Source organism: Sciurus carolinensis, chromosome 4, assembly GCF_902686445.1.
Source record: "Sciurus carolinensis chromosome 4, mSciCar1.2, whole genome shotgun sequence".
In the NCBI taxonomy this organism is placed as follows: Eukaryota; Metazoa; Chordata; class Mammalia; order Rodentia; family Sciuridae; genus Sciurus; species Sciurus carolinensis.
In genome coordinates this window covers 117,814,144-117,951,806 of record NC_062216.1, presented here as the reverse complement: position 1 = coordinate 117,951,806, position 137,663 = coordinate 117,814,144, and the positions used below count along the sequence as shown (strand labels likewise).

Sequence of the window (137,663 nt, the reverse complement as noted above, 5' to 3'; positions counted from 1 at the left end):
CCCATCACCCCGTACAGTTTCTAACATAGATGACTGTAACCTTCCAAGAGGCCATAGATGGAGCCAGATGAGGAGATGAAAATCAGCAGGACAGCTTTCCTTGCTGGAGTACTGGAGAGAGTGCTCACTGTTGGCTCAGAGTGTTCCTTCCTACCCCATTGTCCCAACCAAGCATGCATCTTGGTGCAAGGACTCCCTCCTAGTGCTTTCTCAGGAGGCCCCAAATCCTGCTACAGCAGGGCAAGAATCCAAGAGGGGCCCCGCTCAAAGGGGAGAGAGAGGCAATGCTCCCTGTGAGCAGCTCTTCCTCCCCAGAACTGTCAGGGACAATTGGAGAGAAAAATGGGGACATTCTCCCCCACCAGGATATTTTGTAGGCTTTGCACTTGCTGCTGCGTTTCCTTCATCTAAAAGCTCTAAAATTTCAAATAAAAAGGTACAATGAAAGCAGCAGCAGGATAAATAGCCACAGTGATCTGAGCTGAAACCCTGGAAGCTTTATTCACATCTTTAGAAAAACTCTGAAGGCTCCTAGTAGCAGCTGCAGTACAAAGCCTCACACTTTAATTCTAAGGCTGCCAGAAATAGGTCTGTCAGGCCTGAAATATCACTGCATTTCATTACTCTTAAATGTGCATTACCATCTCTGCTTCATTACCAGCTGGGGGGTATTCTCCAGATCCACTCTGGAGAGTAGTGGGGATATGGGACTTGTGGGAAAGGGCAGGGGGTTGAGTTGGGGCTGGAACAGGGATAGGAAAAAGGGGAGACCTAACAGGCTTAGAGGTTAGACTGGGACAACAGGCTTGGAGCATACTGTTGTTAACAAGCCCCCATCAGTGGAAGGCAGGTACTGGGAGAGGCTGATTTCACTGACTGGGGTGAGGAAAAATAGGAGGAGACAGTATAAGCAGAGACAGGACTCCTGCAGTGTGAGCAGGACAGGTGTTGAGCAAAGAATGAGGCCTGAACATGCTCTGGGTAAAGGGAGCAGAGGACTCCTGCCTAGCAGCAGGTAGAAATCAGTCAAAGGCAAATTAGGCCATCCAGGCCTGGGGAAATCACAGGTCCGGAGAGGCCAGTACAAAATCCTGGAGGGAGATGGCTGCTGGAGGTTTGGAAGTTTGGAGCCTGGAGCAATCTGCATGTTTATAATAAAACTGGCACTCAGGGCAGCTCTGAATAATTCAGTAGGCGCTGTGATCTCGTTACAGTGCATGTCCCTGGGGTACAAAGGGAAAGGGGATGGCTCCGCTCAAGCCGGCTGCGTTGCCTGGCTCTCTGAAAGGGCGTGACAGATGGGCCGACGCTGGCCACCACCCAGTCACGCTTCACATGGTGATTGGTTTTCAAAGGAGGACAGGGTTTGTGAATGGAGCCAGTTTGTTGCTTACTGCCTTCAAATGAATGCTGCTGGGTCGCGTGGCCAGTCAGGCCCCCTGTGAATGAGGCATCACCGGTGGGTGGTGAACAAGCAGAGATGACTCGCCCCTGCCCCATCGCTGATGCGGCTGCGGTGGGGGGAAAGGGGAGAAGGAAAGAAGGAACCTCTTCTCTGCTGATGGGTTTAACCCTCCATTGGTCCTCCTCTGCTCTAGCTTTATGTCAGTTAGGCTTAAGTTTAGGTATATATATCAAAAAATTAAGTTATTTAAAAAAAGATGGGAATTTCTTTTCTCCTCAAGGAATCCAAAGGTTATCAGCACACAACTCATTTGTCACTTCCCCCACTTTCAGAAACCTAGGCCCCTTGTATCTTGCTGCTCTGCCATCCTTAGTCCTTAGCATGTTGCTCCTGGCCCAAAATCAACTGCTGCTCAAGCTCCAACATCATGCCAACATTCCAGCCATCAGGAAAAACAGAGATGGGAAGAAAGTGCCCAGGGTTGATGCAGCTATTGAGATTTCCCAGAAGCTGCCACACAAAAGGTTATCCCTAACAGATGATGACTTAGCTACCTGGCTACCCCTAGCTGCAGGAGGGTCTGGGAAATGTAATGTTGGTTTTACATGACCATGTGTTTGTTGGGAGATAATGCTCCATAGTTTTGTTCCATTTCTGCACATCTTGCAAGTGAGGCATTGACTGTCTTTTGTTCCAGTTTACCATTCCAGGATATACCAAATAGCCTTGGAAGCTATTTAGTGTCCCCCTCCAGAGGAAAGCGCAGGCATGCTGCCCATTATAAAACTTACACAATTCCAGGCACAGTGTCACATGCCTGTAATCCTAGCAGTTTGGGAGGCTGAGGCAGGAGGATCATGAGTTCAAAGCCAGCCTCAGCAACTCAGCAAGGTCTTAAGCAATTAAGCAAGATTCTGTCTCAAATAAAAATTAAAAAGGGCTGGGGATGTGGCTCAGTGGTGAAGTGCCCTTGGATTCAATCCCTAGTGGAAAAAAAAAAAAAAAAAAGATTTGGGTTCGCTACATTCAGGGTTCCTCTCCCGAAATACAATCCACTCTGTGTGACATGGCCCTCTCTGCAAAGCCCTGTGAGAATGGGCACTGACACTCTTGCTACTACTATTGCTGTGCATAATAAACTGTCCTTTGTCTCTGATCCAGGTGTCTTGGCTTCTATCAGCAGCCATGACCCTGGTCAGCTACTTTGTTAGCTTACAAGTAGGATAAAATTTCAGGCCCTTCACATTCCTTGTCAGTGTTTGGCTACAAATCAAGATTTCTATAGGGGTGGTTATTAGAAATCTACCTTTGACTTCTTCCTAGCTATTGAAATTTCTCACACAGGTGCCTCCCGGCACCCAGACCCCTCCCACAACCCAACAGAGAGAAGTGATTTCTGGTGAAACTCCAGCCATCCAGAATTCTAGCAGGTCTTGAAATGCCCAAAGACAGGGATGTGCCTGCTCACCTTCTCTGCTCCAGGTGTTTTCATGGGAACCCCAGAGACTTCCTTATCTCCTTCCAGCTTGGAAGATGCTGAATTCTGCTCTGCCTTCTGCACCTGGAATGATTCAGTGCCTTCCCCTTGGTTCCCTAGGACTAAACTGCCTCTTTCTCCATTCCCCACCTTCGTCACTCCTAGGTGCCCCATCAATGCTTCCCAATCACATACCCCTGGAGCCATGAGTCTCAGTTGACCTGTTCTGCCTGCCTACCCCCCTGCAACTACCTCTCTCCTCTGGACAGTGAAGGTAGGGCCAGCCAGCCCATTTGTGCCACACCTTGTCCCCATGCCCTCCCTACTCAAGGTGTTCTTCTGTGTAGTGGAGGGGGGAACTGGACAATTCTACCTCATTCCACTTCCCCTTCAAATTCTGTCTTCTTCCTGCAAGCCAGAACTCTGAAGTTATTCAACCCCTCTCACCTTTACTGACATCCCACCACTATTTGATCTCTAAGTCCCGCCTCCTACATTTCCTTGAGTCTGTCCCCTGCACCCTAATCCCATGGCCCTGGTCCAGATTCAACTATATCTCACCCGGATTCTCATGTATGCAACTACTACTAGGTGTCCCCAACCCCCAGTCCGCACTTTACAGAGCTGCCCAGGTGGGAATTCTAGGGAAAAAATTGGCTCATAGCTCTTAGTGTTTTCCCACCACCTGCTGAACCAAGTTCAGGCTCTTTACTGGCACCTAAATCATGACTACCACCTGTCCAGTTCTTTTCTCTCCTGCCACAGGCTCATGCTGTCTGGGCTACTCCACATGTCCCATGCATGTCCCACCTTCAAATGCTCTTGCATCTTTATACCTTCTATTGATTAAGCTAGGAATGCCCTTCTTTCCTCATCCTGGTCCCTTCTTGTGCAACTGGCACTCCCTATCCATCTTGCAAGTTTGAACTCAAGTATGACCTCATCTGAGAAGTGGTCCCTGTGCTCCTCCACAATCCCAGTAGCAGGTTCTGCCCTCTGTGCTGCCACACAACTGTGCACACACATTACCTCCATTACGGCATATCCCACCACATATGCAATTATTTGTTTGCACTATTCGTGACTCCCTCTAGACCATGAGCTCCTAGAGAGCACAGGCCATAATTGTTTATCTTAGAAAGAGACAAAATCAATTGTGCTTCACTTCACTCATCTCCAGTTCCAAGGCTAACTCAATTGTGATCTGTGACCAAGTAACCTAGTCCAACATAGAGATTGTTTCCCTGAGGGTTTCAGGGCAAGAAGACGATTCCAAGACAGAGAAAAAGAAGACGTAATGCTGGGGAGAGGTGAATGGGGTTTGTCTCTTATGAAGATCAAGGAACGGGAGACAGGTGATGAGTGCCAATGAGGAATCAGGTCCCGAAGGAAATGCAGACTGGGTTTGGATCATCAGGAGCAGTATCTTAGTCTCCTTTCAGGTGTACATATGTTTGGAGGAAGGTGACAGGGATGAAGACCTAGTGCAGGCCTTGAGATCTAGATTTGAACCAGGGTCTACCAGAGCCAGCAGGCAGACCCATCAGGAATCCCTTAATAGCCGTAGCAGGAAATCCAGGGATCAAGGGTTCCAAGACCCCCCAGGACAAGGAGCTCAGTCAGTGTCAAGGACTCTGCTTCCTGCCTCAACTCTTGAGGAGAAAGACTGGACAATGAGATCTGGATTACATGGTAAAAGGCTTCAAGCCCTAAATAAAATGTGATCGCTCAGATTGGATCCTGAAACAGAATAAGGACTTAGTGGAAATCCAAATAAAGTTGTGTAGTTTGGTTAATAATGTTGTACCACCAGGCAAGGTGGCATCAGCCTGTAATCCCAGGAACTCAGAAGGCTAAGGCAGTAGAATCACTAGCTGAAGGCCAGCCTCAGCAACTTAGTGAGGCCCTGAGCAATTCAGCCTCAAAATAAGAAAGAACTGGGGATGTAGTTCAGTGGTAAAGTGCCTCTGGGTTCAATTCCCAGTACCAAAAGGGGGAAAAAAAAAATCAACCAATGTTGATTTCTCCATTTTGGCAAATGTGTCACAGTTAGATAAGAAGTCACCTTAAGGGGAAGATGGATGAAGGGAATTCCGGAACTCTCTATATTACCCTTTCTACTCTCATGTAAATCTAAAATTTATACATTAAAATAAAACCTAAAAAAAAAAAAAAAAAAAACTTTCAAAATCTAAGCTTAAATTTTAAGAGCCAGGACAAGAGAGAAGATATAAGTTTAAACAGAAGGTAAAGGGAGAAAAAAAGAGAGGTTGCAGTTCTAATTCTTGGTTAAAAATGTGAAGACTTACTTTATTCATTCATCCACTCAACAAATATTTATTGAGCATCTGTTATGGACCAAACATTGTTTTCAGAGCAGTATATACAACTGTGAACAAAGGAGTGCTGAAAGGATAGAAGTGCTTGTATTAATAAAATTGGAGTAAAAATTTAGATTTAGGCAGGAACACCCTTCTGGACTTATTACAAACCCTCCTCTATTCCTTCTTAAAGAATCTCCAGGAGGGTTGGGGATGTGGCTCAGTGGTAGAGCACTTGCCTGGCATGTGGGAGGCCCTGAGCTTGATCCCCAGCATCACCTAAAAAAAGAAAAAGAAAAAGAAAATGATTTGGCACCAGGAGACAAATTTCCTGCTCCTCCAGAACTTACATTTTGGTGGATCTAGACCTTAGTCTGCTTATCTAACCCCACTTTACCCTACAGGATCCAGCACATACCTCCCAGGACTGAAAGTGGAGCCAGTTTTCTCAGGGTCACATCAGGGTCCAGGAAGAACTATCACTGACCCAAGAGAATCAGAAGACTTGAGGTGACTCCAGAGGATGCCAGGTTAACTCCTTCTTGGCTTCGAAGTCCTCATAGAACTGTGTGTCTGGGCTTATTCATACATAAAATGAGCAACATAATTAGAAATGAACTTTCTCCCAGAGATATGCTGAAATTCAGTAGGCATGAGAGTGTGTTGAAAGGAAAAAAGTGCTTGTATTAATATGATCAGGGTAAATATTTAGATTTAGTTAGGAACCCCCTTCTGAAGTTATTACAAACCCTCCTCTGTTCCTTCTCAAAGAATCCCAAGGATCAGAGTTTAAAAAAAAAAAAAAAAAAAATTGAAGCAAACATTGTGTGCTCACCCAATGCAGGGCGTCAGGCTGGTCGGTCTGCGTGGACCAACTCCAAGATCAAGATCAGAGTCAGGCCCACACACCCACTTGGTCTTTTGGCCGTTCTGCCTCTACTACATATACAGGATGGTACACCTCGACCCTGAGTTCCAGCAAGCCGACGTGGCTCCGGAAAGAGGGGCTCTCGGCGGCTCTTTTCTTTCCCAGCAGTGTCACTGGAACCACCCGAGACCGGGTCGCGCCCCCAAGAGGTCCTCCGCTGGCGACCTGCCGCACCCCGCGAGGGGCCTAGCGCAAACGGCTGGGTCTGGCCGCGACCCAGCCTCCTTCGGAGGGAAAGTTGTTGCTCAACCCTGAGGAATGCGGAGCCAAAGCAGCGGCGGGAGGAAGCGCGGGAGATTGATTGCAGCGGCCGGCAGGCGGGCACCGCGCCGGGGCCGCGCGCAGCAGACTTCGCCCTCACGCAAACAGTAACTCCGGGCGGTGGCAGCGGGGCGACCGACGGTCCCGAGCCCGGCTTACGGCCCCGGGTGCAGCCACGCGGCCGGGGTGCAGCATATGGCTAGGACAGGCAAGCCAAGGCCCCTGCCTCCGGGCTGTTTGAGAAAGGCGGCAGAGGCAGGCCCAAGGATGGAGGTGTAGCAGCGTTCCATCGAAAACCCTGAGAATACAGGGTTTTGTCCCCTCCTATCCTCCATATCAGGGATTAAACCCAGGGATACGCTACCACTGAGCTACACCCCCAACCCCTTTTATTTTATTTTTGACAGGATCTCGTTAATTGCTGAGGCTGGCCTCGAACTTGCCATCCTCCTGCCTCAGCCTACTGAGTCGCTGGGATTACAGGCATGCTCAGCAAGTTTTTGTCTCTAATGTTAACAATTTACTTCTGGCAGAGTCTACCTTGAACATAGTAGGCGTTCAGAAAACCTTTTTGAAAGAATGACTTAATCCTTCCTAGCCTCAGTTTCCTCCTGTGTACAAGGAAAGGTTTGATCACTGAGGCTACCCTAGCCACTCTGAAATTCTACGATGCTGAGATTAAATCCCATGTGTACTGCTGTGGTTTTGCTTTTAGTTTTTCAGGGACATTTTTAGTGTTACCCTTTATGATGTGCCAGGAGTGAATTTGACACCAGATGGCTTTTTTTTTTTTTTTTTTTTTTTTTTCTTTAATAAGAAAGAAGACAAAGGGAGAGAGAAAAATATTTTCCAACTGGCAGTGCTGACAGCATTTTGGAAGAGAATCCAGGGAGGCAAAGAAGAGCTGCTTCAGCCTGATTCTTCCTCCTCCTGCACACTGCCATCCTGGCCTCTCCAGAAATGGGGTGGATCACATTGGAGCTTTTTCTGGATGAAGCACAGGGAGCATCATCCCAGGAAACTCCACCCCAGGAGTACTCGCAGTGTTCTCTCTGGCCAGCAGAGTTCTGGCCCCTGAGCCACAGGGTTATGAATTCCAGCTATAGGCAGGGCTCTGCTAAAGGCTGACTCTGGTGTTAATTAGAAGAACAGAGAGACCCTGGCAAATCAAAGCTACAGCTCTCTGTCTGGGGAACATTCAGGAAAAATAGCCAAAGTGGCAGTGTCTCTTCTGGAATTCCTCTTCTCTCAGATCCTACCTCTCTTTCACTGGCCTGAGGGTGGGTTGGTGGACTGGTCCTTGCTCAAAATGGCCTCTAGATTAATTCTTAATATGCTGTTGCACAGAAAAGGGAAGTTCCTAGAATAAGCAATTTGGCAGTGCGCACAGTGGTGTCAATAGGAGATGCTGCCGTCAGTCTGCTTGGGTTCAATCAGATCTTGGCTCTACCACTTATTAGTTGTTTGACTAGGCCAAAGGACTTTATCTCCTTGTGCCTTAGCTTTCTCAGCTGTAAAAATGGAATATTTTAAATTCTCACCATAATCCAATCATGGTGGCACATACTTATAATCCCAGTGACTCCAGAGGCTAAGGCAGGAGGATCACAAGTTAGAGGCCAGCCTCAGAAACTTAATGACCATGTCTCAAAATAAAAAATAAGAAAGGGCTGGGGATGAGATCAGTAGTAGTATGCCCCTGAGTTCAAATCCCCAGGATTGCAAATAAATAATAAAATAAAATAAAACAAAACAAAATTCCCACCATAAAAGATTGTTATGTGGATTGAATGAGGAAATACAAGAAAGGTGCCAGTGGTTTGCCTCTTCAACAGACCCTGGAACAAGGTAAGCACTCAATATTTTCTTATCTATGAGGCTACAGGATCCTCAAAACTAGGTCATAATTCTGGGCAGGTTCTCAAAGAGATTGTCTTTGAAGAGCCCCATTGTGGTACTGTCACCTTTGGCAAGGAGTCTCAGTTCAGCTGACTGGTTCCTCCCTGCTTCTTCTCCACATCCCCAGGAAACTGGAGGAAGACCACACAGGATGAGCATAAATTTTGCATCAAGTTTCAACTTCCTTCTATATATCTGGGGGTTATAAGGGAGAAGAGAGTGAGCCCAGGATGATTATGTTGGCCATTTGGGAGGTTGTAACCAATGCAGTAGACAGTAGATAAACCAATACACTGTGTACTACAGGTGGCTTGTGATGGCTGTCCTTTGTCTGTAATTCTGCTGAGTGTCTTTGATCTTCTACCATCAAACAGTTTTCTGTTTCAGATGCAGTGTTGTGGAATTTTGACCAGAGAGCTACTGGAGGCCAATCCTCATCTTTCTGTCATAGTATCCACTGCATATCAACACCCAGCAGAAGCTGCTCATGAAGCAGACTTCAGAAGTGTGATCGAGCTGGGTGTGGTGGCACATGCCTGTAATCTCAGAGGCTCAGGAGGCTGAGGCAGGAAGATCACAAGTTCAAAGCCAGGCTCAGCAATTTAGCAAGGTCCTAAGCAATTCAGTGAGACTGCCTCTAAATAAAATATTTTAAACGGGGAACTGGGGATGTAGCTCAGTGGTTAAGACCCCTGGGTTCAATCCCTAATACAAAAAAAAAAAGTTTCCATCGATTGGTTGAGCTATTATATTAAAAGGAAGAAGGTTGAAACTCCAAACTTGGATGAACAGGGAGAAGCAGGACACAGCTGAGCACTTGGGGGTCAGTTGGTGCTAGCCCCAGGTATCTGCCCTTCAACTCATCCAAACACTCTATTCAAACTTTTCCAGCCTCCAGAAAGTCAGGGTTCCCAGCATGCCCTGCCACAGGGGAGGTGATTTTCATGCTAGCCCTGGGAAATATAGTATCTCCAGTTGCTCTGTCACTCCTGGCTGCAGAAGCCTTCAAACTGTGCTGTCCTTTCTTTCCCTTCCCTGAATGAGCACTGGTCTCTCTTGAGCTAGCCATAGCACAACAACTGCTGCCCTGAGCCATCTTCTGCAGGTTTCTTACGGTTCTTCATGTGCTGGCTCATGAAGCCTTGGGTCTCCTCTTCAGAGAAGACTTTCTTGACCACCATCTATCAAAATTAACCACCCCATAAAATTGCCTTCCATTACCTTATTCTGTTTAAGTACATGCTCATCATCTGTCTACGCTACCCAGATTGACCTTGTGTCTCCAACCATCACTGTATCTCAGCACTGTTCATGATGCCTGGTATAGAGTAGATGCCTGCTTACTAATTGGTGGCTTCCTTCTCCCTGATTCAGCCAACTCTTCTACTAGGGAATTCTTCTGTCTGAAAAAAAAAAAAATCAGCTTACTTTATTTTGCAAACTATTTTATTGTTTCTGTCTTTTTATTTTTATATTATTTTTTTACCTATTTTATTGCTTTTATTTTTTAATAGGCAGAGATGGTTAATTCCATCAGTTTATTTTCCCCTCCTTTACTCCACCAGGTTACCCAAGAAAGAGAGCTGACCTTTACACATTAGTTAGAACTTTTTAATTGTAAAAACAGCTGAAAGAATGAGCAAGTCTGTTGTTTTCATAGACAGAGAGGGTTAATTCCATCCTTCAATAAAGTCAAATTCTCTGTAATTCTTTCCAAAATCTGTGACCTCATGGGCTTCCCCTTAGGGCTCCTTGGCCAGGGTTGCATCATATGCCAAGGCCTAAACCAATCACTGACCAGGAGGTAGGAAGCACCCTAGTTGACTGAGACTCTGTGGCTGAGGAGAGGATCTCCTTCCCTCAAAAATGGGAAAGTAAATTCCGGGACAAAAATCAAGGCTTTACCAGATTGCATGCGCATGCACGCACACAGACACACACACATGCACACAGACACCCACCCACCCACACACACACACACACACACACACACACACGGAGTGGCTGTTAAATCAACAAGCTGCCCAATAATCTTCCAATAAATTGTTTTTCTGCTTCAGTTAGCCAGAGTTGGTTTCTGTGGCCTGTAACCACAGAACTCTGGCTGATCTTCACTCTCAGGCTATGCAATAAGAATGACAGGAGCATCGGTCATGGCCAGGAGGAGTGATGTCAGCACGCATCCCTGAGATAAGATGGAATGGTCACGCAAATACAGATGCCAAACAACCCCAGGACCTCAGGAAGTCTGTGTGCTTGAGAGCTGGATTGTCAGGTCTTAGAGACCTAAGGCTGTGTATTTCAGGGAACGTTATGATGATTCTACCCACAGGCTGGGTAACCAACTGCAGGCAGTTCACATGGATGTTCATAAAGATTGAAGTGGACCGAAGTGACTACCCTCCCTTTTAGGGTTTTGTTTTGCAGTACCGGGAATCGAGCCCTTGTGGGGCAAGCACTCTACCACTGAGCTACATCCCCAGCCCCCCACCTTCCCTTTTAACAATTCTATCATGATGTCCAAGAAGCCAACCATCTAGACGATAGGCCTCTCTCTCCTACCACCATTCCTGTGGAAGACTTGAACAATTACACCACCATTTTCCCCACTTCATTTCTCACCCTCCTTGGGGCTTTGCACACAGTTCTGCACTTGAGGAGAACTCCGAATAAGGAGATAACATCATCACTCAGACCTACCCACCTCACCCCCAAAAATGTGAGACTCTGCCCTTCCTTCTCTGAACTGGAATCCCATTCATTCCTCCTCCTGGCTCCCCACTCACATTTGGCCTGCTCCAAAGAGCCTGGTTCAGTGACTGGCAAGTAATCAACATTGGATCAGAGACTGTCAATATTGTCCACCCTCTTCTGCCTCAAGGCACTTGGTCACTTCACTGCCCCTCACTCTGGCTCTAGAACAGCCCCCACCCCCCTCCTGTCCATATCTGATCTAGAGGGTACCACTCACAACTCATTGCTTCCACCACTGTCCCTGCTGCACTCACTGCTGATTCTGTCTCACCTGCACTAGGCCTCATGACACTTGTCCTCTTTAAGAGGACTCCTACTCAACTCCCCACAGTGGTTTTTCTAAGTTCCAGAGGCTCCTCTCCTCCCCCTCCCCAGCTTCTTCCTGAGAGATAACCTGCTCCCTGCCACTTTATGAAAGCAGCAACATTATCTGGCATGTGACTCAATACTTCCACTAGAAGACACATCTCTGGCTTCTGGTCACAAGAGGGTAGAGAAAACCCCGTTTCTCAAAAACTACCCTCAAAAGGAAAAGGAAAATAAACCTTAAATCCATCTTGAACAAAATTACGAGACATTTAAAACCCTTATCCCCAGGATATGAAAACAGAAAGCAGATGGGAGCGTAATAAATGACCCCAGAGAACTCAGGATCAGAAGCAGCAATTAAGCCAAGAAGGCAAGGGTGAAGCAGGGTCTGATATCTGGGGTTTTCTTCACGATCTCCTTAAAAAGCAATCAGAATGTCAGGAAACTCAGTTACACCCAGCACAATCAGGGGACTTTCTGTCCTCTTCCCGACTCATGCAGGAGACAGGAAGATCCATTCTGGAGATACTGAATCAGATAAATTCTAGACTTTTCTTGGGGATGTGGGGATGGAGAAAAAGGAGTGGGATCAAAAAGTGAAAGTCAGCATCTTGAGCTGGATCATCCAGTCTCCCTGCCGCACACCTCTTCCCTTCCCACACTATATCTAGCCCTGGGACTCAGGGCAAGTGGCTTACAATCTTGGAGCAGGAAGAATACTCTAGAGGATCTTTTTCTGGAAAAAAATGAAACTGCCAGAGGTAAAAAGCTATTGACAGGGCTGGGGTTGTAGCTCAGTGGTAGAGCACTTGCCTAGCACATGAGAGGCACTGGGTTCCTCAGCACCACATTAAAAGAAATAAATAAAACAGAGATATTGTGTCCATCTACTATTAAATATATATACATATATATTTTTTAATTTTTAAATTTGTTTTAATTAGTTATACATGTAGAATGCACTTTGATACATCATATATAATGGAGTATAATTTCTCATTCTTCTGGTTATACATGATGTAGAATCCCACCAGTCATATATATGTACACAGGGAAATAATGTCTGATTCATTCTACTATCCTTCCTTTCCACGTATCCCCTTCCCCTCCCTTCAATCTCCTCTACCTAATCTAAAGTAACTATGGCTATTGACACAGATAATGATGCTCTCCAGTGAGAGTCCAGCACCCTCCACCCCAACCCATACCCATCACTTGACCCTGAGCCCACATGGAGAACTTCCACCTGACGCTCTAGTGCCTTCCTCTCAAAGATGAATGGAGAGAATGGATAGCCCAGACGCACCACACAGCTGAGGAAAGTCTCAACGTTATACAAATCCAAGCCACAGAAAACATGAAACCAGAGGGAAAAACAACAATATCAGGAAAAGAAATTTTCAAAATAATATCCTCAGAGACATAAGATAGTGCATATATCCAAAGGATGTGAAACTACCTCTTAAAGAAAGAAGTCAGAGAACATGAAACACTTCTGAAATTTTAAAGAAAGAAAAGTAAAAGGGCCATTAACAATATACTTAGGAAACAGATTAGAATACAACAGGATATCTCCCAGAAAACAAAGAAATGGTTTATAAGAGAAACATAATAGGAAATTTTTTTCATTTCTATTGTTGTACACAATGTATATTCATGCCATTCATGTGATCATACATATATATAGGGTAATACTGTCTGTTTCATTCTGTTTTTCCATTCCCACCCCCTCCCACCCCTGTTTCCTCTACACCATCCAAATTTCCTTCATTCTTCTCATCCCTGCACTCCCCCCCATCATTATATATTGTCATGCACTTATCAGAGAAAACATTCGGCCTTTGGTTTTTTGGGTTTGGCCTATTTCACTTAGCATGATATTTTCCAACTTCATCCATTTACCAGCAAATGCCATAATTTTACTATTCTTTATGGCTGAGTAATATTCCATTGTGTACATGTACCACATTTCTTCATCTATTGAAGGGCACCTAGGTTGGTTCCATAGTTTAGCTATCATGAACTGAGCTGCTATGAACATTGATGTGGCTACATCACTGTAGTATGCTGATTTTAAGTCCCTTGGGTATAAACTGAGGAGTGGGATAGCTGGGTCAAATGGTGGGTCCAATCCAAGCTTTCTGAAGAATCTCCATACTGCTTTCCAGAGTGGCTGTACCAATTTGCAACTCCAACAGCAATGTATGAGTGTACCTTTTTCCCCACATCCACACCAACACTTATTATTGCTCATAATAGGAAAATTAAAGGACCAATCCAAGGAGTCAGTATCCAAATAGCAGAAGTTGCAGAAAGAATGAAAGAGAAAATGGTGATGGAAGAAATTTCAAAGGAATAATGAAGAAATTCCTCAGATTAAAGGACATAACATGTTAGACCAGAGGTTCTTTTGTGGTACTGAGCTACAGCCCCAGCACTTTATTTTGAGACAGGGTCTCACTAAGTTGCCCAGGCTGGTCTTGAACTTGTGATCCTCTTGCCTCAGACTCCCAGGTAGCTGGAATTACAGGCCTGTGCCAAGTTCCTGCCTAGAATCCAGAGGTTCTTTAAGCATTAGCATAAATCGTGGGGCCTATTAAAGCACAAATTGGGATAGGGTCCCAGAATTTGCATTTCCAACACATTCCTAAAGGTGACAGTAATGCTATGGGGCCACATTTTGAGAACCACTGTTTTAGATTAAAAGGACCTATCAAATGTCCAGAAAAATTAATGCAAAATGATCCAAGCCATTATATTGTGACATTTCCATATATCAGAGATAAAAGAAAAAATCCTCAAAGCGGGGGCAAGAGTAGGGGGAGGTGAATTCAAAATCTCGGGAATCAGAATGGCAAAATCTTTTCAACTGCAAAATGAGAAACTGGAAAACAAGGAAGCAATGTTTTTAAATTTTTGAAGGAATAGGTGGGCAGTGATGCACACCTGTAATCCCAGTGAGTCAGGAGGCTGAAGCAGGAGGATTGCAAGTATGAGATCAGCCTGGGCAACTTAGCAAGACCCTGTCTCAAAATAAAGTAAAAAGGGCTGTGGATGTAGCTCAGTGGTAGAGCACCTCTGGTTTCAGTCCCTAAGACTCCCTGCCACCCTCCCCCACACAAAAGGTGCTGGGGCAGCAAGTGAGCATGTTCTTGGGTCCAGTCCTCAAATTTACACACACACACACACACAAACAAACTATATATATATATATATATATATATACACATATATATATATATATATTACACAAACATATATATATGGTTATATATGGCTTAAATATATATATTTTTTGGTTTAAACCAAATATATATATATTTGGTTTAAAAATGCTGAAGGAAAATTTTTTCAGCCTAAAATTCCTTACCTAGACAAAATTTTCAATCAAGTATGAGGGTGGAATAAAACGATTTTAAGTGTGTAAAAGTCTGCAAAATATTTCCTCACCCCCCCCACCCACTCTTTCTCAGGAAGCTACTGAAGGATAAGATTCTTTAAAATAAGGGAGCAAACCAAGAAAGAAAACATTGGGTCCTACAAAGAGCAAAGGACTGGGCCGCGGGCATAGCCCCATGGAGGAGCACTTGCCCAGCTGCATGCATGAGGACCTGGGTTCAATCTCCAATATAAGAAGAAGGAGGAGGGAGAGGAGAAGAAGAAGGAGAAGGAGGACGAGGAGGAGGAAGAGGGGCAGGCTGCAAAGGGAATTCTTCACTACTGGCCATGAGAAGTCCAGAATGATAGGAATACCACAGGCCTAGCAAGCAACGCATCCAGAGAAAAATGCCAGGATGAAATACCCTGAGACACATGTCTCCAAGGGGGGAAAAGTAGTAGCAATAAAATTCTATGACAGACCAGGCACAGTAGCACATGTCTGTAATCCAAGTGACTCAGAGAGGCTGAGGCAGGAGGATTCTAAGTTCAGGAAGATTTCAAGATGGAGGCCAGTCTCAGCAACTTAGCAAAACCCTAAGCAACTTAGCAAGACCCTGTCTTAAAATAAAAAACAAAAAGGACTAGGATTGTGGTAAAGCAAGTACCCAGTTCAATTCCCAGTACAAAAAAAAAAAAAAAAAAACGGTTTGGCCATATGCAAAATTGTACTGATGAGAGGGCATTTTGCAGACCTGTTAAAGGGTGTGGGAAATGGAGTCAGATACTCGAGGAAAACCACACACAAAAAAGAAGAAATTAAGTACGGGGCGGGGGTAGTATAAGAAAGAAAACATATACAGAGTAGGCAATAAAAAGTTATATTAGAAAAGGAAATGTAATCTGAATACTTGCCTTAAGAATGAACAATATTTACAAAGTCAATAATGAAATAATCAAACATAGATTTAACCCTAAATTATGATAAAAACATAATAGTGATGAGGGAAGAGAAAGGCGAGCCGAGATCAAAATCCTCCTCTTCCAAAACAAGAAGTCAACAAATTAGATAGATGAATCCGAATTGGAAGTACATATATTACTTAGAAATAAGGAAGGAAATACCAGAAGAAACAGCAAGAGTTGAAAGTGGTGGCCCCTGAGGACTAGCATAAGAGATGGGAAAAGGGCCAGGGCAACTTCTTTTTGTTACGACCCTTTCAATACTATTTGATTTTTAAATTTTGGCTATGTGTATTATCTGGACGAGATAAATATTAACTTTATAACACAACTCTAGTTGGTGCCACATCTCCCTATGGCAAGCCTGCAGGGCTCAGTGTGAATTCAGAGGGGCAGGGACGTCCCCACCCTCATCCCCTCCAGAGTGGGCTCTATTCATCAACTCATCCTTTTTCCCCTGTCAGATACAATGTCCTCCCCTCCTCCTATTCTTCTGGCAGCCATACTACTAACTTACTAACATGCTAGTTTCCAAAGATACCTCTGGGGCTATGCATGCACTGTACCCTCTATCTGAAAGGCTACCCTTCCCAGCTGATGAACTCTATTTTCTACTTCATGTCTCAGTTTAGAAAATTTCCTCCATAGTTTTCCCTCTCCCCTCGAATTTGGGGCAAATGCTCCACTGTGTGTACCCTCCTTACCTCTAGCTGTAACTTTCTGTATTGTAAATTATCCTCAGTCTGCCTCTCCCACTGGATGGTAGTAGTCCCATGAGGGCGGGAGCTGACTACTCCCTGAATCCCCAAGACAGAGCCAGTGCACGGTAAGAAGTCAGTAATCACAGAACAGGATGAATCCATGACTCACTTTTAGTAAAGGCTCAATAAACATTCAAATGAATGAATTAATGATTCATGAAAAAAATGCAGATCTCCAACCCATTCTAATAATTAAGTCCTTGTCTCCCTTCTTCATTCCACTGTCTACTCTTCCTCCTTCCTACAATGTCAAACTTCTCAAACAAGTTAGCTGTGTCCAGTGCTCAATTCCCAATCGCTGCGCTCCAGTCTCAACCCCATATGGAAGCGAGAGCCCCTTCCTGTGACCTGGCTTAGCTCCAGTACAGGACTTTCTGAGTTACGCATAGATTGAAATGAGCTGCTTCTGAGTATTTGTCCGTCCAGTTAGGAAGAAAATCAGCTACTTCTCAGATTCTCCGTCCCCAGGCCCAAAGTACAGCGCTAGAGGTCTAGGACCTTGGCTTAACAGAAGGGACCAGGTTGAGCTCTGGATTTTGGCCTGCCTGACAAGGATGGATCTTGGCCTAAACTAAGCCGCTGGCCCTATCCAGTCTTCTCACTTCTCTGTCCATTTTAAAGGCCATCAGCCGAGATTCTGGCCCTCTCAGCTGCCATACCCTCCTGACTCGTGACTGGCGGCCAATGTCTTCGAATGGGAAAGTATGAGGCCAGCGCCTGGGGTGCTGGAAGGTTTGGAGGTAAGGAGCCGGCATGCTTAGCTGCGGCTGGCCACACACACTGTAGGCGCTGGAGGGTAAAAACCTGCTGTGGCTCTTCTGGAGCTTCTCGAGGCCAGTACAAAGCTAGCCTCTGGGAAGGCAGGAAGAGATGGGCCAGAATCTACATCGCTGAAACGCCTCAAGGTCGCCTGCCTGGGTCAGGGGCGTCCTGCCTCCCCACCCCCACCGCGCCACGTGACCTCAAAGAGCCGCCAGGGCTTTGGAATGCAGCGACCTAAGCGGTGCCCCTAGAGGGGCCGGCGGAGCGGCCCGGGAGCGAGAGGCCGCACTGGGGGCTAGCGGGACTGGAGAGGGGGTGGGTAGGGCGCAAAAGGGGCCCCTTCTTTCCCTTTCACCACCGCGGGAGCTGGGAGGAGCACGGGAAGAGGGAGGTTTGGCTTCGTCCAGGGAACCTGTAAATACCGACTGGGAAACTCGATCTGCTCCTGTCGCTGCCTTATTTAGGAGAAGGGTTGGAGCCCCGCGTTTAGTGGCTGCTGGGGGCTATGGTCACGTGACCTACCAGGACCAAGGAGGCTGAGCTCCCAGGAGAGGAGATCTGGAAGCGGGAAGGGGCCAGCCCTGCTGGATCCCGTCCCAAATAGTTCTATGTTTGTCTCACACACACCCTACACCACACACTGAATGTGGGGGTGGGAAGGTCCGGGATCTGCCACGCGCTCTTTCTAAATGTTCAGGCGTGGTGTGTCAGTTCGATTGGCCAAGTCTCAGTTGACTTGAGTCTTGTTTTGGAAGCCCTGTGTAAATCTGACTCCAGGGCCCCCAGGCTCCTGCGCCTGGGGTAATGAGCCAGATGCGGGCAGCTAGGCCCTGGGACTGGGGCTTCCCTGGCCTGGGTGGGGAGGCAAAGCCCAAGGGGCAGGCATCCTGTGTCTCCCAAGCTCCCTGGTTCAGTGCCCCAGGTTCACCAGCAGTTCCCAGAGAGGAAGGTGCCCACTGGCACTGGCTTCCAACAGAGCCATGGATGCGGGTTATGTGAGAGGCATCAGGGGTGGGTAGGGAAAACAAGGTGGTGACCGCCCTGAAGAAGCTTATGCAGTAAAAACCAGAGGAGGATACAATATGGGAACCAGAGATGCTCTTAAGTCAGACTGGGTGCGATCTGGGAAGGTTTGAGAAAGTGGCACTTGAATTGTACCTTCAAGGGTGGGAAGTGTCTCACAAATGGTATCCAGGCAGAGAACTGCCTGTGTAAAAGTGTGGAGGCACAGGATGTCAGAAGTAGAGCCCCAGGTACTTAATTCCTCCTGATAGCAGCACCGGTAAGTGTAGGGAAAGCACAGGAGACCAAATGGGCAAACCAACAGAGCTAGATTTTGGGGCCATGTGTGCCCAGCTAGGCATCTGAGCTTCATTCAGATAGGCTTGGGGAACTGCTGAATCATTCCATGCAGACAGAATCAGATTTTCATTTTCTAGGAGAGCCGGGGATGGATTTGGATTTGGAACCTAGAGAATGAAAAATGTTGATTAGGAGCCTATTGCCAGCTTCCCCTGAGAAAGCATGAGAGGAAATGGGAAGAAAACAAGGGCCTGAAAAATGCTTCAGAGGGGAGAAGCCACCCAGGTTCAGGACTCATTGGGGGTGAGCACCAGTAGGGAGGGAGACATTGAGGTGACTTCAGATTCTGGCTTGGGGGAGTGGGCAGATGATGGGTGCACAAATAACAGGTTTGACAACAATGAGACTAATATTTATTGAGCACTTACAGCATGTCAGGCACTAAACCACCCCCGCACCCCCACCCCGTATTGGGAGCTAAACCCAGGGGCACTTTATCACTGAGCTACATCCCCAACCCTTTTTAAAAAATAGTGTCTAAGTTGCCCAGTCTGGCCTCAAACTTGCAGTCCTCCTGCCTCAGCCTCCCAAGTAGCTAGGATTACAGACATGCATCACCACATCTGGCAACACTTGAATAACATTTTAAGTAAGATTAATTTCATTTAATTCTCACAATAATCTGTGAAGTAGGTACTACTGTCATCTGCAACTTGATGTGGGGCAACTGAGTAACTAAGTGGTCAGGTTGGGATGATGAGCATGCCTGAACTTTGCGGAATGAATCACACAGAATCTGAAGCCCCTGTGAGGTTTTCCAGACTGCTCCACCAAGAAACTGTGCTCCCTACAGTGGTCACTAACTCCTCCCTTCTCCCCAGCCTTCAGTATCCAGTGTCCCCTCTCCCCTCACAGCTTCAGTCACTGTTACTGGTCTTCTTCCCTCACTCATCCCACCTAAGCCAAGGACCTTGCCCTGGGAGACTCAGCCTTGTGACAGGAAGACACAAGGCTCCAGAACCCTGGTGCTGAGACCCCGCCTTCCCATTACAATACAGGACCCAACTGAGACTGCAGGAACAATCAGAGAACCCAAGAAAATGGATGTCTTCCGTTTGTAATTGAAATAAATGAAACAAAACAAAACAAAACAAAAAAAAGTTGGATGACATCAGAGAAAGGGTCATGAAAGTTCTCCCTCCTTCCACCTTCTGCTTACTTTCTTTTGGAAAAGGGCATGGCCCTGGGGCAGGCATGCAAGTCCCTTAGAGGAAGTTCTTCCAGCTCCATTTCCTTTTCCCCAGCCTTGGTTCAAGACTGACTTCAATAGCCATAGGAGACAACAGGACAGCCACTCCATGTGAGCCCCACCCACCTGTTCCCAGTCCCAGCACTGGGTAGAGGGAGGAAAGGGATAGAGTGCGCAGGTGTGCAGGAGACAGCCAGTGGACTTTCTCTTTGGAGAATTTTTAGGCATAGAGAGCCTGGCTTGAACCAGGTTAAATGGACTACCTAAGTTACTTGGAGCAAGTGGCCCAGGACATGATGCTATTTTAGGCAGAATTTAGAATGACCACTTGTTTCCCACCTTCCTTACCATTTTTCTTTTCTTTTAGCCCAAGGGCATTTCACCACTGAACTGCATCCCCAGTCCTTTTTATTTACTTTTTGGAGACAGGGTCTTGCTATGTTGCTAGGGGGGGTCTCACTAAGTTGCTGAGACTGACTTCAAACTTGCAATCTTTCTGCCTCAACCTCCAGAGTAGTTAGAATGAGAGGCCTGCTTCACCATGCCTGGCCCTTACCACCTTAACCTTAAGAAAAAGGCCAACTGAACCCCAGAGAGCTTTCTGGAGTGGAGACGTGTTCCCAGCAATCTAAAGGCAGAGCAGTGAGAAGCCCTAACATCAAGAGATGGGATCTTGTCTGTCTGTATTTTGGTGTTCCAGACTCCACTAAGCTGCCACTAACTGTGTAGTGTGTGGGGGCAGGAAGGTCTTTACCAGGCTTCTCAGGAACTTTCTCTCAACCATACCTCTTCCTTGATTCACCCCTCCTTGCTGGGTTCTTATTACAGTGTTCTGTGTCTGTCTTTGGAAGGATCTCTATCTGTTATACAGGAATCTTTCTTTGACCTCAGAGTAAGAGGTGCTTGAGGCCATCTCTGCATCATTCAGGAACAACCAGAGCCCTACAAACATACAGGAGGCACCACAACATATAAGAGGTGAAACCTGTGTTGTTCTAATACTGAGTCACAGCAAGAAGTGGAGAGATCAATTTAGAGAGCACCTTAAAAAATGAAATAGACTATAATTCATGCAATAGAAAATATCAGAGTGTATGCACATAGCAAGGATAAGTATTGCCCTGTGAAACTTTTCAGTTATCTTCACAATATAAAATGTGTGTTTCTTGCTATGGGCCACTGAATCCCTGAACAAAAGAACACTGGTAAAGACAGTGAACTCAAGATGCATATAGTGAACACATAAAGGCTGTTCTGTGTCAGGCACTATGCTAGGCACAAGGGATCCATTAGTAAGTTGGATAGCCCCTAATCTCATTGTATCTTCTTGATGGGAAGTTAAAAGGCAAAGAGTTCCCAGACAAGGTGCTAAAAGGCCAAGAGAGTATGCGGGAGACTATAAAGTCCTTCTGTGATAGGGGAATCTGGAGAGGGCTTCCCAGAGAAGGTGGTGCAGAGTTCTTAGCAAGACTGTGACTAGTTCTAGTACTGCCTCCATATTATAGGTAGGAAGAGAACAGTGGAAAGTGCCAAGAGTTAAGTCTGAAAGTCCAAAGACAATTTTAGTCCTGCCTTCTCTTCTTAACAAGCTATTTGGCTGCGGATGAGTCAATTAACCTTTCCAGATTGTTTTTTTTTTTTTTTTCATCTACAAAATGGGCACGATATTTGCTCTGTTAATCTCAAAGAAGTGAAAGATCAAATGAGATAATGCATATGAAAGTATGTTGTAAGCTATAAAAGGAGACAGACCGTCTCTGTGTATGAGCAAATGAAAACAAAGAAGTAAACAGACCTACCCAACATTATTGATGGGTAGTAGATCCCCCTCAGTCCTCAGTCCTATACTCTTGTCTATCCTGCTCCCACTCTAACTGAACTAACCTTGCAAGAGAGCAGAGGCACAGTCCAAAAAGGCCTCCTGGCAACCTGACTATTAAAGATTTACCTTAAGGATCTTATTGTTTTAATGGTGGGAGGTAAATATGTCATAACTCCTCCGTTTTCCCTTCTGTTAATGAATTATAATCTACCCAAACTCGGTGTTTAAAGTTACATAAGCATCATTCAGATCTTCTGTAACAGCCACTTTCATTTTGGAAAAGCAGCATTTCCATTAAAATGGTGTTATATAAAAAGGTTTTGTGTATGTGCTCAGAAACTGCAGGAACAGGCAAGCATGAGCACTGGTAAGGTGCACAGGCACATACATGTCACGACAGTCCTTGGCAAATTAAATTTTGACCTACTTGTCCTCTGACCAGTAGTAAGACCCCATGCATGTTGGGCAATGAGAACTTCAGTATAAAGGTCACCAGTTGCCCCAATTCCCAGGGAATAGAGAGATTCCAACCTTTCTGGAAGTCCTTTCCCTAGCAGGGTGAGTTCCACTGAATTAGGCACATTAGGGCTGGAAGTACTTAGAAGTCACTCATTGCAATCTCACTCTACCCCAGACTTGCCCACCTTGAAAGCTAGCTCCCTTCCTTCCAAGGCAGACATGTCACCTGTGGAGGTAACAGAAAGACCTGATATTGAGCTGAAACCTGCCTTTTTGGAGCTAACACCTCTTGGAGACCAATGGAAATCCCTTGCTACAACTTTGAGCAAGGATCTCTTGAGAGTTTAAAGTCCAAGAGAGTGCCCTAGGAGCGTGTCCTGGGGTCTGAAGAGCAAGGGGGTTGAACAGCCTGAGTCCACAGAGCAGAAGTTCCTCCCTTAGAGGCCTCTATTCCGCTGAGGATGAGGCTATTGGGAAGTGGGTAGGTTGGGAGGATGAGGTGCCTGAATAGGAACAAGTGAATGGCTGAGTAAAGCCCTACACTTCAGGTCTCTTTTGAATGTGGCGGTCACACAGTCTAAGGTCAGTTCCAGCTCTGATACTCTAGAGTACTAGGTTCGCACCTGCTCCCCATCCCTTTCGGAATTTGATGGTTGTACTCTTCTGTGTGAATCAGTAGGTACTAAGCAGGGCTAAGGAGGAAGTAGGGTAACTGCTCCAGATCTCTCCCACCATGGCCCGTTCCACGTTAGGCTTTTCGTCTAGCCCTGGTTACTCTCGAAAGGGCGGAACCATTCCGCCTTTCTTCTTCTGGAGAGAAGAGCAGTGACAAGAACACCACAGCACCTAGCAGGGAAACGTGAGCTTTGGAGTGGCCTTTTAAGTAGTTGGGAAGGGGGTGTGGCCGAGGAGACTGGGAGGCCGCAGCCGGGCGAGGGGGGAGTGGCCCAGGGGCGTGGCCGTAGCGATTGGAATGTTGTTGGGTCTTCGCACCGCATAGTAAAGAGGGGCCACGCCCCTTTTCTCCGAGAGGGCCAATCGGAACGCCGGAGCGGTTTCAAGTCTCCCCCGCCAGCCTGCCCGCCTGCCACCCCACCCCCCTCGGGGATTCGCTTTTTCAGTAACAAAATAGCAAAGCTCCGGACCGTCCGCAGTCCAGGCCGCTCACAGGTGGAGGGTCCCCGGGCCTAGGACGCTGGCCTGGAGTGGGAAGCGCCGGCAGGCCGTGGAGAGACCGGGTCAAGAGCCAGGAGTCGCGCGGGGGTGGGCGCTGCAGCCGCGGGTTGTTTATCTGGAGTACGGAGGGGAGGGGGGAGCCTGGAAACCGCCCCGTGTCCCATTTCCTCCTCTTGTTTTCGCTCCGGATTCTCCATGTTGGACCCAAACTGAGGAGCCCGGAGCTGCCACCGGGGGATCGGGGCCGGGGGCACCCGGGGGAGCCGCTACCCGGGCCGCCCGCCCTCAGTACAGGCCGCCTCCCTTCCCGGCCCGGGGAGGAAACGAGAGGGGGGATGTGAACAGCTGTGGGAGTCGGAGTCTTGGGAGCCGGAGCGGGCCCCCGCCCAGGCCCCCCAGCCCAGCCAAGCCTGCGTGCCCGCCGGTCCTCCCGCCCAGCCAGCCCGGGCCCGCGGAATTGTTAGATGGAACACGGCTCCATCATCACCCAGGCGCGGAGGGAAGACGCCCTGGTGCTCACCAAGCAAGGTAGGGGTAGCAACTTCCCAAAACTTTGCGTCGCCCCCGGGCAGGGAGGGGGCTAGCACATCCCAGAACCCTCGTCTTGGCCCCTCATCTCTCAGGGCTCAGGGCGGGCGATTCCATCCTGACACCCTGGTTCTTTTGCCCCCGCGTCCTGGTCCGCACTCAGACTCGGTGGGGGCCGCGCAGAGCCCGAGCTCTCCGCACCCAAGGGGGAGGGGTGTCATCGCTCAGCTGTCACCGCGTCCTGCAACCCTCCCCCCGGGCAGAGACTGAGTGGTAGAGCTCCAAACAAGAGCCCACCACGTCCGCCCCCTCCAGAGTTGAGGTGGAGGTGGGGGTAGTCACTTTCCTGCACCGCTGCGCGCAGCTGCCCCAGCAACGAAGGAAAGGGTGAGGAGGGATACAGAGGGGTCCCAAGCTGGAATGGCACTGGAGTTCATCACTTGCCAGGGCCCCCAAGCCTGAGGTCGCTCTGGCAGCAGGCGATGACGGCGTCCGGTGGGACTTGGGACCAAGTTCACGGTCTGGAGGCGGGGGCGGCCGTGATGGGGGAGGGGCTCGGGCCCTGGCGGACCAGACTTGGCCAGCTCATGGCTCAGCGTCGGGCCCAGGACCTAGGCGGTTCAGGGCTCTTGCGCGGCTGCCCACTCCGGTTTTGCTGAGCAAACAAGCCCGACCCGAAGCCCGGCCGAAGCCCCTCCCTGCCCCGGTGCGCTCCCCCGGGGCCGCCGCTGCACACACAGAGCGGCGTTTGTTTAGCCCGGGAGCGGTGTCCCTGGTTACATAATTCGCCGAATGGCATCAGACCCGGCGTGTTTCTGAATCGCGCAGCGAAAAAGTGCGAGTTCTCTGTGGGCAACGACTCGCTGCCCTTGCCTTCCTGAGGGTCAGGTGGAGACGCAAGGGGATTACGGGCCCTTTCCGGGGTGGGCTTGGGGACGCGAGCGGAGTGAGGCCTCGGCCTTTTGCGGGGGCGAGGAGAAGATGGGGACGAGTGGATGGGCTAGCTGTTTGGTCACAGTGGGAACCCTGAAACTCTCCCCCTCCCCCATGTTGTTCTGGCCTCGAGGAATGTGTCCAAAATAATGGGTAGAATTTCCTTGGGGCGTAAGGATTAGTGTCTCTTTTTTTCTGGAGAACTCCTAGGACTGGGACCACTTGGCCGCGAGGCTGAGGAGAGAGCACGCTCCAGAGCATTCCTGCCCTCCAACCCCCTCCAACAGGGCATGAAGGACCCGGGCTAAAATGAGGCCTAGAGGCTGGTGGGCAGCCAGCTGCGGGGCCTTATTGGTGTCGCTCCACATCCCTGTTTGGCAGCATTAATCAGCAGGTCACCTTATTCCCGGGGTTCATGTTCCCAAGGAGCTCCCCCCAACTTGCCTAGAGGCAAAGCAGCTGGGATGGTGTGTCAGCCTCTCTGGAATTCCCTTAGTAGAGGGGGGAGGGGCACTGTTTGCTTCTTGCGTCCCTGCCCCTTTAAATAAGCCTATCCCGAGGAGGAATGGAGCTTTGCCTACTCAGATCCCCTACCCCAAGAAGGCCCCTGTCTCCCTGATCTTGGTGTTGCCAGGATCCCTGCTCTCCTGGCTGTATCACAGACCTGGCTGTGTGACCCAGGCAGCAAATTCACCGCCTCTGCTGGCTGCTCTTCTGTGCTGAGCCTAGAAGGGGAGGCTTCCTGTGTTTATAATTCACTGCCAGACTCTTCCCACGCTTCCCAGCTTCATCCCAGGAAAGGACCATAAGCACTAACCAGCGGAAGAAAGCTGGATGTGGAAGGATACAAAATGGGGCGGTGGTGAGATGCCAGGAAGAAAAACCCTGTGCTTCCTCCTTGATCCTTCTGTCATGCACAGGCCCTGGATGGTGGGGACACACCAGGAGGAGGGAAATCAGAACTGTGAAGTGGGATCTTACAAAGCAGAGCTGGAAGTTTCATCCACCAGGGCATGTGGCAGGAGACAAAATAGATAACAGCAGAAAGCAAAGCAGCTGGTTCCTTGACAGTGTCAAGTTGCTGGTGTTGGTTGATTTTCTTGTTTTCTGTGTGTGTGTGGGGGGGGGGGGGTTGATTTGTCCTTCAGATTTATCCTTGGACCAATCTAAATTTTTAAGCCAGTAACTGGGTCTTACCTACCCCTCCCAGTGAAATTTGACTGCATTCCAGAGAAGGCATACCTCTTTTCTGGACTGCTTGGGCACTCAGCAACCACCAAGCCAACTTTTTGAACCCCACATCATTTACAAACAGAACTGCATCTTAAAACCAAAACTAGGCTGTTTTAATTAGCTCCTTTAATTAAGAGTTCCTACCCTCCCCCCTCTCCACCACATCCCATCCCCAGGCCCTGTCTACCTTTGGAAAAAGGGGAAGGAGTGTAAAGCAATTTATTAATAAGTAAATTTCTGGAAAGAAACAAATTGCTCTTAGCTTGAGTAGCTTTTTAGTGAAGTTATTTTCCATCACAACTTTTTCCCCCCTTCATTTTTAGCATTCTTTGAGCTTTAAGGCTGTCTGGTTGTGCTGATGATTCAAAAGTAATTACAGTAGGGGAAGTAGAACAAAGTTGCTGAAAGCTTCTATGATAAAAGCACCAAAATTGGATCATCTTCCCAGACAGATGGGTGAAATGGCTTCCTGGTACAGCAAGGATGGGATTGTGTGTAACATCAAAAATAAAAGAGAAAAGTTAATATCAGTTTGGCAAGAATGGCCACTTATTGCAGCCCCATAGGAGTGTGTCACCCCATTACTGGGAGGTTGTGCTGTAGGTTCTGTGCTTTGATGGGAAAAAGCCAAGGAAACAGGACCCACCCTGTGACCTACCAGCGTGAGATGAAATGGATAGGCAACCTCTTCCCCAGCTCGGTGACCTGCAGCCCTTTTGGGGGAGTTGGAGATAGTTCCTTGTGGGAGAGACTTGATGATGCCCCTTCTTAGGGAGGGATGATGAAGCCTTGGATTCTCACATGTGAAACTGTACAGATTCTGATAGATAAGGTAAGAATTCTTCTCAGACTCTCTGACATCCTTAAAAATTAGGGTGGTGGAAAGTTTTTGTAGCTCCTGCTTTCTTCACAAAAGGAAGAAAGTCTGCCTCATTCTCTCAAGAAACTGTCCAAACACCTTTTGCTATAGAGGTAGCTAAGCCCTTAATGGGGAAAGCTGAAAAAGGAGTCTTGCTGGCCTTTCTTCCTCAGCAGTCTCTGTGGGTGGAGTGCTCCTTGGCTGAGTTGCAGGGCAGGGTGTATGCTTACGCTTGCTCTTCTCTCCAGTCCAACCTTGGTCTTTTGTACCATCTCAGGCCACTGAGGCTTACCCCTGTGTCTCCTTTGGAGCTTTTTCTCCACTTTGGTTGGGCCTGCGTGGATATTTCAGCTTGAGTTTTCTGATTTAGGGGAGTACCTCTAACTCAGCGACAAAGTTTGTAAATGCTCAGCATCTGGAGCTGGGTCTTCCCCACTGACTTAGAGTCACTGAGCAGGACTTGGGAATTCCTGTGAAAAATTCCTCAGGGAGACGGCATAGTGGTGGTATTTGTCTCCTCCCTCTCAGCTAGAGACAACTTGAGAAAAATTAAAGAAATGACGTGATTGTTTCTTTTTTGTGAACCTCCCAAATACTTTAGGGTGGAGTTTGTTAAAATGGTAAAAACTGTAGAAGTCACATTTCTAGCCCAGGTGAATCAATGTTCCCAACTTTTCTGTGGATAATTAATAGAAATGTTCTTAAATACGGGAAAGACAGTATGTAAATATACGTGGCATTGTATATGTACACACATCTTCCCTTCATTTTTCCCCCTCAGTTTTCTTCCTGCTAGCTTTTGGACAATTATCTCTTATTTATTGTCTAGGAAGTTTGAATCTTGGATTGGGCAAAATAATATCAAGGTAGTGTGCAGAGGCAGTAAAAGTGTTCATTATTATTAGGGAATAGTTGTTCCTGTAACAAAATAGGTGGTTTCAGGCCTGGGTTCAGACTCTGTTCTACCTGTTGACAATGAGATTTGACAAATAACTTTAGTATTCCAAGCAATTTATCTGTAAAATAATAAGATCTACCTTTCTATAATGCCAGCTACTTAGTAGATGATTGGTAAATATTAATGTCCTTTTTTTTAATGTAGCTAGACTGCCACACAGTTCTCCCTCTTCCATTCCAAGGACACATAGGTTAAATAACAGTCTTGTGGGATTTACTGTTGTTGTCAGAGGGTACACCAATGTGGGGTTTTGGGCCTTCTGGAAGAATCAACCTCTAAGGCTTACACACATCCTTCCTGCACAGACCCCTTCTTTATGCCAGTGTGACTTGGAATGGGATTTTATCTGCACGTGCCTTGAGTAGCGCTTGTGCCTTGGGACTAAAGTCATTTTGTCTGGTGCCTGGGCATCTGGGAGGAGGCCAGTGAGTTATATGCCTTATATAAGTCTCTGAAGTCTTAACTAAACCTTCACAGCAGTTGTGGTACCTCCCAAAGATGGCTATAACAATACTCAAGAGTACTATGTGCCACATTCTCATATAGTTTGCATTTGCTTTGAGAGTTAATGAGCACTGAGAAATTCAGATTTCTTTTAAGGAATCTTAATAACAGGAAAAAGAAACAGTTTTTGAAGAGAAATATATTGTCTTAAGCTATGCCTTCACAGCTTTGGTTTGGAGATAGAACATTGAGAGAGCACAAAAGTAGCATTAAACTGCTTTTCATTCTGTCTCAGGCTGGCCAGATCTAGGAAGCTTAGAAATTAATTCACTTGTGTGTGGGGGGCAAATATGGGGTGTGGCTCTGACATAATTCTCTCCTTCTTCTGAAGTGGGGGATAGTTCCCAACTGGGATGCAGATGAGCACATTAACATGCAAATCTTATGAAAGAAGTAGTAGAAATCAAAGTGGAAAAGTTGATTTCTTAGAACTGGAAGCCTCTCTGGACCAGAGATCAACTAAAATAGAGTTTCTTTGTCAGCAAAGTGCCTAGCCCTTTAGGTCTGGATGTGCCTGCACCAGGATCTGTTTCTGCTCAATGGGTATTCCAGGGGGCACCACAGTCTCCCTCTGGGCGGGAGGTGTACATGCCGTGTTTTATTGGCTAGCTGATTTCTCAGTAGATCTGACATTTCCTTTCCCTCCTAGGAGCTCTTAAGCCCCACCCCCTTTCCCACCCCCAAACCAGCCTTTGCTCTTAATCATTTATCTCTGTCTCCTCCCCACAATACTGGAGATTGAACCCAGGGCACTCTACCACTGAGCTACATCTACCCAATCCTCTTTTATTTATTTATTTATTTATTTATTTATTTATTTATTTTTTGAGACAGGGTTTCTAACTTGTGACCTTTCTGCTTCAGCCTCCCAAGTGACTGGGATTATAGACATGCACTACCACATTTGATTCTCTTCTGTCTCTTGACATAGTTTTTCCATTCTGTCAAATTTGCTCTTTCCCACCTGCCTTATTTCCAGGGAACAGACATAGTCCCAACCCCAATGAAAACCAAGCAGACTTATGGGAAGACATAAATTGCATAAACAGACCTATGGGAAGGGACAGTGCATCCCAGCTCTTCTGTTTCCATAGCAGAATAGGGTGGAGCCCCTCCCACAGCAGCAGAGACCTGCAGGGAGAGCTGACTTGGATCTTTTGATTTATGTAGGAAATAGAACAAGTGACCCTAGAAGGGCAAACCAGGCCCTGGGCATGGATTCTTTGAGACCTGCAGATACTCTAAGCCCTCAGATATGGTGGGGAGAGGGGCCAACAGGACTTTGGCTGAATCATGTTCCAGTCTTGGAAGGGCTGGTTGGAGACCCTTGGCAATTTTAGACATTGACACTCAGCCAGGGACATACATCAGAATCTCCTGTGACACTTGCTAAAATTACCGACCCCCACCTGCGACTTACTGAATCATCAGAGCATGACAGGTGGGCCAGGCATGCTTGTGTTCCAAATGCTCCCTGTGATTCTGACAGGTGTCCTCGGAGAAGAGCCAGGTAAGCACAGCAGTGGCTCCAAATGCCTGTTCAGCCCTGAGCAGGAAGATTCCCCTTGGGGGTCCAGTTTTACTGTTTGTTAAAGATCCTATGTTCCTCAAAGGGAGTCATAAAGTTTCCTGGGTGAATGGACAGAGTAATGATCCTTACTTACCCAGTAATGGTCACAGCCAGTATTTATAGAGCACTTACCATGGGCAAGATACTGAATTTTCTAGAATATTGTATCTAGTACCTCACTTAATCACCTCAACAACCTTATGAGGTAGTAGTTACTTGACAGATAAAAGAAGACCTTTACCTGAGGGCACAACCCTGCAGTCATCCAGACTTTGAACTATAAGAGTTCAACCTTAACCAGCCCCACAAGCCTCTCATTTGCATTGGCATTCCATTTTTTGGAGTGCCTTTGAGTTCACTCCCCAGGTGATCTGAAGCCACCTTATAAAGGACCAGGCAGAGGAGACCTTTTCCCACTGACCTGTGAATAAACTGAGCCCCAGAGCTGCCGCGGCATAAACCAGTTTTCCTGACTTCCAGCTCAGTGCTCTCTCAGGTAGACACAGCTACACTGTTTGGCTGGACCTAGGTGAAGCTGAGGAGTGTGGGAGGAGTGGGTGAGTGTCCCTGGAGGTAGATGGTACCTTGGCACACTCCTAGCATGGCACTGCCCTCTTAGTCCTTTTGCAGAGGCCTGCTACAGGAGGAAGGAATTTGTCGGCCAATCTCAGTGCTTGGTCCTGTCACTACCTCTGCATGACCTCTGAAATGAGCAAGAAAAAATCTCTATGGTCCCTTTTAGTGTGAAAATTTTGAGATTGAAATTTTGAGTATGGAAGTGCTTTGCTCTTAATGACTGGCAGCTGAAACTGAACTGTTATTAGTGCCAGGATGCTCCCTGAGTTCCTTTTTATTCTCATGCTCTGAAATGTTTTACAAATGAAGAAACTGAGGCCCTGATTGCATTGCTTATGCATAGAAGAACTGAGGTTTGTTGTTGTTGTTTTGGTGCGTGTGTGTTTGTGTGTTTGTCTCAGTGCTGGGGATGGATCTCATACATGCTAAACAAGTGCCCTACCTCTGCGCTGCATCCCTAGGCCCCAGAGCCAGGTTTTAAAACTTTGGATAACCACTATTTTGTTCACTGGTCAGAGGGTTCCCTTACTTGCCTGTGTCTTTGTTGCCCTTTCTCCATCTCACCCTCATGCAACATGTAGGCTTACATAGCTGGAGGAGAAAGAGGCACTGGTTTCTTCTTGGTATTTGACTAGAGCATTCTAGGAGTCAGGGGCAGAAAACCAAGGCAAGAACTGAAGCAGCCATCACCAGGGTGTTTGTGTCCTATGTGTCAGGTTTCTGTTGCTCAGCTCAGCACCTCCTCAGGAGGAAACAGGCTCAAGTTGACTGATTTCTAATCCCTACAATAGTGCCCCTGCCGTAGCTGGTGCTGCATGGGCTGGTGTATCCTCAGAGGCAGAGGGTGGGATCTAACCCTTAGAATCCGCCCCCACCCCCTTGATAGCTACATCTCCAGCCCTTTTTTAAATTTTGAAACAAGTTCTCACTGAGTTGCCCAGGCTCACCTTGATTGGATCCTCCTGCCTCAGCCTTCCAAGTAGCTGGAATACACCACCATGCCCACCCAACCAGCCCTTAGAGTTTTCTTGGATGGCATCTTAGGTTTGTTCTTAACATCAGGAATACCCCCCAGGACTCCTCTGAATTGGAGCTAGAGGACTGTGCCTGCTGTTAACATATCTGTGAGGAAACTTCTCTGTCTCCAGAAAGTAGGGGACCCCACACCAGTACATTTTCAAAGAATGTTGGAGTTACCTAGTAGGCTGTTTTGCCAGTAACTCCTTTTGAGCCAATTCTGAAATCAACAGAGTATGTTGCTCATGCTTTAGAAGTTGCCAGGAGTCCCCTCCTCCCAAAACTGAATCCTTGAGAGAAGGTCCCTAAAGTTGAGAGCAGCGACCAGATTGCTAAAGGGTACAGGAAAAAGACAGGAGGCATGGTAGCATGTGACCTGTGACCCCAACCTCATTCCACAGGTAGCATTAAGGATCCAGGTCTCAAAGAAGTCCTTTCTTAGAAAGAAGACATTCAGGGAGCAGGACTGTCCCAGTTACTGACCACAGGAAAAGCACTAGTGTGTAGAATGTGCTGGTATGAACCAAACAGTATGGCTTAAACTGCTTTAAAAAAAAAAAAAGTCCATGCAGTCAGAGTCATAGCTACTTTTTTAGAACTTTGGGATCTGGGCCTCAGTTGGGTGAGACCCTGATTGCCTGTTAGCTGAAAAGAACAGTGTCAGTGCTTGGGCACTGTGAAAAGAGGTCCGTTCTCCCTGTTGTTGCCAGTGTTACCTGTGTGGGGAATGACTAGGCATCTCTTACCATCTTTTGTCTCCCTGCCCACTCACCTGCTGGTCTAAGACGCCCTTCCATCCACCTGGCACTTTAGCTCCTGCCCTTAGCCAAGGCACAGATGCCCTTTGCCAAGAACCTGGGAGGACTCCTCTCCATGGGGAGCCCCAATCAGATGTGTCTTGGCCACAGGGCCCAGGCAGCTGGCCAAGAAGGGCCGGAAATGCTCCAAATAACTCTCCTTCCTCCAATAGCTAAGGAGAGAGGCCCCTCAGAGAGGCCATTTTATAGCAATAGCCAGACTAAACCTTTTGCTGTGGAGGGATGGGAAGTAGTGGGGAAGGAAATACTTTTCTGTGGGGTAAACCAGGAAAGTATACTTGGATGTAAATGGGCTTGCTAAAATTCAATAGCCTGAGGTTTTCTTCTGCCCAGTCTTGAGCGGATTTCCTGTGAGGAGTTCCTTTATTGGGATACCAAGCTGTGTTGTTGGCAAACAGTGATATGTGAACCTGGACCTGACCTTCAAAAGAAGGTTAAAAATAGTGTTGTCCTGCTAAGTCTGGTGTGTGTGTGTGTGTGTGTGTGTGTGTGTGTGTGTGTGTGGTGTGTGTGCTGGTGGACCACACGTGCTTCTTTGAGGCAGAGATCAATAATAGTGTCCTTATCTGGTGCTTCTTGAAGCAATGAGGGGGATATACAGGGAGAGGACAGTGTTCACATCAAATATGACAGCCTTACCTGCTTTCCTTAAATTCATGGAGTACTAGTCAGGGGTTTTATATTACTGGAACACAAATTGTGGTAGGTTTGGGAGAAGGTATAGAGGTTGTTTTGACTTTTCAAAACCTGCTTATAATGAGAGTTTCCAGGTGATCTTCCCTTATCTTGTATTCTTGGACTTCAGTCCCATGATGGGCTGGGAGCGCTTCTAGTTCACTGTTGCTGGTCCCCTGGAATAAGACCCAGGATGTTACCAATTAGTGATCTATGGTGAGTCCCATGAATGAGGTGCAGGATGTTGCCAATTAGATAATAATTAAACCAAGCATAGCATTTGGTCTCAAGAGTTTGCACAGTGCCTTACTCTTAAGTTTTGTTTATCCTTTCAGTCCTGAGTGAGGTCTGCTGTTATCCAGTTTATGGATGAGGAAACTTGGCTCCAAGAGGCTGTATGGTTGAATTAGTAACTGGCAGAACCTGGACCTCAGCCCAGGCAGTCATCAGAGTAGAGGGAGCACTCTTGCATCCCCCTATTCTCTGCATCCTTCCTCAGTAGGAAGTCTCCAGCAGTAAGCTTGTGTCTTGGTTTCCCAGTCTCCAGCAACAATGCCCACTTTCTTCTTGCGTCAGAGCTGCCTTCTTCATCAAGTCCATGCTGGTCCTTTTAGACATTTAGCCCTAAACCAGATATCTGGAGCAGTGAGAGCAGATGCACATCAGCTGGGCAGGACAGAAGGACTGAATGCCCACAAAGAGGGTAGCAGCAGGGGGATGAAAGAAGGAGAGCAGCTGACCGTGGAACTTCATGATACCCATTGGAATCCTGCCTTCCTTCGTTGGGAAAGCCATATGGAATGAAATGCCTTCAGGCCTGTAAATCCTCTTGTGTCCAGTGTTCCTTTTCTGGGTAGGGAGGCCGGTGCCCTCTCCTCATCATACTGAGAGGTTAGAGAGTGGCCTGCACTTCGCTTTTAGGGATACAATGCTGAGTGTTGGCTGAAAGGAGCCATTGAAACACTGATATTCAGATCCCACTCTGGTGTGTGATTCCAAATCCACCAAACAAAGTGGGTCTTGGACCAGAGCTCCTGGTTCCACCCTCCGGCATCATCACCCCAGTATCTGCTGGTCATAGCAGGTACAGAGAAGGAATGGGAGTGGATTCCCTTGGAGTGGAATTCCAGAAACTTATACTATTCCCTGTGCCTTTGATGGGCTGCCTAAGAGAATGTAAGAAAGTAGGGGGTGGGACTCCAAACTGATCTTTCACCAGCCCAGCCCATCCTAGAGAGGAATAGAGCAAAAGTTCCCAAGAAAAGACCTCAAAAGCGCTCCCAAACTTCCCAATAGTTGCATGAGTAATGTGCATAATGTCCTTGTACTGTCAAAGGCCCTGTAGGATAATGGTTAGGAGTCTTGACTGGATTCAGGCAGATCTAGGTTCAAATCCTGGCTCTGCTGTTATACTACTTGCATGACCTTGAGCAGATTACTTAACCTGTCAATGCTTCAGCTTCCCTTCTGTAAATTGGAGCATTAGTACCTCTTAATGAATTTGTATTGAGGATTAAATGAGGCAACACATTTGCCCAACAAGTGCCCAACACAGGTCTGGCACATCATTAGCGCTCAGTAAACATGACTGGGGCCCAGAAAGACTCAGTGACTTCCCTCAGGTACTCAGCTCCTTTAGTGCCGCTTTCCTCAAGGATTTTTTTTTTTCTGTTTCCAGCTCTTCCGGGCTGTTGCAAACTAGTAGAGATTTCCCAAGTTCTAGCTCTAAAGTGACAAAGACCCTGAGACCCTTGGAGTTACTATACAGCCAATCAAAAAGTTTTTGAGCACTTGGTACATAGACGTCAGAGACTGACATATACTGGGGTGAGGCTCTTACAGGCCCTGTGGGAAGGCATCCATGTTGTGGGAGGCTGAAGTAGACCTGGATGAATTCTCAGGAGTGGTGTTTGTAAAGGTAAGAAGGACATACAGCCTGGAGAAAGGAGGGGAGAGAGGCCCATAGCATAGTGGGAGTGAGGGATAATGGGGGTATTGACCTTGCTGTTGTGGGTCTGGAGTATTCTGCTTTAAACGCCTGCCCCCAAGGTCAGAACATTTGTGATCTCTGAGGCACAGGGGCTCCCAATCACATTGTGTTTTTGAGAAGACCCTTATTTAATGCTCTGCAGAATCCAAGCTCCCTGTATAAGACCGAGGCACTTGTGCCTGTTGGACCTCCTGCAGTGGGTGCAGGCAAGGCCTCTCCATGGCCCCAGCCTGCTTCCCCTTTCACCCTGCTGCCTCTCAGGATTACTCAGCCTTCACAGTGTCTGTCACTAAGATGCTGAGTGCATTCCTGACAGCCTCTCTTCAGGAAAGAACCCGGCTGTGTGGCCTCTTAAGAAAGGTTACCGTGCTGGGTTAAGCCTCCAATTGTGGTTCTGCATGAAGAAACCATAAACCAAAGGAAAAGCAATGGTTCAGCTTTGGTCTTGGAGCTTTATGTCAGTGTCTGCCTGAGTTCCTGGACTTGAAATTTAATGTGGGCCAACAGGCAGGTGGGGAAGCTGCCCTTTCCCTCTGGTTTTTGCATAGATTTATAAGAATAGTGTGTGGTGGGGGGGCAGTCCAAGGAACCTCACATGTCTTTAAGTACTGGGCTGTGCTCAGAATTTGGTCTCTGAATCAGGAGCTTTGAGAACTGTCTCCAGCACATCTTTATGACAAAATCCCCCACCCCACTGCACCCCAAATCTTGGTTTTTCAGGTCCAGGAGCTTAAGAGTAACATCTAGGCTTTGGAGTTAATTGCTGGAAAGACTATCATTTTCTAAAAGGTTCCCAGCAGTTATACCAATGTCAAGGGCTCTGGCCTAACCAGGGAAGGGAGGGCAAGACCTCTGGACCCAACTGAAGAGGCTTGTGCTGCACCTGTCAAAAGTCTTTGCCTTTCTCTTGAGCCGAAATCTGTTGTTTTTTGGGTGGTGGTGACTTTACTTTTACTGCTATACAAGGACACTTCCTCCCCTTGGTCCTGAAAAGTTTGGTTTTCTCTCCTCCTGTCCAGGGTCACAGGCAGCCCAATAACTGGATATTCCACTGGCTCTCCCATCACCCATGTGTACAAGGGCTACCTGAGGACTGAACTGAGCTGCAGGAGTTCCAAGTGGCTCCTGAGTGGCCCCACCATATTGCCTTCCCAAAGTAGAATACATGGAAACCTCAGTGGCACGTTGTTTCCTTTCCTTCCCCTGCAAAGACGCAGGCATTTGCCCTCTGTTTTAAACTGGAATGGCTTGGGTTTAATTCTTAGGCCAATCTCCACTCAGGCTCTGGGAGAGACCTGTGGCAGGGACCATTCTGAGAGTGGTTGTGCAGCGCCACCTCCTGACCACAGTACCCATTGTGTCTCCCCGGTCTTGCACAATAGTTGAACAGTCAATCTAAAGAAAAATGAACTTGCAAAAGATATTTCGAAGTCCATTTCTGGTCAGTCCTACAAATGCCATAGTTTTTTGTCTCTGCTTTGCCTTTCTGGGGCTGCCTTCCAAAGCCTCATTTTCAAAGCCCAAATTGCCAAAGTAGGGCTAAGCAGCTGTAGTCTAGAAACTGAGACCTTAACCTAGGACCAGGGGTTGGATGCTCTTATCCCATGGACTTAATCCACACGTGTTTTACCAATCAAGCTCCATGTCTCTGACGGAAGGGAGCATTAAGAAAAGTGGCTAGAGTCTGGAGTTTTTATGCAACCTGGACTCAATTCTACTGCCACTTACCCAGCATCTACAGAAGCCAACATTGCAGCTCCACTAACTCAAAGGGGACTAGGTTACTTCCTTGTCTAAAATGGTATTGCTGGGACCTACTGTTAGCCAGGGAAGATTTATATCTTTGAGAATTATTTTTTAGGGCACGTTCAGTGTGTTGCAACCAAAGCAACAGAACATCTAGGCTCTATACCTGGCTCATCTCCCCTCACCCCCACTGCTGCCCATGGGATGAATAACAGATCCTCTGCAGCTCATGGTCTCCTGTTGCCCAAACTAAACAGGGGTTTCCTGCCATTTCTGCTGTAAAGTGAAAATAGTGAAATACAGACATGCATGTTTCACTGTTAACTGTATGTGGTTGTTCACCAGGCATATACTGTGTGCCTTGGTGGAGCATACAGACTGGAAGGGATGCAGGCAGAGAATTGTGTGTAACTGATGCCTCTGTCATTCTTTCCTCTTTAGGCCTGGTCTCCAAGTCTTCTCCTAAGAAGCCTCGTGGATGTAACATCTTCAACGCCCTTTTCTGCTGTTTTCGTGCCCAGCATGTTGGCCAGTCAAGCTCCTCAACTGAGCTTGCTGCATACAAGGAGGAAGCCAACACCATTGCCAAGGTAGCTGGGTAGGGTGATGTGATACAACAAGGGTCTGCTGGTGGAAGATTCCTGCAGACCACAGCAAGTGGGCAGAGTAGCCTTGCTTGAGTTTGTAAAGATCTCTGACTCAGAGGCCCACTCTCTATCTCCTTTCTCTTGCTTCCTGTTTGTGATTATGCCATCCAGATGCCCCTGTGGTTTCTAAAGATCCCTGCAAAATCCTTTGCATGTATTGTCTCATGTGATCCACACAGCAACTCTGGAGAATTCATGGAATTCCTACTTTGCAGCTGTGGAAACAGACTTGGAGGTTATGCAGTCTCAGAAGAGTTTATGGCTAATCAGGGGTAGTATCAGAATTCAAACTTAGATTTTCCTGACTGTAAAGCATATGTTTATTGTTTTCTGCTAGGCAAAGCTGCCATCACTATTTTACCTGACTTGCAGGGAACCAAGGAATTGAAACTCCGCCATACTCTCTTTTTTGGTTATTGTTGGGCTTTTTTTTAATAGTTTAATGTATTTTAATAACAAACTTAAAGGAACAGCACAGGAGACAGACAATATTAAAAATATGTATTTGCTTGTAGGACCACTCAGTTAGAAAGTATAGTAAATGAATGGAAACTTCTGTATAATAAAACTGATGCAACATTTAGTTGCCATTGATAAGAATTTTACTTGTTTTGAAATAATACAAATGCTGGCATTGTCCATAAAAATCTTAACAGGTTTATTTATAATTGTTATAATGTTGAACTGCTGAAATTTATTCACTGGAACGTTTTGACTTGTCTTAATCTTTTACATTCCTGTGTTTGTTAAAACTTCACACAAATGAAAATGGAAAAACTGCTGGTACCTGATTTCTGTCCTCCATTTTTCCACTTGTAATCATATATTTGGGTGGTTTTTGACTCCATGGGGGGAAAAGTCTACTAGTCAGAACTGCCAATTACAAGAAGAAAATGAGAAAAAAAAAATTTTTTTTTTTTTTTTTTTGAGAATGAAATGTTTCCCATCACAGTGGATTTTTTAAAATTTTTTTAGTTGTCAATGGACTTTTATTTTATTTATTTATATGTGGTACAGAGAATCAAACCCAGTGCCTCACTCATGCTAGGCAAGTGGTCTACCACTCACAGTGGATTCTTAAACACACTCTCCATGTATGCAGCATGCTAGTTGTCTTTTGGCTTAATTGTCACATATTTGGCATGGATAGCACACAGGTTGGTATCTTCAAGAAATCCAACCAGATAGGCCTCATTCGTCTCCTGCAAAGCACCAGTAGTTGCACTCTGGAAGCAGAGATCTGTTTTGAAGAGGGAGCATTCAGATAGTTGAAGGGGAGTTTGCAAATCAGAAGTTCAGTGGACTTCTGATAACATCCAATTTCACGGAGTGCCATCTTACTAGACTGTAACAATGTTGTAAAGGGCATACTCTTAGAGTGGCTTTTATAACAGTTGTTGCCTGAGTGCTTTACTACCAGTCGACTTGTAAGCTGTCTGCTTTGTACAAACCGTAGTAGAGAGATCTCCTTACCCCACTTTTCCTTCAGCTGGAGCTCAGTGAACTCCAGATGGTACCAGCATTAAAGAGTGACAACTCTGCCATGCTCTTAATAACCCTTCCAGCAGTTTTCACCTGCACCTGGTGAGGCATTTGAAAATATGTAGGTATTTTTGATTGTCTAATGACCAGGTGATATGTCTGAAATTTTGAGGGTGGAGCCAGTCCTGACCAACAAATATTACTCTGCCAATGGCACCTCTATGAAACACCAAGGTCTAGCTGTCCTTTCTTTCTCTGAAAACCACACTAAAGACATGTTTATCAGTGAAAAATCATTTCATTATCCAGTGATGAGAAATGGTTACATGAAGTGCAACATGACAGTATTACTAAGCAATTGATTTTTGTGAAGAGTGCTCAATAACATGGAGAACTGTTGAGTTGCAACATTAAACCAAAAAGCAGATTGTGAAACTTTATAGTATTAATATTATGGAAAAAAAGATTGCTAAAACATACTTGAAGGAAACATACTAAAATGTCAATACTTGATTTTTGTAAATGCTAGGTATTAATTTTTCTTTGAGGTTTTCATTAAGAATAGTTATAACAATTTTTACAGCTATATCGTGGCAAAAAGTGGGAGGGGGTATCTTTCTGATCTCTGTACTCCAGCTCCCCTCACATTTTGGTACTCATAATGGCTTCACATTGGCTTATTTGGATGTTTTGTGGCACCTCGGTATGCCTCCCCATCTCCTCAAGGAAGGCATAGAACCCACATGTTCTTAAAGAGAGGCTGGGTTTAAGAACTAAGCAAGAGGTTGAACAGCCACAATAAAAGTTCAGGATTTGGTTCTGCCTCTAACTTTATGTCCCTGCAACAGCCACTTAAGTTCCTTGTTTCTTATTTTGTCCAGCTGAGAGGTGGTGACAGCCAAGAACAGGAACATTGTGTTTTCCATCTCTGATCTGGTCTAATGTGGAAAGGAAGCTCTGACCTTTCCTCTTTGTTGACCAGCTCCTTTAAAAAAAAGGTGACTTTTGTTGGGCTGGGGATATAGCTCAGTTGGTAGAGGGCTTGCCTCACAAACACAAGGCCCTGGGTTCAATCCCCAGCACCGCAAAAAAAAAAAAAAAAAAGTCACTTTTGTTATGTGAAGAGCTTCCAGGTGTCTGGTTCTTGAGAAGCCAGGAGCAGTGGTTTGGATGTGGGAGTTGGCACTGATCACCTCCTTCTCTCCCCTAGTCGGATCTGCTCCAGTGTCTCCAGTACCAGTTTTATCAGGTACGTGAATCTGACTGACCCTGTGATCCCTGGCTAGCCTGGTGGGCGGGGCAATGCCCTTATTCCCTATGCTGAGAAACCGTTCATTCTAAATATTTGCTAAGAGCCCACCGTTAAGTTTTGTGAATAGCTGGTGCTACACACCCTCTTCCTGCAGTGTTTAGCCCTAGTTGCCACCTTCAGTGTCCAATTCACTTACTAGGCCCACTGGGAGGCTAAAACCAAGAATTCTACTCCACCTCCTCTGTTCTCTGCCTTTAAGTGGTCCCTGTCCTGGGTTGGTGATTCTGGCTCCAAAAACAACCCTGCTCTTCCTACAGTTCTGCAGCAGGGAATTTTGGGGCTTTTTTGATGGGTATATCTCAGCAACCTGGCTCTGGTTTTAGATCCCTGGGACCTGCCTGCTCCCAGAGGTGACAGAGGAAGATCAAGGAAGGATCTGTGTGGTCATTGACCTGGATGAAACCCTTGTGCATAGCTCCTTTAAGGTAAGATGACATATAACACTCTTCCTATACCCATCTCGGGCCCATCCTTGAACCCAACAATTGCTGTGAGGCAACCTAAAGGTGAGAATAGCAGTGACTAGAAGGGAGAGGCCAAGTCACTGTAGTGTCACGGATATCTAAAAATGTTATCCCCCAGTCATTGCCAACAGGCTGCATCTGCCTCCAACCACATAGCAGAGATAGCTGCCAGTACTCCACACAGGAGAGACATAGAAACATGGTTCAGTCAGCTTTGGCCGTGCCCTGGTATTTATTATCAGGATATTTGTTAACCCAGTGAAGCCCTGAAACTCTGAACTCAGGTAGAATATGGCTGGTGAGTGGGGTACTGAGTAATAGAGAAAACCAGAAGGGACCCTTAGTGGACTGGACAGAAGGAATTGCCTGAAGTCTTCCAAGATCTGCTTCTCCCCACCCCTCCCGGGGGTATGGTGGGGCTTTCTGTCTATATTTCACATGCTGATATTATTAACTTTTCTGCCTTCTAGCCAATCAACAATGCTGATTTCATAGTGCCTGTAGAGATTGAGGGGACCACTCACCAGGTAAGCTGCCTGCGTGGTCACACCCAGCACAGAGGGTAGGGAATCTGCCTTCTGCTTCACCTACACTGGGGTTCTCTACCCTCTTCGGGGCTTGTGTTCCATCAATTGATCTCTTTTCTATAATTTCAGCTACTCCTATTTCATTGGTATCTTTGACACTCAAGGCTTTGTCATCTTAAAAACAAACAAAAACGTTTCAGCCCCTCTAGCTGTCACCCTTTTTTATCTTTGTAGTCAGGATGTTTGAAAGAACAACTTATTTAATTAATTATTTAATAACAGTAATGTTTATTATTTATTAATCACCATCCTTTCATGTGACCAGCCCTTAGGGATTTATTACATTTGTCTCTATTCTTGAACAATTGGTGTGTCTGCTTGGTATAAGCATCTCATTCTCTATGAAACTTTCTCTGATTTCCCTCCTCTTGGTTTCCTATACTGTATGCTGCCCGAGTAACTGCTCTTAGACATTTGTCATAGAGCACTTGACTCTAAGTAGAACTAGGCTCCCACCCTGTATAACATACTCCGTATGAGATTGAGGATCATGTGAAAGACGAAATGGTAGAGAAAGACCATTTACCCAAAATGCTTGCTCAGAAAGCCTGCCGGTTGGCCTGCACATCAGAGGCCATTGGAACCTGGTAACCTATATACTTGTTTACATGACCTGGTCAAATAGTAGAGGAGGTTTGAGACTTCCATGGGTTGTCATCATGTCCCTCCTCCATTAGAAGGTTTCCGCATCACCACCCCAATTAAGGGGCTCTCTCAGACCCAGCAGCCCTTTACAGTCTAGTTGAGAATATGAAATATGTAAGATCCGTGGAGAAAGGAGGAAGGCATACTTTCAAATAGGCATATATGTATTGTGACCTCCTGGTTAATGAGGAGGGCATGAATAATAAAAAAGGGATGAGATTAGGCTGGGGTTGTGGCTCAGTGGTAGAGCACTTGCCTCGCATGTGTGATGCCCTGGGTTCGATCCTCAGCACCACATAAAAAGATAAATAAAAAAGGCATTGTGTCCACCTATAACTAATACAAATATTTTAACAAAAAGGGGGGATGAAATTAAAATGAGGATGGACTACCATCTACCCAAGGTGGGTTTTGAGCAAAGAGTGGTAAGGGGAGGTCAAGCTTGATAAAAACCCAGGAAGAAGGAGGGGCTTGTTGTAGAGGTTGAAAAAATGAGAAACTAATGGGAACAAAGTTGTGGATGCTTGGAAGAGAGGGTTCTTGCAGAGTTAAGAGGGGTCAAGTGAGTTGATGGCCAAATTGGGCCAGCTCTAGAAGGGAGTTAGGGTGTATACTGTTTGAACTAAGGAATGGTGTGGATAAGAGGGACTTTGAGGATGTAGTTCTAGAAGCACTTATGTAGACTCAGGGTAGGAAGCAATAGGACACGGACTGATGGGGAACCTGTAGCCAAAGAACCTTTTAGAGCAAAACATGCAAGATCATGAAAGGTGGATACTGGTGTTAGGATTAGCTGAGAGGTGTGAGCATAGAAGGGGGCAGTAGTGTGCTACAGCATGACACAGCAACTGTGGTCATCAGGGAGAAAAAAAGTTACTTCTGGTACAGTTCAGAGAAACCAAGTGAAGGAAGAGGTTTTAAGAAGTATCTGTGTCCTTGCCTGATGGGAACCTAGACGGACTGTCCTGCTGGAGCCAAGGACAGAAAGCTTCCACAGAGGCTGTGGCTGGATTCAAGTAATCCAGGATAGGCTGTTTCCATCCGTGAGGCCTATTCTTGATTACTTGTTTCTGGAGGCAGCTAATGGTCCACCACCAGAATCAGAGATGGCTCCTGGGACATGGTGTATGTGTTTCTTTCTGAGCTGGGTTAAGATTGGGACTGCTGAACCAGCAGAATCCTGGTGAGGGAATGATGCTAGCCTGAGCTGGAGCAAAAGGGTTCAGCCCACTGGCCCAAGAGATGGGGTGGGGGAAGTTGACCTGTTTACTACTTTCTGTATCAGTAGTGAAAGAGAACGACACATGCGGCTTCTGCTTCACAGGACATCTCCAACAAGCCGCTCTGCTTCTCCTCAGGTATATGTGCTCAAGAGGCCTTACGTGGATGAGTTCCTGAGACGAATGGGGGAACTCTTTGAATGTGTTCTCTTCACTGCCAGCCTAGCCAAGGTACCTGTGGGTAGAAGGGGAGGAAAAAACAGGTGTGGCAGCTATAGGCGTGGTCCAGCAGCTGCCTGCTGGTCCTCAGGATGCCACAGGGGGACCAGGACTGCATCCAAACCAAGGCATCCTCTCTCCTTCCAGTATGCTGACCCTGTGACCGACCTGCTGGACCGGTGTGGGGTATTCCGGGCCCGCCTGTTCCGTGAGTCCTGTGTGTTCCACCAGGGCTGCTATGTCAAGGACCTCAGCCGCCTGGGGAGGGACCTGAGGAAAACCCTCATCCTGGACAACTCACCTGCTTCTTACATCTTCCATCCAGAGAATGCAGTGAGTGGTCCAGACAGGCATACGTGGCAGGCCTTGGGAGAGGGAGTGGGCTGGGGGACTGAGGTCTTCACCAGAAGAGCACACTACCCCAGGCCAATCCTACAGCTTCCAGGGGATCCACAGTGAGAAAAGGAAGAAGTGATAGCCAGGAGATTGACACTACCTTTTTCCTGCTCCAGGTGCCTGTGCAGTCCTGGTTTGATGACATGGCAGATACCGAGTTACTGAACCTGATTCCAATCTTTGAGGAATTGAGTGGAGCAGATGATGTCTACACCAGCCTTGGGCAGCTGCGGGCCCCTTAGCCTTCCTGCTTCCAAGCAACGGCCATCCCAGTAGGGAACTTTGCTACACTGTGCCTTTCTGATCAGCCTGACAGACTGAGTGGAAGCTGGGGCACCTCACCAAATGGGGCCTGGAATAGGGAAAATTGATTGGAAAGAGCTTTAGGGCAGGTTAGGTACCGAATGGGCAAATCAGACCAACGATATCTAGAGCTACCTGCTTCCTGAGTTGGGTTTCCAAGATATATATATGTGTGTGTGTGTATGTGTGTGTGTGTGTGTGTGTGTGTGTGTGTGTGTGTGTGTGTGTTTTGAGCGTGAGTGAGTGTATGTGTGCAGGTGTGTCTTGCGGTGAACTGTGGCCTTGGGATAATTCAGTGTTTCAGTGGAGGAGAAGCTGAGAGATCAAGACTCTTCCCAAGTTAGTTCATCTCTTCTCCTGTCACCACATGAGCCACTGAGCTTTACAGGAATGAAGACTATCACAGGCTCCGTTGCCAAACCACGGCCTTCCCTTAGTGTTGTAAGGCCTATGCCAAGGAGAAAGGAAGGGCCAGAGGCTGCTATGGATGCCCCAGGCACACTTCCTAAAAACTTTCTCCAGCCAGCTGCTGCAGACAAAAAGATGCCATTTCTGGGAAGATGAGAACTCGTTTCCAGAACCAGTACCCCTGCGACCATCAGGTCCTGTGGCCCACCAGCTGCACTTGCCTCCAGCTGAGTGCCTGCCGTGGGCCCTTTCTATGTCTCCCCAAGGCTCAAGCACTGGGCCTGCCTTCCTCACCACCTAGCCATAGTCTTGATCCTGTGGGGAAGGAGGTCTTCTCCTTGCCCTGGAAGAGGACATATAACTTATTTCCGTTCTTGACTCCATTTTAAAATTCTCTTTCTAAACATGGAGAGTTGGGCCTGGTTTGTTTCTGGAGCTACAGTTCTGGACCTGAGGTGAATGGGGTGGTGCTGGAGGTGAAAGATTAACCCCCAAAGCCTGAATGTGCATCCCCTTGGCTTGTAGATGAGCTGAACTTCTTTCCTAAGTCTGTTCTTCAGGGATTCTCTGTTGGTGCTGGCAAAAGCACTTCTGTTTCAAAGGCCAGGAAGGACTCTCTAAGGTGCCCCAGCCCCTCCCATTGCTTGGGCAGTGCTCTTTCCTGTTGTCCTCTCTTGAGACCTGTCTTGTGCCAAGCTCTGTCTGTTCCAGCCTTCATCTATCCTGGCTATCACGCTTCCTCTCCTGGGCCTAAGAATTCCTGCATCTCCAGGACTGAGGGGAAAGGGGTCTATTGTCTTTTGGTTTGTCATCTTCCTGCACTTTGGGTGTCTTTTGCTTTCAAAGGTTCTTAATCATGAATGCTTCCACAAAATGGAAGTTTCCCCAGGGCAGAAAACAAAAGGGGAAGTGCTGCTGGAAATGGGAGCACAGGAGGCCCCCCAAAAGGGCCTCACCTCAGCATCACTGCCTTAATCCTGGCCTCCCCCACAGGGCTGGGTGGGGTTCTCTCCTCTCTTCCCTCCTTCCCCTGGGGTGGAAACGAGTTCCTATCCCCGTCTCTGTTTTCCCTGGAGGCAGGTGTCATAAATCATTTGTGAATTGCTTTAGGTGCAGGGACACCGCCAACTCAGGACTCATTCTACTATCTTCTTTTAGTTTTCCCACACTTGGTCTACCCTGAGAAACTAACCAATCTGATGAAAGCCAGGTGGTGGAGCAACAGCTCAGGGTTCTGAGCTGTTCTGGCTGGCTAGCTTCTTTTTGCAGTGTTCCAGTGCCACCATCCCTCCTTGTCCCAAGGTTGTGAGACTTTGTCTTTCAGCATCGCAGAATGGAACAGAATCCCCAAAGTTTATGTGGTCATTTCCCCCAGCATCATACCCAGATCCCTGTGGGATCCTGACACAACTGAGGGGAAGAGTGTTCCAGGTGCTAGTCAGGAATGCCATCTCCTGATGGAAAGTAGAAGCTTGGACTCTAAGGCCAGTTATGGCTTCAGATCCAGGCGCTGGCCTTAGTGCTTCCTGCCTGGAGACAGGAGGGGCCTCTTTCCAAACCATACCCTGAGGATTAACCCTGTGGCCAGGTCTTCTGCCATTTGATCCAGCCACACTTTCCTTATTTAAGCAATAAGAAGCTCAAAACCAATTGAATTTTTAGGGAACTTTTTTGCCCTCCTTTGACTCTCCATGTTTTTCCACATGGAGGAAGAGGCTGTGCCACCCCCTTTCCTATCAGATTTATCTGAGTGCTTAGAGCATTACCCATGACCAAAGCCCAGGCTGGCTTGGGTAGAGTATCCTGCATGAAGCCTTGCTTTATAGAACTTCCTTGCCCACACATAGGACTTCCATAGAAATGCCATCTCCACCCCCACCTGTTAACTTTCCCAGAAAAGCAACTTGAACAGACCCAACAGGCCATCCGTGTGGACCAGAGCCAGCCTGAAGCCATCATTGCCATCCACTTTAAAGTTCCACAGTATGTTAGGGGCAAGTGATTGCAATTCCTTATAGGAATCAGGCAGACTCATTTTTGGAAGAGGGCAAGATTGGAAGGGAGCCAGTTCATCCCGCAATCTGTCGAAACTGGTCTTTGGGAGTCAGGCCACCATGCTTAGTGTCAGCACCAAGCCATGCCAGGAATCTGCCCCCTGCCAGGTTCAGTTCTTTAAGGTGCCTCTTCAGGGACACAGTGTGTCTCTCTGATTGGGCTTCTAAATCAAAAGCCTGATGTTCGTGTCCCTCTTATAGGGGGAGCTTTGGACACAGGACCAGTTTGGTAAAGGGTCAGGTAAGGGTTTTCACTCTGCACATTGTAGAGGGGACACTCTGTAGGCCCATGGGTCCCTTACTAAGGAGGTTGCGTGAATTTGCCTTCAGTTAACTTGGGACCTTCTGTTTAGCTCCCTCCTGCCTCCCAAAGATTTTTTGTGTAAATGTGTAAGCTCACCTCTTAACAGTGGCCCAGAAACTTCTTTATACTAAAAGCATGGGAGTCTCAAGGCAGTCATTCCCTGGGAAATGGATCCCATGCGATTCTGCTGCCCTTGTTCTGTTCTGAGCCCTCATTGGTAGGGCAGCCCCACGAATGGCTGTTTATGCATAGTTTCCCTGCCAGGCCAAGTGTATGAGAAAGGTAAGCCCATTTTCCCTTCAGATCTGCAGTTGGTTATTTAACCACTATTGTCCTGAAGTCACCTTTTTTGTGAAATGGGGACTTAGTTTTTTCTTTTTCCTTATTCTTTCTTTTTTAATGCCAGTAAATATCTGCATATTCAACTGGGAGGAGGTCAAAGGTCTAGCCATGTGCCCCCTCCTTTAATGTTCTGGGACCCTCTTCTTTGGCCCATAAGCTTCTTTGCTTGTAATTACCCCAAGTTTGCCACATTCCCGTTTCGAGATGCCATTTGAAGGGAGGTCTGCTTCCCACTGTGACTGGGCTATGGGATTCTGACTACCTTGCTTCATGATTTGATAAATTTGTTGTATTCAAAAACTTGAAATGTAGGACGCCATTAAGTGTCTGTTTATATTTTTGGAATATTTGTATTACTTACAATTCATTAATAAAAGCAGGTTTTAAAAACCTACCTGGGAATGGGAGCTGCCTCCTTAACTTGCCATTGTTGATTGGGCACTCAGCAGGCATCACCCTTCTTGCAACCCCTCAATCATGATGAAGTGGAACAAGCACTGGGCTTCAAGGTTACAGCAGTGGGAGTACATTAGATCTTCCCTGCCCCTCCTTTGGAACCAACTCCATTGCCATCCAGATATTTGACAAACTTATGCTTGGTGTCCTATTAACTGCTGGACTCAAACCAGAAACCCTAAGGAAAGTGAAGGCTTGAGTTTTCTGTTGCCCTTTCCTCATGTAGCCAAACCAGAAGCCTTGAAATTCATAGCCCAGCATTCCTGGCAACATAGTAGGCACTCAAATACTGATTGGACTGATGGATGACTGGTAGAGACTCCAAGGAGCAAAATGTTACTGACCTCTCTCCCAAACTGCCCCCCCCCCCCTTTGAGAAATGCCAGAAGCTTCTCAGGCTTTGCCAGCCTGGACATCCAGGCATATAGCAGGCAGCTCCAGACCCTGCCTCCTGTCATCAGTGTAATGCATTCATATCTACAATATGGCAAATTTCATATCCTCCCTCTTTCCTGCATTATTGATGGGTTGTGCACTTAAAAAAAATCAATAGATCAGGGCGTGGCGCTGGAGTTAAAAAGAAGCCTTTAAAAGTCTGCTCTTGTTTTTGCTGTTTTGAATAGGAACAAATAAAGCTTTCCCTCTGGTTTGAATAAGTCAAGCCCAGGGCTAGGTTGGCTGTGATTGGCCAGGACTAGGAAAATGTAGTTAAGATGCAAACACAAGCAAATATAATCCAGCGTCTGTGCAGCCATTGCTAAATCCACTGGACGTGAAGCCTCCTGCACTGGGGTAACTCTTCAATACTGCTGCTGCTAATTCACCAGAAAACTGGGAACACCAGGCAAGGTAAGATCTCTGGCTTACGGATACTCGTTAGTGAAAATCCTACTAAATGAGGCAGAAAGGAAAGAAGAGATAAAAATTCCCTTCACGTTTTCTTCTGGGATAAGAATTTTTATATGTTGAATCAGGAGTTTGTGACCAGTTTTACAAACTTCTGTTGAGATGAACAGACCTTTTTTAAAGACCACTAAACGGGGCACATTTTCAAAGCAGGGAAAGATACAGACCCCATTCCTCTATTTTTGAGGAAGGTGGCATGGGGTAAGGCAGAAATAAACTCGCTTCTTCCACTTGGGGTAATTCCATAAGGGTATTTCTGTGAGATTCAAGACCACAGGCTTTTAACCTGGAATTTCAAAACTCAGATCCCATTTCAGGAATCTCTGCAGTCCTCTTAAAGGATACTGAATTAATTAATAAATTAGGAAATGGGAAGGGTGAAAGAGAGGGATCCAGCTTTGTGGGGACTTTGAGCACCTTCCCAGTTCTGAAGTCCCTGCTGGGAAATGGGACTGATTTTGGGATCTGAGACTCAGTACAAATTAATGTCAATTAGCTTGGCATTTACCAGGTTGGTAGTTATCTATCTCCAAGGAATGAATTTGGCCCTGGTCCCTTTTCCCTCGCTGGGTCATGCATTTGCCTTTCATGACTGAAATCCAGGGTCTGAAGAAAGCTCACACATATTTCCTGGCAATTCTGAGCAGAGGGTGGGGCAGCATAAGTTATCAAATTAAATCCTCAAACACTGGCTGCTCCGCATCATTGCTCTGCTTTAGTCCTGCTCTAACAGTACTCAAAACAAATCTGCTCTTTGTTTTTTCTTTTTGTTTTGCTTTGCCAAAGTCTATACTAGATAATGGCACATAGTCTCCAAACCTAACTTCATCCTTCAAAACTGAAGAGAAGAATGGCCAGGCTCTTTTTGTTGTGGGGTGGGGGCGGGCGCACGCGCCTGTGTTGGAAATCTAACTGGAACCTCAAACATGCTAGGCAAATGGTCTAATACTGAGCAACACTCGGGCCCTGACATGCTCCTCTTAACAAACACAGTATGCCTCCAAATAGCAAAAATGCACAGTCCTTCCTGGGTGATTTTTTTTTTTCTACGTAAATCCATCAATCTCAGCCTTTTTCCTTTGCCTTTTGGGAGAAACGAATCTAACATTCATTAGTTGTCATGTTGTCAGACTGCAATCTCCTTGAGAGCAGGAACAACCCTGGAAGGCACTTGTGTTATTTAAAGCCTCTAGGTGACCTTGGTCATGTGCAGGTACTTAATAACCCAAACCATGCCTGGACTTCAGAAAACCAGTTCCACACGAACTACTCCTTACCATTCCTCCCATTGCTGAGTCCTGAAGGAACTGGAGACCTCAGGGCCGGGGGTTGGAGGAACTGATCCGGAGAAGCTCTAATCTGTGTGGGAAAGGGACAAGGAAGCCTCCTGCCCTCAGATAAGACAGGCCACACCCACCACCTTTGCTTGTGCTGAATCCTTTGACCCAGGCTCAGCTCTGCCATTTTATTTTCCCTTCTGCAAGGCCCAGAATGTATATATTAGTCATTTAACAAAAGGAGGAAAGGTGGTTTGAGTTTCAGGGTAGTTTACTTAAAAAAAAAAAAAAAAAAAAAAAAAAAAAAAAAAAAGACGAAAGTTAAAAGCAGAAAGATGGAATCAAAGGTGATTATGAAGAGTACCTTCAAGCAGGGAATCTAGGAAGATTCAGAGTGAGAAGAAAACTTTGGGGGGAAAATTTTTTTAACCAGGTTTTCCTTCCACAAGCTACTGAATTTCAATAAATTTTGGAAGGTTTGCTATATGTGAAAATAGGTAAAAGCACAGATTTTTAAGATCAGATATGGGTCTCATTCTAATATGTACCTTTGGGCAAGTTACTTAACCTCTCTAAACCTGAATTATACTACAAGATGAAGAAAAAACACTGAGAATTAAATGAGGTTGTATATACAAAGTAACTCAACATAGGACTTAAAATATTTATCACCCCTTTAGAAAATAATCATAGCTATTACCAAAGTTTTTAACAAAGGAAGTGGCAGGTAGGAAGCAGGATTTGTGTGTAGAGACTAGACCAGCCAGGCTCACCACATGAACTTGAATAAGTCATTTCCTCTATAATGATGAAATGGTGTGGGAATGTACCACAAGGACATGGCAGGATTGGGATGTGATTTCCAAGAAAAACTGAATTGATGCCCGGTTCAACGGGTATCACCTCTTGCTCTGTGATGTTTCAGTCCTGGGAAGACAAGCACCATGTCTCTGAGCAGCGTCTTCAGGGCTGTGGGCAACGACCCTGGGATCATCACCTGGAGAATAGAGGTGAGAGGGTGGGAGGCACATCCTACTCCTGATTGCTGGGATCTACGGGCAAACTGATTCCTAGGTCTGCTAAATGACAGCCCTCCAATCCTCCTGATCCTCTGGTTTGAGAACAGTGCACATTTTCCCATCCTTGCTCCTTCCCTGATGCTTAAAGCAGGTAGATGGCAAGAGGAAGAAATGCTTTTAGTCCTGGAAAATGGAACTCCAAACAAAAATTAGCTTGTCCTTTTTCCATTCATCTCCTAGGAGTCTGCACTTCCCATAAATGTCCTAGAAAGATGGGTGGGACTTTCCCTGGAGACTCCTGGTTGCTCCCATCAGATAAATAGAAGATGTCTACATGTCTTCTACAGGGCACTCTGGCCTTGAAGGATGGTGGCAGGGGCACTACACAGAGGGGCATTGCACCCCACCCCTGGGTTTGTGCCCCTCTGGGTGACTAAGCTCCAAGCTCTGGTCTGGGTAACTCTGCCTGTCAGATGTGAGGATACCCTCACAAGTCCAGTCAGTTACTGCTGCATAAAACCCACAGGTTCCAGTTACAGTGATACACACCTGTCATCACAGCTACTTGGGAGGCTGAGGCAGGAGGACTGCAAATTTAAGGCCAGCCTGAACAACTTAGACCTTGCCTCAAAATAAAATTTTAAAAGGGAGTGTGGATGTAAAGTGAGTGGTAGAGTGCTTGCTTAACATGTGCAAGGTCCTGGGTTCAATCTCCAGCACCACAAACAAAAAACCAAAAGTCAGAGTTTGTGAGAGGCCCATGCCATTTCCATTGTTTTACAGCTCCCAGTTTACTTAAAAAATAAATTGGTACTAAAATGGAGTTATAAGAATTATGATATACTTAACCTTTTTAATAGACATGTCTTACATAGAACACAAACAGATTTACCTCACTTGAAGAGACTCATGAAAATTTACATCAGAGGCTATGTGAATGGCCCTCTGGGAACAAGCAGTACATGCAGTGACAAATAAATCAAGGGCCCAACCCAGACTCCAAATATGGGACAGTCAGCTTGGAGTTCAGCTCCCCAGTGGCACTTTCAACAGCCTGTTAGCCTCCTCCTCACCTCCACAAAGTTCCAGCATCCTTTCTACATGGCAGGCCTGGCTGGCTCTGGGTGATCAGAGTGATCTGACAAGAGTGTTGGAGGCACTAGCACAACCGAGAGTTTTTGCTTCACAATCTATATCCAACTGTCCCCTGCAAAGGGCAGCATGTGGCTCACAAGGTTCCTCACAGTATGGTGAGATAAGACCAAGCAGGACATGGGGAAAACAGGGCCAGGGGAACCAGTACTGGATCAGGGTGATGCAGGTAGAACTCTCAGAAGCTAGAAGGGTGACCACATAAATCTTGTGCTGGCTACTTGACCCTGTAAGGTCATGGAGACATCTACTTCTCCCCTATTACCTGTGTCAAAAGAAAGAGAAGGAGGCTTTTGGGTAAGGAAGGAGGAGGGAATGCAGCCTATCTATAACCTTGTCCTTCCAGAAAATGGAGTTGGCACTGGTACCCCTGAGTGCTCATGGCAACTTCTATGAGGGAGACTGCTACATCATCCTCTCGGTGAGCACCATCCTCCCCATTCCTGTGAACTTCTCCCCTGAGAGCCAGTTCCTGGGCTTTGTCAAGAGATCTGCTGGTGAAGGAAAGAAATGGGGTTTCCTGTATCCACCTTAATTCTCCCTCAGTGTTGTGGGAGCAGGCCTCCAGTTTGATTGTGAAAGGCCATTGGTAGGCCTGGGTTTTAAATTTTACATCAAAAAGCAAGTATGAGGCCCTCAATCTAAACCTCAGAATCTGCCCACAAGCAACACTTCTTCCTCTGGAGACCCAGACCCCACACTAAGGTGGTGTGGCAGAAGGTCGGACAAATAGAAGGCCTAACTCTGGCCCATTGTTCTAGTAGAGGACACAATATCCCACATGAGCAGCCCTGACAAACCACACAGACACACAGGTCAGCTGAACATGATTGGAGGTTAGGTACAGGGGCACAAGGAGACCTGTAAGGCAAGTCTGTAATCTGTGTTTAGTCAGCTTTGTGTTGCTGTGACCAAAATACCTGACAAGAACAATTTAGAGGAGGAAAAGTTTATTATGGCTCATGGTTCTAGAGGTTTAGTCCATGGTTGGCCAAATCCATTGCTCTAGGCCCAAGGTGAGGCAGAGCACATGGCAGAAGGGCATGGTGGAGGAGTCTGCTCCACTCATGGAAACCAGGAAGCTGTGAGAGGAAGGATCTGCAGGAAAAATGATCCCTGGAAGGATGCCTTCCCATCTGCGACCCACCTCCTCCAGCCACGCATGCCCTACCTGCCTATAGTTACCACCCAGTCAGTCTATTCAAACTAGGATGGACTGATTAGGTCACAGCTCTCATAATCCAATCATTTCACCTCTGAACATCCCTACATTAACACAGGAGTTTTGGGGGAACAACTATATATCCAAACCATAATAATCCAACTGGGAAAAGATCCCCATTGGTCTCCATTTATTTTGGGAGCAACAAGCTTGTCAACTTTCCCAAATGTGGGAAAGAATCTGGGTGGACAAAACTTGAGCCACTGTAGCAGTCCCGCAAAAAGGACAAGGCAGCCCTAGTACACCTCAGGTACAGCAAAGGAACCCAACTCTGCCAAGGGCAGAGCACAAACAACTTTAAGCCACATTCTTCCCATGCCAGAGGGGCCAGGAGCAAAGGGGCCCCTGACCTGCTCTCCTTGGCTACATCCCAGACCCGGAGATCGGGCAGTCTCCTCTCCCAGAACATCCACTTCTGGATCGGGAAGGACTCCTCCCAGGATGAGCAGAGCTGTGCAGCCATCTATACCATACAGCTGGACGACTACCTGGGAGGCAGCCCTGTGCAGCACCGAGAGGTTCAGTTCCATGAGTCTGACACCTTCCGAGGCTACTTCAAACAGGGCATCATGTAAGTAGTGATATTAGCACAGAACAAGGACAGACGCAGCCATTAACAGAAGAAACCCATAGGACCAATGCACATGAAGAAAGCTATCTGAGGGGCTGGGAATGTGGCTCAGTGGTAGATAGCTTGCCTGGCATGTGTGAGGCCCTGGGTTCCATCCCCAGTACCGAGGGAAGAAAGGAAGGAAGGAAGGAAGGGAGGGAGGGAGGGATGAACCTGAGAAATGCACAGCAAAACAAAGCTACCACTGACACCTATTAAACTAGCACAAATTAGAGAGCTGGGTGGTTCCAACTGCTGGTGAAACCATGAGGAAATGGAGCTTCATGCCTGCTGGTGGCAGCGTGGACTGGCACTGCATTCTAGAGAATAGTCAATGTCACTAATGCAATTCTCACTTGTGGGTATACACTTTGGAGAGATCTTCACATACTCAGAACCATAAAGGCACATGAACCAGAATGTTCATAGAAGTGTCAGTGGTGGTAGGAAGCTGTAGCAATGTAGGTGTCATTAACTGGGAGATTGAATATGTGCATCAGAAGCAACAGATTAGATTACACACCTAGAACATGGACACATCTCACAGACATAATGCTTAGAGAACACAGTATGAAACAGACCAGTACATAACAGAATCCCAACTTACGTTTTAAAAAAATGCACACAAGCAACAGGACACATCTTAGTGAAATGAAAAGAGCTGTTAAACTGTCAGAATGGAAGTGTGTGGTGGGGAGAAAAAGGGGAACGGGGCATACAGATAAAAGGGAGTGCATAGACACTTAACACAAGAGAGGGGTTTATAAGGCCAATGATAATAATGTTCCATAACCTGAGGAGTTAGTTCAAAACTTTGCACACAACATGAAAAACAAAGAATTTCAGTGAAGATTCCCTCTGTTTGGAACACTATACCTCATGTTGTTGACTCCTTCTAATTGTAATATTCCAGCTCAAATGTCAGTTCTTTAGAGACATTTGCCCTGACCTATCAGAAAGTCAGTCACTTGTAGGAAAGCAGCTACTTCCATCTGTATTTACCTAGCTCATTCATTGCCATCCATTCGGGCAGAGGCTGCATCTGTATAATTCACAGCAGTCTCTGAGGAACCTAGCACAGGTGCTCAATAAATAATTGCATGGATATCTTCTCAGTTATAAAAAGGGAGGTGTGGCCTCCGGGATGAAGCATGTGGAGACCAATACATATGATGTGAAGCGGCTGTTACACGTGAAGGGGAAGAGAAATATCAGGGCCACTGAGGTGAGTCCTGCCTATTGACTATCCTGGGTCCAAGGCTTCCCTACCTGGCACTTAAGAATATCTCCTCAACAATGTTCACCTCTCACCTGCAGGTGGAATTGAGCTGGGACAGTTTTAACCGAGGTGATGTCTTCTTGCTGGACCTTGGGAAGGTCATTATCCAATGGAATGGTCCAGAGAGCAACAGTGGAGAGCGCCTGAAGGTGTGACCTTTTTAGTCTTAGAGCTCTCTCCTCTCTCAGACCTGGTTATGGGTCTGGACCCCCTTAGATGCTTTTACCCTTTTCTTTCCATGCTGTCTGATCCCTAAGATTCAAAGTGGACCCTGCCTTTTTTTTTTTTTTTTTGAGATAGGGTCTCACTAAGTTGCTGAGGCTGGCCTTGAACTTATGATTCTCCTGCCTCAGTCTTCTATGTAACTAGAATTACAGGTGTGCCTGACTGGACCCCTGTCCTTGAGTAGTCCAGGCAAAATACATGACTCCTTGGCATCAGAATAACTCCTGTGTCTAGAATTGTTTGTTCCTCCTGAGCCTATCAGGCAGAAAGGGGTCCCAGATGAGCTGAGTGTTTCCTTGGGCTTTTCAACAGGCTATGCTTCTGGCAAAGGACATTCGGGACAGGGAGCGAGGGGGCCGTGCTGAAATAGGAGTGATAGAGGGAGACAAGGAGGCAGCCAGCCCAGAGTTGATGAAGGTTCTTCAGGACACCCTTGGTCCACGCTCAATTATCAAGCCTGCAGTTCCTGATGAGATCAAAGATCAGCAACAGAAGCCAAATATCATGTTATATCAGTGAGTAGCTAAACCTGGTTGCTGGCTGGAGGCTGGGTGGTGGAAGGCATCCCCTAAAAAGCCAGGACTCAACTTTGCTCTTTGTCCTAATGCAGGCATCTGGTTTTCTTCTTTGTCCTTTTCAAATGCAACCCCCATTAAGAGCTCAGAGACCTGCCTCTCAAGGAGACAGCTATCTTCTCCTTGGCAATTAAATCCTAATCTCTTAGGGAGACCTTTCCTGTACACTGGTATATACGTGCCCAGTGATGTGGAAGGAATAAAGTTTGGGAGAGAAGTCTCCTCCAGAGAACAGAGTCTATACATTCCTGTCTGCATGCAAGCCATGTCTATCTTAAGAAGTCAAACTCTACGCAGAAATTCCCCACTAAAACAACAAGTTGACTATAGGATTCTTTGTAGAAGTGAAGGTACAGGCTAACCTCTCCCCTTCTCCAGTGTCTCAGACTCGGCTGGGCAGTTGGTGGTCACAGAGGTAGGAACAAGACCTCTGGTCCAGGACTTACTGAACCATGACGTAAGTAGAGCTTGCAGGGGCTTAGCCCAGGTAGCCAGACCTGGCTTCAAAAACAGACCCTGGAGCCAGGCATGGTGACACATGCCTGTAATCGCAGTGACTTGGGAGACTGAAGCAGGAGGATCACAAGTTCAAGGCCAGACTCAGCCAGGCCCTAAGCAACTTAGTGAGACCTTGTCTCTACATAAAATATAAAAATGGAGATGTGGCTCAGTGGTTAAATGCCCCTGGGTTCAGCTGGGCACAGTGGTGCATGCCTGTAATCCCAGAGGCTTGGGAGGCTGAGGTAGGACAATCATGAGTTCAAAGCCAGCCTCCTCGGCAATGGTGAGGCACTAAGTAACTTAGTGAGACCCTGTCTCTAAATAAAATACAAAATAGGGCTGGGGATGTGGCTCAGTGGTTGAGTGCCCCTGAGTTTAATCCCTGGTACCAAATAAAAACAACAAACAACAACAACAAAAAGCACCCCTGGGGTCAATCCCTGGTTAAAAAAAAAAAAAAAAAAACAGACCCTGGGCAAAGTCCTTTCTTCTGGTCTTAAGCAGCAGTAACCACATTTGTTCCTGACTACTTCAGGACTGCTACATTGTGGATCAAAATGGAGCCAAGATCTACGTGTGGAAAGGAAAAGGAGCTACAAAGGTTGAGAAGCAGGCGGCCATGTCTAAAGCCCTGGTAGGAGCTACAAATGTGTGATAATTCTGCCAATATCACTTCAGATGTGTGCAGAGAGCCATGCTAGGCACTTGCACACACAACAGTGAGGCAACATACATGGACTTCAGAGTCAGACAGACAAACCAAGATTCAAATCCAGGTTTTACCTTTTTCTGTTGAGTGTTCTGGGGAAGACTGAACACTTCAGAGCCTCAGTTTCCCAATATCTAACACAGGGGTAATGCCTATCTCCCTGATGGTTGTGAGGATTAAATACTATTTGTGAGGCACTCAGAACAGTAGTTGGCACACAGCACCTGATCCATAAAAGATGACTTGTTATTGAAGGGGATATTGCATGTCAAGGTTAATGGTCCTGTCCTCAAGGAGCTTATGATATTCATGCAGACCTAGCAGACAAGATGTACTTACAAAGCAATAAGTGAGAAAACAACAGTAATACAAAGTTAGTAGAGTTATGTAAGTGCTGAAACACATATCATAATCATGACAGGCCAATGAAGAGATGCCAAGAGGTTGGTTCCACAAGGCACTTTTTGAGGCAAGTAACTTGGTCCTTAGAAGTAAGTTAGAATTTTGACCCCCAGAGAAGAGGAATACTAACAACTAACTTCAAAGGGGTAAATTACCAAAGAAGCAAAGAGCCTGATGTATTCCCCAACTGACCTGCCTTTGTATTGGGGTGGGTCTACAGAGCTTCATCAGAATGAAGGGCTACCCCAGCAGCACCAACGTGGAGACTGTCAATGATGGTGCCGAGTCAGCCATGTTCAAGCAGCTGTTCCAGAAGTGGTCAGTGAAGGACCAGACCACAGGCCTGGGGAAAACATTCAACATTGGTAAAATTGGTGAGATTGCCCCCAGAGCATCCTCTCACTACTAGAAAGCCAGGCATGGGTGCTCCTCTCTCACTGTTTTTCCCAACTCTTCCTCTGCAGCTAAAGTTTTCCAGGACAAGTTTGATGTGACTCTGCTACACACAAAGCCAGAGGTAGCTGCCCAGGAAAGAATGGTAGATGATGGCAGTGGGAAAGTCGAGGTGAGCCCAGTGAGGGCAACACTGGCCCTCTTGCCTGCTGTAGAGGAGGCAGGTGATTCTGTCTGCTTTCCTTTTCCTTTCCCCTTTGGTACCTCAGTATTCTGTAAGAGGCTTGAGAGTTGACAGTTTCCCCCACACTGCTTCCGGGAAGCGAAAGACACATCCCCAAATCTGCTTCCAGTAGCTCACCTGGCAGATATATTCAAATCATTGCTTGCCTAGCCTGCAAAGACCCAGCTGTGACAGGATACACCCGATAAGGACCCAGATTTTTGTTTATTTGTGGTGCTTGGAATTTTTTTCTTCTTCTTCTTTTTTAACTGGGAATTAGACTCAGGGGCACTTTACCACTGAGTTATATCCCTAGTCCTTTTTATTTTTATTTTCTTGGAGACAAAGTATTGCTAAGTTGCTGAGGCTGGTCTCGAACTTGCAACCTTCCTGCCTCAGCCTCCTGAGTCACTGGAATTATAGGCTATACCACCATACCTGGCCAGTGCTGGGGATTGAACCCTACAGCCTCATGTGTGAGAGGCAAATGCTCTACCACTGAGTACACACCTCTAGCCCCATGATCCAGTTCTCAGATTCAAATCATGCAAATGTGACAAGACCTCACCACTGACAGAGAAGGACCAGAGAGGGAAGGGGTACTTGGAGTGAATGTCAGCACCTCACCCACCTGGTACCCCACTAAGAATGGCCCAGTTCCCTTTGGGTAGTGCTCTCTGAACAGGACACCTATCTCTAAGGAACAGTGCTTCCTTCTGTTCACAGGTCTGGAGAATTGAGAACCTGGAGTTAGTTCCTGTGGAACGTCAGTGGCATGGCTTCTTCTATGGAGGAGACTGCTATCTGGTTCTCTATACATATGAGGTGAACAGGAAGCCACATTACATTTTGTACATCTGGCAGGTAGGTCTGGCACAGGCGCTCAGTTTTGGATCCAGATGCTTCCCCTGGCCACTGGGCTGGGGCAGGAAGCAGGCCCATCGCTCCCCTCTCACTGCTGCAGGGGCGACACGCCTCACAGGATGAGCTGGCAGCCTCAGCATACCAGGCTGTGCAACTGGATCAGCAGTTTGATGGGGCCCCTGTGCAGGTTCGGGTCAGCATGGGGAAGGAGCCACGCCACTTCATGGCCATCTTCAAAGGGAAGTTGGTTATCTATGAGGTGAGGAGCCTTGGATAAATTACACCAGCAGCAGGAATGCTCAGAACTAACAAAATAGTAGGGGGGATACCAGGAAGTGCAGAGGTGTAAAGTGGAGAGTAGGGCCTGGGTTAGACATAGACAAAGGAAGAGTTTAGTCTAAGACACTTGAGGGAATCCCAAATGCCTAGGGTTTCAAGTCCAACCTAAATCAGGTTCAAGGACTTTCATAATCTGATCCATATAACTTGTGCAGGTGCATCACCCTCAGCTCCCCAACCTGTACCCTCTGCTCCAGTTAGGTGGGTCTCCTCATTAGGCCTCACATGTGCCACACCTTATCAACCCCTGAATCGTCCCCTTCATATTCAAGTCCCACTTCTTCCATGAAGCCCTGGCTGAAGCATTACCAGGCCCAGTGTAATGTCACATCAGTCTGGGGTCAAGTCCTAGTCATTTATCAGCCAGGTTTCTAAATTTCGGTTTCCTTGTCGCCACCATGGAATACCAGTGCCTACTTCATACTACTTCATAGTTATCATGAAGATCAGGATCAGTAAAGTATTAGTAAGGCACTAATCACAGAGCCTGGGACAAAACAAAGCTCTTCTTCCCCTCCTTCTCCTTTTTTTTTTTTTTTTTTTTTTTGTTGTTGTTGTTTGTCTTTCTTGTGTGTGTGTGGGAGGGTACTGGGGATTGAACCAAGGGCACTCAGCCACTGAGCTGCATCCCTAGATCTTTTTATTTTTATTTTATTTTTTTCAGTACTGGGACTTAAACCCAGGGGTACTGTACCACTGAGCTACATCTTCAGGTCTTTTATTTTTTAGAGAGGGTGTCACTAACCCCACACAGTGACAAAACTTTATTCTTTATGACAAAAAACAAAAGCTAATATGATTGTGCCATAGCCCCAGCTTACTTTAACCCTTTCCTGTTAGCCTCAAAGCTCTGGAAGGACAAAGATGGCATCAAATACATCCATGTTTCCCACAACAGCCAGCCTAATGCAAGATTCTGGACTTTGCTTTTCCTCTTTGCTCTAGGGTGGGACTTCCAGGAAGGGAAATACCGAGCCTGACCCTCCAGTAAGACTCTTCCAGATTCAAGGAAATGATAAATCTAACACCAAGGCAGTGGAGGTTCCAGCCTTTGCCTCTTCCCTAAACTCCAATGATGTCTTTCTGCTGAGGACCCAGGCGGAGCACTACCTGTGGTATGGCAAGGTAGGATGGCTGGGTCCAACGGTCACACTAGCCCCTTGGAGCGCAGCCTTATGCCCCCTGACCTTGATCCTGGTCATTAATATCAAAGGAACTAAAAAGTAAATTGGTACAGTCCTCAAAAAGAGGAAACTTTTCCCTGAAGAATCTTCAAAGGAAGCACCAACATTCCCCAGTCAGGCCACCACTAGAAAATCATGGATAGTACTGCCCACACTCAAGAGACAACCCATAAACAACTACACACATAGATAAATCAGTCTTCCCACATGAGTTTGCTGGTTTATAACAGGAAAGGTGCTAACACAGAAGAAAAAAACAAAAAATATGATGATGTCACAATTCGTATTGCATTAGTGCCTTAAAAAGCACTGAAATTGGGGCTGGGGATGTAGCCTAGTGGTAGAGTGCTTGCCTAGCATTCATGAAATCTTGGGTTTGATCCCCAGCACCATCAGAAAAGAACAAACAGGAAAAAAAAAAAAAAAAAAAAAAGCCACTGTAATTGTTTTACACAGAAATGAAGTTGGGTATGTTGGCAAACATCTGTAATTCCAGCTCTCCCAGCTACTTGGGAGGCCAAGGCAAAAGCATTGTGACTTGGAGATTAGCCTGGGTAACTTAGGGAGACCCTGTCTCAAATAAAAAATAAAAAGGGCTGGGGCTATAGCTCAGTGGTAAAGTACCCTGGGTTCAATCCCTAGCATCAAAAGAAAAAAAAAAAAAAAAAGTAGATGCTAAAAATTCTAGCTGAAGCTGAAACAAAGGTGACTCTTACTCTTGTTTACATCCACTACAGGTTTCAGAGTCCAGTCCTGTTCTTTGCCAGCACACTCTGTCTTCTTTCCCCTCTTCCCACCACTAGAATAAATCGATCCCCCCTATTCTGAGGCACTGTGTCTTGGTATCTAATCCTGATTACACTGAGTTAGTCTTAGAAGCTTCTCTGTCCACATCAATGGGTTCATGTTGACTAACATCTGTGCTTTTCTTGCACAGGGTTCTAGTGGGGATGAGCGGGCAATGGCTAAAGAGCTGGCCAGTCTTCTCTGTGATGGCACTGAGGACACTGTGGCAGAGGGCCAGGAATCAGCTGAGTTCTGGGACCTACTGGGAGGTAAAACTCCTTATGCGAATGACAAAAGGTATGGGAACACTGTATTCCACTCTTCTTGACTCTCTCTGCCTCCACAAACTCTAAGATTCCTTTCAGTTTTAAAAACATGATTTCTATATATATTGGTGCCTCTAAATGGACTGTGTTGTAGACTACAGCAGGAAACCCTAGATGTCCAATCCCGTCTCTTTGAATGTTCTAATAAGACTGGCCGGTTCATTGTCACTGAAATCACAGACTTCACCCAGGATGACCTGAACCCAGGTGATGTGATGCTCCTGGATACCTGGGATCAGGTAAGACATAGCCACAAAATTCAGAACAAAGGACAAGGATACCCACAGTTTAAGTTATTTTGTCCACACTCAGAATAAGCCCTGGGTAGCCCTGTACCATCCCCAAATCAACATTTGTTAGTAGAGACCAAAGAAAGAGGCTGCCTTTTGCCACAGTCACAGTTCACAAAGATGTTCAAAACTTACCACCTAGGAAATTTTCCCACCTTGCTTTGGGAAAATCTGGTCATCATATCATCCTGCCCTTCTTAGGATCAATAGCAACAGATTCCAAATCCAGAGAATGTGGCCCTTTTAGGGGACCAAAGGGTACAAATAGGTATTTTCAAGGCAACCCCTCCTCCACATACCATTTTCTTCTGATCAGCTCAGCACACTTTAAGCACCATCCTCCATGTTAGTCACTGTGCCAGGTGGTGGGTATCATCAAGGTGAAAGGCCCCACTCTCAGAGTTTCCAACTGGTGGGAGGAGCCAGAGAAACATCATTGATTGAACCATGATGAGGAGCCACAGGAGTACAAATTAAGGGCACTTAACACAGTTTAAGGGCACTAAGAAGACTTCCTAGAAGAGAGGACTCAGGCTGAATCTCAATGGATTAGTAGGCAAAGAATAGAGAAGCCTGTGGGAAAAGAATATTGCACACATAAAAGCAAGACATGAAATATTATCAGAATGTAAGCTAGAGTTAAGGAGCACCCTAGAGATGAAGCTGAAGAAGTAGGTACGGGCCTGACCTACCATGTCAAGAAGTTTATCCTGAAGTTTAAGCAGGTGAGTGACAGTCAAATTGTGCTTTAGATAGATCACCCCTGTAATTTCCTGTTAGAAGGAGATGAGGGTTAAGGAAGAGCTGCTGTGGGCCTGCAGAGGGCAGTGGAATAGGGATAGAGGGATAATGACAAAGGCAGAGGAAGTCTAGCTGAGCAGCACTGGTGACTCACTGGATATGGAGGTTATGGACATGACTCCCAGATTTCTGCCCTAGATGGATGAATACCATTTACCTAGAGTGGAAATTCAGATACACATTTAGAAAAGAGGAGCTGTATTTTAGGAGGGTTATATTTGAGAAAATTGGAGACAACCAAGAGGAGGAGTTTTGCAAGTTAGATTTAGGAAGCTGAGTTTCAAGTGAGAGCTCAGATTTGGAGATGTAGATTTGGGAAATACACATAGCAATTAAAACCACAAATATCAAGCTGATTCTAGGAAAACCTTTCTCTCTGCTGAACAAATCAGGCTGAGACATTTTCTGAGGCTGTAAATTGCTGAGGGGGATAGATAATCAGTATATATGATCTAGTACTTAGTCTTTGGTCTGACTGCATTAACAAATATTAAATCTGTATCACAACAGGTGTTCTTGTGGATTGGAGCTGAGGCAAATGCCATAGAAAAGGAGAGGGCCCTTGCTACTGCCCAGGAGTACCTGCACACTCACCCCAGTGGACGAGACACCCATACACCCATCCTGATCATCAAACAGGGATCTGAGCCTCCCATCTTCACAGGCTGGTTCCTGGCCTGGGACCCTTACATTTGGAGTGTAAGAACAGAGATTGGGAAAATTGTTTTGTTCTTAAAGTTGAAGAGCTCAGAAATAAGAGCTCAGAGGGAAGTGGGGGTACAGATTTTGGGGCCAAGTAAAACCACTCTACTCCCTGCTTTTTTACTTTTCTTCTCTTCCCTGTCACCCCCATAGCAGTAAGTCCAGTTAGATCATTCACAGCTTGACTCAGCAGTAGGCACTGTGAAGTAATATAGTTTATAAAGTTCACACACATCAACTTTTTAATCTTTATAACTATCCTGATAGCCAGTGCAGGTCTTGTTTCCTATTTTATAGATGAAGATGCTCAGAGGACAAGTTATGTGTTCAAAGTCACAGTCAATAGGAAGAATTCAGGCTTTCTAACTCCGTCAACTGCTCTTTCTTAAATCTTACAGGGAGGATTGAAGGAGTACCATCAAAGAATGTAAATGAAAGCATCTTTGTACCCTGCATGACTCTAAACCAAAATGTTTGGTTTTACTTATCTACTATCTGATTCTCCAGACTTTCTGCTTTTCCTGAAGGTACAGACCAGGCCTAACATGTTTCTCCCCTATCAGCATTATCTCATCCTATGTTTTCTCTCCTCAGGCTGGAAAATCATATGAACAGTTAAAGGAAGAACTGGGAGATGCTGTTACTATCATGCAAATCACTGCTGTGAGTTGGGTTTTCTCTCAGAGGAACCCCAGAGCCAAAGAAAAAGCAAAGGCTACATGGTCAAAGCTCTACCATGTCTTAGTACTGCCCTAGTTGTCTATCCTGACAAAGAGTGTTTTGTTTTGTTTTGTTTTCGGTGCTGGGGATTAAACCCAGGACTTAGTACATGCCAGGCAAGTGTTCTGAGCTACACCCCTTATTATTTATTTATTTATTTATTTATTCATTCAGTACTGGGGATTAAACCTAGGGATGCTCCACTACTGAGCTACCTGCCCAGCCCTTTTCATTTTTTTATTTTGGAACAGGTTCTTGCTATGTTGCTGAGGTTGGCCTTGAACTTGAAATCCTCCTACCTGAAGCCTCCTGAGTTGCTTGGGATTACAGGCCTATGCCTCTGAGCCTGGCCCCAAGATCTGTTTGTTGTTGCCCCCGCTCCCTGCATTATAGGATTGAATTCAGGGGCACTTAACCACTGAGCCACATCCCCAGCCCTTTTTTTGTATTTTATTTCAAGACAGGGTCTCACTGAGTTGCTTAGCACCTCGCTAAATTGCTGAGGCTGGCTTTGAACTCACAATCCTCCAGCTTCAGCCTCCTGAGCTGTTGGAATTGGTGGTGCCCAGCCCAAGGTTTTTTTAGTTGATAGAAAAACAGATCTCAGAGCTAAGTTCCTCATTTTACTGCCTTCCAGAATTTGGAATAGACTTGCTGCTTAAAAAAGAACAATAACAAAAATAAAACTAATTTTATTTACCTCTCTGCCATTCAGGAGAGATTAAAGTTATTGGCAGTTTTTGGAAATAAATTTTTCATTCAGATTATATTTTTATCAGTTTCTGACAGTGAAGCCCACAGAAACATAGGTCATTTAGCCCTGTTTCAACAGATAAAAGAAGTGGAGACTAGTCAGGAATCCAACAGCTCTTTAATATCAGGATGAGTGGTTGGGCAAGGTGGTGCACACCTGTAATCCCAGGAACTCAAGAGACTAAGGCAGGAGGATCAAAAGTTCAAGTCCAGCCTGGGCAACTGAATAAGATCCTGTCTAAAAATAAAAAAAATGAAAACAACTGAAAGAAAAAGAATGAAAAACAAACAAACTGGAAATGGTAGTGTCTTTTTTTGCTCTTCAAAGTCAAATTCCAAAGGTAATGGTGATGTAGTGTCTTTAAATTGTCTTTAAGAAAAGTAAAACTTCCATCTGAAGGCATTTAAAGACTGGAAATGTAAGCCAGATACAGTGAAGCAAGCCTGTAATCATAGCACCTCAGGAAGCCGAGATAGGAGCACCACAAGTTTGAGGCCAGCCTCAGCAACTTAGCGAGGCCCTATGCAACTTAGTGAGATCTTGTCTCAAAATAAAAAATAAAAATGACTGGGAATGTGGCTCATTCATTAAGCCCCCTGGGTTCAATTCCCAGTACCAAAAAAAAAAAAAAAAAAAAAAAGGACTGGAAATGTAGGGCCAAGAAAAGGTATATTATAATATTTCAAAGAGTCTTAGGGCTGGAGTTTAAACTCAATGGTAGAGTATTTGCCTAGCATGCACTAGGCTCTGGGTATTCCCAGTACCTCAAAATAATAATAAAAGAGATTTAAGTACAGTATGTGTGCCAGACTAGCTATGAGGACTCACCTTAGGCTTAGTGAATCAACTTCCCCAACAAGAATCCAAACTGAGTATTTTTGATTCCCAGATGATTTTGACATGCAGCCAAGTTTGGGGACAAAGATGATTATGAAGGATGAAGTAGTACAAAACAAAATGTTAAATATTATATACATGCCAAACTGTAATCACCAGACACTGAACAGTCTTTTCCCATGTCTATACTTTTATCTTACCTAGGACATGAAGAATGCAACCCTTTCCCTGAATTCTGCTGTCAATGAGCCAAAATATTACCCTATAGAAGTTCTATTGAAAAATCAAAATCAGGCGCTTCCTGAGGATGTGAACCCTGCCAAAAAGGAGGTGAGTGGCTAAAGGAACTGTGTCTGGCATAAGTGGAGCTGTCAGTAAAGAACCCATCTCAGTAAATGGCCAAGGACATTCTGCACATTTATAGGCACTCAGTGGACACTGGAGCTACCCAGTGGCTCAAACCAAGAGCTCCTTCTTGATTTTTTTCACCTCCCACATGAATCCATCAGATAGCTTCTATTCATTTCTGTCCATCTGTCTGTCACTGGTCTAACATAGCCATCATGGACTACTATAATTCAGATGATTTCCACCTCATCCCTATAATCTGTTCTCCACATGACTGTAATTATTAATAAGAGCCAAAGGGATCTTTTTGCGGCACTGGGGATTAAACCCAAGGCCTCATACATACTGGCTAAGTGCTTTACCATGAGCTACATCTCTGGCACCATTTTAAAATTTTATTTTTGAGACAGGGCCTTGCTAAACTGCCCAAGTTGGCTTAGAATTTGTGATCCTCCTGCCTTACCCTCCTGGGTAGCTAGGATTATAGGAGTATACCACCATACCTGGCTACCAAAGGGACTTTTTAAAGCAGATACCTACTGCCCTGTTTGAAACAGCTTGAACAGATCCCCACTGTCTTAAAAAGAATCTGAAGGCCTACATAATCTGGGTTTCACCTCCCTCTGAGATTTCACCTTACATATCACTACCCTCCTTACTTATTACCCTTGAACATACTTATCCCAGTCTTAGAGGCTTTAGTGCTCCTGCTTGAATAAATATTCTCTCAGAGAGTTTAAAGCCAGCTCCTTCCCACTGTTTATGTCTCAGCTCACACATCGCCGCCCCAGAAAAACCTTCCTTGAACACCCCATCAAACACTGCTTCCCTCACCCCCTCCAGTTCCCTTTAACTTGTTCATTGTCTATATCCCCCACTATAGTAATATCCTTAGAAGGAAGGAACTTGTCTGTCCTGTTCGCCATCATATTCTTTGTTTTTGTTTTTGTTTTTTGGTACCGAGGTTTGAACTCAGGTTCAAACACTGAACCACTGAACAACATTCCCAGCCCTTTTACATTTTATTTAGAGACAGGATCTTGCTGAGTTACTTAGGGCTTCACTAAGTTGCTGAGGGTAGCTTTGAACTTGTGATCCTCCTGCCTCAACCTCCTGAGCTGCTGGGATTACAGGTGTACACAACCATGCCCAGTCATATTCTCAACTTTTCAGCACCTAAATTTATGCCTATCAGATAGCAGGTGCTAGTTAAGTTTTGGTTGAATGAATTAACATGTTCATGTTGAATTAATTATCTTCCCCTTGAAAGAGTTGATTTGGGAAAGGGCTTTGGATTTCCCATAATGTCCTAAGTCTTAAGTTTCTGGACTACAACTTTCTTGAAAAGTAGAGGCCACATATTAATAATCTTTACTTGGATACAAAATAATCATTACATCAATAAATAAATGTTAGAACTATAGGTTCGCAGTAAGATTCACCTGAAATATTCTGAGGGGTCTGAGGATGTAGCTCATAGGTAGAGCACATGCTTAGCATGCATCAGGCCCTGAGTTCAACCCCCAGCACCAAAAAAACAAAGTTGATTAAGTCTGGGCCTAGTGGTACACTCCTGTAATGCCAGTGACCTGGCAGGATGAGGCAGAAGGATCACCATGTTCAAGGCCAGCCCTGGCCACAATTAGTAAGACCCTATCTCAAAATAGGACTAGGGCTATAGCTCAGTGGTAAAGTACCCTTGGGTTCAATCCCTAGTAACCCCCCTCCTTCCCAAAAAAGGGTAGTTAAGGACATAGTATAAGGAAAAGCACCACTCAGTTTAGTTCTCCATTCTGCCAAAATATAATCTCTATAACTTATTCATATTATATAACCCATTTATTGTCTTTCTGGAAAGAAACTTGAATCATGAAACAGGGAATCCAGTTTCTTCCACAGGCCACTGGGGCTCTACAACCTGAACTATTTGGCCATGAATACTGTAAGTCTATTATAGATTTCCTGACAATTCATTCTACTTCCCCCTCCAAGGATCTACATAGGCTTCCCTCTTGCCCCCATTCTCCCCACTTCTGTTGACACCATTAGATACTGTATCTTCCTTCTAACTAGAAACTTTGTTTTCTCTCTTAGAATTACCTCTCTGAACAGGACTTTGTGTCTGTGTTTGGCATCACAAGAGGGCAATTTACTGCTCTTCCTGGCTGGAAACAGCTCCAAATGAAGAAAGAAAAGGGGCTTTTCTAAGGCAAGAAGACCTATTGCAAGAACACATAGAGCAGATAGTGCCAATATTGGGAAAGAATTTACCTACCAACTTCTGCCTGCTATTTATTTAGATACAAGAATAGAATCTGAAAATCGTAGCATGTTCTCCATTTTTTCTCTTCCTTGCATCTCTTGGTCATTACTAAAATGTTAACTACACACTTTTTGGCTTTTGTGGCCTTCTGGCTATAGACTTAGCAGAAAACACTACAACTGCATGAATTTAGAGAAACCAAAAGAAAGAGAACCAAAGATTAATCTTAAAATATCAAAGACTTACATTTGCTTTAAATTTCAATATCAGTACTTCTGAAGTCTATTTAACCCACAAAGCATTGAAGTTATTTGCACATATATCCCAAGGTGAAAATCCAAATTCCCAGATCCATTACATGCCACAGCATTTTTAACTTTTCAAATAAAAATAACCTGCATAAGCAAATGGAGTTCTTTTCAGTATTTGGGTGCTTGTCATGGTAATTTTATATTATGTTGAGAGAATGTTTCAGTACAGGGTAAGTAAAGAGGCAGTGTTGATTGAACTCTCTCAATAACTGGACCACTGTAATAACTGTCTTTGGTACAAGAATGTCAAAATCTGCCTTGCATGCCAGATGTGGTGGCACACATCTGTGATCCCAGTGACTCAGGAGGCTGAGCCAGGAGGATCACAACTTTGAGGCCAGTCTGGACCATTTAGCAAGACCATGTCTCAAAATATAATAATTTTTTAAAAGGACTGGGATGTAGCTCAGTGGCAAAGTGCTTGCCTAGCATGTGGGAGGCCCTGGTTTAATCCCCATTACCACATACAATACAATATTAAAATTAAAATAAAAAAATAAACAGCTAAACCCAGACAGGGGTGGTGGCACATGACTGTAATCCAAAAGGTTCAAGAGGCTGAGACAGGAGGATCACAAGTTTGAGGCCAGACTATGCAATTTAGTAAGGCTCTAAGTAACTTAGTGAAACCCTATCCAAAAATATAAAAATAAAAAGAGCTAGGGATGTGGCTCGGTGGTTAAGTGCCCTGGGTCCAATCCCCCATACCAATAAATAAATAAATAAATAAACCTAGTATTATGCAAACAAGGAAAAAATTCTACACTATTATATATTTATTAACTTTACCCATGAACTATATAATTTCATTAAAAATTCAATTGATAAATTCTGGGTTTGAAGAGACTTGGGCAAATTCTTTTTATTTTGATGTCCAGAACTAAAAATAAACCTTTTTTTCCTAGGCCAAATGTCTCTAGAACCTATTCAGCCTCTGTTGCCTCTTCAACTTCTCCACATTCAAACCGCACAAAGTCTACTACAGACACCCCATGGGGCTGCACGTACTGTCCCAATGTGATGGAGGGATCCAGCAAGTATGGCTGGGACAGCATCTTGGTCTCTGCCTCTCCCCCAGGTTCATCATCCAGGGAGCCAACAGAGAGAGGGGCCATGCCCACCACATGCTGCCCAAGGCGGCGGCCAAGGTCTTCAAGGTTTGCTTTCTGTTCAGATGTCTCACAGATGACCAAGGCCCCATACTTTCCCAGCACTAGGTTGTGGAGTGAAGGACTGTGCATTGCTCCATGGACGTAAGAGCCAACGTAGAACCCAGATGGCACCTTCACCCATGCAGCTCGTTTCAAAATCATGTTTTCTCCCAGTTTCCCTATTATTAAAAAAAAAAAACCAACATGCCATCAGAATATGATACCTGTGGTGATACCAATGTATGCACAAAAGAGTCCAAATTTGGACTCAAAGATATATAAGTTTCAGTTTTGTTTAAAGAGGAACGGGGTATGGTGGGAGAGTACTTTAAGAAGCACTATGTGCCAGGTACTCTAGTATTTAAGAGGCTATGGTGTCACAGACTCAGGTCTCAGTTCTACCTCTTCCTAGCTATATGACCTTGGGCAAGAGACTTAATGACATAACCCTATTTACTAATTTATCAAACCATAGTTTCCTGGTCTGTAAAATGGAGCTGACATCACCTACCTTTCAGGGTTACTGGGAGAAATAAATGAGATGATATATGTAAAAGTATTTTATTATAGCATCTGGCACACAGTGAGTGCTTAAAGGCTAGCTATTATTAATACATTAAACTTAGGTTTACAGTGCTTAAGTAACCCACTCAATAATACATGGCAAAACTGGTATTAAAACTCAGATCTGACTCCAAAGCAATTAAGTGATTTTCCCAACTGAATTGCCATCCCTACCATATAACCATAACTGATATCAACAACTCTTCATCATTCACTATAATCAGGAAAAGGTCTACAACTAAAAGTCCCAGAAAATCCAAAATCTATGTCATCTGATAGTTTTGACTTCATATCTTTAAAAACAAAAGGATGATATTATCAGAACATTGACATAACCCTATTTACTAATTTATCAAACCATAGTTTCCTGGTCTGTAAAATGGAGCTGACATCACCTACCTTTCAGGGTTACTGGGAGAAATAAATGAGATGATATATGTAAAAGTATTTTATTATAGCATCTGGCACACAGTGAGTGCTTAAAGGCTAGCTATTATTAATACAGGCTCCAGTTTTCTTCTTTTTCTCAGGTTGCCATTCTCAGAAGTCCAAATAAACCAAAAAGTAGGAAGGAGCAGGAGGGTAAACAAAGTGATCTGGACATGTCTGGATTAACCACAATTAAAGCTAAAAGTTATGAAAAGGGAGAATCCAGAAATCAAAACAAATTTTAAAATAGCTACCCAATTGTTAATTCTCTGAAATTGGCTGAAACACTCAGTTCTTCCAGGATTTCTTAATAAGCCTTATTTCTTAATATGTAACTGTCTGCTGGTTTCTCATCTATGACTCACTGAAACATCATAAATACTACGATCAGATAAAAACGGATCTAATGCCTTGACTAGAAACTGCAGAGGAGCAGAAAATTCCCAGCAACTCCAATCCCAGACCTGCTTTCCTCCCTCCATCAAAGGACACAGGAAACAAGCAAAATCCCCGCTACTCTCACCATAATGATCTAGATTTTATTCCCTTCACCAGTGGGCATACCTCTACAAATTCAGAACCAGATTTCTTGAGATAAAATTCCTAAAAACAATGACCCTAAAATTTCCTAGAACTGTTTATAAAGAAGAGGAAATTAGGGCTGGGGTTGTGTGGCTCAGTGGTAGAGCACTCACCTAGCATGTGTGAGGCACTGGGTTCAATTCTCAGCACCACATAAAAAAATAAAACAAAGATATTGTGTCCATCTATAGCTAAAAATATTTTTAAAAAAAGAAGAAGAGAGAATTACCTTTAAGGTACTATTTTCCCTGTGTCATATAAAGAGGTAGTCAACTGGAATTTGGACATGCTTTGTTTGGTTGGCACAGTGATGAAAATAATTTTAGTTTGCAAACAGTTAAAAACTGACATTTCTGCATGTAAATCTAAATTCTTTAAAGAAATTTAGAAATCACTAGAACTCCATTTACCCCAATATAACAGTAGGCTAGAGTTTGGTTCTGGTGCTAGCTTCAGCAGAGGAGGAGCTCCTCAGGATGCTTATTGCTCCCTAACACCTAACACAACCTATTTCTTACATTCATATCATCTGGCCCTTGTAGGCAGAGGAGCTTTGAGTTCTCCATAGGAATGTTGGAGGAGCAGTAAAGACACCAAAAGATTTTAATTTTCCATTTCCAAAATCCTTACAAATACTCACCTATTGCTAAGGCCAAATGATCCTTGAGAGATCCTTCTCTGTCAGGCCCAGCTGGAAGTCCAGAAAGCTCAGAGGAATTCAGGAAGCCCTAAGTGCACAAGAAAACAAATTTGAACCAATTTTGTACTATTAAAATTATTAATAGGGAAAAATAGTCTATTTCTAAGAAAATAGTTAAGATAACTAAGCATAAACAGATGATATTTTCATTAAGCCAAAGATGTTAAAAACTGATAACAGGTCAGGTGTGATAACACGTCTGTAATCCCAGTGGCTCGGGAGGTGAAGGGAGGAAGATTACAAGTTCAAAGTCAATCTCAGCAATTTGGCAAGGCCCTGCCTCAAAATAAAAAATAAAAAGAGCTGGTGATGTGGCTCAGTGGGTTCAATCCCTGGTACCAAAAACAACAACAACAACAACAACAAAAGATAACAGTTCTGTTTTTATGAATTATTTTATTACTATACTACCCCCAATTCCATTCCACTCCTATCCTCTAGCCTAACTTCTTAAAAATATAATTTCCAGGCTGAGGTTGTGGCTCAGCGGTAGAGCATGCGCCTACAGCACTTGCCTAGTATGCATGAGGCACTGGGTTCGATTCTCCGCACCACATATAAATACTAAAATAAAGGTTTAAAATAAATATCTAAAAATTTTTTAAAAATATATAATTTCCTAAAAACCAGGGCAATATTTCCACACAAGCATAAAATGTTAAACCTAGGAGACTTACAAACTGTTGGTGGGAATGCAAAATGTTTCAAATCCAATGGAGGATAATTGGATAATAACTAACAAAATTACATCATGTTTATCTTTTTCCTTTTTGGCACTGGGGATTGAACCCAGGAACACTTTACCACTGAGCTACATCCCCAGCCCTTTTGAAATTTTTTAGTTTTCAGACAGTCTAAATTGCTAAGGCTGGCCTCAAACTTGCAATGCTCCTGCCTCAGCCTCCTTAATAGCTAGGATTATAGACATGTACCACCATGCCTGGCTATTTCTAGGAATTTGATGATACACTTAAAACTAGACATAAGTACACACATACAAAATATTTCATTAAGCAATTATTTCTAATCATGTGGGTTTTATTTTTTTGCTTTGGTTTTTGCAGTACTGGGAATTAAACCCAGGGATGCTCTACTACTGAGCTACATTCCAAGCCCTTTTTATTTTCATTTCGAGACAGGGTCTCACCAACTTGCCTTGGCTGACCTCAAACTAATGATCCTCCTGGTTCAGCCTCTGGTGCTGGGATTATAGGCATGTGCCACCACACTCAGCTCTAATCATAAAATTTTGAAATTAGAGCTAGATGCAATGTGCATGACTGTAATTCCAGCAATTTGGGTGGCTGAGGCAGGAGGACAGTAGGTTCCAGGCCAGTTTCATCAACTTAGTGAGGGCCTACGCGACTAAGCAAGACCCTATCTCAAAATAAAAAATGGCAGAGGATCTAGTTAAGTGGTAAAGTGCTCCAGGTTCAGTCCCCAGTACCAAAAGGAAAAAAGAAAAATTTTGAAATCAGCTTCAATGCCCAAGCACAGAAGAAAACTGGTTAAATAAACCATGGCATATCCACACAACAAAATACTATGCCATTGAAAAAGAGAAATAGGAAGATCACCGTGAGCTGCTATAGAGTATTTCCAGGATATATTATTGGTAATAAAAGCAAATCAAAAGTATATATAATGCCAGGTCCAGTGGCACACACCTATAATCCCAGCAACTCAGGAGGCTGAGACAGGAAGATCACAAATTCAAGGCCAGGGCTGGGGATATAACTCAGTGGTAGAGTGCTTGCCTAGCATGCATGAGTTCAATCCCTATCACTGCAAAAACAAACAAAACACAAATTCAAGGCCAGCTTCAGTAAATTAGCAAGGCCCTAAGCAATTTAGCAAGACCCTGTCTCAAAATAATTTTTAAAAAAGGACTGAATCTATAGCTCAGTAGTAAAGCACCAATGGGTTCAATCCCCCAGTACCAAAAAATAAATTAAAATATATATAGATGGGCACTGTGGTGCATGCCTGTAATCCCAGCAACTCAGGAGGCTGAAACAGAAAAATCACAAGTTCAAGGTTAGTCTCAGCAACTTTGCAAGGCCCTCAGCAACCTAGTGAGACCCTGTCTCAGAATTAAAAATAAAAAGGGTTGAGGATGTAGCTCAGTGGTAAAGCACCCCTGGGTTCAATCCCACTACCCACCCACCCCCCAAAAAAGAAAGGATATATATCCAGATTATATCACATTCATATAAGAAATATCTGTGAATATGTATATGTGTACATATACACATGCATGCTTATTTTTGCAAAAACAAATACTGAAAGTATAACCATAACCCAGTGATGTTGGTTATTTACAGGAGTAATGAGAATTGGATAGAATGGGGAGTAGAACTTCAAAGAGTATGCTTTTGTTTTTTTAATAACTTTAAACTTTTGGAACTTTGTTAATGTTTTCCATATTCAAAAATCAAATCAAATCAACAAGGATTTGGGGATGAAAACAAAAACTGACTAAACAAACAGAAAATTCCAACTGTATTTCAAATGACTAACATAACCTCACAGAAGCAGGAGGGGACAACATTGCTGGGCATGGTAGCACAAACCTATAATCCCAGCCACTTGGGAAGCTGAGACAGGAGGGTCACAAACCCCAGGTCAGCCTAGGCAACTTAGTGAGACACTCTCAAAGGAGAATTTTTAAAAGGTTTGGAATGTAGTTTGGTGGCAGAGCTTTCCTGGATACAATCCCTGGTACAATCACTAATCAGAGTAACTTTCAAAACAGTCCTTTGACCATATTACTTCAATGTATAAACAAAAAGAACTACAAAGAAATCTTGAAATCCTTAGTTGTCTTGTTATTCATAGTAGTCAGATGTAGCAACTCTTAAACAGTTTTGTATACATTATAACACTGAGTATGTAAGTAACACTGAAGTTGCTGGAAGGCAGCTTTCTCAATATGAGAGAAGGAAGACACAAAGATTGGAGAAAGAATCCTACAGTGCTGGATTAGAAGTGAAACACACAAACTCAAATTGATATTCAGAACAGAGAAACAATGACATCTCAAAAGAAATAGCATACCTAACTTACAGATCTTGGCTTCTAAAAATCATTCCCCTATTAAAAAGGCAAGGACTCCCTGGAGGTGGTCAATTCCATGGGTGGGGCAGAGAAAGTACAACATAAACCCAGAATATTTTGTTATGCCAAAAAGAAGGAAATACTCAGAAAATGATAGACATATCAGAAGGACACTAGAGATAGTTTGCACAGGTTTGGCTTGCAAAGGCCAAATTCATAATTTGAGCTCAGTGGTAGAGGCCTTGCCTACCATCTGCAAGGCCCTGGGTTCAATCCCCAGTAGTCCAAAAATAATTAAAATTAAAAAATTAAAATAAGAATCCATGAGTCAATTGTTGGTACTAAGTAAATCATTAAAAAAGAGGAAAGAGGGGGAAACTCTAATGATAGAATGCAACTAATTACTGAATACAGAAGAAATTATAAGAGAAAATAACCATTAAATGACCATTGTAGTAAAAACTGATCCTGGCAAGAATCATCAATGAATCCTAAAACCAGCATTAGTCAAAAGTCTTTTGAGGAACATTTGAGTCTCGAGAATCTCTCATACATATTATTTTGTTAATTACAAAGAGGAATGTGGCAACTACAGTGGAGAAACCTGCTAAATACAACCTTAACTAAGAGATCAAAGTTAACATCACCAATAATGAACCCAACATTCATCCCAGGGATGCAAGGTTGGTTCAACATCAGGAAATCAATAAATGTAATTCACCATATCAATAGACTTAAAGTCAAGAATCACATGATTATTTCAATAGATGCAGAGAAAGCATTTGATAAAATACAGCACCCCTTCATGCTCAAAACACTAGAAAAAATAGGGATAGTGGGAACATTCCTTAACATTGTAAAGGCCATCTATGCTAAGCCCATGGCTAATATCATTCTAAATGGTGAAAAACTGAAAGCATTCCCCCTAAAAACTGGAACAAGGCAGGGATGCCCTCTTTCACCACTTCTTTTCAATATCGTCCTTGAAACGCTAGCCAGAGCAATTAGACAGACCAAGAAATTAAAGGGATACGAATAGGAAAAGAAGAACTCAAACTATCCCTATTTGCTGATGATATGATTGTATACTTAGAGGAACCAGGAAATTCCACCAGAAAACTTTTAGATCTCATAAGTGAATTCAGTAAAGTAGCAGGATATAAGATCAATGCACATAAATCTAAGGCATTTTTATACATAAGCGATGAATCTTCAGAAAGAGAAATTAGGAAAACTACCCCATTCACAATAGCTTCGAAAAAAATAAAATACTTGGGAATCAATCTCACAAAAGAGGTGAAAGACCTCTACAATGAGAACTACAGAACACTAAAGAAAGAAATTAAAGAAAACCTTAGAAGATGGAAAGATCTCCCATGTTCTTGGGTAGGAAAAATTAATATTGTCAGAATGGCCATACTACCAAAACTTCTATACAGATTCAATGCAATTCCAATTAAAATCCCAATGATGTACCTTACAGAAATAGAGCAAGAAATTATGAAATTCATCTGGAAGAATAAAAAACCCAGAATAGCTAAAGCAATCCTTGGCAGAAAGAGTGAAGCAGGGGGTATCGCAATACCAGATCTTCAACTCTACTACAAAGCAATAGTAACAAAAACAGCATGGTATTGGTACCAAAATAGAAAGGTGGATCAATGGTACAGAATAGAGGACACGGATACAAACCCAAATAAATACAATTTTCTCATACTAGACAAAGGGGCCAAAAATATGCAATGGAGAAAAGATAGCCTCTTCAACAAATGGTGCTGGGAGAATTGGAAATCCATATGCAACAGAATGAAACTAAACCCATATCTCTCACCATGCATGAAACTAAACTCAAAATGGATTAAGGATCTCGGAATCAGACCAGAGACCTTGTATCTTATAGAAGAAAAAGTAGGTCCAGAGCTTCAACATGTCGGCTTAGGACCAGACTTCCTCAACAGGACTCCCATAGCACAAGAAATAAAAGCAAGAATTAATAACTAGGATAGATTCAAACTAAAAAGCTTTCTCTCAGCAAAGGAAACTATCAGCAATGCGAAGAAAGAGCCTACAGAGTGGGAGAAAATCTTTGCCAATCATACTTCAGATAGAGCACTAATCTCCAGAATCTATAAAGAACTCAAAAAACTCTACACCAAGAATGCAAATAATCCAATTGACAAATGGGCTAAGGAAATGAATAGACACTTCACAGAAGAAGATCTACAAGCAATCAACAAACATATGGAAAAATGTTCAACATCTCTAGTAATAACAGAAATGCAAATCAAAACCACCCTAAGATTCCATCTCACCCCAATTAGAACGGTGATTATCAAGAATACAAGCAACAACAGGTGTTGGCGAGGATGTGGGGAGAAAGGTACACTCTTACATTGCTGGTGGGGCTGCAAATTAGTGCAGCCACTCTGGAAAGCAGTGTGGAGACTCCTTAGAAAACTTGGAATGGAACCACCATTTGACCCAGCTATCCCACTCCTTGGCCTATACCCAAAGGACTTAAAATCAGCATATTAAAGAGATACAGCCACATAGCTGCTCAGTTCACAATAGCCAGATTGTGGAACCAACCTAGATGTCCTTCAGTTGATGAATGGATAAAGAAACTGTGGTATATATATATACAATGGAATATTACTCAGCCATAAAGAATGATAAAATTATGGCATTTGCAGGCAAATGGATGAAACTGGAGAATATCATGCTAAGTGAGATAAGCCAATCTCAAAAAACCAAAGGACAAATGATATTGCTAATAAGTGGATGATGACACATAATGGGGGGTGGGAGGGGTTAGTGTTAGGGTTAGAGTTAGGGTTAGGGAGGGGGGCAAGAATGGAGGAAGGAAGGACTGTATAGAGGAAAAAGAGGGGTGGGAGGGGTGGGGGGGAAGGGAAAAAAATAACAGAATGAATCAAATAACATTACCCTATGTAAATTTATGATTACAAAAATGGTATGCCTTTACGCCATGTACAAACAGAGAAACAACATGTATCCCATTTGTTTACAAAAAAAAAATAATAATAATAATGAACCCAACAGTCACTATGTGCCTTGTCACATGAAAAATACTATTTGATATTCCTACAAAAAAGGAATATTTTCTGAGTCTAATGTGAAGGCACCTTAGGTAAAATTAAATTAAAGGATATTCTACAAAACTGCTCTGTAGTCTTCTAAAATGTCCATGTAATAAATGGTCCTGATGTCACAAAAGGATTAAAAAAAAAGATGATAATATGTATATAAAGAGTTAAAGCAAACACAGTAAAATGCTAAAATATGGTGATCTGAACAAATAGTACACTGGAGTTTATCACAGAATACTGGAAACTTTAATACAAGCTTGAATTTTTTTCAAAATACAAGTTTAAAAAAAATTAGACCAAAAGAAAAAAAAAAAAAAATGAAGATTAGAATTTAGGGGGATGTCCAAGGTTGGTGGTACACACCTGTATTCCTAGCAACTTGAGAGGCTAAAGTAGGAGGATCTCACGTTTGAGGCCAGCCTCAGGAACTTAGTGAGATTCTCAGCAACTTAGCAAAACCCTATCTCAAAATAAAAAATAAAAAGACTAGCGATGTAGCTGTGTTGAAGCATCCTGGGTTCAATCTCCAATACTGTCTCCCCTAAAAAAAGAATTCATGGGGATGGGGGTATAGCTCATAGCATAGCTCAGTGGCAGAGCACTTGCCTAGCATTTGTGAGACCCTGAGTTTAATCCCCAGCACCCACATCCCTAAAAAGGATAAGAATTTATACTTCAAGTGATCCATCTAGGCAATACAATTATTAAAAAAAAAAAAAAAAATAGGACTAGTGTTGTCAGCCAGGCACAGTGGAACATGCCTGTAATCCTAACTACTTGGGAGTCTGACGCAGGAAGATCAAGTTTGAGGCCAGTCTCAGCAACTTAAGACCCTGCCTCAAATTTTTAAAAAGCAATAAAAAAGCTGGGAATGTAACTCAGTTGTAGAATACCGCTGGGTTCAATCCCAGTACTGAAAAAAGGGGGAGGGGACTGAAGGTAAAGCACCAGCTTACCCTATATAATGCCCTGGGTTCAATCCCCAGCACCCACCCACCCCCCAAATAATAATTTTAACATAAGTTTCTCATATTTTTTTGATTTTTTTGTACCAAGGATTGAACCCAGGGGTACTTAACCATTAAGCCACATCCCCAGCCCTTTTTAATTTTTTATTTTGAGACTGGTCTCACTAAGTTGCTTAGGGCCTCACTAAGTTGCTGAGCCAAGGTTTGAATTTGTGATCCTCTTGCCTCAGCCTCCTGAGCTGCTAGGATTACAGGTGTGCGTCACCAAACCTAGCTAATATCACTTTTTAATGTTGTAATAATTAACATTTACCACACAATCTAAAGAGAAGGATAAATTAAAAAATAAATAAATAAAGTGGTAATAAACACATCAAAAATGTTGTGATCAAATGATTGGTTTGTTTTTGTCGTGACAATAACACTGAATCAAAGGCAGACTGATTAGTTCCTTCTTTTGCCCTTCTATGGACAAAAAAATATGATTATTCTCTCAAATTGTGCCTTTTCCAATCTCCCTACTTGGAAACACTTTCCATAGGACTTTCCCCATTTCTGAACAGGAAGCCTCAGATGGTTTCACTCAACTTGGGTGATTCCAACCAATGGACATTCATTCATTCATTCAACAAAGATTTACTAAGCCTCAACTGGATGCTGCCCCAACTTCTCTTTCACCAAAGATAGAGCAGTGAAAAGACAAATTCATGAAGCTTACATTCTATAGAGGAAGACACACAATATATAAGTAGATAAATATAACATATGGGTACTATAATAAAGATTTTTAAATAAGGCAGAATAAGGAGAAAGAAAAACAAAAGGGAACTAAACCTCCCTCAAAGAGATAACATTTAAGCAGAAATGTGAAGCAAAAGAGTGAAACCAGAGTTTTGGGGGGTGAGGGAGAGGAGCAGCAGGGGCAGGGTATCTAGTTCAGTGGTAGAAATATACTTAGCATGCACAAGACCCTACACTCAATCCCCAGCACCAAAAAGGAACAAATGCAGCATGTAGGAGACAACCTTCAAACTCACTTTACTGTATGTGGCGAGTTGATCCTTTAGGCTCTGACAATGTAACATGGTTCCCAAGGCTACTTGCTGGACCAACTGTTGAAATTTTAAATTTCTGGAAACAAAATCTGTCTCACAGTTTACCTGTAGGGATAAATGATGTTGTTGTATAAGTTATTTAAAAATTGTTTCCAAAAGTGTCCTTAGGTTGTGCAGTAAACCAAGATGTTGATAGAATCATCAGCAGACTCATCATAAATGACCCCAGAGTTTTAAAGCTGCAGTTCCTCTCTCACTTGAGGCCAGAAACTAATGATTCTTTCTGTACCAATGAGTCAGCATGAACGTGCACATTCAGAGAGGATTCCATGATGTTCTGAAAGGCTCACTACAAGTGGACCGCCCGCCTTTGGTTGCACACCATAAATACCTCATTTCTCCAGCCTCCTTCAACTCTAAACCACATTTGCTATCACCCTATTTATCCTTTTTTCTTACTCTAAACTAATTTGCATCTACTTCTTCACTAGCTAAGGCCCCCACATCTCCTCTAAAACAGATATTCTCTACTATCAACTAATTAATATAATTACTACTTTAAAATCTAACTGTTTCAGAAAACAATAACAAGGTGCAGACAGTACTAGCTCACATTTAGGACTAATATTCTAGACTAGGAGGCCATTTCTCATCAACATACCTGTGCTTTTCTATACTTAAATGAATCTATAGCTAATAACTGAGGTCTTTCAAGTTTAACTCTAAATACCCTTTATGATTCGCAAACAAATTTCTTATTTAAGAATGCAAAAGGTCAACCACAAGCCTTACACTGATGTGTGAAATTTCAACAACTCACCTCTACTAATACAGTAGTATTTCCTTCCTGCAGCAGCCCAATCAGGCCTTCTTTAGTCTTTCTCCCATGGAGCTTGGAAGCTTTGCTCCAGCCCTCCTTCTGGGCCTGCTTGTGAAGCCAGATCTCTGCCTATAAATTGGAAAGAAAAAGGGCAGATGATGAAGTCACAGAATTTAGAACTGAATGGTGTTTTAAATATGTTCAATTCCCTGATTCTTTCTGCTTCCTCTAAATTATTTTATTCTAGTGGCAGTATACCACTAAATGCTGAATATAGACATTGCAGAAACTGGTGCTCTGGTTAAGTTTGATCCTCACAACCCTACGGAGAAGATGGTATTATTTTCATTATACAGACAAGAATGACTCAACTATGAAAGATTAATTTAAATGTCCACAAAGTATTAGTGTGAAGGCGCCATAATTTGAGTCCTAGAGGGTCTGACGCCAAAGCACACACAGGTCCATGCAGCAAAAAACACCATAGCAGTCTTGCATGGTATAGGGTTTGTTAACCCTGGGATCCTGATTCAATTGCTTCCCACTAAGACAAAGGCTGAGGTGGTTGTTTAAGCTAGAATTCCATCTAGGTTTCTGCCTTTATGGGCCACCATTCATCAGGTCTTACCTATGCTCCCCAGTATCCCTCTCCAACAAACTGAAGTCGAACCCTAATACCTTACCCTGCATCCCCTTCCCACCTGTTTGAGATCTCTGCCACAAGTTTCCAGAGCTTTCTTGCAATTTACAAAGGAGTAGCCGGTTTTCTGCCGCAGTTTCATAAGGAGATCCTTTCTGGAGGCCGAGGAAGACAGCCAGGACCTTGCGTGAATGGTGTGCCATGGCTGGAGCAACTGAAGCAGAAGGGACCCGGCCTGGAGCGGGTAAGAAGACAGGGATGAGAATCCGGAAGCAGCTAGGACATTGGGAGAGGAAGGAGAGCCCACCAGCTGCGAGGCGGCCTTAGGGCTGGGGAGATGTGGAAAGGGCAGTGACAGGGGTTGGACAGTGAAGAGTCAATGCCGGTGGACACGGAGGTGGAACCGAGTCGAACGCGGGTTGGGCTAAGCGAAGGGGTGCGCTCCAGGCGCAAGGAAGGCAGAGTCACCACCGGGGCCAGGAGTCCTCACCGGGAGGCCCCCGGTCCGCGCGTCCAGGCACAAGCGCAGTGACCGCAGCAGCGACATCTCTCTAGCCTTACTCACTCCCGCCCGCTGACGCACAGGTGAAGCGACCGACTACGGCGTAGCGGAAGGGTCAAAACTCTCCCCCAGGACGTGGCAAACAAGGGGGCTCCACCTGCTGGCAAGAGGGACACAATCGCCTTGGTTCGGCTTGTGGAAACAGATCCAGACACTTCACCGGGGAGTTACCCAAGACAGGAAAAATAAGAGAAACCAAGGGATAAAGGTGTTACAAAATAATAGTATAAAACGAGTGGTTAAAACTTTTTTTTTTTTAATTTCCAATGTACTTTCGTATTCATTATCCATTTATGACCCACGACTCGCTGAGGCCGGTAGGTGGGTAGAACTCCAATAAACTTAGTAATTATTTGTTAAATGAGCAAAATATCTGTGTAACACTTGTGTGCTGGGAACTGTGCTAAGCTTCATGGAATTAGACGTGAATAAACCACAGTTCTACACTCCAAGGAAATCCCACAGTGGGAAAATAAGGATCAGACAAATGTCCACACAAGTCAAAGTAAGGTCCCATAAGATTAACAGTTAAAGGATCTCAGAGGGGAAAAATCGCATTCAAACAGCAGTTGAAAAACATTTTCAGGAAAGAGGCAGAGAGTAAGATTTTTGACAGATAGCAATAGTTCTTCCAGGCAGGGACTCATCATAAAAGATAGAAGTCAGGAACCCAAGTATGGATTTAGAGAACGAAGAGTAGAACTTTTATAATTTGGTCAGAGGCCCAGTACATGTAGGAAAAGAATAGAAAATGAAACAAGAGAGGTAATTTAGGATTAGATGGAAGTACCAAGCAAAGGAGTTTGTTCTTGCTTCTACAAGCCATGGAAGCTAAGAGCTGATTTGGAAGATTGCAAGAGTTTTCATACTGGCTTGAAGGCAAAAGAAGGTGGCAGAGGGTCCAGAGGAGGTCACTATGTGCCTTAGCAGTAAGTAAAGAGATCCTGAACCAGAGAAACTAGAGTGAGAAGAGACAAAAAATGAAGCAAAACACATTAGAAAAGAATGACTAATGGAGCTTGGAAAGAAAAAACAAAGATGAGAAGAACCTAGTACTTAGTCCAGTGTTCTGCATTGCATGATGTTCTGAGATTAGGGCTCCATCTCTGAAAAGGATAAAGAAGTTACAGCCCAAAAGAGAGCTCTGCTGCTTATCCCCAGCTCTTCAGGGGGAAAAAAAAAAAAACAAACCTCCATATATTTTAGATTTAGGATTTTGTTTTTGATACTGTGGCACTTTATGACTGAGCTACATCCCCAGCCCTTTGGTTTTTATTTTGAGACAGGATTTTGCTAAATTGCTGAAGCCAACCTTGAACTTACAATCCTCCTGCCTCAGCCTCCTAAATTGCTAGGATTACAGACATGCACCACCATGCCCAACTAGATCTTTTTTTTTTTTTTTTTTAAAGTCCATTATGTATAAACAGACAACTGCAGGACTGGCAACTGTTCTCATATCCCATTTACCTTCCCTACTTCCAAAAATCCTAGGAACCCTTCCAAACTCCTTTGTGCAAAACCCCTTTATGCTCTACAAACCAGTATTTCTAGGGCTCTAGAATTCTTAGCAGACACCCACCCTGTATCTGCCCAAGCATAACTGGGGGAACATAGAAGGAAGAGGGGAAGAGAGAGACACCAAGGAAATTATTATTATTATTATTATTATTATTATTATTATTATTATTATTAATTTTGGTCCTCGTGTTTATGGCTTTGATGATACAGCTTTGGAGATATGCAGTTCCTTTATTGGAATGGAGTGACGTCAGGCAGGTCTTGGTTCCCTGTGCCTGGCTCTATAGATGTTGACGTTCTTATCCTCATCCCGCTGGGCCAGCTCAAGTTGGAAGTGCTGGGGAAGAAGGTGCTGAAAGAAGTTTGCTGTCCCATGTTCCTCTCTCATCTTGGAGGCCAGGTAGATGGTGCCATGATGCCCACACAGATGTTGGAGGGTCCCCAGTAGCAGTGGGAAAGTGGGCTCCATGTACACGATGTCAGTCCCCAGCACCAGGTCATAGTCTCCAGGGAAGACATACTGATCAATCCCCCAGGACAAGGCACGGACCTGGACCCGGCCTCCAGCTGGCACATTAGCCTGGACATTTCCCTGGATCTGCTCTAGGGCCATTGGCAGGTCAGTGATGGTAACATCCCCCCCTGAGAGAGAGCAAGGAGGAGAAATGCAAGTCAGAGGGACCAACTGAGCGCTCCTGGCTCCTGCTTGGAAGGTCCAGAGGCCTCAATACCTAGAGGGCAATGTCTCAACAGCCCAAAGTCCATATCTGACTTTTAGCTTGCCCTAACATCCATCTTATCCACTGCTATTCTCATTACTCTACATTCTACAACATCAACATTCCCGCTGAGCTAATCTTCAACCTCTCTGCCAAACACAACAATCAGATGTCAGCAGAAGCCTGGGCACGACTAAGCTGGAGATGGGCTATGCACCCACCCCCACTGACACAAGCCTGCCTTCAGGGGTCTGGAAAGCTTCCCAGAAGACATGACCTCAGCTGAGTTCTAAAGGGCAAGTAGAAAGTTAGTCAGGTGTAGTTTTCCAAGCTGAGGATAGTGAGTATGAAGGCCTGGCAAGAGAAGAGTATGACATGTTCAAAGAAGGCTGTATCTTAAAGGCTGTGGAAGAGAAAAGTGTCAAGACGTGAGAAAAGAGGGCCATAACTTGGTAAGGAGATTCAGGTTTCATAAGAGGGCAAGAGGGTTTAAGATGAGAGGCAGACTGGGCATGGTGGTGCACACTGTAATCCCAGCAGCTTGAAAGGCTGAGGCAGGAGGGTCTTGAGTTCAAAGTCAGCCTCAGCAACTTAGCAAGACCCCATCTCTAAATAAAAATGTTTAAGAAGAGCTGAAGATGTGGCTCAGTGGTTAAGTGCCCATGGGTTCAATCCCCAATTTAAAAAAAAAAAAAAGACAAGAAACAGGGTGAAGATCAGATTAGCATTTCAGAAAGCATTCATTCAATAAATTGAGCAACTAGAAGTGCTAGGGATACAGTGGTGAGCAAAACAGAACCTCAACTTTCCTTGAGTTTCATTCTAGAGGTAGAAATGCACTAGATAGTGCAAAAATAACTAGCTATAAATTTAAAATAATTATTTAATTATAATCATGATGAGTGTTATAGAAAGAGATGTAGGAAGTACTAAGGATGCATTCATTCATTTTTATCATATGCCTGAATGCCAGGTGTTGAGATAGAGGAGTGGACCAGCCAGACAAGTGTCCCCTCCCCATGGAGCTTACAGTCTAGTGGCAAGAAACAGATTTTTTTTTTTTTTAATGAAAGACAATACACTGTATGTCAAATGGTAATAAGCGCTATGGTGAAATGCAAATCAGAGAAAGGTAATAAGAACTACTTAAGGGTCAGAACAGGGAATGTAATTTTAAATTGGATGATTGGGGAAAGTCTCCATAAGCAGATTATGTTTGGGCAAACATCTGAAGGCAGCATGAAGCAAATCACGTGGATCTCTCAGGGTAAAGTCTACCAAGTGACAGACCAACAAGCACAAAGACCTTGAGGAAGGACTCTGCTGCCTGACATAGGTGAGGAACAGAGGGAAGACAGTGGCTGCAGCAGAGAGTGAAGGGGACAATAGTAGGCACTGGATCATAGTAAGGGCCTTATAAGAAGACTGAGAAATCTGGCTTTTAGTCTGTGTGATATGGAATACTATGGAAGGATTTTAAATGGAAGAAAGGCATACACTGATTTAATGTTTTAAAGTACGAATTCTGGTTGCTGCAATTATAGGGCACTGGGGGATTTGAACCTGGGGTACTCTGCTACTGAGCTACATCCCCAGCCCTTTTTATTTTTTATTTTGAGACAAATCTTGCTAAGTTGCCCAGGCTGGCCTCAAAAAAAGCGATCCTCCTGCTTCAGCCTCCCAAGTTGCTGGGATTGCAGGCACGTACCCACTGAATATATTTTTAATATGCTCAAATATCAAAAGAACATATTTCTGAATATATTTTGGAGACAGAGTCCACAGGAATTGCCAACAGACTGAATATGAAATATAAAAGAGAAAGAGGGAATGTTCAGGATGTTTTTCAGATGTTTGGCCTGACAAACTAGAAGACCAAATTGCTATTCATTTGAACAAGTAGTGCTATAGGAACTGGTTTGAATAGGAAATTATGATATCATTTCTGGACACATTAAGTTTGAGATGACCATCAGACAACCACATAAATACTAAATACGTAGTCATTTATGCAAACAAGTAGAGATAAAAATGGAAGAATCACAGTCATAAGCATGAAAAGGACATTCAAAGCCACAAAGTGTTGAGAGTGCTCAGGAGGTAGTCAGAAAAAAGAAAAGGTCAACGGACTACTACTTGAGCTCTGGGTACTCAAAATTTTAGTTGTGAAGATGAATAGGAACTAAAAGAAGAGAAGGGAAAGCTGTGCCAGTGAGGCAGGCAGAAGCCAGGTGTGGTGCTCTAGAAAGCAAAGGAAGTTTCAAGGAGGGAGTGGCAATGTCAAATGCAGAGTCAACCGAGGTGGGCTGATGACTGACTCCTGGGTTTAACAACACGAAGTTGCAAGTCAAGCTCATAACCTTTTTTTTTTTTTTAATATTTTCTTAGTTGCTGATGGACCTTTATTTTTATTTATATGCGGTGCTAAGAATCAAACCCAGTGCCTCACACATGTGAGGCAAGTGCTGTACCACTGAGCCACAATCCCAACCCCTAAGCTCATAACCTTAACTAGAGTCATTGGAATAGAGAGTATGGTGGAGTGAAAGTCTGGATTGGAATGAATGGAGAAAAGAATAGGAGTAGAGGAAGCAGAGACAGTGGACAATAACCCTTTCAAGGAACTTTGTTTTAAAGCAGAGAAGAGAAATGGCTTGGTAACTGGAGGGAGATGTAGGGTCAGAGTATTTTTTTCTGAAATAAGAGAAATTACAGCATATTTATGTGTGTATGTGTATCTAATAATATAAAATATGTATAGATAGACATGATTATATATGGACATAATTACATGAATAGATATAATTATATATAGAGAGGGGAAGAGAATAAGACCCAGAGAGAAGGAAAAATCAATGCAGGAGATAGTGGGGGCTGTTGCTGGAACAGTATCTTTGAGCTGGTGGGAAAATTTAGAATTTTGAGACAAATGGAGGGTTTGATTATAGCTAGCACAGTGTGTTCATCCATGATAAGAGGCAGAAGGCAGTCAGATGTGGTGTGCACACCTGTAATTCTAGCCACATGGGAGTCTGAGACAGAGGATCACAAATTCAAGGCCAGCCTCAGCAACTCAGTGAGACCCTGTCTTAAAATAAAATAAAAAGGGCTGGGGGTGTAGCTCAGTGGTAGAGGGCCCCAGAGTTCTATCCCTTGTACCACAAACAACAATAACAAAGCAGAAGGCAATGTATCAGACACATACACAAGAGAAGAGATGTTGTGACAGGAACATGTGGACATTTTCTGAGAAAATATAAGCAATCAGGAGATAGGAAACAAAGTCATCACCTGAGGGTGATGATAGTGGAAGAGGCATTTAAAGTTTTGAAGAACAAGGAAGTAAGAAACAGATGTTTAGGGGAGTGGAAGAATAAGCAGAAAAAGGGAAGTGTCATAGGCAGCATTTAAGACCCACCTGTCAGTGATAACAAATTTAAAATGAGACCAATGAGAAACAGTTGGATATGTACTAGGAGGGCCTAAACTGACCTGGGGTGGAATTATCAAGGAAGCCTTTCCTTGGAAGTGATGGTTGAACTGAGCAATAAGGAATGCATATGCATTAACCAGGTAGCAAAAGGGTTTCAGACAGAAAGCGCAGCCTGTGCAAAGTTCCCAAGGAAGGGAACGTGAAAGCAGGTGTGTGGAACCAACAATAGCACAAAGAGGACAGAAGGGAAAGAGGCACAGAAAGAAGCTGGAGAGGTAGGTGCACATCTGTAATCTCAGCTACTCAGGAGGCTGAGGCAGAAGGATCACAACTTCAAGGTCAAAATAAAATAAGAGTTGGAGATTTAGCTCAATGGTAGAACCCTCATTCACCACATGCAAAGCTCTGGGTTCAATTCCTAGTATCTCCCTACTGAAAAAAGAAAAAAAAGATAAAAGAAGAAAAAAAGAGGAAGAAAGAAAAAGGCTGGAGAGGGAGGTAAGGCATTGGAGGCCATACTAACAGTATTTGTTCTATCCTGAAAACAACAAGAAACCACTGAAAATTTTGGGGTGGGGTGTGATTACATTTGCATTTTTGAAAGTCATTCTAACTGCTGGGTAGAATGGGCAGAAGTCTAAGTGGGGACAAAAAGTCAATGTAGGAAGACCAGTATGACTATATAGCAGTCCAAGCAAGTGATGATGGTGGCTTGGACTGAGAAGCTGTTAGTGAAGATGGAAAAACATAAGAAAATTCAAGAGATTTTTAGGAGATAAAATCAATAGGAATTGAATAATGATATGGGGGTGATAAACAGGGACATGTCAAAGGTGATATCTAGGCAGACTGGGTTGATGGTGGTTTGATTCACCAAGATGGGGAAGCCTGAGGGAGGATCACAAAATCTTCCCCATAATTTCCTGAGGGGAAGTATGAAGGCTCTTCAGGCAAGAAATGGTAATGGCCTGAACAAAACATGGTGGGAAGAAGAGCAGATAACTGTGGAAGTGTTAAGGGTATATAATTCAAGGACTGGCTGATTACAAGGAAGTGAAGGGAAAGGGAAAGAGACAAGATAACACTCAGAGCTGGGTGTGGTGGTACACACCTGTAATCCCAGCAGCAAGGGAAGCTGAGGCAGGAGGATTGCAAGTTCAAGGCCAGACTCATCAATTTAGAGAGGCCCTAAGCAATTTAGGGAGCAGTCTCAAGATAAAAAATGAAAAGGGCTGGGGATGTGGCTCAGTGGTTAAGTGCCTCTGGGTACAATCCCCAATACCAAAAATAAATAAGTAAATACATAAATAAATAAATAAACTCAGATTTCTGAGTTGGCAACTAAATAGGGAGCAAAGGCAAAGAAGCCAGTTTGGTAGCAAGTGAAGGTAAGTGTTCCCATTATATGCATGGCTTTTTCTCCCATGTTCATATAACTACCTGACTCTTACCCATTCATCCTTCATGGAAAAGTTGCTATTGACATTCCCTGGTTTTAGAGCCTCCTCTATTCACAATGTCCATCTCCTCCTCACCTGACAGAGCTTCCTCCTGATGGAATTCTCAGGGAATCAAGGAAGACATGGCCAGAGCGAGTTCACTGACTTTGCGCATACCTCACCATAGCCCTTGAACAGTAGCATCTTACCCCATTTTCTCCACTAAACCACAAGCTCCTTAGGGAGAGGAAATCACTGTCGAATTCCCAATACCTAGCATGATTTCTGGCACTATGGAACTTGGAATACAGGTTGGATGAAGGAACGCTTGCCTCTGGGAAGACTTCCCTTAATGTAGGGACCTTAACTAGGCTCCCCAAGCCTAGTTGTTTTTGTTTTGTTGTTGTTGTTGTTGTTCTAATTAGTTATACATGACAGTAGAATGCATTTTGACACATTCAAAACTTAATTTTGTCCTTATGAACAAGGGCATGCTAATTTGCATGACTTCATGAATGTTTTGTTTTTTGGTGCCAGGGTTTGAAACGAGGGGTGCTTAAAAACTGAGCTACATCCCCGAACTCCTCCCTGCCCCCGCCCTTTTTTGTATTTTATTTAAAGACAGGGTCTTGCTGAGTTGCTTAGGGCCTCACTAAATTGCTGAGACTGACCTCAAACTTGGAATCCTCCTGCCTCAGACTCCCCAGTCACTGGGATTACAGGCATGTGCCACCAAGTCTAGTAGTTTCTGTCTTTTTGCTCTCTGTGATTTCATGGGGAATTTGTCACTTAAAATTCCCTTTGGGGAGGGCATAGTAGTCCATGCCTGTTATCCCAGCAACTTGGGAGGCTGAGGCAGGAGGATTGCAAATTCAAGGCCAGCCTCAGCAATTTAGCAAGACCTTTCCTCAAAATAAAAAATAAAAAAGGGCTGGTGATATGGTTCAGTGGTTAAGCATCTTTGGTTCAATCCCCAATGCTAAAACAAACAAACAGTTTTTAAATAAGGGCTTTCAGTATAGGATTTGTATGATCCTTAGATTATAAAAGACTCTTTTTAGTTTCTGGTTCTTGATAAAACAAACTTTTCCTTACCCTTTCCTTTTCCAAGTCTGCCATGCTTAATTCCTACTCCCACTTCCCAAACACCCAAGGAATCTAACATATGCATTCATGAGATTTAATACCCACAGGTCATGTTCCTGCATGATACCTCCACATATGCATTTTGACAGAAGACCATATCCAAGCCAAAGAGGATTTTTTTTTTTTTTTTTTTTTTTTTTTTTTTTTTTTGGTAATGGGGATTGAATCCAGGGGTGCTTTACCACTGAGCCACACACACCCAGCCCTTTTTATGTTTTATTTTGTGACTGGGTCTGGCTAAGTTGCTTAAGCTTCACTAAATTGCTAAGGCTGGCCTTGAACTTTCAATCCTCCTGCCTCAACCTCCTCAGTCACTTGGATTACAGGCATGGGCCATCATGCCCTGCCCAAAGGGAATTTTAAGTGATAAATTAAAGAGAGCATGAAATTACAGAGAGCAAAAAGAAACTGCTGGGCTTGGAGGCACAGGCCTGTAATCCCAGTGACTGGGGAGGCTCAGGCAGGATTCCAAGTTCAAGGTTAGCCTCAGCAATTTAGCGAGGTCCTAAGCAAATTAAGTGAGACCTTGTATCAAAATTCAAAATAAAAAATAGAAAAAACTGGGGATGTAGCTCAGTGATTAAGCACCCCTGAATTCGATTACCGGTACCACCAAAAAAAAAAAAAAAAAAAAAAAAAAAAAAAAAAAAAAAAAGGAAAAGGAAAAACGACTTCTACAAGACCTGCCCAATTTTTATTTCTTGCCCTCTAATCAACCATCCTGGGTGTTCTGACAGTCAATTAGCGCTTTCTGCGACGCAGAAGCAGGCAGGATGCAGGTCGGGTCGGGGTTGTTAAAAAAGAAGGGACTGGATTGAATCCAAAGCACTGCCCTCTCCCAAGAATCCACGAAGTGGGATTTCTCCACACTCCGGTTACCCAAACCCTCCCTCCGCAATGCCAGCTCACACACCCTGCAGCGCTGCCAAGATTCCCACGATGCCCGTCCCTGCGCCCAGTTCGATCACCTTCTTGCCTCGAAAATCCACATTTTGACTCTCGAAATAGTTGCACAAACTCAGAGCCTATTGATGGGGGGGAGGGGCGGTGGAGAAAAAAGACAGTGACGGAGATGGCTCCATATGGCAGACTGTGAATCCAGGGTCGGGACCTCCCAGGGACCCTCAATCGGCGTAACCCTTTTCTCACCGAATCCCACACGCCTGCGGCCACCCCGAGGTGAGACCCAAAATTTTGCGTGATGCTCAGTACATGCCCACAGAAGTAGAACCGGCTTTTCTCCGAGTAAGAGTCGCTAAAGAGCCCGACTTCGCGAGGGAACACTGACTCCGGCTCTGATTCAGGATCCCGGCGGCAGTTCGCCATCCGGCCAAGATTGTACCCCGGCGCCACGGCGGGTGCTCGGATCCCCGGTCTGTGGCGGAGTAGAGGTTGAGGGCCGCCGGGCGTCTCAGATTCCCAGTAGCATCCAGCCCCGCCTCCCCGAGTCTGCCCTCCTTTCTCCAGATGGACTTCCCGGAGGTGGAACGGGAAGCTGCCCCTCCTGCCCTGGTCCCTAGTTTATATCCGACAGGACTCACGTAGAAGATATATATGTATATTATATATTATATATTATATATTATATATATATTATATATATATATATATAATATATATATATATATAATCTCCACCAGATGTCTCGGAACCAGGGAGAGGAAAGAGAAACATGCTTGATTCCACCGTAGGAGACGAGGCTCCCAGATCCCTCTTACCTGTGGGGTGCACAGGTACCTGCAACCAGCATGGCAACCAGACCACGAAGAAACAACCCAAGAGAAGAGGTTGGCCTGGGACTCGACTTGCCAAGCAACTTAGAAACCAGCGGTGCGGAGGTCACCTCCGGCGCTCGACCCTTGTGGTCCTCCCTGCTCAGTCCTGTCAAATTTGCTCCTGGGTCTTTAAGGGGCGAGACCTGCTCGTGGCTTGCAGATTGCGTCATTATCTTGCGCCTCGGGCCTCGGTCTCCACGTGGACTCAGTGAAACAGCGACCCGGCATCATGGCGGGAGTAGAAACTAGGAACCCAGTGGGAGCTGAGGCCCCGCAGCCTCAGAAGCGCTACTACCGGCAACGTGCCCACTCCAACCCCATGGCGGATCATACGCTGTGCTAGTGAGCAAGAGGGACAGGGGGAAGGGAAAGAGGGCAGAATGCTCCAAGCAGCCCGGGAGAGTAATTGTGCTGGGATTGTCGGGAGGATTTGGGATCGACCCAGGAGGACCGACTGGTTGACGTCAGTTGGGGTGGATCAGAGAGATTTGGCAGAGGGCTGAGTTGGTCAGTTGAAAGAGCGCTTGGCGTCCTAGTAGCGGTGCCAAATCTGGGAAGAGAGTTACCGAAACTAGAGTGAAGAAGCAGGCTGTCGTTTCCATCTTTCAGTTTTGTTTGATGGATTAAAAAAAAAAGGTATACACAATCCTACACTCCTTATCTTACCCTCTCTCCGCAGAGCACACAAACTAGGAGTATCTCAGTGCCTTAGTCAGTCACTGGGAGAAGGGGAACTTGTGTCCCAAAAAGGAGAGCTGCCCAGTCAGGGTCATATCAACTCCAGAAGTGGAGATGGGCAGGTCAGCAATTTTGGGTCTCATGATGGGCCTGTGATTCACATCGGGAGCGAGGGGGCTTTCCATTGTGCCTCCTAGAGCCCAGTGTTACAGAATTTTTGAAAAACCTCCCTCCACCCACCTTCCACCCACACCCACCCACACACATGCAATAGCACTTCTGAAAAATGGTATGATCAACTTTCTTACATGTCTTATGCCTTCTTTCCAATAGCCCTGTGAAGCCAGAGGAAATGGACTGGTCTGAGCTATACCCAGAGTTCTTCGCCCCACTCACTCAAAATCAGAGCCACGATGTCCCAAAGGATAAGAAAGAACAGCGAACTCAGGCCCAAGTGGAGTTCGCAGACATAGGCTGTGGCTATGGTGGCCTGTTAGGTAACACTGGCTCTTTCTCTGGATTGAGGAGAGGCCTAGGTTCTGCCATCTCAGCAGGTTTGATGGGGGCTACAGGTGACCTTTCCCCTCCAGACATTGGTGACATCAGTGTGGAGAGCCTCCCACCTCCCTTCTACTCTGGATGTGTAGCCTTTGCCCTGGAGAAGGGAGTGGGTCGCCTCAAATGCCTCTTAGAACTTCATTTGTTCTGTCTGGCCTCAGTCCCTACATGAGCCCCATTTCACCTGCCAGGTGCTGGGTCAGTGAACCGGTCAGCACAAGCGTCAGAGATTAGCTGCTATGGCCAGTGATCCTGAACTGTCTTTCTCAGGGATTCCACTGCTTTCCCCAACCCCCACCCCACCTTCACTAGTCACATTCTTTCTTCTCCATGCTCATGTTTTTGGGTTCCTCTTATATTATCTGTGTTGTTTCAGGTATGCATGTCTAGTTTTAGGTCTAGTTTTAGATCTTCCCATACAGGTAATAGCCTGACAGGGAGAAGGACATGATACTTAGAGGTAGAAAACCCTGGTTCAAGTTCCAACCTACCCCTTCTTAGCTCTATGATCTTGAGCACTTCTGGCCCTTAGAGTCCTCATCTTCACATTCTACCATAAAGTCTTATAAAGATTAACTGAGAAAAAAAAAGATTAAATAAGACCATGTGTGAAATCACTGTGAAAACTCTAAAGGAAGTGCAAATTGTATATGTACTCTTAGCCTTCCCATTGTAATCTTGGTGACAATTTTTGTATCTCCCCACCTCATCTCCACTAGAGAATGTTCTTTATAGGTATACCATACCTACTCTTGATTTTGATAGTTGCAGATCAAGTCCTCCTTTCCTCTGTTGACCCCGCTGAATTCCCATAGTATGAGGTTGATGATCCTATTGCTATTTCTGTACCCAGTGGAGCTATCACCACTGTTCCCAGACACTCTGATTCTGGGTCTGGAGATACGTGTGAAGGTCTCAGACTATGTACAAGACCGGATTCGGGCCCTACGCACAACTCCTGGAGGTGGCTTCCAGAATATCGCCTGTCTCCGTAGTAATGCCATGAAGCATCTTCCTAACTTCTTCCGCAAGGGCCAGGTGGGGAGGGGACCTGGTGGGTTAGGCTGGTAGGCAGGCCAGGCCTGGAAGCCAGGTCTCAATCCTGTTGGTGCCTGTCTTACAGTTGACAAAGATGTTCTTCCTCTTCCCTGACCCACATTTCAAGCGAACGAAGCACAAGTGGCGAATCATCAGTCCCACACTGCTGGCAGAATATGCCTACGTGCTAAGAGTTGGGGTGAGTTGGGAGGGAGGAGGGGTGAGTGGCTTACTTGGAATCTTCACTAAGAATTAATTGGAAATGCATTTAGACACTTCCATCATCACTCCCATCATTTTGCTGCTCAGTTGCATGCAGCTCCTGTCTAGGCTGATTTTGCCTATGCAGGGGCTGGTATATACCACAACTGATGTGCTGGAGCTACACCACTGGATGTGCACCCATTTTGAGGGCCACCCCCTGTTTGAGCGTGTGCCTCTGGAGGAGCTGGTAAGTAGGGGGCCTGGGGAAATTGTAAGGATGTAGACCCTTTCAAGAGTGCTTCTATATTCTTTGAACCCAGGTCAGGACCAGGAGGATGGGACAGGAATCTGGGGGTCTGGGGGAGTCTGAAAGGTGGGCACAGACTTATTGAACCCTTCCTTCTTCCAGAGTGAAGATCCCATTATAGGACATCTAGGAACCTCAACAGAGGAGGGAAAGAAAGTTCTACGCAATGGAGGAAAGAATTTCCCAGCCATCTTCCGAAGAATACAGGATCCCACCCTCCAGACAATGACCCCCAATCCTACCCTGCCTGGTCACTGACTACCTAACCTGCATTAGCTGGACCCCATCTTCCAGGGACAGGAAAGATCAGGCCCTTTGGGCCTTCCCAGCTGAACCTGGTGGGACTGGGCTCCAAGAAGTTGGGGAGGTGACTGTGTTCACAACTACCCCAGCTCTTCTCACTTTCTCATTCCTTCAATGCCAGCAGAAAGCAAAAGCAGATGACTGGGAAGGACAAGGACCTTGGACCATAGGAGACCTTTGGAAGGGTGTGGGGTCTTGTTCCCTGTAATACTCCCTTCTCCTTGTGGAGTCTCTCCTCAGCTAGAGTGAAGAATGCAATGTCCCACTGTCTAAACTCTTAACTCAGCTCAAATTACTTGTCCACTTGTGTTTACTTTGCAGTCCCGGGGAATAGTGTGTGTGTGTGTGTGTGTGTGTGTGTGTGTGCCCATGCTGCTATTTCTCAGGAAAGGCTTGGGGAGGTTGTGTATCATGTGCCTTCTCCCATCTTTCCCTGCCTAACACTTGACCTGGGCAATCTCTGCTCCCTTTATTGTTGCTGTCTCTGGAGAATTCCTGGGGGTGAGGGGGTGGAGACCCTCTCCTTTTCCATGTAGACCTTTGATTCCAGAACTTCAGAGCTGACTGACTGGCACAATGCCAGACACTGATGGCAAGGGGAGTGAGATGTAAGGAGTGAGGATCTAAACTATGGTGAATTATAAGGCTAAAAGTGGAAAGGGGAAATTGACCAGATAGCTGCCCCACAAGGAATCTGAGTCCAATAGGAATTCAGAGCATGCATCAAACCCTTACTCTATCCAACAGTCCAGAGATTTCCAAACTTTCCTACTTAGCAAAAAGTTCTTTCTTTTCTGTTCCTCAAACCCCAGATTTCCAAGACTAGAAGGAGGGAGCTTACTGATGTAAGAGACCCCTCCTGAAAAAACAGATGAAGGTACCTGAAGCCATTTTAACCCATTAACCCACCTGCCACCTGCCCAGTATGAGTGGGGTACAGTGGGAAGGGAAGACTTGGCTAGTGCAGGGAAATTCTGCCCATCTGCACACAGAAGGTACAGCCCAGCAAGCCAAGAATGTGGGGACAGTTGCAGCCATGCCTCTACCAGATTTCTCTTCTTTTTCCTTTGTGGTGGAACTGGTGGATGAGGAGTAACTGAGGATAGACCTAAAGGAACTTGGTTCCTTGGGGAAGTGGGAGTTATCCCAAGGTTTTCTCCTGTAATCTAAATATTAAATAGCCTTTCCCCAAAAAAGACCTTTACCTATTGGATTAGGGTACTAACTATTAAGGAGAAACTGAGACAGGCTTCCCCTCTCACAAGTGTCACTGCAGCCATGAGCTCTAAAGGAGCCAGCCCAGACCCAGCCTACTGTACTACTGAGTGCTAATCTTAAACAGACCACTCAGTAAAGAGGGATTGGCTAAGGAGCTCTGAGAAGGGGTGTTGCCACTACCTTGCTCAGGGCTTAAATAGGGGTTCAGGCGAGCATTCGAGATTCTCCAGAGAAGGGCTCTCTTGTGGATTCTCTGAACTGCACCATGACGCAGACCCTCAAGTTCACCTCCAGAGTGTTCCATCGTCTCCGCTGGGCTTCTGAGTTGGGTGCCTCCGAAGGCTTGGACTCAATGCCCCGGAGTTTGGCGGACATGCCCGGCCCCTCCATGCCTAGCTTCCTGGCTGAACTTTTCTGCAAAGGGGGACTGTCTAGACTCCACGAACTGCAGGTAGGAAGGAAGGACTTTCTATTCCGGGGACTAAGCTGGACGAACTGGCTTTGATAACGCCAGCAAAGGCAGATTAATCCAGAACATAGGACAATTGGTGAGAATGGATGCCCAGGAATTATAGAAAAGATTCGTTGGGATTGGAGTCAGGGTAGGTGGTTCAACTGGTGGGGAATCAAGGGGTTGCACTCAGAGCCTTTTCTCGGTACAAATGTCTCCAAGACCCTGTACATCTAAGACAAGAACGCCAGAAAAGGAAGCTCTGGGGACCCTCCGTGCACATTTGGCTGTAAAACTACGCGTTCTTTTTCATTCGTTGGGGACTTATTCTGAGAAAGACAGTTGGGGGTGGGGGGAGCTTTAGGGATTTGTCCTCCTTGGTTTTGCCCAGATGACCAAAAAGAGCCCTGAAGATTTTTGTGTATTACAAAGTCCCTCCGTGTTGCTGACCACAAACTTTCGAGGCGGTAGAGAGGAATTCAAAGCACTGGGGCCATATGCCAGTTGGGCACTCGAGAAACTCGTGGGTCCTAAGCCTAGTCAAGTGCCTTGGTGTTGGCACAAGCCAAACTGAGGGCTCGTCCAGGGTATCCTAGTTGCTGCGTGGGTTCTTCCAGGTGCAAGGCGCTGCGCGCTTCGGCCCGGTGTGGCTGGCCAGATTCGGGACTATGCGCACAGTGTATGTGGCCGCCCCTGCACTCGTTGAGCAGCTGCTGAGACAGGAGGGTCCTCTGCCAGAGCGTTGCAGCTTCTCATCCTGGGCGGAGCACCGTCGCCGCCACCAACGGGCTTGTGGACTACTTACCGCGTGAGTCCTCTCTGCCCCCAAAGCTCATACTCCCTGCAGCGCGTTCTAGGTGAATCGCGACACAGTCTTTCCCCGGGCTTGGAAGAGGGTCCGCTGTTTCTCGCAACCTTCCAGCATCTCGGGGTTCTCTAGTCTGTTCCATCCAAACTTAGGTTGATCCCTGCCCTCGACTTCCACGCACTTCATTATCCTTAGAGACCAGAACCAGGGAACCGAGGTAACAGGTGAAAAACGCGAGGGTACCAGAATCTGGATAGAACATAAGATTCTTTTGCTCAGGTTACCCGGGAATTCATTCCCCTCCCGGGGGCCGTGGGGGGAGGGGCGGGAAATGAGTAAAGAAGGAAGGAACATAGAAGATGGACACAGGGAGGGGCAGCTTTCTGAACCTGGAAGGAGACGCAATACTTCACTTGGCCACCCCAGTTGAGCCATCTTCAGATACCCCCACCTCCCTGAAATGCCCTCTCTCCGCACTCCTGCAGGGAAGGTGAAGAATGGCAGAAGCTCCGTAGTCTTCTGGCCCCGCTCCTCCTCCGGCCTCAAGCGGCTGCGGGTTATGCCGAAACCCTGGACAAAGTGGTCGGTGATCTTGTGCGACTACTAAGGCGCCAGCGGGGACGTGGCACCAGGCCGCCCACCCTGGTTCGGGATGTGGCGGGAGAGTTTTACAAATTTGGACTGGAGGGTGAGTCCCAAAACAGAAATAGAGGTAGGCGTGGGAGGCACCCGGGCCCCTCTCCTGGTGCCCTTATAGCTCCCCCTCCCGGCCAGGCATAGCCGCAGTGCTGCTGGGTTCGCGCCTGGGCTGCCTGGAGGCTGAAGTGCCCTCGGATACCGAGACTTTCATCCGCGCTGTAGGCTCAGTGTTTGTGTCCACGTTGTTAACCATGGCGATGCCCAATTGGCTGCGTCGCCTAGTGCCAGGACCTTGGACACGCCTCTGCCGAGACTGGGACCAGATGTTTGCGTTTGGTAAGGCACAGAAAAGTGTTGGGAATAGGGAAAAGCACAAGTTCCCAGGGGTAGTGAGGCATCAGCGTGTCTTCTCCCCATGTAGCCCAGCAGCATGTGGAGCAGCGAGAGGCCGAGGAGGTAATGAACCACGGAAACTCTGAAAAGGACATGCCAACTGGGGCACATCTGACCCACTTCCTTTTCCGGGAGAAAGTGTCTGCCCAGTCCATCCTGGGGAATGTGACCGAGCTGCTACTGGCTGGAGTGGACACGGTGAGGTTCTCCCTCTATGCCTTAAGACCCACTTCCGGAGTTTATCCTCCCCAGTCTCCAAGCCAATTTTCTGCTTCAGGGGACCCCCCTATTATCATGTAGGGGCTCAACTAATCCCTTGATTTAGCACCTCCTTGGCCTCAGACTGCTTCATATTCTGCCCCCTCTGCTGGACCCCATGCCTAACACCTAAGCTGCTCTCTCCTGCCCCTTCAGGTGTCCAACACACTCTCCTGGGCTCTATATGAGCTCTCCCGGCACCCAGAAGTCCAGAGAGCACTCCATTCTGAGATCACAACTACCCTGGGCCCAGGCTCCAGTGCCCACCCGCAAGCCACTGCTCTGTCCCAGCTGCCCCTGCTCAAGGCTGTGCTCAAGGAAGTACTAAGGTGAGGGGAGGAGATGAGGAACTAGAGGAAAGACTGAGGAAGCAGGGAGGGAGAGGGCAGAAAAATAGTATTCTATGGCTAGCCAGAAACAGGTTTGGAAGTTGTAGGCAATGAGAAAGAGGCTATCTCCCCTGGCCTCATCTTGCTGCCCCTATCTTTTGCTTTGCAACCTAGACTGTACCCTGTAGTACCTGGAAATTCCCGCGTCCCAGACAAAGACATTCGTGTGGGTGATTATATTATCCCCCAAAATGTAAGTATAGCCTATGGAGCCCTCTGGCTGAGCCATTCCTTACTATCTTGGACCCCAGTCCTGTCCCTAAACATTCCTCATATGCCTTCAAACCCTTCCTTTGACCTGAATTCCTCTCTAGGGTACAGTGGGGCAGCAGAGAAATCATTCCAAAAGTAGCCCCAGAAAACTTCCCAGTCAACAGGAAACCTGACTTTGACCCAGTCCGTAGATTTTCTTTTTCATAACAGCACCCCCAACCCCAAGTCTTTGCTTCTGAGTCCAAACTGACAGTTGATTCCTTCCCCCACCAGACGCTGGTCTCTCTGTGTCACTATGCTACTTCAAGGGATCCTGCACAGTTCCCAGAGCCGAACTCTTTTCGTCCAGCTCGCTGGTTGGGGGAGGGCCCAGCCCCCCACCCATTTGCATCTCTTCCCTTTGGCTTTGGCAAGCGCAGCTGCATGGGGAGACGCTTGGCTGAACTTGAGCTGCAAATGGCTTTGGCCCAGGTAAGTGGTAGAGACCTTCTATCCCCAACCTGAGAAACCTAAACCCTCTAAACTGTGAGCTCTCATCATCTGTAAGCACAGGAAAACATGGAAGACCTGACAGATCTAATCCTTGAAAATATGACAATCCCATTATAGGTCTGAAGTGTAAGCAAGGAAATTTGGACTATCATTTTCCCTTCTATAATCCCTTACCCTCACTGACCAAGAAGGTCCTACTGGCCATAGGTGCCACCCCACCCATTCTATCACTAATAAAGTCCTTGACCAATTAATTCCACCATCATAGATCCCCCCAATGGTGATAGCCCTCTTCTTCCCTTTCCAGATCTTGACCCATTTTGAGGTGCTGCCTGAGCCAGGTGCTCCTCCAGTCAGACCCATGACCCGAACTGTGCTGGTGCCTGAGAGAAGCATTAACCTACAGTTTGTGGACAGATAGTCCTTGGAAAGAGACTCTCATCAACAAATTTCTCTCATCATAGGGCTTTTCTGGGCAGAAGACCAAGAGATACACCAGCTCGAGAACAAGGCCTGACTTAGTTGAATATAATGACCGTAGCAAAGTGCAAGAGGCAGCTCTGACCCATGCACTTGGCCTATTTCAATAGGTCCTGAGAAAACCATGATCTCTCCATTTGCTCTTTTCCAGGTCATATACAAATCCTTTAGGGCCAACTCAGATTTTAACAGGTAATGCTGGGTGGCCTGAGGGAGGATTCAACTAACTGCTCTTTTGGTGCTTCCACAGTGCTCACTGATGCTGCTGCCTAAGCATTTCTCACAACATGAGCAAAGTAATTGTGCATCTGCTCTGCACCTGGTTGGTCTCCCTCTAAATATGTGAGCTCTTCAAAAGGCAGGGATGAGTCTTTATTTGGTCTTCATATTCTGTATCAGGGCCTATCTAACTGGGCGACAACATATACATTCTCAGATTAAAACTGGACCATGTAGCAAAAAGGATAAACAACTTCCTTACCAGGCTATGTCTACCCCCCTTCCTTCTTTCATCTTGCCCCAAGAAGATGAATCTGTGCTAGCCTGGTTTATGATTAAAAAAAAAAATTCTAGGCTCTCTGGTCACTTTTTTTTTTTTTTTTTTTTTGAAACAGCATCTTACTATGCTGCCCAGGCAGGCCTTGAACTCATGATCCTCCTGCCTCAGCCTCACAGGTATTATAGGTGTGCACTACCATGCCCAGCCTCTCTGGTCATCACTTAATTCCCAGGCAGAGGTATCTTTGGGCTGGCCTTGTTTTCTTTTTTATATTGAAATTTTTTAGTATTCTTGGGTTTTATGTGTTTTTTTCTTTCTTTCTTTTTTTTTTTTTTTTTTTTTTTGGTGGTGCTGGGGATTTTTTGGGGGGTGCAGGGCCTTGTGCATGCAAGGCAAGCACTCTACCAACTGAGCTATATCCCCAGCCCCATATTCTTAGGTTTTGGAATAAAAAAATCCAAATGTTTTATCCTTGACTTTTTGTCTTACTTTACTCTTACTCCCACTTCCTGCCAAGACCCTAACCCCCATCTCCTGCCTTGGATTCTCACATCTTGGGAGTGACTGCCATAACAATTGGAGGTCTGGGTGCCTGGAAGAGTGGTTTGCGACCCAAAGCCAGACTTGTTTCTGTCTGTTGTGAGAACAGCCAAGTCTAGTCTTGCTTCATGTGAGAGATTAAGGGGGGGGGGGTGGTGAAAAGTAATTGTAGGAGATGAGTCGGAAATGGGTTGGGAAGCTAGGGATTTGCAGAGATGGGCAGAGGCAGCTGACTCTGGTGAGAGAAGTCTTTTGGAATTTGAACTTCCAGAATTAAAGGATATCCTAGAATGGCTACTCTGCCTTCTCCAGAAAAAAAGTTACAAGATAATTTCCTTCAGAGAAAGAGGGTCACAGGAAGGAAAGTGTGGAATCTGACAGTATAAAAATTTAGTGTGAGGGTGGTCAGAAGCCCCAGGGCATTGTGGTAGGAGCATTGGGGTGGGCAAAGGGAGCTTCTGTTTCTGAGTCAGCACTCTGGCCCAGAGAGGCTGGACACAGTACTTCCCTTGTAATGTATACATGTTAACTCATCTTCCATTCAGATAAATCTCTCAACACCCTATGCATCCCAGATTACCCTCCCTTGTCAGGGCTTGCCCCTTCCTCCTGTCTCCCGCCCCCTGCCACTGATTCCAGTTAGCAGGGTGTTGGTAGAGATTTCATTTCACATGTCTTTTTTCTCTGTCCTACCTCTGCCCCATCTTAGACATGGCTCCCTGACCACGGAAACTCCATTAACCAAAAGACCTTCTGTGGAGGGAACAATGTGAGATCTACAGAGGGGCACGGCATGCCCAAAATCATGTGCAGACACCCAAGAGACTCCTTCTCACTAAACACAATCTCCACTTGTATTCCCCTATCACCAAGCTCAACTTGAACTTAAAGTGACCTGATTTTTAGCAGATTTGAGCTATAAGGGAGAATAAAGCCCAGCCTACTATTGGGCCTTTTGCCCTGGAATCAGTGATAAGACTCCTACCCACCCATACTCCTTCACTGGTAAGAAAGAATGCCCACTTGAAGAGGGTTCATGAAGAAGTATTCATGACCCTTTTCCTGGACAAGGATCTCTTTAAATTAAAAAAAAAAAAAAAAAAAAAAAAAAAAGAGGGAAGGAGAGGATACCACATTGACTTGGTCCCAACCCCTATCCACAGACCTCCACCGGTGCTGAAGTACTAGAACTGGGCCTGGCTATAGGGCCCAGAATGGAAATGGAGATTGTGTGAGCATGTCTGTGTTCTTGGATGTGTCTAAGCTTCTACGTGGCTCAGGCTCTGCACAGAAGTTCCATGTATGCCTTACCTACCTGAGCCCTACTGGCCAGTATGGGTATTAGTAGTCACTCTGATATGCTATCTCCCATCTGGCCCCTACCAGCTCTTCTGTGAATGGCCAGTGTATAAAGTTTGGCCCTCCATTTCCCCAGGTGAAGGTGTAGAGGGATATGTCCCTGGGGAAAGCTTCCCACTAGGAAGATGGAGGGCTCAGCCTCAGTACTCTCTCTGTTCTGATCTCCTCAGAACTTGGAAGTGATATGCTTCCACACTGAGGTGAATCAGACCCCAGTTCAGCTTTAATTCCTATACTCCCAAGTGTGTCTGGACCCCAGCACCATGGACAGCACCCAGGACCCCTTTTGGAAAGAGGATCAAGGTTTCCTGCCCAAGGATATGTGGGCCTTTAGAAAAGATTTTTCTCCAGAACACCCCCATGAGGAGGAAGAACAGAAACTTCCCTAAGAGAAGGATCAATAATAAGAAAGGTCTCTGAATCTGACTTTAGCAATGTAAGAAGGAATTATTTTAATGTTGATGAATGGTTCACTTAAAAGACACCATCATTCATATAATACACAGCCCCCAGGCCTCAGGAGAAAGGGATCAGACTTTAGACTGACCCATTTTCTTTCTTTCTTTTCTTTTCTTTTTTTTTTTTTTTTTTTCTTTCTTTTCTTTTTTCAGTGCTGGGAATGGAACCCAAGGCCTTGTGCATGCTAGGCAAGTGCTCTCCCACTCAGCTATACCACAGCCCTCTGGCCCACATCTCAACTAGTCCTTCCCAAACTTTTCTTTAAAAACAGCAGCCCTCTCTATGCTTCTGCCTCCATGCACAATACTTTCCACTTAATACTACTAACTGGGCACACCAGGATCAGACCTGTGACCCTGAACTCTCATAAAAATAGCTTAGGTTGGGGACAGAGACTCCTAATATTGAGGGACTCCTTCCATGAGTCCATATTCGCTTCATACCAATTTTCTGGAGAAGCATAGTACCTGGGAAGAATAAAATTCAGATGACTTCCAGAGCAAGATGGACATCTCCAACCTTTCCCCATCCACCAGGCTCTAATGTTCAGAAGGTCTGAGGAGTTCTCAGGCAAGTGCCCTGAGTACATCCCTGGCCCAAAGAGTTCTCATCCTTACAAATAACCACCATCCTTCACATTTTCAGTGTCTATTACCCCTCATATTTCCATATCTATTATATCGTTCAAAACAAAATTCCAAGGTTCTGTGCAACTCCTGATGAAAAACACATTGGAATTTTTGAAATACCAGTTACTATTTGAAATAAATGAACCATCAACTAGTCTAGAAATGTTTATGCCACTAGTGATTTTCTTTGCAATGGCATCCAACCTGTCCCTCATTTATCCTCATTCCAACTCTATGAGGTAGACAGGAAAACTCTAGAGATTTTTTTCCTAAATCACACAACTCAAAGGTGGCAGGTCTACCCTCCTTAGATACCTTTGAGCACTGCCATCTAGCAGCCAAAGTGACTTCTTTTCTAGCAAGTGGGAGTCACAACTCAGAACCCACTGCTGCATTTGGGATTTGCAACCTGTGCAGAGAAGCCTCCCAGTCCTCCAGAAAACCTCCCAGCCCTCCAGAAAACCCCCAGATGAGAAAGGAGTCTCCACGTGCATATAAATGATTCTTTATGCCCTTCCCCCATGCAATGGGGGATGGAGCAGGGGGAAGTCCCCCGCCCTCATGCAGGGAACGGGAGGTCAATGTATACTAGTCTTATTGCCAGATGCCCTATGGCCATGGGATGGGGAATGGGGGTCTACAACCCCTTTCTTCTGGCATTGGTCCCCCTTTGCCAAGTCACCATGATGGAGCTAGAGGGGGCGGCGGGGGCTGGAGGCCCTAGGAGCTGAGGTAAAGACGGTTCTTTCCAGGGAAGAAAAGCTGCTCTCCCCACCTGCCCACTGACCATCTCAGGATGAGTATGAGTTGTCAGTGGTGGCTAGAATGTCATCCAGGTGTCTCTACCCAATGGGTAGTAGAGAACAGACAATGTCTCCAGCCTGAGGCTGCCCACAGAGATCCTCAGTGGTGGGGGCCACTGCCCCAAACACCTTGTCCAGGTGGTACCTCCAGCAGCCATGAGAGCTCATGTCTGGCTGATGCATTGACTTAAGATCCCTGCTCCTGGAATCCAGATCAGACGGTGGTGACCCTCATGACAACTTCTCGGCCAGAATGGGAGCTGGAACGGGCATCTGGTGGCCGCAGCTGTCCAAGGAGGTGCAGGATTGTATAACCACAGCGCTGAGGCAAGAGCGTCCGCATGCGCTGGGCAGCTGGGGGACGGCTGGTAGCCCCAGTGGGGGGGCCCGTCCGTGAGGTCCTGGGGCCTGGTTTCCCTGCCGTCCCTCCCCCTGCATCTCCTCCTATGTCTTTTGTCTTGTCATAATTCAGGACCTTCCACTGCTGGTTCACTGCCTGCCAGCGCTTGAAGATTCGGTAGACAGAAGAGCCTTCATGGACGATGAGGCCTGAGCAAGAAGGAAAGAAATCTGGGATCAACTGCTGTTGAGATTGAGGCCAAAGGTCCTTAAACACACATTACTGAGTGAGAAGATATAGCTGCAAAGAATCCTGAAGAAGCAGGTAAGGGAGGGATATCGGAATACCTCTAAGGACTCCCATGGCAGAAAACAAAACCATGAAACTGAGGGATGGACAGGGAAGTTAAGGGGGTGAGTAAAAGGAAGATGCTAAGCACATAAGGGAGAGAGAGGTGCCCTCACCTATGCAGACAACATCCATGAATCCGTACATGCCGTAACAGATCTGAAAGAGCAGATCTTGCCGCTGCCACTTGGCTGAAGGGCTGAGTGAGGACCAGATGAGCCAGGAGATGCTGGCGACGAGGAAGAGCGAGCCCAGAACTATGGCTGCAATCTGAACTTTCTCGATAACTGTCAGGGAGATGGCCTGCCACTGTGTAGGAGAAAAGACTCCAAAAGGTCACAGAAAGGGACAGAGGACTGGGTAACGGGCAACCCTGAAGGGGAGGAGGCTCCAGGAGCCTTCCCATATCATTTACACAGGATTAACACCTGTCTTCCCAGTGCCGTGATCAAACCTAAAATGTGATACTTGTCTGACATTATTTGTCTGTCTTATTTTAGAAAGGCAGAATCAGGCAAGTGCCATAAAGCCAAAACATGTAGATATGAATTCCAAACTTAACTCCATCCCTTACTGGTTGAGTAATCTTAGGCAAGTTTTTAAATCCCTCTGTGCATCAGTGTTCTCATCTGTAAAATGGGGGAAATAATGTATGTAACTAATAGGATTATTATGAACATTAAAAGAGTTAAAGAGTTGATTTCACCAAAGCTTGCTACACAGAAAACACTGCATTTGATATCATCATGATCATCATCATCAACAATATTCTCATCTTTTCCTTTTCTGTTGTCCCAGTGTCTTAACAGGGCCTGGGATACAAGGGGCACCCAATAAATGTCTTTGCGAATAAATAAAGGAAGGAAGGATTTACAGACAGGAAACTTCCAAAATGGGGAGGGGTGTCTTTGGAAAAAGAGTAAATGAGATAAAATAGGCTCCCTGGAGGGTCTATGATCCCTATAGCAGAAAGGCCCTCAGTCTGAGTCCACTCTTTGCACCTCACCTGTAATGGGTTCTTGGTACTGATCGCCAGGACCTGGTACTTGAAGTAGCAGAGTTCACAGCTCCAGGAGCCCCTCTCACTGATCCAGCGGATGAGGCAGGGCTGATGAGTGCAGCGCACGGAGCCGTCGCAGCGGCAGGGACTGAGGAGCTCCCCCTGGAGGAAGTGTGAGGAAAGGCCCTGTCAGTCATCACCATCCCATTCCGTTCTGCCGTGCTCCTGGAGAGGGAAACCTCTTTAGGGCAGTCATTCTCTTAAACTCAGACCTGTACTTGGGAGGTAGCTCATGTTAGAGCGCTTGCCTAGTATGTGCGAGGCTCTGGGTTTGCTCCCCAAAACCGGAAAGAAAAAAAAAAGACAAAAACCCTCAGGTCTTTCACCCAACCCTGACAAGAGGCTAAGGCAGCAGCAGAAAAGAAGGAAGTTAGAGTTCAAGAAAAACTTCCCATACCAAAAGGATGCGAGATGGGGCTTGGGGGGAATACTGGGCCTTTTTTCCTAGAACTTGGAAAAGGTACTTTTTAATATCTCTGAGAGAGAAGGCTTGCCCCTAGGATGTGGAGGGACAGGAGGGTGAGAGCTTCTGAACCATGGCTTCATTCCCCCATCCCATCATTGTAAAGTACAGTATTTCATAGATCTGATGGGGACTGGAATGGATTACTAGTCTGTTTCCACATATTAAAAAGGGGGGAAATCTTGGAGGTGGGAGTGAAGCATGTTCCCCTTTAGTCAAGGAATTATTTCTCACTACACAGAGACACCCTCTGGCACCATCCCGGGACAACTTTGCCCATAAAATGTAACAAAGGCGGATCTTTGGAATGAGATGGAAAGTTGCAGAATATGAAGTGAAAAGTGCCCCAGCGGGAGAAATAGTGAGGCAGGGTTCTGGTTGGGTCCCTCCCGTCAAGATGGGTACGGATGCATTCTCCCTTCGGTCCATCTCTGAGAGAATAGGTCCCCTCAGTCAATGGCGGTACTGGCTAAGGGGAGCAGGAGACAATGCTGTCCCCATTAATGGGTGAGAGGAATCATGAGCCCTCTCAGGAAAAAGCCCCACCTCTTCCTAAGGACCCCCGACACCCCAACCCCAAAACACGCTCCAGGAATCTCCTGCCGGCTGCCCCACCTCACCCCATTCCCACCCGGGTCCTGGGTCCCGCCCAGTCTCCTCAGGCCCCGCCCCTTGATCGCGGTCTCCGTAGACAGCCCAGGTGCGCGCCCCCACCCCTCCCTGCCCAGCCAGGTGCCCAGGCCTGACCTGCTCTGGGCCCTGGAAGCAGATCCGGCACTGAGGGGTTCGGAGCCCGCTGTCCAGGCTGCTGCTGAGCGACAGGGCATCCAGCGCGCCCGGGGGCGGTGGCGGCGGCGCGGGCGGTGGCGGGGGTCCGGTTCGCGGCTCCTTGTCCCCGGCCAGGCCCCGGGCCCGCGGCTCCGACCCGTAGTACTCCTCCTCGTCGCCGTCGCCGTCCCGGGTGGAGCAGCCGGCAAAAGGCGCCCAGCCGCAGCCGCCTCCCCCGCCCCCCCGGGGCTGCGGCTCGGCCCGGGGCCGCCCCCCGCCGGTCAGCACCAGCAGCTTCAGCTCGTTCAGGAACATGCGGAGCCGAGACTTGAGCATCGTCCGGGCTCCGGGGGGCGGGGGGCGGCGTGCAAGGGGGGTTCTTGGGCGGCGGGGGGAAGGGAAGGGACAAGGCCGGGAAGGGGGCGCGCGCTGGAGAGCCGAGCCGGGCTGGGGTCTTCGGGGCCTGCAAACGCTGTTCACTGCTGACACCACCCGGGCTCCGGGACTCGCGAGGCTGAGAGGGCTGGTGGCCCAGGGGTGGCGGGGTGGACAACCATGGCCGGGGCAGGGGGCGGGGAGGGGGGCTCAGGGTGCCGCGCCCCGCGGGTCCGGGTCCGGAGCGGGCCGGGCCCCCGGGGTTACGCGCCCGGGTCCTCCTGCGGCGGGGCCGCCCCCCATCGCCGTCCTCCGGGCCCCAGTCCCGCTCCGGCTCCCGGATCCGGCTCGGCTCGGCCCGTGCGCTCGGCGGTGGCAAATGGCGGCTCCTTCCGGCGGCGGCGGCGGCGGCGGCGGAGACCCCCCCGGAGCGGCGGGCGGGCGGGGCGGGCGGGGCGGGAGCCGGGGAGCCGGTGAGGGATGGAGGGAGGGGCGGGGAAGGGGAGAGGAGGAGAAGGGGCCGCGGCTGCGCATCCCCGCCCTGCCCTACACGAGCAGGTGTCCCCAGGGGCGGGGCAAGCGTGTGAGCCCCGGGAGGGTGGAGGGAGGGGAGTGGCCGAAGAAGGGGAGTGTGCACTTGGGTAGGAGAATAGGTGTGTGTAGGGGAGTGGGTGTGTGTGTGCGCGAGAGAGAATGTAAGAGAAGGTAAGTGGTCAAAGGATACAGGTGTACCAGGGGAGAGGTTTATGCGAAATGCGAGTGTGCAAAGAGCTGAGCAAGGGATTGACTCAAGCAATAGACACTCTTACACAAAAGACTGAAAAGTGTGCTGGGCATTGGACTGTAAAAGAGAGGTGTGTGTATAAGGAATAGAATCGGATTGTGTCAGAGAAGCGTTTCATTGTAACGCGTGAGGGAGGTGACTGAGCAAGACAAATAGGAGTGCCAAAGGGATGGGAATATTTTTCCTGGTACCCTCTTGCCTTCACCTCCACTACACTAAAGGCGCCCCCTCCCCCCACACACATACACACACACACACAGACACACACACACACACTTAGCTCTTTGATTTTATGGGGGTCTAGAGCCTGAGAACCACTTCTACCCAATCGTTCTTTCTTTTTTCTTTTCTTTCTTTTACTTTCTCTTTTCTTTCTTTTTTTTTCTGTCTTACACTTAAAATCCTCCCTCACATCCCTTTTGCAAAGCTGAGGGAAAAGAGATTTCAGGGGAGCCCACTGGGTCAAACATGCTGGGAAAAAATTAATTAGTAAAAGAGTAATTAACAGGAGAAGGGAGGAGATGGAGCCAGGGACAGACTGCCAAATTAAGACTCCCAACAGAAAGTGACAGAGAAGAGGCAATGTTTTTATGAAGTATTCAGATGTTTTGGATGGACAAATAAATGAATCAGGAAAAGGGGGCTGAGAATCAGGCAGATATAGAGGATAGCTTCTGTTTTACAGACAGTAAGCAGCAGTAGTCTGAGAGTGAAGGGAAGGCTGAAATGGGAACTAATATAGGAAGGGAGTTTGAAAAATCACACATTTATCTTAGTCTTCCAGAAGCCATACAAACCAACCAGCCCTAGCAAGGTAGCCAATAAAATAGTCACCTCTCCAGCCCAGGCATGGAGGTGTTTGTTGCTGTTTTGTGTTTTTGTTTGTTTTTGTGGTTTGAACCCAAGGGCACATTACCACTGAGCTACATTCACAGTTGTGTGTGTGTGTGTGTGTGTGTGTGTGTGTGTCTAAGTTGGCCAGGCTAGCCTCAAACTTGCCATCCTCCTACTCAGCATTGTGGTAAGCCCCTGTAATACCACTGTGGAGGTTTTACTTTGGAGTGTCCTAGGTTCCCTTGCTAGCAAGGACCCAGAACTACAAGCATCAGATGGAAAAAAAAAGGGGGGGGGAATCTGTACTTATATGTCTTCCATTTTACCCTGAATCATGATTTCTATTCATATGAACTCTTACATTGTTAGCCAGATAGTTAGGGACGTTACAAATTAGGATAAAAGAAGTGGCAAACGGTAATAAAATGTTTACAGACTTTAGTCCTGGGGGTGCAGCTCAGTGGTAGAGCACATGCTTACCATTCATTATGCCTTGGATTCAATTCCCCAGCACCAATCCCCAATTTTTTTTTTTTTTGCTGGTACTGGGGATTGGACCCAGGGCCTTGCACATGCTAGGCAAGTGCTCTACCACTGAGCTACATCCCCAGCCCACCAAAATGTTTTTACATGGCTTCAGATTTTAGACAAATTCCCACAAAAGGGATAGTGACCCTTACTCCCATACCTCCAAAGGGCTGGGAGGTAATAAAGTTGGAACTAATAGTACAAGAGAAGTCAGAGAAATCTACCTCTATCTAGGTGTCTGTAGACTGAAGCCTTTTGAAAACAACTACTACTTCTGGGCATGGATAAAGGTTAAGAAAGCTGTACTGAAAGAAGAGAGGGAAGCACAATGAGCTCAATGAGTAGTCATGAGGTTTGCAGAGGGGCCCAAGTCATTTCACATAATGTAGTCGTGTGTGGGGAGAGCGACTTCCTTTCACATGCTCACCTCTATATCTACCTGTCTATATAAGACACACGCATCACAGAATCGCAGAATCTCAGAGCCGAAAAGAACTTTTAAGGTCAAATATTCCTGTCTCCTGCTCATCAATAACTTCTCCGCCAAAATGACATCTGGTCTCAAAGGCTTTAACACCCTCAGGGAAGTTTGGAAGCTGGGAAGAGGGGAGGGCATTACCTTGCCACTCTTCCCGTTAGATTATTGTATTACCTTCTGTCCATTTTTAAATCCTACTTTGGTCCTCACATGGGAATTGTCTACTCTATTTCATAAGATCACACTATTGGCTATACATCTTTACAGCCTTATCACTACTTCGGAGGGCTAGTGACTGAGATGCCAAAACCTAACCAAAACAAAAACACTACCTACAAACTGGAAGCAAGCACTTAGCAAAATTTTGTCGAATGAATGAGTGAAACAAAGACACAAATGAGAATATGTTTACCCATGGCGGTGGAGCGAAAAGATGACAGCACCACCTCTGGTACTCTCACCCTCACCCTGACTACAACCTGGCCACCAAAACGGAAGAGACTGAGAGACATGCAAGGGACTGGAGATGCGCTGGGATTCGGCCTTCAGCCGGGAGTCGAAAGCTGGGTGGCCCAGGTTGCCATGGCATCGCCTTCCACTCCACCCTCCCTCGCCCCCAAGCGCCCCCCCTCCGCAGCCCGGGTTTGGCAGTCAGTCACATGTCTCGCTGCGTAACCACACCTCTGCTCCTAAGAGCAATGTCAAGCGGTCACGTGTGATAGCAACAGATCACGTGGCTGCTGTCGCCCCTCGGCCCCCTTCCCTCACCGCCCCCCTTTCAGTCAGAGGCTCCGACTGCCCCTCTGCGCATGGGTAGTGGTCACGTGTCCCGAACGTCCGGCGTTCGTCCCTCCCTCCCTGTTTCCGCGCGCCTATTTGGCAGCTGGTCACATGGTGAGGGTGGGGGTGAGGGGGCCTCTCTAGCCTGCGGCCTGTGTCTATGGTCCCGCCCGTAAAGTCCAGCTGCCCTGGACCGTGCTCAAGTGTATGGCGCCAAAGGAACCGGCTCCGGGGTCCCGATAACGGGGCTGTCCCCTAAGCTCTCGGCCTGGTGTGAAGTAAGTGCAGCCCCTTCCCAGGAATGGGTGCCAGTCCCCGCCCCCCACGGCTTCTCATGCGTGCGCCAGGCGGGCTGGTTATGGAAGGGTCGCCCAAGGGCGGGAAGTGGGGCCTTTGTGGTGGTGGGAAGGTGGGGTGTAAAATCTTCGATACTAGATGGGCCATGTGTGATCTCTTTTGTGCACGGCACGATGGTCCCAAAGGAAAACAGGCAATTTTTTTCTTTCAGAGCTTCTTGTGGCTAGAGGGGTTGCTAGTGGAGTCATTGTGTTTCCTGAGCGCGGCCCCTGGAAGGTTGGGAAGGGAATGGGATGCTGATGATGGTGTCTATGTGGGAATCGCTTTGTTAATGCACTCTCATACCATCCTATCTTTGGAAGGAAATTTTGGTGGTAGAAGTCTCTGTGATTATAGGGTCTCCCCTGATCTGAGAATGGCTACCTCACGATATGAACCAGTGGCAGAAATTGGTGTCGGTGCCTACGGGACGGTGTACAAAGCCCGTGATCCCCACAGTGGCCACTTTGTGGCCCTCAAGAGTGTGAGAGTGCCCAATGGAGGAGGAGCTGGAGGGGGCCTTCCCATCAGCACAGTTCGTGAAGTGGCCTTACTGAGGCGCCTGGAGGCTTTTGAACATCCCAATGTTGTCCGGTGAGAAGGTGGAAGGGTGGGAGTGGGGAGTAATGGGTAAAGATAATCTATAAGTGAGATGTGTGCTTAGAAAAGGAGTGGACAACCTGAGAAAATAAGGGAAACTGTATCAGATCAAAGGAGATTGAGCAGTATGTGACCATTTATTCTGGCCAGGCTGATGGATGTTTGTGCCACTTCCCGGACTGACCGGGAAATCAAGGTGACCCTAGTGTTTGAGCATGTTGACCAAGACCTAAGGACTTATCTGGACAAGGCACCACCACCTGGCTTGCCAACTGAGACCATCAAGGTGAGTACTGTGGGTAGAACTTGAAAGGTGGATTGGGCTCTGTGTAATAGAGCTTGGGATTTCAGGTATGGTGCCTGTTTCCAGTAAGTCTGTACCTCCTTCCAAACCAGGATCTGATGCGCCAGTTTCTAAGAGGCCTGGATTTTCTTCATGCCAATTGCATCGTTCATCGGGACCTGAAGCCAGAAAATATTCTGGTGACAAGTGGTGGGACAGTCAAGCTGGCTGACTTTGGCCTGGCCAGAATATACAGCTACCAGATGGCCCTTACACCTGTGGTCAGTAGAAAGATGAGAGCCAAAATGGGTTTTGCTTGGTGGTAGGAGAGTGATTGCCTATAGTATTTGAGAAGTCCTGTGCTTCATGTCTTCAGTCAGATAACTGTGATTCATGATAACTGGGAGTGCCCTCACCCACTCCTGTTCCCTTTAGGTTGTTACACTCTGGTATCGTGCTCCTGAAGTTCTTCTGCAGTCTACATATGCAACCCCTGTGGACATGTGGAGCGTTGGCTGTATCTTTGCAGAGATGTTTCGTCGGAAGTATGGGACCCAAAAGCCCTAAACATTTTGAATTCTCCAGACCTTTTATTCATCAGCCATTATCTATCCATGTTCTTATTTCCCCACTGGTGCTAGGCATCAAACCCAGTGCCTTGTGCATGCTTGGCAAGCAGTATCACTGAGCTATATCCCCAACCCAATATGCCCTTTGTTTTACTTGAGTATTACCTTATCTATAACCAGAGACACTGAAATTTCTTATAGTTAGTAATTTAATATCACTGTTCTCCATACTCTTATTATATCACTTAGCATTAGTCACTCCAGTACTGCCTTTGAAAATGACCACTACCTTGTATGTTTTTTCACCTCAGGCCACTCTTCTGTGGAAACTCTGAAGCTGACCAGTTGGGCAAAATCTTTGAGTAAGTGTTCAACAAGGGGGAAAGGGATTTCCCATTTTGAGTCCTGTTTCTGCTGAGCTCTCAATGGCAATAGGCTCCTCCCCTGAGGAACTGGAGAAGGTCCTGACCAGAGTTCCCCTGTCTCCACAGCCTGATCGGGCTGCCTCCAGAGGATGACTGGCCCCGAGATGTATCTCTACCCCGAGGAGCCTTTCCCCCCAGAGGACCTCGCCCTGTGCAGTCAGTGGTGCCTGAGATGGAAGAATCTGGAGCTCAGTTGCTCCTGGTACTAGGAATAGGCATGGGGTGGGATTGGGATGAGAAATGTGGTAGTAGGTAAGAGCCCAGATCATTGTAGTTCATGAGACCTGGTGGATGGGTAGGTGGGCTGCAGTTATTACTGCTGTGATTGGCCAGAAAGGGACATAGAAGTAGCCCATCCCAGGGAAGTCGGAGGTGCAGGGTTTTTTTCCCCATGGTTTTCTGACCTTTGCCTCTCCCTTTAGGAAATGCTGACTTTTAACCCACACAAGCGAATCTCTGCCTTCCGAGCCCTGCAGCACTCTTATCTACATAAGGAAGAGGATCCAGAGTGAGCACTGGAGTGGCTGCCACAGAAGGAAGAGATGCTGTCATTATCCGCCTTCTGGACACTTGAGTGGAGAGAACCCCACTGAGAAGGCGACCTCTGCCTTTCTCTCTGAGGCCGTGAAGACTCCCCCAACTTTTTACAGAGAATATTTTGCTGCCTTAATGACATTTTCCACCTACCCCTCCTTTTGAGGCTTATCCTCCTTCCCCCTCCCCATTTCTATACACTAAGGGGTCTATCTCTCCTCCCCCTCCCTACCTTGATATTGGGGTCCTTTTTTATACAGGAAAACAAAACAAGACAAAGAAATATGATCTTTTTTTAATGTTTCTTTCTCTGATTGATTTTACCATTAAGTGATTTGAAAAACCACTTGAAAGAAGGAACTTCCCTGCACAACCATAAAGACTCTTTCCTTAAGTTACACCGGGCCTAGGCAGTCTGTGGAGCCCTTTGGAGGTTAAGGTGGCTTATGTTCAACTAAGCTTTCTCAAACTGGGTCTTGCACATTACAAGGGTTCTTGGTTTTCTTCTTGGCTTTATCCAATTTACTCTTGGAGCCAGGGCAAGGCATGTTGAGGTCATCCAGCAAGTAGAAGAGTGAAAACGGGAAACAGCTATGAATGAGTCCACCCCACATAATGCACTCCCAGGCTCTGTTTATATCCACTTGGGGACACAGGGAGTTTTTTCCTTCCTTACTTAATCTTGCTCCAAAATACGTCAGGACATAAAGCCTAGCCATTCAATTAGTTTTAGGGGATGTGGCAAAGGGCCTTTCCTTTTTCTTAAACAAAAAGGGCTACAAGACCCTACGTTTTCCCAAAGGTAGGAATAAAAAGCTGGGAGAAAACAGGGAAAAGTCAGAAGGGTCCATAGTCTCATAGAAAGGCACTGGGGTTAGCTCGAGGATCCTTCTGATTCCGAAATCTCATTGCCAGCCAAACACCAAGGATCTATGAGAATAAAAGAAGAGAAACACAAGGTAGTTTTGAAATTTGGGGGATATACTTACTAGAGAAAGTATATGTGAGGGAACTGGAGAATGTTACCTCTGTAAAGCTAAAGAATAATCCAACACCCCCTAGGATTTTCAGGGCTTCATCTGAATGCTTAAGAAACTTTTCTCCACACATCTGGCATGTGGAACTCCTGTTCTTGCAGATCTGAGGATAAAAAATGTGTTTACAGATAATTCAAAGCATTCAAATACCTATGGTGAATGTCCCTAGTATCTGACTAGTATCTTAAGAGACAGACATCCCACTTAGCTATGCCCCCAGCATCTACGTACATTTATCTTTGTGCCAGCAGAGCACCAATAAAAGCTGCTAGAGAGAGACAATGAGATTCCAATTAAATCAGCCAATTTGGGTGCTATCTTTACCTAGGCTTTCCTCCCTGCTGTGCTCCCCCACCCACCAACTCACTGCATTGCAGGAGGGGTCATCTTGGTACAGGGTTGTGAGGTTGAACAAGCCACAACAGTCAAAACTTCTTTCCAGTTCATGCCTGGTGTTGTTGCTCATGACCCACCAAGAAGCATTGATGACATCTGTCTAGAGAATACAAGCAAAGGGAAGTTATCCCCTATCCCCCTACATCCTGATCTTGGTTCAAGTGCTTCAATTTCCCTGTTCTAGCAAAAGAAGTCAACATCCTTCAGAAATGAAGGTGTGTCACATTACAATGATAAATGTCTGCTTTCTCAGGTTCTTCCTCTAGATCGCCCTTCATGGAGAATTAACCATATTTCAGAGGAAGCACATAGCTCAAGTAATAGACCTAGGATGATTTAGGGGCACAGTTCAGATTAGGAGTCAGACCAGTATATTAGAGATGAAAATCCTACTTGGCAAGGTGGGAAAAGGCAAGCAAATACTTGAAAGGGCATTCCCTTACCTGTTTGCTTCGGTTAATAGCCAGACATGAGCAAGAGATTCCAAACTGGAAGATGAAGACCAAACCAAGGATGATCATGTACTGAGGAAGAGTTAATGGAATAAAGTGACCAGATTCTTTTTTTTTTTTAAAGGATTTTCATATATATATATATATATATATATATATATATGTATATATATATATATTTTTTTTTTTTAATGTGGTGCCAAGGATTGAATCCAGTGCCTCATACGTGCTAGATAAGCACTCTACAACTGAGTTACAACCCCAGCCCCAGTATCCAGATTCTTTCATGTTCCATTTAAAATAACCACCTGGTCTCATGTTCATAGGAATTACACAATCATGTCAAGTTGAAAACATCAGCTTTTGCTGTTTTGCAGATTATGGTATAGGGAAAGGCAAAGAGATGGCCCTACAATCCAAGTCCCACACCCTTTCTAACTTATTCCTAGACAACACAGATGTCCCAAGAGCCCAGGTACCCCTATCATTTCACATCAGGATACAAAGAATAGCAGGACTTGGTGGTGGTTGACAGCACCCACCAGTCCAGCAACTGCAATTAGGAGAAGGAAGACTCCCACAGCAATGACTCCTCCGATGATGTGGATGCTGGACACCAGACCCAGGCCCTTGCCCCAAGCAGCCACTCCAATGAGCAACAAGCCCACCAGCTATAGGAAACAAAGCAGGATACATCTCAAAGAATTCAGGAATGCAGCGCGGTCAAAGGCTATCACAAAGGGACTTTGGCAAAATAGGACAATTCATTTGCGTGAATGGGGGGGGGGCAGGTGCTATAGGAACAGAATTCCTGGGTTCTCTTTCCAAAGTAGGTCAGAATGACTGGGATGGGGGTAGGCAGACAAGGGAAGTAATATACACATTGAATCCTTAGCACTGTCCACCACTTGTTTTGGAAAGAGGCAGGTTCACAGAAGTGAGGGATAGGACTTTATGCCCACAGTCTTCACTTCTTTCCCTCCACCCTCAGTCAAGGCCCCTGATCGCCGGAAGTCTCTCCTCTTCCACGGAAATCCCCAGGAATCCCCTCTTCGCCGGAAGTTCATAGGAATCTTCCCGGAACCCCCAATATACCCCTCTCCCCACCGGAAGTCCCCTAGAGATTCAACCCACTCGCCTTTCCGCACCGAAGTCTCCCCCACTTCCAAAATCTCACCATGTAGACTACGTTGAGAGCGCACAGCGCATTCTTGGAGCAGGCAAAGCCTCCGCAAACCATCTCCCCAGCTCTGGGGACCCAAGTGGTCCCAAGGACTTGGGGGGAGGGTATTGGGGGGCCGTCTTCAAGGACCCGGACAGCTTCTGTCTCTTTAAATCGAGGACAGCCAAACTAATTCTCTGCGCCTGCACAGTCCCACCCCTACCGCTGGATTGGCGAAGCTCGAGGCTAATCCAGGACGTTGATGGACTGAATGCCAATCAATCTGCTTTACGTCACCGACCCACCTCCTGGCCCCTCCTTTAGTTTCTTCATTGGATGAAATTTACAACTGGAGGCCGGGTTTCTAGACAGTCTCATATCCACCAGAACCTAAACTTCAAAGGCCCGGATTGAAATCGGAGCTTTCTATGGTCTGGGTTAGAGAGGGCTGATCAGAGGTGGAAGGCTCTGGAGAAGCTCAGGTGAAGAGCAAGAAAGGGGGCTTCGAGAGCTGGACGAAAGGAGTCTTCCCCTCGAAGGAGAGCCTTTCCCCCGCCTCTTTCCCCTTGTCTTGCGGTGACCTCATGATGACACCATCGTCTTGTTATTGCGTCACACTGGGGAACGCCCAAAGGAGACAAATATTGGGCTATTTAGCCCGGCCACACAGGCCTCGGGTTGGGCATAGCACCATCCAGCAAATACTCACGTTCTGTATCCACAGCACCCGCGTTCTGTTCCATATCCCTGACTAGCGGGGTGTGAATACGCAAGAAAGTCAACGTGAAAAACAGCGGCCTCAGGCCGGTGCTTTCCTGTGTGTGACAAAGCCACAGGTACATACACGGGTGTGCTGGGCGTCTTGCAAGCCTGATCCAGGGCTTGGGGAGGGCGAATATGAATAAATATGAGAGGATTCTCCACATTTTCACTTGGGGGGTGGGCACAATGGTTGGTCAATAACTGTCTATTATTACGAAAGTGCTTTGACACGCCTACACACGTTCCTTTTCATGGGGGTGGGGAAAGGCATAACCCCTTTCTGCCCCAGGAGAAAGGAGCAGTCTTAGTGGGATGATTTGTGTGTATTTAGATTCTATGTTGCCTAAGCAATATAGTCTCACTGAGTCAGACTGCATGGGTTCCAACTTTGCTACTTACTAACCTTTGGTTAGGTACTTACACTCTCCCTGTTTCATCATCTGTAAAACATAACGATACACTTACTTTAACAACACACCTCTAAAAAATTCTGTTGTGAGGATTAAATGAGTTAACATATGTAAAATGCCTAGAACAGTACCTGGCACATAGTAACACTCCATATTAGATATTACCATTTTACAGATTCCAGTGGATAATTCCAACCTCAATTCCCTTTTTTTCAACTATGCAAATAATTCACAGAGCTATAATCTTTAGTCATTCATAAATTGCTATCAAGATATGCAGTAGAACTGGATGTAATGGCACAGGCCTGTAATCCCAGAGACTCAGGAGACTGAGGCAGGAGGATCACAGTTTCAAGGCCAGCCTCAGCAATTTAGTGAGGCCCTAAGCAACTTATCAAGACCCTGTCTTAAAAAATAAATAGGGCTGGGGATGTGGTTCAATTGTTAAGCAACCCTGGGTTCAATGTCTAATTACGTTCCACCCTCCCATTCCCCCACCCCCGCTAAATGTGTGTGTGTGTGTGTGTGTGTGTGTGTGTGTGTATACAGAAGAGAAATTTGGCAGGGCCAGAGAAGTTCAAATCTTGAAATAAAGTAATTAGATCACACTACCTACCAACTTTTACCCTTTATCCTACCCTGCACTTCCATCCATTTCTCCCTCAATTCCTTATCTACCCTCTTCTCTTACAGATTCTAAATTAAGGGCCCAGCAATATTAGGGAGAAGGGAAACTGGCAAGCATCTTGTTTTTTGTTTTTTGTTTTTTGTTTTTTTTTGTGTGTGTGTGTGTATTGAAAAGGCTATTAAAATTGTAATCAGAAGACATAGATCCATATCTTTGTGCCACCTGTTACTGGACTCTCTGAGCCTCAGTTTCCTTTTCTGTATAAAAAGGATAAATAATCCTACCCTTTATGGCTGTTATGAAGATAATGTATATGAAAGTGTATTGTAAGCTATTAAATGTTATATACATGTTAATTATTATGAAAGTAATTGAACACACAGCATGATAGTTTTATCTGGTTATAGGTTACTTTCCTTCTTTATAACTCATTCTCCCCATAACTACAGGGATGCATTACAAGGTATTATTCTTCAGGGCTCATTGAAATGTGTAGAGAGTGGTAAGTACAACTGTACACTGGAATTCAGGGCTATGAGTAATAGACTATGTGTGTATGTATTCCTGTGTGAGTTTGAGACAACACAAGTTTGCAGATCCCCAACTTTGGATTTGTACCCAAGATCTGGCTGGCCACATTTTCCCACAACCAACACCCATCTTAATTAGCCACCTCCCACAGGAGGCTCTGGGACGCTTGTTAAGGTTCTCCATTTACCTGACTGGGAAGTCATACCAGGGACTGGCTGGCAGGGCTGATGGACCAACGCTAGAGGGAGTGGGAGGTGCAGGAGGTAGTGCTGTCTCAGGCTGTGGGTTTGAAACTCACCAGTCAGGAAGTGAGGCCGACAGACGGAAGGGCAGGCAGGGGCGGGGAGTTCTGGGGCACAGCAGAAGGGGCCTTCTGAGGTTTGGGGGCTACGGAGTCATGGGCTTCAGGGTCATAGGTTGCTGTTAATCTGGCAAGACAGGTCTGGGCAACATGCATGCCCAGAGGCAACTGGCTATAGCCACAGTGAGAGCAGAAGTAAGACGACATGAGGTGGCCAAGCAGGCTCTAAGCCACCTCAGGAAGCTGGCAGAGAGAGTGGGTGACCCTGATCTTCGGGACAGCATCCAGGCTTCACTTGACAACATACGAGGTAAGAGAAGTATCAGTCCCCCAACTTGGACGTTTTGAGAACCAGCAATGGCATAGAAGAGCTAGCTGTATCATGTATCGTTTCTCCATCAGCTACTTCCTAGTCCCCAAGACAGAGCTAGGACTCTAGAGAAGAATATATTTGGGGAGGATGGAAAAAGACACAGGAGGTATCATTCTTCCTTTTCCCTAACTCTGATCTTCTCCCAAGAGAACAAAATACAGGTCACTGTTGACCTGACCTTTTTGGCAATGGAGAAGCATGGGGAAGTATGGGGAAAACGAGCTGTGACAGATCCCTAGTAGATGTGTTCCCTGCCTGGGGAGTTCAGAACAGGAAGCAGTTAGGGCAAGAGGTTCTGGGACTGAATATTGTGTTCATTCCCAGGACCCACTGAGGATCAATGACCTTTTGTTCTCCAGCTGTAGACAGACAGACAGACAGACACACACACACACACGCACACACACACACACTCACACTGATATATACCACTCAGAGAATTTCCAGCTTCCAGGCACACTTAAACACCATGCTCGGCACAGCTAAAGTACAGAGAGGGTCCCTAGGAGGACTCTCCTTGGTCCCCTCTCCTCCTCATGTTCCTGTTCCTGTCTTCCCCCCACACACCTTCCGCTCTACCTCCTTAGTGCCATTAGAGCAAGTGATGACAACACAGGGAGGAAGTGCTGCCATGGCAACACCATCCGCCACATCCTCCTGCCCACCCCAGCCTTCAATCCTGTGGTGGGGCCCTGGCAGGAGCAGCATCTCTCCATCCATAAGGCCCCACCACTAAGGAACTGGTGGAACTGGATGTTACTTCCAGCTTGTTCTCATCTTATTCACCTCGGAGGTAGCAAAAAACAAAGGCAGGCTTCCTAGCTCATGAAGGGTATCTGGTAGAAACACATCCTCCATCATATCCTGATCTCTCCCAGTCACTTCAGTTCTCTCATTCTTTCTTCTTCCTCCTACTCCTCCTCCTTCCCCCGCCCCCAAAACTGGGGAGATTGAAACCAGGATCTCTCATATGCTAGGCAAGCATTCTACCACTGAACTACATCCTCATTCCTTTTTAATATTTGAGACAGGGTCTTGCTAAGTTTCTTAGGGCCTCCTTAATTTGCTGAGGCTTGCCCTTTAACTTTTGATCCTCCTGCCTCAGTCTCCTGAGTCCCTGGGATTGTAGGCTTGTGGCACCACACCTAGCCAGTCCTCTCCATTCTTAGCTGCTTGCTTAGGGACTCAAGAGGCCATTCTTTCCATCATGGATAGCTTCTTCCAGACCTCTCTGATGAGGCAGGCCACCAGAGAATGGGGAAGGAATGGTTGGTTTGGGTTCCTAGTAGGACAGTATGTCTCCCTCTTTCCATTGTCCTTCTGAGGCTAGTGCTCCTCTCAGCTCCTGTCCCACACCTTTTGACAGGAACTACACCTGACTTTTTTCCAGACAGCCTTTGTGTTTGGAAAGGTAGACCTCAGGGGAGTGGCACATGGGGCCTCCTAGGAAAGAACTCTAAGGCCCCATTTTAAAAAGGGGGACTCTGATGCTATAGTTCAGTAACCTAGCATACACAGGCTCTGGGTTTGGTCCTCAGCACTGAGGGGTAGGGGCACATACAATGAAAATTTCAAAAAAAAAAAAAAAAAAAAAAAAAAAGGAGGAGAGTGATTTAGACCAGGTAAAGCGGTTCCCTTTAGATCTGGAAAAAGAGAGAGTAAGGAGGGCAGAGGCTGATACTCCGCTTGTGTGTGTGTGTGTGTGACTCGGGAGATAGAACCCAGGGCCTCAAGCATGTTAGGCAATTGCTGTACTACTGAGCTACACCCCTAGCCCAAAACTATATTCTACATAAGTGATTTGTTCTACTCCTTCCCTGAGTCAGGATTCTGTTTCTATTGAATCCTCAAGGAAAATAGGCCATCAAACGAAGGACAATAAAGGCAGAACCAAGAATTGTCCTTCACCTTCTCCTTCAAAATACATCAGTGAAGGGTCTCCTGAAATGGGGATGGTGGCATCATTGTTCTATAGGGTGTGGGGAAGAAGCTGCTGACCTCCAGGACAGGACCTGGGAGGGACAGGCCTCTTGGAGAGCAAAGGCTCCTGGCATCCTGGTTCAGCGCCCCCACCCTCACCCCCCACCAGACCAAGTATGCCTTGGGCTCCTGCCTCCAAGAGCCGCCCACGGCAGCACTTAATATAGTCTCTGCGTCAGGAGGGTGGGATGCCAAATTAAGGGACCGCTCAGACTCTCCAGATCCCTAGGAGGGGTCTCCAAAAGGCTGCAGGGAGACGACCTCCCTCCCAGCCCACTTCTGCCACTCCTGGGGTCTTAGCCTATCTTCCCCATAGGCCTAACTACTCATGTTTCTCTCAGGGGCTGGAGGACAGAGACCCTTGAACTCCAAGGCTTCTAGAAGGGTCGGGGACACAATAAATGGTGTCCAGTTTGCTTTGCCTACTTCCTCTTTAACCTTCTGAAAGAGCCCTGCCCCATAAACCTCAGGAGACTGTATGGAAACCCAAAAGAGGCCAGCTCTTGCTGCCTCAACTAAGGAGTATTTATATTCTAGGAGCAAAGTACCCAACAGGTGGGTAACCAGGGGTGAGGGTAGTACCTTCACTAACCCAGCATACCCTGTCTGGTCCCCCACCTACTCTACACACTGATCCCTCCTCTCTGCTCATCCCCATGGTTTCTGAGGCACTCTTGGAACTGCGGTTGCTATGGAAACTGGATGCATTTTGGTATTAGGGGGGGCTGTCAGATCTAGATGTATTTCTTCTCTTTTCACCTTGAGCTGGGGCCTTTGACTCACCGGGCAGCTCAGGCTCCTGAGTCCTCAGATCTCTCCACTATACTGACACACACACCCCCTTTCCTGCCCTGCTAAGTCCCATGTTTGTCCCCATCTCTGGGGAACACTTTCCAAGTTCACTTTGGGGCCATCAACTCAAGTTGGAACCCATCAAATAATTAAATTTGGGGGTGTAGGTGGGAGAGGGAGCTGGGTGATGAGAAAGGAAAAGCCTCTAGGACCTCTGGGAGGGTCCTGGGAAAGGAATTTCAGGACTCCCCACTTTCCCACTTCAGCTTCCCCAGAATTGGCAGCGACCCCGCGTCTGCTATGATCCTGGAGCCTGCCCATTCAATAAGTTTATTTTTACCCTTGTCCCTAAGTGCTACACCCCTCAGTCTTGCTCGCCAACCTCGGTGTTCTAGAGGAGGGGGCTAGGTTGTTGGGTATGAGTCCAAGTTCCAGGAAATCCAGCCCAGGATTTGGGAGGGAAATCCAGTCCTGGATTTTGTGCCGCCCTCGCAGACAGCGGTGCTGCTAGAGAGGTGGGGGGGAGATGGGGTAGGGGGGCCGGGGGCCGCCTCCTCCTCAATGTGAGGGGAGCGCCCGGACACAGCGCGCATCCGGACCGAGCCGAGCCCGGGCAAGGCCCCCGGACTCTTCGCCGGGATCTCACGCCCCTCCCCTCCCAGACCCCAGACCCGTGGGTTCCCACCCCCTCCTGTTCCCTCCTTCCTCCTCCGCCGCCTCCTACATCTCCATCCCCAGCATCCTCCCCGCGCCCCTGCGAATCCCCCGCACCGCAAGCCCCACTAGCTTTCCACCCTCCTCAAGACCCCTCTCCCACCACATCCCTGGCCCCTGGCCCTTAAGTCCCCATTCCCTTCTCCTGCCTCCCCCGCTGGTTCTCTCCTAGCCTCGGGTCCCCCTTTCTGCCCCCTTTTCCTCCCACTCCCTCATTTGCCCCCACTACTGTCCTCCCCGCCCTCCTCCGCCCATCTCAGCGCCCCCACCCAGGCCGGGGTGCACGGTCCGGCGCGCCTCCCCGGAGCAGCACCAAGGTCCCGGGGCTCTAAGGGGGTGGGGGCGCAGGGCGGGGAGCATGGGGAGGGGGAGCCCCATGTGATGGGAGGGGGGCGCAAGCGGAGGCGGAGGAGGCGGCGGCGACAGCGGAGCCGGACTGGGGGCTCAGCGGGGTCCGGGGGCTGGGGGCAGCGAGCAGGGCGGCCCCATGGCCGGGCCCCCCTGAGGCAGTCCGGGGGAGTCCCCTCCCCTCCCCAGCTCGGGGGTCTTCGGGCCCCATGAGCCGGGGCGCGGGCGCGCTTCAGCGCCGGACAACGACCTACCTCATCTCGCTGACCCTGGTCAAGCTCGAGTCCGTACCTCCGCCGCCGCCTTCTCCGTCCGCAGTCGCGGCCAGCGCCCCTGGGGCTAGAGGCTCCGAAACCGGGGATCCTGGCAGCCCCCGAGGCGCGGAGGATCCGGGCAAGAAGCGGCACGAGCGTCTCTTCCACCGACAGGATGCGCTGTGGATCAGCACTAGCAGCGCGGGAGCGGGGGGTGCGGAGCCCCCAGCCTTGTCCCCGGCTCCGGCCAGTCCGGCTCGCCCGGTCTCCCCCGCTCCCGGCCGCCGACTCTCCCTCTGGGCGGCCCCTCCGGGACCCCCGCTCTCCGGGGGACTAAGCCCCGACCCTAAACCCGGGGGCGCCCCCACCTCCTCCCGACGCCCTCTACTCAGCAGCCCGAGCTGGGGGGGCCCGGAACCCGAAGGCCGGCCAGTCGGCGGCGTCCCCGGTTCGTCCTCCCCGCATCCTGGCACAGGCAGCCGGAGGCTCAAGGTGGCGCCTCCTCCACCGGCTCCCAAGCCTTGCAAGACCGTGACCACGAGTGGAGCCAAAGCCGGCGGGGGCAAGGGCGCGGGTAGCCGCCTGTCATGGCCCGAAAGCGAAGGCAAGCCCAGGGTCAAGGGGCCAAAGAGCAGCGCCGGGACTGGAGCTTCTGCCGCTGCGGCTGCTGCTGCCGGCGGGGGAGGGGGCGCTGCAGCCGCGACCTCTGGTGGGGTCGGGGCTGGGGCTGGAGTCCGAGGGAAGCTGTCCCCTCGAAAAGGCAAGAGTAAGACCTTGGACAACAGTGACTTGCACCCAGGACCGCCTGCCGGCTCTCCTCCTCCTCTAACCATCCCAGCAACCCCGGCTCCAGGCTCTGCCGTTACCGCCGCCTCCGCGCAGCCCCTCGGGCCAGCACCTCCAATCACTCTGGAGCCTCCAGCTCCGGGGCTGAAACGGGGCCGGGAGGGGGGCCGAGCATCCACTCGCGACCGCAAGATGCTCAAGTTTATCAGCGGTATCTTCACCAAGAGCACAGGGGGGCCACCTGGCTCAGGGCCCCTTCCAGGACCCCCGGGCCTGTCTTCTGGCAGCGGGTCCAGGGAGCTGCTGGGTGCAGAGCTCCGCGCCTCCCCTAGTGAGTGGGGTCAGTGCCTGAGAACAGGGAGGGAAGGGCACCTGGAATGCTCATTTGGGGGAGAGGGAGAAGAAAACTAGGAAAGCTTTTCCACTGGGTGGACTGAGGAGCCAGGCTCATGCCTCTGCCAAGGACTGAGGCAAATAAGAGGTCCTGAGCGAGATGAGTAGCTACACTGTGCACCCTGAGTGATGACTTGATTTCGGAGGGATTCAGAGAGCCTCAGAGCTTTGGGGGCGGGGAGGGGGAATGCCCTTGGTCAGTGGGACCAAGAAATTGTTACCAGGGAAGTCGAGATCCCATTTTCATCCTTGCCTGAACTCTGGGAGCACGGAGACGTGCTTTGCCTTGTCCAGAGGGGCGTTGAAGGTGAAGGGGGTGAGGAAACCTCAGTTTCCCCTGAGCACTTAGGGCAGGTGGCATGACAGTGACCTTGCAGCCAGCTCCTCGCCAGGAACAGGTCTTACAGGTTGAGAGCAGGCTAGTGGTGTTTTCCCTGCAGGAAAGGCGGACTGGGCGGTCCGCAAGTGCGCGGGGGCTGGAACGTGCTGAATATTCAAACGTGTAGTGAGAGCGCGGATAGGAAGCTTCACTTCCCCCACTGCCCACCCCCGCCCCGGGCTGACCCGGGGGTTGGGGTGGGGAGGCAAAGACAATTCTTACCCCAGGAGACTTGGGAGGCGGTACAGGGGAAGGTAGTGCCCCCCAGGGATGTTCTTTATTATTATTATATTTTAACTGGGAGAGAGAAGCGGGGAACTCAGTTCGGCTCACGCGCTCACACTCCCCGGAGGGGAGGCGGGTCTGGAAGCGGGGGCGGCCCCCGGGGTTTGGCTCCGGAGCGGGTGGGAGCAGATGGCTCCGGATCCCAGAGTTCCCGCGGCAGCTGTGGCGCCCCGGGAACGTCCGGCCAGTGTCAGGCGCGGGGGCTGGACCCAACGGGGAGGAAGGAGCATTCTTTCCCCCTCCCAGGCTTGTGGCTTCTCTTGGCCAGGGGGTGGATCCTTTCCCCACAGTTCTTTTAGAGGGGGTTTCGGGTGAGGCTGTGGGAGAGGGAAGCCCAGGAAAATCCAAGCTCTGTCCTTGTCCTGTGGGGAGGGGTCAGAGCCATTGTGCCGTTGACCTTGAAAAGGGGGAGGGAAGGCCCTCACCTCAGTTTCTCTCTTGTGAAATGGAGATTGGGGAAGACCCACTCCCTTCTATATGCCGGCACCTCCTCCCAGGGATCTGTCGTGGGAATCTTTCCGTCAGGGAGGAGCCCCTCTTCTATTCTTCCAAAGGGAAGAAGTTGCCACTGTGAGAGCCTTGGTCTCCCGGTCTGGGGCAGGGACCCACGTTTAGGGATGTGCTTTAAGGGAGATGCCAACTGAAGTATTTTTGTCTTGCTAGCTCTGTTGCTAAGCAACCACTGAGCGGCGGCAACAGCTGTGGGGAGAGCAGTTAGGATGGGAGGACTGGGGACCACTCTCAGACCTGTCTGTTACACACACCTCTCCAGAGCAGGCAGGCAGGCAGGGTCCTGGGTGGGGTGGTAAGGGATCCTCAAAGAGAGGACGGGTGACTGAGGGTTGGGAGTCCTCCTGGGCAGCAGCCTCCTCTCTTACTGCCCCTCTCCCCTTACAGAGGCTGTGGTCAATAGCCAGGAATGGACTTTGAGCCGCTCCATTCCTGAACTTCGTCTGGTAGGTAACCCAGGCCCCTGGTCTGCCTCACAGGACCTGGAATGGTTTTCCAGTTCTCCTGAGAGTCTACCTTCATTGCATTATTGTGGGGCTTGATACACCCTCACAACTTTTTCTTTATTCTTTATGCTCTTGTTTCTTTTCCCCTCTTGGTCCAGGGCCCTCTTCCAGGCTTCTTTTCATTTCTAACATCTTCCCTTTGTACCATTGCCTAGAATTGGGTACTATTTTCCGACTAGTGCCTAGGCCTGTGATATGCCATGCAAACACAGGTCTAATGCTTCCTAAACAACACGAAAGAACTGGTACTGTTCTACTGACATTCTTCAACAATGCACTTCAAGCTTGGGATTATTTCTTACCCCACTTAAGCCACTGCTCAACATCACTGTTCTCTCCTAACTTGTGGTTGTGCAGGACCTGAAGGATGTACTTGGGTGACTTAACACTGCCAGTCCCTTGGGATTCTCTTGCATGTGTAGACCCAAGCATCTGCCCACCCGACTCTTAATTCCCACTGTCTCTGCCCCAAAACCTTGCCTTCAGGGTGTACTGGGCGATGCCAGGAGTGGAAAGTCATCACTCATCCACCGATTCCTGACTGGTTCTTACCAGGTGCTGGAGAAGACTGAGAGTGAGTTCTCAGGAGCCACTGTAAGCTAAGGACTGGGGTGGTGGATTCAGGAGTAAAATCAGTGTCTAGGTAGTTATGGAGACCAGGGGAATGGGTGAAGCCACAGTAGTTAAGGTATAAGGAACTGGAAAGGTTTGATGACCTGGTTACCTCTGACCTATTAATCCTTTCAACTCTTCTGGACAGGTGAGCAGTACAAGAAAGAGATGTTGGTGGATGGACAGACTCATCTGGTGCTGATCCGAGAGGAAGCTGGGGCACCTGATGCCAAGGTGAGAGGCGGAAGCAGTGGGGTGGGTAGACTTGTTGGGCACAGCGCTGAATAAGGGAGAGGGCTCTGGCTTCCTGGATCTCCCTCTGGATAGTGTCCAGAGAGGAGTGGACCTGTATGACCCTCCACTTGCCCCCTCACCCCCGCAAGTTCTCAGGCTGGGCAGACGCTGTGATCTTCGTCTTCAGCCTGGAGGATGAGAACAGTTTCCAAGCTGTGAGCCATCTTCATGGGCAGCTGAGCTCCCTTCGGGGGGAGGGACGAGGAGGCCTGGCCCTGGCACTGGTGGGGACACAAGGTAAGGAGGTGTTGAGGAGATATTGCTTTCAGGGGAGGCCCTAGAATGCCCCTAGGATATTGCCCAAAGCAAGTGAGAGTTCAGTAAGGTGTAGAAATGGCTACTTGAATTTCAGTAAACCTCTGGAGGGAGGCTGATCTTCAAATAAGGGAGTCATGAAAGCATTACAAACTTTCCAACATCTGAGCAGAGAAAAGGGGACTGCCAGGGTGGAAAAGACAGTCACAGTAGCCATTTCTATTCCTTTCCTGAGATGTCACCTACCTTGTGTTCTCACACTGCCATTTCCCAATGCCACCACCATAGCACATAGAAAATCTCAAGTAGGATAGATACAAAGCCTTTTCCAGCTGGGTCAGGCTGACACCTTTCAAAGGAAGTTATCTGAATACAAAGAGAAAGCGCCTAGAGAAAACAGAAGGGCAGAAAATTTAGTTCTCAAAGTAGTGACTCAGGCTCTCAGACTCCACTAGGACAGGAAGAGTTTTGCCAATATCCACCTGTATCTACCTGGCAGCCTTTCTGTCTGGATGCTTATGTTGCAGGTGCTGGCCTCCACCTGTTGCTTTCCTCTTGGTTTCTCACTACAGAGTGAGCATTGCACCTGTTGCTGATGGGCATGCAACCTTTTCCTAGTTCACACGACCAGGTGCTCTCTCACTCAGATCATGGTTCAATAGATTTCCAGGGCAGGGTGATTATCACTCATGAGTCTCAACCACTTCAGACCTGGTTAGGAAGCTCCTCTCTCCTCTGGAGTATTTTTTCGAACTGCTTGTGCCCAGCCTCCTTACTTGCAACTGGACACGTGACCTGAGCCCCATACTCAGAACTTATACACTGCCATTCCATTTGAGCAAGTACAGATGTTCTTTGATACTCTGCCTTCAGTGGGCTCAGCGAGAGCCTGGAGTACAAAGAGAATCATGAGTAGTGGGGGAAGAGGCCCCTCATCCAATCCTGCCTCTTTCCTGTTCCCTCAGACAGGATCAGTGCTTCCTCTCCTCGGGTGGTTGGTGATGCTCGTGCCAGGGCTCTGTGTGCAGAAATGAAACGCTGCAGCTACTACGAGACTTGTGCAACCTATGGACTCAATGTGGATCGAGTCTTCCAGGAGGGTGAGTGTGGCTATCCCAGTGTATGCAGAAAGCAGGGAGCTGAGGGCCTGGGATATTCTAGAGGACTAGAATCCAGGTCTCTTTATCAGCCAATGACAGGAAATTAGCTTCTGTAGAAGGGCGGAGAGACCAGGGAGGCCAGAGGAGGTTTGCTTTATATCATAAGGTCTTTCTGGGCTCAAGGAGCTGGCAAGGGTGCAGGGGGCACAGGTCACAGTGATAGGAAGTTGGGACCTATGTTATCTTCTGGGGATTTCTCAAAGCTGGACATGGGAGGGTGGTCTTGGGTATCTGCTGTGCTCATGCCTCTCTCTAACCCCTCCCCTCAAGTGGCCCAGAAGGTGGTGACCTTGCGCAAACAGCAACAACTTCTGGCTGCCTGCAAGTCTCTGCCCAGCTCCCCAAGTCACTCAGCTGCTTCCACCCCTGTAGCTGGGCAGGTGAGTTGGGGTTTCAGAGACAACAGAGGAGGGACTGGGATTTGAAGACAGATACAGAATACTATGTGTAGAAAGTGCACTTGAGGAAATCAACCAAGTTTGAGCACTATTTGTCCTTGAGCAAATTGCCTCGCCTTCCAAGATTATTTAGAAATAGTATGGCATGATACTTGTGAGGTCAATCTTTGCAAAACTTAAAGCACAGTAACAATTCGAGTAAAGATTTTTATTATTAATTAAATGAAGAGTGAGAAGATCAAGGAATGTCTCCAATTCCCCAGAACTGGATGTAAGTGTAGCTTGTTTGGGGAGGAGATAGCTCAGCTCTGCTGACCTCTCCATATGTCCCCAGGCTAGTAACGGGGGCCACACTAGCGACTACTCTTCTTCCCTTCCATCCTCACCCAATGTCGGTCACCGGGAGCTCCGAGCTGAGGCAGCTGCAGTGGCTGGATTGAGCACTCCTGGGTCCTTACACCGGGCAGCCAAGCGCAGGACCAGTCTTTTTGCGGTATTGGACATACTGACTCCTTATTCTCCTAACCTCTGTTACTTGCCCATCTTTCCTAGTCCTTAGACCCCTCTGTTGGGCCCTTCTTCATTTGTCTTTCCTGTCCTTCCATCAGTGTATCCCTCTATCGATCCTCTGATTCCAATAACCATTCCAGAATCGTCGGGGTAGTGACTCTGAAAAGAGGAGCTTGGATAGTCGGGGAGAGACAACAGGGAGTGGGCGAGCCATCCCCATCAAACAAGTGAGTGGTCCAGGATTTGGGGAAAGGCTGGGAGTTAGTTGGTATTAGCTGGCTTTTCTCTCACACCCATTTTTCTGTACTCCAGAGCTTCCTACTAAAGCGAAGTGGCAATTCCTTGAACAAAGAATGGAAGAAGAAATACGTGACTCTGTCCAGTAATGGCTTCCTACTCTACCACCCCAGCATTAATGTGAGTGACAGAGACTGGGCCACACTGGCCAACCTTGGATGCCTTTCCAGCTCTACCTGACAAGCACTAACATAATCTCTGGGAAGCTCTAGTTCTATTTTCTTAAGTTTAGCAAGCATGTTAAGAGCCTCCTATCCACCCATGCTGGCAGTCTAAAGGGAGAACACACAGGAAGGGCCTGTCCCTGGTCTGACACTCAGACAATGCTTTCTGGAGGAAGTAATCCTGGGCCAAGTCTGATGGGCTCATCTCTTAGAAGCTCATTCCAGCCCTATCAGTGCCTAGGGTCCCCTTTCCATCCTGTACTATCAACTACTTTTCAGCATCACCAAGGATCTCGCACTCTCAACTTCTATACCCCTCCAGGATTACATTCACAGTACCCATGGCAAGGAGATGGACTTGCTACGAACAACAGTCAAAGTCCCAGGCAAGCGGCCTCCAAGGGCCATATCTGCTTTTGGTCCCTCAGCCAGCATCAATGGACTGGTCAAGGACATGAGCACTGTCCAGATGGGTGAAGGCCCTGGTGAGTGGGGCTCATAACAAAGGGGAAAGAGAGGATCCAAGGATAGATAAATGGGAGGGAGAGGAGGGAAGTAGGGCCTGGCCCTGGATAAGTGGGAAGGTGGGTGATCAGGAGGGAACACATAGGAAGGGTGCAGGGACATAGAAGTTCATTGATGTTTTATACTCTTCCCCTTCCAACAGAAGCCACGACTGCCATGCTCAGCCCCAGCCCTAGCCCCAGTTCCCTGCAGCCACCACCAGATCAGACAACAAGGCACCTGCTGAAACCAGATCGGAATTTGGCCCGAGCCCTCAGCACCGGTCAGTGGGAGCACCCTCCATTCACTTTCTTTCAGAGCCAAGTAGGATGGGGATAGGAAGTGCAGTAGGGTTGGAGGCCTGGAGCTGGAATAAATGCACAAGTGAACACATGGAGGTCTGCTCACCAAACTCAGCCATATTGTGTCTATCATAATGGTTAAGACACATGGGCTCTAGAGCCAAACCACTGGAACCCAAATCCTGACTTGCCTCATGGGCAAATTATTCAGCCTCTCCATGCCTCAGTTTTCTCATTGGTAAAATGGAGATAATAGTTTCTACCTTACCAGGTTGCTCTGAGGCTTAAACAAACTGAGAATATTATCCAGCATGAGCATTTAGAATGTCTGAAGATAAAAAATATATATACATATGTTACATATAAAACATCGTGACAAATGATCCTCACAACTTTATCCAGTCAAGATTACTCTCCCCATTTTGGTAATGAAGAAACTGAGGCTAACAAGATTAAGTAACTTGCTCAAGGTCTCAAGGCCAATAAGTGGCCAATAAGTGGCACAGCCAGGATCTCAGTTCAGATCTGACTCTAAATCTGCCCACCTCCCCAGGAATGGTCCTGGGAGTCCTCCTGGAGAGATAGCTGAGGAAGGACACCCCAAGATGCCAAAGCTAATTCAGGGAAGAAGGCTACAAGAAATTAGGAAGGGTGGGATAAACTAAGTGATAGAGTACTTGCCTATCATGTGGGAGGCCCTGGGTTTAATCCCCTGTACCACCAACATAAATAAATAAACAAACAAACAAAGAAGAAGCTGGGTGTGGTGGCACATGCCTACAATCCTAGCATCTCAGAGGCTAAGGCAGGAGGATCACAGATTCTAAGTCAGCCTCAGCAACTTATCGAGGCTGTAAGCAACCTAATAAAACCCTGTCATAAAATAAAAAATAAAAAGAGCTGGAGATGTGGCTCAGTGGTTAAGTGCCCCTGGGTTCAATCCTTGGTACCAGAAAAGAAAAGAATCAGGAAATCTGGGTAGAGGCTGTAGCTCAGTGGTAGAGTGTTTAATTAGCATCCTTAAGGTCCTGGGTTTAATTCCCAGTACCCCAAAAGAAATCAGGAAATCTGTGGAGGGGCAACTGAGGTAGCTGTGTCCCCCTCCCTAAGACTGTACCCCATCTGGAGACCTGAGCCCCCTGAGTCGGGAACCCCCTCCTTCTCCCATGGTGAAGAAGCAGAGGAGAAAAAAACTGACAACACCATCCAAGACCGAAGGCTCGGCTGTGCAGGCTGAAGGTGAGGCTCTGGTTGGCCATTCCATTCCCACACTGGACCCTCATCCCCAACAGCAGATCCCTGGCCTAGTTCCTGCAGCAGGAGGAAAAGTGCCTGAGCTGAGTGCTTGACTGTCATTACCACTGCACATAATTGAGTGGGATAACGGATGGACTTTTCCCAGCCCATTCTTCCCCTGTTCCTCAGCCAGTGCCTTTCCCCCAGTAGTCTCCAGCCCCTGTTCTCAATGACATCCATAAGTCTTGCTCCCTCTCCTAATGACTCTCTAGTTCCTGTTGCTGTCCTCATCTCCACTTATGACCCCATCCCCTGCACTCCCAACCCTGGTGACTCAGCCTCTGACCTCAGTGTCCCTATTGACTCCCCAACTCCAGGACTCTGGCCACCCAAACCTGCTCCAATAACTTTAAGTGATCACTAAGTTCCCCCAACAGACCTGTCCACAGCAATACCATTCCTGTCTCCCAGTGACCCTCCCCAGGCATATGCAACTTCTCCTAAGCCCCAGGGCCCTTTCATCCCAGCCTGTATCCCAGCTTCTGTTCCCTTTTCCCATGTTCACTCAGATCCTGACCCTCCCTCCTCCTGCAGAGACCCAGCTCCTCTCTGGTCTTGATAACTGTCCCCACTGCCCCTGCTTTCTGCCGGGTGTTCAGACCCGGGTTCCAGATCTGCCTACTCTCATGGCTCTTGGCTTCCGCTCCACTCTGCTCTGGGGCCACTGACTTTAGTTCTGCTTTCTCTCCCCATCTGTCTGTCCTGCTTTGTCTCTGGCACTCTCTGTCACTCTCTCTCCATCCTCTACATCTGCCTCTCTTTTCTTGGTCTCTCTCTGTTCTGCTCTCCATTCTATCTCTATCTCCTTCGCTTCGGGAAACCAGCCAAGCGCAAAATGTGGAAACTAAAATCCTTTGGTAGTTTAAGAAATATTTATAAAGCAGGTAACAAGCGGGTGCCGGGAGGGGCGCTCAGCTGGGGTGCAGAGGGGTGGGGGTACCCCTGCCTCTCCCTGCATGTGCTCGGGCTTCCTGCTCTCCCCCACCCTCTGCTTCCCCTTCCCCCACTGCCCCACTCCCAGGGGCTCGGGATGGACATCAGGGAGGAAGGGATTGGGGAAGGCAACCCCCCCTCCCCCGAACTCTGTCCCTTATGCCATCATCCCATCCCACACCCAGAGGAAAATTTTGAGTTCCTGATCGTATCAAGCACTGGTCAGACGTGGCACTTTGAGGCAGCCAGCTTTGAGGAGAGGGACTCCTGGGTCCAGGCTATCGAGAGTCAGATTCTAGCCAGTCTGCAGTGCTGTGAGAGCAGCAAGGTCAAGGTAATGGTTTGGGAGGTTGAGGGTGAGAGAGGGGAGCCCCTCTAAGTGTCAATACTAATCCCAACTCTCTCTGCAGCTGCGCACAGACAGCCAAAGTGAAGCTGTGGCCATTCAGGCGATCCGGAACGCCAAAGGAAACTCTATCTGCGTGGACTGCGGAGCCCCCAGTGAGTGCAAAGGGGCAGCAGAGGGTCCTAGGAAGCGGTGTCTCAGGCTTGGGAGTGTGGTTCGCTGTAGTCGGTAAATGCTGAGGTATTGGTTTATGCTGCCCAACCGGAAACCGACCTCCGCATTCCGTCCCCAGACCCCACGTGGGCCAGCTTGAACCTGGGCGCACTCATCTGTATCGAGTGTTCTGGCATCCACCGGAACCTGGGCACACACCTGTCTCGCGTTCGTTCGCTCGACTTGGATGACTGGCCGCGGGAGCTGACCCTGGTGCTGACGGCTATTGGCAACGACACGGCCAACAGCGTGTGGGAAAGCGACACTAGGGGCCGCGCCAAACCTACACGGGACTCTTCGCGGTAGGTGTGAAGGAATAGAGGTGGGGAGGGGGTGAGAGGGTCCCCTGAGTGGAGGACAGAGGTTCTAGTTAGAGGTTTCTAGAGTTCTTTCCATTGCTCCCTGATCCTGCAGGGAGGAGCGTGAGTCATGGATTCGCGCCAAATATGAGCAGCTGCTGTTCTTGGCGCCGCTGGGCACTACCGAGGAGACGCTGGGCCGCCAGCTGTGGGCCGCTGTGCAGGCCCAGGACGTGGCCACCGTTCTCCTGCTTCTGGCCCATGCGCGTCACGGGCCGCTCGACACCAGCGTAGAGGACCCACAGCTCCGCTCTCCACTACACCTGGCGGCCGAGCTCGCGCACGTTGTCATCACGCAACTGCTGCTGTGGGTACGTGAATGGGGGTGGGGGGAGAGTAAAGGGTCTTTGAGGACTCCATCTGAGAATATGCCTGGCGCGGTAGAGCCCGATGTTCCCAGAGAAACCCTGGAGGTGGGAACTTCCACTGCCCAACCCTGGAGGCTTGGAACTCTTGGGGCGTCGGTGTGAGTGTGTGGGCCCCTCGGGGATCCGCGGTCACGCAGCGATTTTTCTCTCTAGTATGGCGCGGACGTGGCGGCCCGCGACGCACAGGGCCGCACGGCGCTGTTCTACGCCCGTCAGGCTGGGAGCCAGCTGTGTGCGGACATCCTTCTGCAGCACGGGTGCCCAGGCGAGGGAGGCAGCACAGCCACCACGCCCAGCGCGGCCACCACGCCCAGCATTACTGCCACGCCCAGCCCCCGCCGCCGGAGCAGTGCAGCCAGCGTGGGCCGTGTGGACGCCCCGGTCGCGCTGGTATAGTTGCCCAACAGCGGGAGAGTCACCCCCACCCCCACGCGGGCCGGGCACAACCACACCCGGTGGACAGCTGGACAGATGCACCCATTCACCTCTCCAATTCGCACCCCGCCCCACGGGAGCACTTCCTACCCCCACGAGGGCACAGCCCCCACGCCTCCCAGAAGACACAAACTCACCTCCCTCTCCCCAATGAGGCATGGAGACCCCAGCTCAACACGCCCCCTCTCCACTGTTTCCACCCTCGGATTGCTCTGGGTCTACCCGCTCGGTGTTTGCAGAAAGGGACGTCCCCGCTGCGGTACCGGCTCGAGGGCGCTTGGACATGCCTGCCCACGCCCTCTAGGGGCGGGAAAAGGACCCAGTCCTGCCAGCGTTCAACAATCCACGGCAGGAGCCCAAACCCAGGCTGGCTCCTGGGGCGACGCCACGCCAGAGGGAGGGGTTAGTACGTGGAGCGGTAGCCCTGGGACTTGGGGCCGATACCGGGACCCCACCCCTTCAATGCTGATCTCACTGCCCAGTAAAGGGGAAAAGGGCAGCGAGGGGCAGGACCCCTGCTGCCTGTGGAGGTAGAGGGGTCCCAAACCCTTTCCGTGAAAGGGACCATGAGGAGTGGAAATCAGGATCCCCCCTACACCTACCCATGGGTGGAAGTAAAGCGCCAGGGGCAGCCAAGATCCTGGGTCCCTCCGCTACTATCTTGGGAGGGAGAAAGGATGAAGCAAGAGCGGGCTAAGGGGACTGGGGAGGGACCTTGTAATTTATTGCTTTGTTCCCCAACATGGGGGTGGGGTGGGTATGGGCGTGGGGAGGGCGTTCTGGGGTAGGGGAAGCCAAGGGTGGGCAGGGGGTGGGGTGGGGGTGCTCTCGGGTTGTGTCTGTGCCTGTGACTGCGTACCTGTGACTGTGCAGCGCCCGTGGTGATCTGGGGTAGGGGGCACCTCTACAATGGGACCCCTCCCCCATTATTTCTTTCTGTCCAGCCCCTCCCTCCCACTGGAGCAGCTCCAGACCCGTCCCTCACCCTAATGCTCTCTCCTGGCCAGGGCTGAGAGGATGTGTGGTGGCTGGGTTTCCAGGTCCCCTGCCCCATCCCCAGAATGGGGGTGGCGTTTGGACTTACCTGTCTGAGCCCTGCCTCCCTCAATCAACCCATCCCTTGGGCCGTCTGTGTCAGTGGTTTCCAGTCTTTTTCTTTTTCTTTTTCTTTTTTTCTGGCTAAAATATTTTGCAAAAGACCAGGTAATTGGGGAGGGAAATGGGGGTGGGGGGCAGGGGATGCCCCCCTCATCTGGGAGCCAGGTAGTGTGAATCTTCAACAGCAATTAAAGAGGAAGTGATTTTGTCTAGGGGGTGAGCTGCTGGTCTGTTCTTGAAAAGTCAGAGTATGGCCTTGGTAAAGGCTGGGAACTTGGAGGTGGGAAAGGGCCAGGAAGAGGTCCCTCCCACTGGCCTGAAGCAGGGACATACACATGGGCATGGAGGTGGTTCCCTCTTGTACAATAGTCCTGGGTTCATGTAGTGGAAGGAGATGGGCAGGTGGGAGGAACTGTGGGGAACTTGGAAGCAAAGAAGTCACACAAGATGATGAGAGTTCTGGAAGAGTTGGGGTGTGATGCTTGGAGGAACAGATAAGGCTATGGTAGGTGGTGGGTGTGTGGTGAGATGATGGGGTCACGCTGGTTAAGAGTAGGAACAGATTTGATTTTGAAACCTGACCCTCCATTCTCTAGCTAGGGAAGCTTAGGCAGTTGACTTTGGAGGCATCTATTTATTTGTAATCTGAGCAATCAGTTCAGTGGACACCTGGTAAGTGCTCTAGCCCTGGAGGCCTGCCCTAGGCCAGCTTGCTTACCTTGAGTACCAAGTACTA

At 47.0% G+C, this 137,663-nt stretch overlaps 10 protein-coding genes and 1 long non-coding RNA gene across 24 annotated transcripts; 6 read left to right on the top strand and 5 right to left on the bottom strand.

Moving 5' to 3' along the window:
- Positions 1–5,236: 5,236 nt before the first annotated feature.
- LOC124981984 (uncharacterized) lies at positions 5,237–6,355 on the bottom strand. The gene is made up of 3 exons (XR_007108151.1): positions 6,039–6,355; positions 5,622–5,781; positions 5,237–5,482 (listed from the first exon to the last, which is right to left on the bottom strand). It is a non-coding gene; the product is annotated as an uncharacterized LOC124981984 (long non-coding RNA).
- Positions 6,356–23,174: 16,819 nt separating this feature from the next.
- On the top strand, positions 23,175–47,410 carry Ctdsp2 (CTD small phosphatase 2). The gene is made up of 8 exons (XM_047549152.1): positions 23,175–23,754; positions 37,075–37,223; positions 39,973–40,011; positions 40,398–40,499; positions 41,009–41,065; positions 43,129–43,221; positions 43,357–43,542; positions 43,722–47,410. The coding sequence occupies exons 1-8, from the start codon at positions 23,691–23,693 to the stop codon at positions 43,845–43,847; spliced, it is 816 nt and encodes a 271-aa protein (XP_047405108.1). The 5' UTR covers positions 23,175–23,690; the 3' UTR covers positions 43,848–47,410.
- A 125-nt stretch (positions 47,411–47,535) lies between these two features.
- On the top strand, positions 47,536–70,707 carry Avil (advillin). 5 transcript variants are annotated; one of them, XM_047549145.1, is made up of 21 exons: positions 47,536–48,321; positions 50,581–50,665; positions 52,173–52,247; positions 53,423–53,619; positions 54,775–54,883; positions 54,976–55,086; positions 55,475–55,677; positions 56,116–56,194; positions 56,774–56,872; positions 57,369–57,416; positions 57,570–57,723; positions 57,814–57,914; positions 58,692–58,829; positions 58,930–59,088; positions 60,114–60,293; positions 61,290–61,435; positions 61,559–61,703; positions 63,066–63,254; positions 63,852–63,920; positions 65,773–65,898; positions 69,396–70,707. In XM_047549145.1, the coding sequence occupies exons 2-21, from the start codon at positions 50,600–50,602 to the stop codon at positions 69,408–69,410; spliced, it is 2,409 nt and encodes an 802-aa protein (XP_047405101.1). In that variant the 5' UTR covers positions 47,536–48,321; positions 50,581–50,599; the 3' UTR covers positions 69,411–70,707. The 5 variants fall into 5 exon arrangements, 4 of the variants coding, with proteins under 4 accessions (XP_047405101.1, XP_047405099.1, XP_047405102.1 ...); XM_047549143.1 differs by lacking the exon at positions 69,396–70,707 and adding an exon at positions 68,011–68,678; XM_047549146.1 differs by lacking the exon at positions 69,396–70,707 and adding an exon at positions 63,656–63,684.
- Positions 69,179–92,241, bottom strand: Tsfm (Ts translation elongation factor, mitochondrial). Of its 2 annotated transcripts, none has more exons than XM_047549148.1 (8): positions 92,105–92,241; positions 91,300–91,411; positions 82,057–82,228; positions 81,628–81,801; positions 80,927–81,055; positions 80,089–80,211; positions 71,857–71,944; positions 69,179–69,820 (listed from the first exon to the last, which is right to left on the bottom strand). In XM_047549148.1, exons 3-8 carry the CDS (start codon positions 82,111–82,113, stop codon positions 69,414–69,416), a joined length of 978 nt encoding a protein of 325 aa, XP_047405104.1. In that variant the 5' UTR covers positions 82,114–82,228; positions 91,300–91,411; positions 92,105–92,241; the 3' UTR covers positions 69,179–69,413. The 2 variants fall into 2 exon arrangements, with proteins under 2 accessions (XP_047405104.1, XP_047405103.1); XM_047549147.1 differs by having other exon boundaries at positions 82,057–82,225.
- Eef1akmt3 (EEF1A lysine methyltransferase 3) lies at positions 83,838–92,331 on the bottom strand. Its single transcript, XM_047549149.1, has 4 exons — positions 92,105–92,331; positions 91,536–91,761; positions 91,300–91,411; positions 83,838–84,291 (listed from the first exon to the last, which is right to left on the bottom strand). The coding sequence occupies exons 1-4, from the start codon at positions 92,329–92,331 to the stop codon at positions 83,900–83,902; spliced, it is 957 nt and encodes a 318-aa protein (XP_047405105.1). The 3' UTR covers positions 83,838–83,899.
- On the top strand, positions 92,200–95,529 carry Mettl1 (methyltransferase 1, tRNA methylguanosine). Its single transcript, XM_047549151.1, has 6 exons — positions 92,200–92,503; positions 93,173–93,336; positions 94,251–94,435; positions 94,521–94,634; positions 94,785–94,886; positions 95,049–95,529. The coding sequence occupies exons 1-6, from the start codon at positions 92,391–92,393 to the stop codon at positions 95,202–95,204; spliced, it is 834 nt and encodes a 277-aa protein (XP_047405107.1). The 5' UTR covers positions 92,200–92,390; the 3' UTR covers positions 95,205–95,529.
- A 1,203-nt stretch (positions 95,530–96,732) lies between these two features.
- LOC124983979 (25-hydroxyvitamin D-1 alpha hydroxylase, mitochondrial) lies at positions 96,733–100,531 on the top strand. Its single transcript, XM_047551703.1, has 9 exons — positions 96,733–96,918; positions 97,536–97,726; positions 98,212–98,414; positions 98,501–98,701; positions 98,787–98,956; positions 99,173–99,345; positions 99,520–99,598; positions 99,892–100,089; positions 100,418–100,531. Exons 1-9 carry the CDS (start codon positions 96,733–96,735, stop codon positions 100,529–100,531), a joined length of 1,515 nt encoding a protein of 504 aa, XP_047407659.1.
- A 2,922-nt stretch (positions 100,532–103,453) lies between these two features.
- Positions 103,454–108,794, bottom strand: Marchf9 (membrane associated ring-CH-type finger 9). The gene is made up of 4 exons (XM_047549637.1): positions 107,838–108,794; positions 106,574–106,729; positions 105,684–105,876; positions 103,454–105,428 (listed from the first exon to the last, which is right to left on the bottom strand). Exons 1-4 carry the CDS (start codon positions 108,192–108,194, stop codon positions 105,094–105,096), a joined length of 1,041 nt encoding a protein of 346 aa, XP_047405593.1. The 5' UTR covers positions 108,195–108,794; the 3' UTR covers positions 103,454–105,093.
- A 2,899-nt stretch (positions 108,795–111,693) lies between these two features.
- Cdk4 (cyclin dependent kinase 4) lies at positions 111,694–114,687 on the top strand. Its single transcript, XM_047551570.1, has 8 exons — positions 111,694–111,915; positions 112,331–112,567; positions 112,724–112,859; positions 112,970–113,137; positions 113,292–113,401; positions 113,737–113,787; positions 113,917–114,052; positions 114,273–114,687. The coding sequence occupies exons 2-8, from the start codon at positions 112,350–112,352 to the stop codon at positions 114,360–114,362; spliced, it is 909 nt and encodes a 302-aa protein (XP_047407526.1). The 5' UTR covers positions 111,694–111,915; positions 112,331–112,349; the 3' UTR covers positions 114,363–114,687.
- Positions 114,662–117,667, bottom strand: Tspan31 (tetraspanin 31). Of its 2 annotated transcripts, none has more exons than XM_047551571.1 (6): positions 117,408–117,667; positions 116,773–116,940; positions 116,261–116,341; positions 115,789–115,917; positions 115,411–115,524; positions 114,662–115,314 (listed from the first exon to the last, which is right to left on the bottom strand). In XM_047551571.1, the coding sequence occupies exons 1-6, from the start codon at positions 117,507–117,509 to the stop codon at positions 115,240–115,242; spliced, it is 669 nt and encodes a 222-aa protein (XP_047407527.1). In that variant the 5' UTR covers positions 117,510–117,667; the 3' UTR covers positions 114,662–115,239. The 2 variants fall into 2 exon arrangements, with proteins under 2 accessions (XP_047407527.1, XP_047407528.1); XM_047551572.1 differs by having other exon boundaries at positions 117,447–117,664.
- A 2,462-nt stretch (positions 117,668–120,129) lies between these two features.
- Positions 120,130–136,576, top strand: Agap2 (ArfGAP with GTPase domain, ankyrin repeat and PH domain 2). 8 transcript variants are annotated; one of them, XM_047548527.1, is made up of 20 exons: positions 123,752–125,128; positions 125,285–125,650; positions 127,265–127,323; positions 127,870–127,957; positions 128,144–128,229; positions 128,379–128,526; positions 129,510–129,644; positions 129,975–130,084; positions 130,437–130,595; positions 130,753–130,839; positions 130,925–131,029; positions 131,396–131,558; positions 131,741–131,860; positions 132,990–133,118; positions 134,000–134,059; positions 134,294–134,442; positions 134,519–134,609; positions 134,747–134,969; positions 135,082–135,337; positions 135,548–136,576. In XM_047548527.1, exons 1-20 carry the CDS (start codon positions 124,480–124,482, stop codon positions 135,788–135,790), a joined length of 3,426 nt encoding a protein of 1,141 aa, XP_047404483.1. In that variant the 5' UTR covers positions 123,752–124,479; the 3' UTR covers positions 135,791–136,576. The 8 variants fall into 8 exon arrangements, with proteins under 8 accessions (XP_047404485.1, XP_047404486.1, XP_047404478.1 ...); XM_047548529.1 differs by lacking the exons at positions 123,752–125,128; positions 125,285–125,650 and adding an exon at positions 120,130–120,373; XM_047548522.1 differs by having other exon boundaries at positions 123,751–125,650.
- The last annotated feature ends 1,087 nt before the right edge of the window (positions 136,577–137,663 follow it).

Coding starts and splice junctions, on each gene's coding strand:
- Ctdsp2 (XM_047549152.1), top strand. CDS start 23,691: ATGGAACACGGCTCCATCATCACCCAGGCGCGGAGGGAAGACGCCCTG. Junction 23,755..37,074: donor CCTGGTGCTCACCAAGCAAG/GTAGGGGTAGCA, acceptor TTTCCTCTTTAG/GCCTGGTCTCCAAGTCTTCT. Junction 37,224..39,972: donor AAGCCAACACCATTGCCAAG/GTAGCTGGGTAG, acceptor TCTCTCCCCTAG/TCGGATCTGCTCCAGTGTCT.
- Avil (XM_047549143.1), top strand. CDS start 50,600: ATGTCTCTGAGCAGCGTCTTCAGGGCTGTGGGCAACGACCCTGGGATC. Junction 54,884..54,975: donor GAAATATCAGGGCCACTGAG/GTGAGTCCTGCC, acceptor TCTCACCTGCAG/GTGGAATTGAGCTGGGACAG. Junction 61,704..63,065: donor TCCTGGATACCTGGGATCAG/GTAAGACATAGC, acceptor GTATCACAACAG/GTGTTCTTGTGGATTGGAGC.
- Tsfm (XM_047549148.1), bottom strand. CDS start 82,113: ATGTCGCTGCTGCGGTCACTGCGCTTGTGCCTGGACGCGCGGACCGGG. Junction 81,056..81,627: donor GTGGCAGAGATCTCAAACAG/GTGGGAAGGGGA, acceptor TCCAATTTATAG/GCAGAGATCTGGCTTCACAA. Junction 71,945..80,088: donor AACTCGCCACATACAGTAAA/GTGAGTTTGAAG, acceptor TTGTGCACTTAG/GGCTTCCTGAATTCCTCTGA.
- Eef1akmt3 (XM_047549149.1), bottom strand. CDS start 92,331: ATGACGCAATCTGCAAGCCACGAGCAGGTCTCGCCCCTTAAAGACCCA. Junction 91,412..91,535: donor CCGCAGGCGTGTGGGATTCG/GTGAGAAAAGGG, acceptor CCCCATCAATAG/GCTCTGAGTTTGTGCAACTA. Junction 84,292..91,299: donor AATCTTGGCAGCGCTGCAGG/GTGTGTGAGCTG, acceptor GCTCTCTCTCAG/GGGGGGATGTTACCATCACT.
- Mettl1 (XM_047549151.1), top strand. CDS start 92,391: ATGGCGGGAGTAGAAACTAGGAACCCAGTGGGAGCTGAGGCCCCGCAG. Junction 93,337..94,250: donor TGGCTATGGTGGCCTGTTAG/GTAACACTGGCT, acceptor TTCTGTACCCAG/TGGAGCTATCACCACTGTTC. Junction 94,635..94,784: donor CCTACGTGCTAAGAGTTGGG/GTGAGTTGGGAG, acceptor TTGCCTATGCAG/GGGCTGGTATATACCACAAC.
- LOC124983979 (XM_047551703.1), top strand. CDS start 96,733: ATGACGCAGACCCTCAAGTTCACCTCCAGAGTGTTCCATCGTCTCCGC. Junction 99,346..99,519: donor GTGCTCAAGGAAGTACTAAG/GTGAGGGGAGGA, acceptor TTTGCAACCTAG/ACTGTACCCTGTAGTACCTG. Junction 100,090..100,417: donor TGCAAATGGCTTTGGCCCAG/GTAAGTGGTAGA, acceptor TTCCCTTTCCAG/ATCTTGACCCATTTTGAGGT.
- Marchf9 (XM_047549637.1), bottom strand. CDS start 108,194: ATGCTCAAGTCTCGGCTCCGCATGTTCCTGAACGAGCTGAAGCTGCTG. Junction 105,877..106,573: donor GTACCAAGAACCCATTACAG/GTGAGGTGCAAA, acceptor TCTCCTACACAG/TGGCAGGCCATCTCCCTGAC. Junction 105,429..105,683: donor CATGGATGTTGTCTGCATAG/GTGAGGGCACCT, acceptor CTTCTTGCTCAG/GCCTCATCGTCCATGAAGGC.
- Cdk4 (XM_047551570.1), top strand. CDS start 112,350: ATGGCTACCTCACGATATGAACCAGTGGCAGAAATTGGTGTCGGTGCC. Junction 113,138..113,291: donor AGATGGCCCTTACACCTGTG/GTCAGTAGAAAG, acceptor TGTTCCCTTTAG/GTTGTTACACTCTGGTATCG. Junction 113,788..113,916: donor CAGTTGGGCAAAATCTTTGA/GTAAGTGTTCAA, acceptor CTGTCTCCACAG/CCTGATCGGGCTGCCTCCAG.
- Tspan31 (XM_047551571.1), bottom strand. CDS start 117,509: ATGGTTTGCGGAGGCTTTGCCTGCTCCAAGAATGCGCTGTGCGCTCTC. Junction 116,941..117,407: donor GGAGACTTCGGTGCGGAAAG/GCGAGTGGGTTG, acceptor TGTTTCCTATAG/CTGGTGGGCTTGTTGCTCAT. Junction 115,315..115,410: donor TATTCTTTAGCTTTACAGAG/GTAACATTCTCC, acceptor TTATTCTCATAG/ATCCTTGGTGTTTGGCTGGC.
- Agap2 (XM_047548522.1), top strand. CDS start 124,480: ATGAGCCGGGGCGCGGGCGCGCTTCAGCGCCGGACAACGACCTACCTC. Junction 130,596..130,752: donor GCAGGACCAGTCTTTTTGCG/GTATTGGACATA, acceptor TAACCATTCCAG/AATCGTCGGGGTAGTGACTC. Junction 133,119..133,999: donor CTCGGCTGTGCAGGCTGAAG/GTGAGGCTCTGG, acceptor TCGGGAAACCAG/CCAAGCGCAAAATGTGGAAA.